At 40.1% G+C, this 130316-nt stretch overlaps 12 protein-coding genes and 1 long non-coding RNA gene across 22 annotated transcripts; 7 read left to right on the top strand and 6 right to left on the bottom strand.

Annotated features, from left to right (window-relative positions):
• Nucleotides 1-14086: 14086 nt before the first annotated feature.
• LOC103711971 lies at nt 14087-22894 on the top strand. The gene is made up of 3 exons (XR_604868.4): nt 14087-14434; nt 17044-17102; nt 22436-22894. It is a non-coding gene; the product is annotated as an uncharacterized LOC103711971 (long non-coding RNA).
• On the bottom strand, nt 22756-40004 carry LOC103711973 (structural maintenance of chromosomes protein 4). Its single transcript, XM_008798319.4, has 28 exons — nt 39762-40004; nt 39275-39364; nt 38943-39044; nt 38696-38872; nt 38254-38384; nt 35952-36030; nt 35721-35878; nt 35569-35644; nt 34284-34412; nt 34049-34193; nt 33795-33925; nt 33298-33450; nt 33019-33208; nt 31908-32041; nt 28914-29072; nt 28088-28393; nt 27801-27977; nt 27474-27557; nt 27192-27401; nt 27000-27089; nt 26770-26891; nt 26531-26686; nt 26344-26451; nt 26174-26234; nt 25829-25963; nt 23490-23577; nt 23340-23412; nt 22756-23178 (listed from the first exon to the last, which is right to left on the bottom strand). The coding sequence occupies exons 1-28, from the start codon at nt 39909-39911 to the stop codon at nt 23058-23060; spliced, it is 3735 nt and encodes a 1244-aa protein (XP_008796541.2). The 5' UTR covers nt 39912-40004; the 3' UTR covers nt 22756-23057.
• Nucleotides 40005-43085: 3081 nt separating this feature from the next.
• LOC103711963 (probable receptor-like protein kinase At2g21480) lies at nt 43086-46183 on the bottom strand. Its single transcript, XM_008798298.4, has one exon. The coding sequence runs from the start codon at nt 45990-45992 to the stop codon at nt 43434-43436; it is 2559 nt and encodes an 852-aa protein (XP_008796520.1). The 5' UTR covers nt 45993-46183; the 3' UTR covers nt 43086-43433.
• A 4589-nt stretch (nt 46184-50772) lies between these two features.
• Nucleotides 50773-58085, top strand: LOC103711948 (uncharacterized protein At1g76660). 2 transcript variants are annotated; one of them, XM_008798284.2, is made up of 3 exons: nt 50773-51241; nt 56078-57281; nt 57619-58085. In XM_008798284.2, the coding sequence occupies exons 1-3, from the start codon at nt 51134-51136 to the stop codon at nt 57834-57836; spliced, it is 1530 nt and encodes a 509-aa protein (XP_008796506.1). In that variant the 5' UTR covers nt 50773-51133; the 3' UTR covers nt 57837-58085. The 2 variants fall into 2 exon arrangements, with proteins under 2 accessions (XP_008796506.1, XP_038971951.1); XM_039116023.1 differs by having other exon boundaries at nt 57397-57700.
• Nucleotides 58086-59313: 1228 nt separating this feature from the next.
• LOC103711939 (40S ribosomal protein S15) lies at nt 59314-62535 on the bottom strand. The gene is made up of 5 exons (XM_008798271.3): nt 62411-62535; nt 62143-62294; nt 61991-62048; nt 60296-60430; nt 59314-59784 (listed from the first exon to the last, which is right to left on the bottom strand). The coding sequence occupies exons 1-5, from the start codon at nt 62411-62413 to the stop codon at nt 59671-59673; spliced, it is 462 nt and encodes a 153-aa protein (XP_008796493.2). The 5' UTR covers nt 62414-62535; the 3' UTR covers nt 59314-59670.
• A 5450-nt stretch (nt 62536-67985) lies between these two features.
• Nucleotides 67986-70888, top strand: LOC103711927 (protein Iojap, chloroplastic). 2 transcript variants are annotated; one of them, XM_026806690.2, is made up of 6 exons: nt 67986-68239; nt 68458-68587; nt 69525-69663; nt 69861-69949; nt 70348-70517; nt 70619-70888. In XM_026806690.2, exons 1-5 carry the CDS (start codon nt 68057-68059, stop codon nt 70467-70469), a joined length of 663 nt encoding a protein of 220 aa, XP_026662491.1. In that variant the 5' UTR covers nt 67986-68056; the 3' UTR covers nt 70470-70517; nt 70619-70888. The 2 variants fall into 2 exon arrangements, with proteins under 2 accessions (XP_026662491.1, XP_008796472.1); XM_008798250.3 differs by having other exon boundaries at nt 70348-70888.
• Nucleotides 70889-71653: 765 nt separating this feature from the next.
• On the top strand, nt 71654-76151 carry LOC120103721 (amino acid transporter ANT1-like). The gene is made up of 3 exons (XM_039116027.1): nt 71654-72785; nt 72922-73578; nt 75105-76151. Exons 1-3 carry the CDS (start codon nt 72555-72557, stop codon nt 75513-75515), a joined length of 1299 nt encoding a protein of 432 aa, XP_038971955.1. The 5' UTR covers nt 71654-72554; the 3' UTR covers nt 75516-76151.
• An 89-nt stretch (nt 76152-76240) lies between these two features.
• LOC120104608 (amino acid transporter ANT1-like) lies at nt 76241-81940 on the bottom strand. 3 transcript variants are annotated; one of them, XM_039116024.1, is made up of 3 exons: nt 81586-81940; nt 78768-79433; nt 76241-77001 (listed from the first exon to the last, which is right to left on the bottom strand). In XM_039116024.1, the coding sequence occupies exons 1-3, from the start codon at nt 81853-81855 to the stop codon at nt 76597-76599; spliced, it is 1341 nt and encodes a 446-aa protein (XP_038971952.1). In that variant the 5' UTR covers nt 81856-81940; the 3' UTR covers nt 76241-76596. The 3 variants fall into 3 exon arrangements, with proteins under 3 accessions (XP_038971952.1, XP_038971953.1, XP_038971954.1); XM_039116025.1 differs by having other exon boundaries at nt 81600-81907; XM_039116026.1 differs by lacking the exon at nt 81586-81940 and adding an exon at nt 80336-81291.
• A 3793-nt stretch (nt 81941-85733) lies between these two features.
• On the top strand, nt 85734-87075 carry LOC120104607 (probable calcium-binding protein CML31). The gene has a single exon (XM_039116022.1). The coding sequence runs from the start codon at nt 86309-86311 to the stop codon at nt 86891-86893; it is 585 nt and encodes a 194-aa protein (XP_038971950.1). The 5' UTR covers nt 85734-86308; the 3' UTR covers nt 86894-87075.
• Nucleotides 87076-96872: 9797 nt separating this feature from the next.
• Nucleotides 96873-119142, top strand: LOC113463060 (putative wall-associated receptor kinase-like 16). 6 transcript variants are annotated; one of them, XR_005506992.1, is made up of 5 exons: nt 96873-97917; nt 99948-100103; nt 100236-101400; nt 102209-102513; nt 102640-102926. XR_005506992.1 is itself a non-coding variant. In XM_039116015.1 (4 exons), exons 1-4 carry the CDS (start codon nt 97020-97022, stop codon nt 102356-102358), a joined length of 2319 nt encoding a protein of 772 aa, XP_038971943.1. In that variant the 5' UTR covers nt 96873-97019; the 3' UTR covers nt 102359-102926. The 6 variants fall into 6 exon arrangements, 5 of the variants coding, with proteins under 5 accessions (XP_038971943.1, XP_026662477.2, XP_038971944.1 ...); XM_039116015.1 differs by having other exon boundaries at nt 102259-102926; XM_026806676.2 differs by having other exon boundaries at nt 102209-102926.
• Nucleotides 106129-106921, bottom strand: LOC120104606. The gene is made up of 3 exons (XM_039116021.1): nt 106826-106921; nt 106410-106739; nt 106129-106306 (listed from the first exon to the last, which is right to left on the bottom strand). The coding sequence occupies exons 1-3, from the start codon at nt 106880-106882 to the stop codon at nt 106181-106183; spliced, it is 513 nt and encodes a 170-aa protein (XP_038971949.1). The 5' UTR covers nt 106883-106921; the 3' UTR covers nt 106129-106180.
• On the bottom strand, nt 107025-108235 carry LOC120104605. The gene is made up of 5 exons (XM_039116020.1): nt 108138-108235; nt 107858-108040; nt 107520-107764; nt 107199-107402; nt 107025-107120 (listed from the first exon to the last, which is right to left on the bottom strand). Exons 1-5 carry the CDS (start codon nt 108178-108180, stop codon nt 107082-107084), a joined length of 714 nt encoding a protein of 237 aa, XP_038971948.1. The 5' UTR covers nt 108181-108235; the 3' UTR covers nt 107025-107081.
• A 1743-nt stretch (nt 119143-120885) lies between the features above and the next one.
• On the top strand, nt 120886-129556 carry LOC120104604 (putative wall-associated receptor kinase-like 16). Its single transcript, XM_039116019.1, has 5 exons — nt 120886-121871; nt 125225-125380; nt 125519-125685; nt 126413-127316; nt 129414-129556. The coding sequence occupies exons 1-5, from the start codon at nt 121019-121021 to the stop codon at nt 129428-129430; spliced, it is 2097 nt and encodes a 698-aa protein (XP_038971947.1). The 5' UTR covers nt 120886-121018; the 3' UTR covers nt 129431-129556.
• Nucleotides 129557-130316: the final 760 nt, after the last annotated feature.

Here is a 130316-nt window from a genome sequence, read left to right as displayed (position 1 = left end):
CCCTCTTCTCTCTCTTATTATTCCTCGCCTCTTACCACCCACCAACGGGGAAAAAAGACAGAGAGAGACCGACTTGAAGGGGGGAAAAAATAAAAAACCCAACTTCAGTGAAAAAACAGGAGAAACCCCTCACAACCAGAGAAAATACAGCTTAATTCAAAAAAAAAAAAAAAATCACGGCAGTGGAAGGCTAAACGAGAAGAACAAATTCTAGAACCAAGAAATTATACTATAGCCGGTAGCTGGGATTAGGAGCAACCTAAACTAATAAAAATAATGGAACAAATTATAAGAATATTCTCCCACACACTCTTTCTCCTCTCTCTCTCTCTCTTCTCTCTCCTTCCTTTCCCTATCTTCTCTATCTCTTTCACATCTCTCACCTGCCCCCTCTACGAAAGCTTTTATCTCAATGCCTCCGCCGACACAGCTAATGGCGTCAAAATTAACCCTCTCTCATAATGCCAGGAGATAGACAGCGGGGGGTGTTGAGGTGGAGCCGGTGGGGAAGGAAAAGGATAAACCCAGAACGCCCCGTGGACTTCTTAATCCCGAAACGGCCACAGACTTATTCGGGATAAAAGCAAAAGGGAATTGAGAAAAGGAGGAGGAGGAGGAGAGGTGGAGAGGTGAAGTTATGGAGGGATAAGGAGGAGAGACTGCGAAAGATCCAAGCCGAGTGAGGGGGGTGGAAGGTGGGCTAAAAGTGGGATTAAAAAAAAAACACCGCCGCTGCCATTACTGCGGCTGCTACCGAAATCTAAAGGGCAGTCGCAGTTCAGCACGCACATGTGGGTTTCAGCTTCCTACGTGCTTCGCCATGGCTCTTAGCCTCTTACTCCGTCCTCCAGCTCACCATGGCTTTGTGGTCATGTGGCAAATCCCAGGCGCAAGAAAGTGCATGACCTCAGCTTGGACCATCTTGGCCAACAGGGTTTTTTGTTTTTTTCTTTACAAGGATGGGAAATCTTGGCTAGGATATCAGCTTGGATAAAGGTAAATAGAAGTGAGATATTTTGGTAACTTTGCTGACATGGTAAGACAAAGATTGACCCCTTAGGGTTGGATTTGGATTGTATCTTTCTAATGAAAAAAAGTTGATCTTTTTTTGTGGCATCGCCCATTAGATCGCATGCCGCATGGCTCTCAAAGCATGTAGAATTTTTTTTTCATCAATCTGCATAGATTTTGAAACAATCATTGCAGGATTTAATGGCGGATTCGCATAAAGAAAGGTATATCCTTTTTTGGCGCAAAAAATACAACTCTACCTTTGACTATAATTTTAGATATTGATTTTGAGATTCGACCAGCTAGGGACCTCTTAAGAAAGTAATTGAAAGAATCAAGATCTAGACTGTTATGTTAGTACAAAGTCTTTGATATATTTAAGCTATACTAGATCATGTGAGAAGAAATGGTTTTGACTACACTATTGATTAGATTATATTAGATCAAGAGGCGAAAGTGCATCATGATGGTGTCCATCTAGCTCCTGTGAAACGTATTCTTGTCTAAGGTGCCCTAGCTAGAGAAAATGCAATTTGAGGAAACTTGTTGAATTTTTATGATAAATTAATTTTTCGATGTGTCTATATTATGGCATGATGTGTTAATTTTATGAGTCGTACCCACATGTAGTGTACAGTAGTTTGAACAGTGCAATATAAGGGGAAGTTGGAATGTGCGCATGCTAGCTAGAGGAGATAGAATTTGAGAAGGTTTGCTGGATTTCTCGTGACATATATTCCCCTTTCGACGTATTTATATTATGGCATGATTTACTAACTTTTATGAATCATGCCCTCATTTGGTGCACACTAACTGGAGGGTTGAAATTTGGGAAAAAGTTGGAAACGCCATGGCATGAAGTCATCTTCATATGTGCCCTGCGACATGGTTTATTCATCTTTGCAAATCATGTCCTCATCTGAAGTCACCAGATAGAGATGATATGCCAATACACTAATTTACATGATAAGATGAAGATTATAATCAATTATTTTTTATGTATTGATTTTGGTGTTTGATCGTCAAGAACCTCATTAAGATAGCAGTAACAGTATTAAAAGATATCGAATAATCTATCATTAACATGTTCATTGGTATTTTTGGAACATATAAACTTATAAGGACTAAGATAACATCGATAGTTTTAACTCCACCATTTATATGATTAAATTAGAAGTTCGATGCACAGCAAGGCATGAGATAACAGGTTCATACGAATTGTGTTTCTGTTCAGCATAAATTATCTAAATAGGATGGGATTCAAGGAGGCTGCTAAAATTCATGTGACACATATATTCATCTTTCGATGTGTTTATATTATAATAGGACTTGTGAACACCTTTACTAAGTCATGTTTTAGTGTACACCAATTAGAGGGGTGGAATCTAAGGAAGAAGTAGGAAACTGCATAGCAAGCAATTATCTTCATATATGGTGTGATTCATTTACCCTTGTGAATTGTATTCTTTAGAGCACAACGGATAAGATTAATACATCAGTAAGTTAACCAATATCATAATTAAGATTATAATTGTAATGTCCGGGCCCACAACCTACTAGGCCCAATAAGAAATGGGCCCAGTTAAGGGTTTGGGCCCAAATTTCACTGTGGGCAGTGCTGTTATAATGTAAAAAAAAAAAAAAAAAAAAAAAACGAAGGGATAAGACCGACAGGGAGGGGTTACCGCACCCCCTGCTGGCAGCCGTTGCCGGCGCGCCGGAGACAGGGGGGCGGCGGCCAGTCCCTAAGTATGGAGGAAAAGAGAGGATGGGACCTCTCAGAGGGGGGTTTCATCCTCTAAACAATGATTTAAGCCTCTGCCGGCAACCCTAAGTCACAGACCCCCAAGAACACTGAACGGGAGAGAGAGCCGAAGCCCTGGAGCCGAAGGCGAAGGAACCCTGAAGCTCCAAGAGGAAGGGCAAAAAGCCAGGTAAGCCCCCTTCCTTCTCTCCCCCTGTTTTGTGCAAAACAACAAAGAAACAAAGAAAGAAGGGAGGAAGGGGATTGATGGCAGACCAAGGGGAGCGGCCGCGGGCATCCCGCAGTGCCGCCGGCTTCTCCCGGCATCTCTTCCCCGTGGGAGAAGAGAGGGCCGCCGCAGGCGCGGCCGTGGGCTCAGCCGCAGGCGCGGCTGTGGACACCGCGAGCTCGGCCATGGCACCGCCGACTGTGGCTCGGCCCTCCCAAACCCCCCTTCTTCCTTCACAGGGGAAGAATGGAGAGAGGAAGAGAGAGGGTTTGGGAGTGAGAGAGAGAATATGGGGTGGTGCCGGAGGGAAGAACCAAAGAAAAGAAAGAAAGAAAGAAAGAGAGAGAGGAGGAAGAGGCCGTAGATCCGGCCGGAGGAGAAGAAGAAGACCGGAGGATCGGCCGAAATGGCTAGGGCTTCCGATCGGAACCAAGGAGAGAGAGAAAAAGGAGAGGAGGAGGGGACTTGCCCGTGTACGGCCGTGAGCGTCGCCGGTGCGGGCTCGGCCGGGGAAGCCGAGAGCTCGGCCGCGGGCTCGGCCGGGGAAGCCGAGAGCTCGGCCGCGGGCTCGACCGAAGAAGCCGAGAGCTCGGCTGCGGGCGTCGCCGATCGCGGTCCGACCCCCTCCCCGTGAGGAGGAGACCATCGACCTCCCTTTCCGCTCGTCGTGCTCCCATCGTCGGAGAAAAGAGGAAGGGGAGATCGGGATGAAAGAAGAAGGGAGGAGAGGAAGCTTCGGGAAGGAGAAGAAAAGAAAAAGGAGAAGAGAAGAAAAGGAAAGAAAAAGGAAAAGAAAAAGAAAAAGAAAAAGAAAGAAAAAGAGAAACAAAAAAGAAAAGAAAAAGAAAAGAAAAGAAAGAAAATGAGAAGAGAAAAGAAAAGAGTGGGTTAACGGACCGGAATCGGGTTCGGATCCGAAACACGTTAAGCCCAATTCAAGCCAATGTAATTAATTTGGGGGCCAAATTGATTCCGGATTGACCCTGACTCAGGCCCAAACGGGTCACAGTGACCCTAAACCCGAAATTAAACCCAATTAAGCTTAGTGGCCAATCGGAAGGCCAATTAAGACTTATGAGCCCAGCCAAGACCCCAATACAGAGGAATTAGGCTTGGGCTAAATTTCAGGTAGAAAAGGAAATAACATATTGTTATTATGACATGATTTAGGTGATTAAGGATTTGTCACCTGGACTTGAGCAATTTGGAAAGCGAATTGAGGTAAGTAATCTGCCTTAATCTTATCGTAGATCCTGTATTACATTTTATAAGATGAACCAGTGTTTTTTTTATACAATTTGAATTGTATGCATGATTAGTGAAGAATGTAAGTGACCTGCCCTAATCTTTATGGATCATACATGAAATTTAACATGTTATGCATGTACTGTAGGCTAAGAATGATATGTGTATCTGACATGCTCTAGTTATACAAGATATGATGATATATGTTTTATATTCCGTTATGCCTACAAAATACTGGGATTACGTTACATGCTAAGATATGAGTTATGAAATATGAACATGAGTGGTACATGTCAGTCACATGATTCATAGTTGTGCACATATTATGTTTTCATAGCTCTTGTGATACATGCAAAATGAATGGAGTTCCATGTTATGATTTTCTTAGCATGAGTGTAAAGAATGATAATGATTTGCCCTAGCTGCATATTGCTTGTAAGGGGGTACCTAAGAACTACTAATGCTACGGGCCGAATGCAACTGAGCCGGCCTTGCCAGTGGCCGATAATGACTGAGCCGGCCCCGCCAGTGGCCGACTAATAACTGAGCAGGCCCCGCCAGTGACCATTAATGAATTCGCCGTAGAATCTATGAGGTACTACCTATACGGAGCATTATTTATGAACTCTTAAGAGCTACTGACCCAATGTAACTGAGCCGGCCTTGCCAGTGGCCGAGAATGACTGAGCCAGCCCCGCCAGTGGCCGCCTAATAACTGAGCCGGTCCCGCCAGTGGCCAAGAATGACTTCGCAGTAGCATTTAAGAGCATGACCACGGTATGCCGGGGGCACGGTTTCATGTGCATGTTTTATGAAAATTTTGTGATTTGCAATACTGCTTTGTTTAAATTGCATACTTTATGAAAATGATATTTGAAGCATGATCATGAGGCTCGTTTCAGAGATTGGGTATATGAGGCGGGTGCTTCCAAATCCTGCAGATGTGTTTTTGGGGAGAAGCAAAAATCGGTGAGGGGTGAAGGACGCTTGCGTGAAGCCCCGGAACCGGCCAACATCTGGCAGGGGAGCCCCGTGTTTCCCCCTCATGTGGGCCCGATAGTCACGTGCCCTGCGCAGGCGGGCCGTGACATTTCTGAACGTGCTTGGCCAAAGCATACATGGTTTTACAACGGGTTTTTGTATATATCGTTATGAAATGTTGTATTTTGCTATAACCGCTATCTCCTTTAAATTGCATACATATTATGCCATGAAGATGATTAGATAAAATATGCATGTCAGCTTCTCAAACCCTGCATAAACATGGTTACCGTTATGTTCGATCCGGTAAGATTATGTATGATTACTTACTGAGCCGTGTAGCTCATATCCGTTCATTTACTTTTTCTTTCAGATCCTCACCACTGATAGCTGCCAGAGACACGTTAATTTGGTATCCGGGCTTCTTTCTTTTGGGGTAAAGCAAGTATACTTTTGTGTATATAAACTACATAGAAGCTCTGTATTTGGGTACTGACCAGCATGTTGTACTAAGAATGCTTTCATATGAAAAGATTTGGTTGGTTTGACTACCCTATTACCCAGGTATGAGGCTGCGTGCTATTGTGGGCGGTAGTCGGCAATAGCACGGCCGTGTCACGGATCCGGATCCGGGGCGTGACAATAATTACTATTTGATTTTTTTTGATTGATTATCAGGAATCTCGTTGAGATAGTAGTAAAAAGATTAAAGGATCTCTGCTAATGTTTTACTGCCAGTTTGCTTGATGTTCTTGAAATATATTGATCTGTACTAATTGAGATAACACAAAATTGTTGTAACTCATTGAATTACGAGGTGGATGCACATCATGATAGTATCCAATTCAGTCTTTTGAGTCATGGCCTTGTTTAGCATGTGCTAGTTGGAGAAGATGCAATTCAAAAGGGATGTTGGACTTCCAACTCACCAAACTTGATGACTCATATTCCCATCCAGTGTGCACTGGCTAAAAGGGTAAAAATCGAGGGGAAGTTAGAAACAACATGAGATGCAGTCACCTTTGCATATGCCTTGTGACATGGTTTATTGACCCTTGTAGATCATACCTTTACCTAAAGCACACCTACAATAGAGGATATATCAGTATATCGATTAATATCATAAAATTAAAATGATAATTGTTATTTTAGGTATGGATCTCTGCATTTGATGATTAAGAACCTCATTGAGACAGTAGTAGCAAGATTAAAAGATCTTAACTAATATAGTAGTACCATATCATTCGATATTTTCAGAATACACTAGTTTATTAAATAGCATGAAATAATTTTGACTTCTCCTAATTTGATCAAGTTAGTAGGTGGGTGCACGCTATTACAGTATCCAATTGGCTATCGTAAATCATAGCCTTGTCCTGTATGCAATAGTTGGAGATGGTTGGATTTCTGTTTTTACCTCTTTCATCTGGAGAGAGAGAGATAGGTATGCCAAAAAGCTTCCATTACTAGTTAGAGTACACTAGCAAGAGTAATGCATGCATCAAGTGCCTTTTAATGTCATGAACATGATTGATCAACATCTTGGTCATCAGAAAATAATACACCAAGGAATTAGGTAGAGAGAGACATCGCCAAGATACCACAATCCACTGTAACAACTAATTTTAGGACACCGTAAAGTATCCCCAGATCATCACTAGATTTTGGACAACTCCTTGAGAAGGGGAAAGGATGGAAGTAGAACAAAAGGAGCTTGTATTTTATCGATTTTATTCAATGGGCATGATTATCTTGGCTTTCTTACTAAATGTTCTAATGTTATCTCAATAGTCTCCAATTTGCTTTTTTTTTTTGGCCTGTAACCTAGATGAGAGACTCCATCCCTCTATTTAGTAATGCTCACTACCACTCATGCTTCTCTCTCTGGCCCCAATTAGGTGACATCGAGACAAAGAAGCTTGGTTGGTAGCCAGTCTCACAATGACCCTCTTAAAAGCCAAAGGATTGAAAGGATTCTTTGATGGTGCGCTGGCCCATTATATCATGCTGCACGCCACATATATTTGCTCTCTCTCTCTCTCTCTCTCTCTCTCTCTCTCTCATTTACATAACATTCTTCCTGCTTTGGAGAGTTCTAACAAGTTGCCTCTTTTTTCTTTTGTTTTTTTTTTGCTAGAACGAATAACTCATATCTGATGAATATGAATACATCCAATAAAATCAGAAAACAAAATATCTCAGAGTATCCGGTCCTATCCCAAACTATAAGGTACTATCTGCATAGCTGGTTACATAAGCGGCACCTCAACTTTATTGTCAAATAAGAAAGAAAGGGGGAAAGATGAGAAGATTAGGATAAGATAACAGTCCACCCTTGTTGTGCAGATGCTTTGGTGGATCAAAAAAAGATGAGAATACAGTCATTAACAAGCATGAAGGGCTTCCCTGTATTATTCTTTCTTTTCACCACCTTTCCTCCCACCAACTTCGGCAAAGGACTTTAACTAAAACATTTTTAATACGGTAGCGTAACTTATATATAGTGCTGCTTCCAACTGGATGTACGGTTTAGAAAACAACATTTCAACCGTAGGTGTAGCATTGAGCTTGGCATCTCTACGTTATATGAGGTTCATTTATTCCCAAGTCCTAAAAGCCGGTTAGTTGCAGGCAGAGACCATCGAATTATCGAGATCTGGAAGCTGCATTAGATGCCCTTTTCTACTTGGTTGTCTTTTCTTCCGAGGCCACACCGACAAGAAGGGGGAGACCTGTTTAACTGTAGATCCAGAGAGTGAAAGTAACCCATCAAGCAAGGTTTACAAATAACAGCCAATCAATGTTGTTATAATAATCGTTCCCCACTTCTAGTTTCAGGCCCCTCCCCATTTGTTACATTTATAATGACCATCACATAATAATGCAAATAACCAAGTTGTTATCATTCTCATTGAAAATAATGCAAATGCCAAGTTGGGGCTGCTTGGGTAAATGGGCACCACTATATAAGTACCAAAGATATATCAAGCGAATAACCGATGTAGGACTAAACACACGCCCGCACGGATCCTCACATATTCTTTGTGTTTAAGTTCTGACATTTTTATCAGGCTAAGAATTCAAATCCATTTAAATCTAATTACAAGCACCACGATCGACCTATGACCAACTCCAATAGAACTATGCTCCAGTATCCCCTAATCCATATAGGTTATGGACTGGGGTCCGCTTTTATATCATTTGTCGCAATTCAATATCTCACCCAAAAAAAGTTAATCGAAAAGTATTTTTTAAGTTTTTTAATTTCGTATAAGTATTTAAGATTTTCTTGGTGAATAACTGATACGGGATTATTTTTATTTTAATTATGAAAAAACAAAAAAAATCATCAATCAGAGCAAACATTAGCCATTATTTTTATTTCAGAGACAATGGTGGTTGAAAATCTTAGCACTGATACTATTCAAGTTATGGAGGAGGTCCACAATTCATGCTCTAAAAGCTAGGCCCAGCTTTTAAAGACACAGCGAGCAACAAATAGCATGCAGTTCTGGACTTGGAGAGAATCTAGGCAGTTGGTTAGGTCCGAACCATTCCAATGTCTCCGTTAGCCGAGTGTCATGTCTCATGTGCCCCTTCATCAACAGCACCTTAATGCCTATTCCCTTTGCTTGGGTATCCTCCTTTTATACATTGCACACGTTCTTAATAAAGGATGGAGCCTAGAGATCAACATTTTGTAAGAGGAAAGTGGATTTGGGAGCCCCAATAATTGCCGTTGCCACTACTGATGGAAGTTTCCCAAGAAGATTCTGCAATCCATGGCCTGAAAGCTACCTTAACTTTTTCTTCTATTCTTATTATTTTTCTCATACACCTCTCTCTAGTCTCTATATATATAAATATATATATATATATATATATATATATATATATATATATATATGTACAACGTGGCTTTTCTCATACATAAAATTAACTCTCTCACGTCTCTCTCCGCTGCCATCTTTAAAGCCGCCCGCTTTTCGTCATTTTTTACTACCTACTTACCGTTAGGTGACACTACATCCATAATTCTAATGAGTCATCCAATGTTTGATAGCTATTTACCGAATGGTGCCTCCCTAATTATTTTCTCTTTGACAACGACCCTTCTCTGCAACTCGGCTTTTTTAAGCCCTAATCATTGGGTAGCGATTTACTACTTGTAACAGTGCGTGATAAACTCAATTATATACGTGGAAGTTTGGGTGCTGATGATAGTGAAAGCCCAACCTACGAACCTGACACTGACTACCCATTTAATTCACTCGGTCCTCTCATATCCACTACTTGTCAAAGTAGCCCATTCTTTCAGCTTTTTCATCTTCTTCATATATTTTTTTTTACCCCGTCTACTGCTACTACTATACTAATATAAATAGATTTGCCAAAATCCGGTCCTTACTTTTATTTTTGTAAAAAGAGGGCTCTTGCTTTTATTTTACACCGAACTTTACTGAGTCATTAGCACCAATCTTATCTTATTTTATCAGGTGAAGACAGGAACTAAATCCAAGTGCAAAACTTTCCTAACCCTATCATTAGCACCAATTTTGGTGAAGAAAATTGCCACATTAAGGACTATGATACGATGCTTTGATAAATTACAAAATAAAATGTTCCGGGGAAATTACCAGAACTATCATTTTATAAAAAATTAAAAAGTGATATTGCTCTTATTACCATATATAGAAAAATAAGATATCAGGGGATATCAACTTTGAGGGCTAGAAAATGATGAGTGTCTAAGGATATTAAAAAGGGCCTTCGAGCCTCAGTTTTAAAAAGTCAACAAAAGCAAGAAGGAGAGATTCGGCCACCGTGATTGGCTGGTGACTCCAGCGGTGGTGGAGCGAGCCACCCCTATTTTAAAATATATCGGGGCTATGATGAGTGTTGGCATGGCCTTTCAGACTAAGCATGTGTTCAGAGAGGCAAACAGAGCTGTGGGCTAAGTGATTTTGTATATGTTTAGTCACTTTAAGTATATTTTGTGGACTAGAAAGGAAGAGTTGTCTAAAATATTTTTAAATTTGTTATTTTTTTAATTTTATTGGATATACCTATATTTGCATTGTATGAATTATTTATTTAAAAAAAAAGAAAAAAGAAAAAAAAAAAAAAGAAGCAAAGAATAGAAGAGCAGCCAAAGAAAAACGAGACACGAAGAACAGGTCGAACAAAAATATACAAAGGGCGACACGAGCACCACTCACGCCGACGGCAGCTTCTCCCTTTCATCACCAGCGATGTCCGGTTCTTTGCGGGCCCGGGGATATAATCTACAAAAACAGGAGTGCAAATATCAAGATGCACATAGCAAGGAAGAGGCCAGGACGACGGTGGGGCCCCTGCGTGGGAGGGATCCAGCACGGCATGGACCAATGGCGACCGTCCGATCCACGACTCCAACGGTAGATATCTCATTACAGCCTGGCTGGGTTCCGGACTTTTCCTGCCGACAACTCGTCTCACCTTTTCTTTATTTATTTCATATATTTTCCTTAATTATAAAACTAAATTTTTGAGCGCCAGTTAATCTCCACGTCACTGAGTCGCCGTTGCTTATAAAATTAAATTTATTATTTATTTATTGTTGTCTGTAAAATAATATAAGTATACTAAATAGTTGATAAGGACGTGAGATGTCACGTTTCTTAGATGAGCAAAAAGTTAAGGAGCCCAATCACAATACCGAATCGTTTCTTTTGATATCCGGATTCACGTGCCATAACCTATCGGTGCTTATAACCGAAATCACACGTAACAACCGAACGTGGCGTGACGGCTGAAGGACCAGAGTTTGGTACCAGGATTGGGCTTCGTAGACGTGAGGTTAATACGGGCAGCGGGCAGCGGGCAGTGGGCAGCGTCGGCAGCGGGCAGGTTGACTGGGAGTCCGCGGGAGAGCGAAATGCGCTGCTCCGCGCGCGCGCATTTTTTTGAGAATGGAGATGACGGCATCCACAGTCGGCAAATCCCCAAGTCCTTCACATCGGAGTCGTCACAATGGTGGGGCCCGCCGTCTAGTCGTAGGCTTTCCATCGAGAGTTTGTTTGTTACTTCAGATCTTGAGAACATGATGAGGTATTGAAAGTACGCAAAAAAAAAAAAAAAAAATGGCGCACGATAGTTAAAGAGAAACTCGGGACAGCGCACTGGTGGCACGTGGGTTCGGGTGGGATCTTTTGCAGCCACCTGCACGGATCGTAAAGCGATCTTTGCGCGATCCAACGGTGGATTCGCGCGAAGGAAGGTGAATCCTTCATTAGGGAATGGGCCTTCTTTTGGTTCGGTCCAAAAGGGTCACTTAGGATCAAGGGGCCAACTTGGAGCCCATATTCAATTTTCAAAGCATGACTGCCTCTAACAAGGATGTCTTCTATCTAGAGACATGATCAAAGAAAGGTCTGTTCTCCTCCCTTCCATCCTTCTTCTTATAGACTTAGGTGAAAAGGGTCAGCAACTGAAGGTAGTGCTTGTGCTAGTTTTGAAATTGAGTATGGTGTTTTATACAAAAGAGGCTATATCAGAAATTACGCAAGCAAGAGTAGTTAGAGAAAGAACATGATTGATTAGAGCTTGTCCATAAAATGTTGATTTTGCTACCAATAATGTTGGGCTCTATGATGTCCAATATCACATGAATAGAATTCTATTGAGCGAAAATCTCCATATGTTGCACTGCCTAAATGAGTAATCATTTTGATCGCCTGTCTTTTTTTTTTCTTTCTTCGCTAGTTCAACAAAGAGGCCCCGATAAATCAGCACGTAAGATCCCTCTAGAATTGAACTTCCATTTTTCATATAGAAGGATGTTTTAAGTAGCTAGCAATAGCTTGGACTTCGGTGTAGGGTTGGATAGTAATCTCTTTTGTTGTTGATGGGTGATGATAAATATTAGTCATGGTCCAAAACAAATAATTAACATGCTATATTTTTACAAGTTTCTTTTTTTTCATGATGCGAATTAAGGTACCTATGAGAACTAGGGTTATACTAATTTTTGGGTCTAAGCTGTCTTTTCCAAGACATAACTTGAGTTTTACATTCCCATTTACGTCACAAGAGTACTCATTTCAAAGCTAACTTCAGTCTTGAAAAGTTTTAATTATGAGTTTCAACTTGTTTGCTTATATAGGGATCAAAATTAGGCTTGAAGGTGATAAACAAGCTTATTCCTAAGTTTGAGTTGTTTCGGGAGAGACTTTACTTATATGTTTTTTTTATGTTTTATTAGGAGTTTTTAATGATACACTATTGGCTGAGAATGTCCTTCAGGTATCCTATTTGATCTAGGAGTTATCTTGATGGTTTTATAAATAAGAAAAGATATATCTATGAACTTAATAATTTTTTTCTTATTTACGAATAAAATTTCTTTTCATGGTAGATCTTATAAAAAAGGTTCTCCCCTCAATTTTTTCATTTTGCGTTGCTCCAATATTGTGATTTAAGCATAGAAAACAAGTCCTCCTAACAAGTTTTTATGAAGATAAGTCATCCTAACAAGTTGTGAAGTTGGTCAAGGAAGTAGCTAGGGATCTTAGACCAACAAGACTTTACAAAAAGCGGGACAACATCTTCTACATTTTTCGATGAGGAAATCATCCTACTGGTTATCTTGCAAACTTGGCTCATAGTCACCCAAGTGCTTCTTCGTGGCTTCTCAATTTTCCTGTGATATTATCTTGTTTGTAAATGCTGATGGTCAGGGTTGCACCTATTTAATAATAATATAAAGGGTATCCCTTGCTTCTTTCCAAAATTTTTTTGGTAAAGTTGTTAACCATGAACAAGTTGAGACTTGCTAATGGATTAGCATTTACTTTTCATGCCAAAGAAAACTATGGCAGACATTTTTTTGTCTCATATGGAGTGTAGAAAATTATACTTTCATGATTTGAGTGGAGTGTTTCTTGATATGTATATGTAAGGTTTTTTTGATGCAAGGCTCCCCTTTCTTATCCTTTTTTTTTTCCCCACCTATTTTGTCAAGGGGTTTCGGCGTGTCCTCTAGATAATTTACACTTATAATTGGGATCAAGGAGGTAGTCTATTGACCTGCCATTGGCATCATGTTAACGGTAGCCAGTGACATTTTTTAGTATGTTTTGGATAGAAAAGTTAACTAAAAACATTAGTTTTTATATATAAATTAATATATATATTAATTTATGATTTATAAATGTACAAATATATTAGAGATACGTTTTGTTTGAGATCTGAATCAGAATTGAAATCGAAATTAGAATTGAAATAAATTAAAATAAAAATTGGAATGGCCGTATCTTTCAATATGTTTGATTTATAACTAAAATCAAAATGAGATTTGAATACTTGAAAAAGGTGAGAATTGAGTTTTGAAATATTGGAACATTTTTATTCTCTTTTGAATGAGAGTAAAACTTCTTCTAACTAAATAACTCTAATTGAATCACTTGTTCACGTTCCCATTTCACAATCCAACTTTTTTTCATCCAAATATGCTTTAGATTTTTTTTTTTTCGGTGAAGGCATGGAGTTAGCCTAATCAATAGTTGGAAATTGAATAAATGTGGCTTGAAAACCTTGGCACTAAGTAAAATATTGTACAAATCCAAAGGGCTTCCATTCCAAATGCCATTGAAAGGATGGCATATTAGAGAAGAAAACTTTAACCCTCAAGCCGACGTCTCCATGTAACGAGCCTTGTCCGGACCAGACTACCAGTTCACCCATCCCAACCCATCTCAGCCACTCGTTTTCTGGTCGATTCCTATCGAACGGATGCAAATAGAGATCCTGTTCCGAGCCACTAAGCCCGTGTGATCCATGGATCCCGCGCCCAGAGTCCTCATGTTATTAATGAGCTATTTCCGGCCTCCCCAAATTACCTTTTTCTATCATCTCCTCACCGTCGTCTCTCCTCGGCCGCTCCCCCGCCCACCCCCCCCCCCGGCGCCGGCGCCCCGGCCCCGGGGGCACCCTCCTCTCTCTCTCTTCTCCTTCTTCTCTCTCTATCTCTGTGCCCCCATCTTGCCCTCTCCCTTCCTTTTGGGATCTCTTTTCTCGTTTAAACCCTATTGCCGATGTCTTCTTGAGGCCCCAATCTTGCTTCGCTGGGCTCGAGATCGCATCGTAGTGTTCGACTCAGAGGACGGTTTGATCTCCAGAAGCCGCAGATCTGTCTCGCTCCTCCGCGCGGCCCTTCCCGGATCGTCTGCTCCCTCTCGGCTTCGGTGAGTTTCCTATCGGTTCTTGAAGTTTTGGATGCAATTTATGGTTTGATTTCGTCGCGTCAAAAAGAGGCATATATTAACTTGGTTTATTAATCTAGAAGGAAAAGCCAGCCGTACGTGGTTTTCTTTTATCCTGTCGAGTGTCGTTTCAAATCTGGAAGGATTAGGGCTATAAAAGTAGAAAACAAGAACTGATTTTGGATTGTTCTTTCCAGATGTCCGCAAAAACCCTAGAAAACTATCGATTATCGTGAAAATTTTTCTTGTTTACCCTATCGAATATTGTTTTAGATCTGTTCGTGGCATCCCATGTTTACTATTAGTTCCTTCTTATTAGCATGGAATTTGCATGATCGGAATGCTGTTTTTCATGAACAGTTATAATGATTAATAAAATCGGTTATTTATTTGTTTTTTTTGTTTTTTTCCCACCGTTATCTGCAATCAAGATTTGATTATTCCCCATTTGATTTTGTTATTTGCATAAGAAGGACTGTTGGGGTTTTATCATATAGTAATAGAAGCATAATAGAAGTATCATGTAATGATTTGGTGCTGGATTTATAAATCTGTCTTGCCTTTAGTTTCCAGCGAAGGCCAAGTTTTACATAATGGAAATGTATTCAAATTCCTCAGTGCCATCGCCGTTGTATTCAAGTTCCTTCCCACCACTATTCCTAGGTTGAGATCTTGATTATACCACTAACCAGTGACAACAGCATAAATAAGCATGAGTGGCATGTTAATTAGAAGCTTGATGGGGTCAATTGAGGTAAGATTTGAGTGAAAATGCTACAAATTTAAATTGAGGTCCTATCGGGGAATGTCAAGGATATGGGGTTATTAATTTACAAGTATGTAAAGGGGGAGTCTCTATATGCGAATAACATATAAAAGAAGCATTTTTATGCAAAAGCCTCAAATAAAAAAAAAATGTTATTCTAAAAGCCATATTATTTGTAATGTAAAGAACTGCATGACAGGTTTAAGGTGTTTTGAGAACAAAAATTGGGGCAAACTGATTATACCTAAAATAATCCTAAAATTCAAAACCGTCTTTCCGAAGAGTATAGACTGGAGCATAGAATGCAACACAGACTGCATATTCAACCATTAGATTGGAACTTATAATATGTAATAATTGTGAGTTGTCCTTTAATTGTTTCAGTCATTGGCTTCAATTTATATTACTGACATGCTTCCAAGGATAGATCAGTACTTAAGGTTTCCCATGATATGCGATTGTACCATATCATTAGTTAAGTTGTTTCCTTCTTTTTAATTAGATTTGTCTACCTATTTTTGACTTTATCTCTTCAAGCGATGTTATTTGATTTGTTTAACATTTTCAATTTCAGTTGACTTGTCATCATTTTTGAGTCATGGGATGAAAGGTTTTGTAATAGCCTAAGATCTCACCCAAAAAAGCTAGCCGAAAGGTGTTATTTGAATTTTTTGGCCTTGCATTGTTACCTCAGATCTACCTAGTGCATACTGACGTAAGGACCTATGCAGGCGTTCATTAGTCCCATGTCTAATATGCATTGGGCAGATCTTAGTTACTTATACAGGACTAAAAAATCCATATAACACTTTTTGGCTAGCTTTTTTGGGTGAGGTCTTAGGTTGCTACTAATAACATCGAAGCAAACTTGACCCATGGCCCGTGCGGACTAGGGGATGCTGTTGCATGAGCCTAGTTGGGGCTAAAAACTAGCTGGTCATAGTATTTCTGATTGGATTTAGCTCTTAGCCTTGCGAGGACACTAAAGCTTACATGGGGAGATTAAGTAAGAGCCCATATTGGCATGTGTTTAGTCCCACATATTTTGTGCATTGGAGAGATCTTGGATATATATGCAAGGCCAAGAAAACTAAATAATACATTCTAGATAGCCTTTTTAAATGAGGTTCCGGGTTATTACAGGATCACTTTCTTCCCCTTTTTGCAAATTTGGGTTTTCTTTACTAGTTAAGTGATGCAAATGCCTAAAAAGTATGAAAAGGTTGAGTTTGCTTCTCTGAACATCAGAAACCAATAGTACCTGGAGTTTAGAATTTGTAGTGGGTGCAGTCCATTTTCAAATTGGACCCATAAATCTATCCTTAAACTAAATATTTGCTCAGCTTAAATATGCACTTTCTACGAAATCGTACCTAATAGGTAAAGTGTTTTTTTTCACCATATGATATCTGTAATGGTCAGAAATATCCATACAGTGTGTGGTCCCCAAGAGGGGTAAATTGAAGGAAGATAGAAGGGTAGTCGCATTTGGGTATCTGGATATAAAGGTCTCGTTGTCCCCAAAAAAAATCTTTGATGACTAAATTTTAAGCTGCAACTTATATTTTGCATGCTAATTGGTAGTACTTTATTTTGACAATGGTCTAACCTTTTCTTACTTTTGAGTATGTGCAACATATCATTGAATTAGTAACAGAGCTTTACTGTTTCTCATGGTGTGTATGGCATGTTTCCTTATTATTATTCTTTTTATAGTTTCTGGTCTTAGTTTTATGTGGAATTACAATTTCTGTTAAATCAATGGTTGTCCATCTTATATATTTTCTTATTATGTTTAATATTTGCTAAACTAAAATTTTTATAGGTCATTTTATCTGTCGCTCTTGGATAGGCCAGCGATGAGTTTGTAATTGTTTCCTTGAGGTATGAAGTTATATTCCAAGAACTTTTCTCTTGGATTTTTTCCTCATGGTTGGTGATGCTATTATTAGTGGTGTGCAACAATACCAGCCAAACCATAAAACCGTTCCGAACCGGTTATTTCGGTTCGGTTTGGATTTTTTTTTTTGGTAAATGCGGCAATTTATATAGCTCTAACTTGAGTACATCCTGCCAATTTGTTTTTTCCATATTCAATTCGATTTTAGTTTGGATTTTTGGAAGCAGAAAAATCAATTCTGTTTAGGTTTAAGTTAGAAAAAAACCAACTTAAACCGAACCGATGTGCATATATACTGTTACTTAAAACGGGCGAACCAACCCAATGCATTGATCACACCCAAACCCATAACCCTTAAACCAAACCCAAATGTAAACTCGTCTATATTACGCTTCGGTGAAAAAATCTGAAAGGATTCTCCCTTTAAAAGAAGAAGCTTTCAATTAAATAGCCGTTGTGGGACTAAAAGGAACCTATAAGTTATCCAAACACATATGAGTCATTCGATCAAATATAAACGGCCTCCATCCCCCAAGCCCTAATATATATTTGAAGCGATGGATTCCCCTAAATCCTAGTCGTCCTCTTGCCTCCCTCCCCCCTCCAACTCTCCTTGCTGCATGGCCTCCTTCCCTTCGAAAATTGCTGCCTCTCTTGCGGCTCCCTGCGAGCCCCCAGCCATCCAACGTCAAGCCTCTCTTGCTTCTCCAGCACTCTCCTCATTGCTCGGCTTCCTTCCCTCAAGAAACTGCCGCCACTCTCATGGCTCCCCCCGAGCCCCCAACCATCCAAGGCTCCTAACCCAAACCAATGATCCCTCTTCTGACCCCCCTCTTTGATCCCCCTTGTCGGCCTTCTCTCATGGTTGCCGCCACCGTCACCTCATCTTTCCCCCTCTGGCATGGATTGGGCGCTTTCTGCTCCTTCACCAGGAGTTTTGAGGCCAATGTGAGGAGATAACTCTTATTCTCTCCCCAACTTCACCATTCATAGCAATGGCGAACCTCACAATGGAAATCATTTCCGGTTTGGTTACCCAACTTCTTCCTAATCCTCTCTTCCCCTAAAATTGTCTTCCAGGATGCAATGAAAAGGAAGTAATCTCTACCCAGATTGCTGGATTCGTGTGTGCGGATCAGGCGAGATGATATACTTCTATATGGTTCGTATTCACCGAGCATCCAATCTACCATCTCGTTCTTTTTTTTTTTTAATTTTTATCCGAATTCAATCTCTAAAACGAAGGCCCTATGGAGGGATCGCTTTAGAATGATGCGATCTTATCCAAGTTTGCCTTCAAATAGGAAAAAAAAGTGATTATTGGATCGGCGAATTTTGAACTATGTTTAAAGTTTGATCTTTGATCTGTCTGTTATCAGATTTTGTTTTCACACTGAGAAATTGGGTAAAGACCACTCATCTCCCTCCTTACTCTCTTTCTCTCTTCATCGTCTTTTCCTCTTCTAACTCGATAAACCGAACTGAATCCAAACCAAAATTTTCGGTTCAGTTTGAACCGGTTTTCCTATTAGTTTGGTTTCAGTTTTAGTTTAAGGAAACCAATTTAAGTTGGTTTGGTTTCAAACATATATTTAAACTGACCAGACCTGAATCGTACACACCCTTAGCTATTATGCTGCCCTCTTTCTCCTGCTACCGATATGCTCTCGGCAACCAATGGGTTTAGACTGCAATCAAGAAGTAAATTATAAAAGGATGTGCTAAGGCTTGTTGAACTACTTCATAGTTTACATTCATGATTCAAGATTCAAGTCTGACAATTATTTGAATATGATATGGTGTGTCGGTTTCTAACTTTCTGTTATAAACTTGCATGGTACACATTTTAAATTGACATTATGCTGCTTATGCTAACATCTTTTGAGTGTCTTATATCTTTATCAAACAAAGCTGCAATAAAAAATGATGGGCATAACAAACTAAAGCTTTATAAATGTATTTTGGGCATATATGAGCTGAAACATTGTATATTTTGGGCAAAAATAAGCTGGAAGTTTGTTTGCGTATTTTGGGCCTGAAGCGAAAATTCACACCGAAAGAACATTGGCACTCTTTTTAATAGATGCTAGGATTATTATTTGATCGAGTCCACATCAGCAATTCATGATTCATATCCTGAAATCCAAGGGAAAACCCTTCAGTCATCTAACAGCAATTTAAGGAACTCCTGGATGCTGGTTTTACCCAGCCATCAAAAGCACCCTATGGAGCCCCCTTTTTTTCCTGGAAGAAGATTGATAGGGCCTCCATCAATGTATCAACTATCAGGCACTTAACAAGGTGACCATCAAAAACAAGTATCCCATCCCTCTAGCGGCAAGCCTCTTTGGTTGGCTTGGTGAGGCCCGATTCTTTATTAAGCTTGACTTGTAGTCGAGATACTATCAACTAAGGATCGCGGAAGGGGTCGAGGCCAAGATAACTTGTGTCATTATGTATAGCTCTTTTGTGATCCTGGTTATGCCATTCCATTTGGGTTGATGAATGCTCTAGCCACATTTTGCACCCTCATGAATAAGCTCTTCCAGCCCTACCTTACAAACAAGCAGCAGTTAAATTTTCGATGCACAAGGTTCATCTGTATGCATAAAACAGTGTAGAACAATTTAGCTTCAGCTAAGGGACACAGCATACAGCACCAAAACCTCCAACAATCGTATTTACACTTACCTTAAGTTAATGAAACCAGTACTAGAAAGTAGTAAGTGACAGAATGGGTACTTCATGTTGGGAAGAAGAATGACCAATATTCTTTGTTTTTTATGTTAGGAAGGAGGAGGAGGAGAAACAAGTTGAACATGTGCACATGCATGTGGCCATTGGACAAGAAAATCACAAGTTCGTCTAGGTTCTACTAGTTGATAAAATAATTAATACAAAACTACTTGCATCTATACTTCCAATATAGGACTAAAAACAATGAACTAGTTAGTAATATTACTGGCATGGGGGTTTTATAAATAATGTTCTGCCTAAGCATATCTTAAGCTGTATCAAAAGGAAAGAGCAGGTGGGGCCTTTTCCGTGCCGATGCTGGCATTTGTTTTGGTAGAAGATTATATCTGAAAAGTTTATTCTAACGGCAAATTACTTTGAATATTAGAAAATACATGCTATTCTCTGGTTAGCTTTGACTAAAGTTATCCATATCTCAACTCTAATTGAAGAGAATCTTTAGAGGAATGCTAAATTAACAAAGGGGTCTTGCGGAAAATTCTTAGTAAACAGTATCAGGGCCTCAGGAAATCATTGTGAGGGGTGACGTCCATGTTGTTAGGTGGCAGGTCCTTTGGGCAAAGCCTTCTTGCGGCCTCACTCTTTTAAAAGGGATGTATATAAGTGTTGTTGCTTGAGCAATTCTTCTCCGGGTTCCATATTGATCACGTTTCTCCCTCGACGTCATGCACGTCTGGTGGTAACTTGTGTGATCTAAAGAGGCACTTCGCGTTATGTTCCTGTCAATATTTTTATTCTCTGCTCCTTTTTGTACTTTCATTTGTTGTTTACGCGGGAAGGTCGTTTGCGGGTGAATAAACAGCCTTGGTATATCTTCCTTCCCCGCCTACCACCCTTCATCTTTGTTGGCTTAGTTGTGCTATTTCCACGGGCCCTTAGGCCAGGAGCTATTCTGAACATGACTTAGATCTTGATGGGTTGGCCGCCTCTCTCTCCTCCCCTTCTCATAATCATTCTATCGGGAATCAGGCTTGTGGAGAATCAAATCGTCAAGACCCGCTTTCAGAAATCCAGGTTATGCAATATATTCTACTATGGTTCAATTTTGAGTGGAGTGCCTTAACCGGTTTCATTTATTGCAACTGAGATATATTCATTGTCTAGGTGAATCTGGTTGGGCTTTGCCAAAGTCTTTCACTTGAAAAAAAATAAATAAAAAAACAATATTCTCTAAGGTATTCATTTAAAATAAGGATTTTTTTTTAATCTTTTCTTGGAGCAAGGTATACGGAAAGATGCGTATGTTTCAGCCTTGGTTTAGTGACTTTCAAACAAAATGAATTCTATGTTACCCTGTTACTCGCAAATTGGAACCATATTGTGCGTGTTGAAACAGCATATTCACGTCTCTACATCTTTCACTTTGATATTTCTCTTCAGTTATTCCTGCTTAATTACAGGCAGGCCATTTTAAGCAGTCTCGCATTTGGAATAAATGTGTTCCTCAATTATAATTAATTTTCAATGCATTAGCACCTCTCTGGTTCTTAATGGTTTTGATTTTGTCTCATATTTGGAATAAATGCATTCTTCAATGAGAATTAATTTCCAACGCATTAGCACCCCTCTGGTTCTAATGCATTAGCACCACTCTGGTTCTTAATGGTTTTGATTTTTAGTCTCGAACATTTGGAATAAATGCATTCCTCAATGATGATTAATTTCCAATGCATTAGCACCCCTCTGGTTCTTAGTGGTTTTGATTTTTAGTTCCTTGATGGTGGGTGATTCATTTGGCATTACTTGCTCGAAGATAGGAGGATTGAGGTTTAGAGTTCCTCCATTTGGCATGACTACTAAAAGACAGGCAGGCATATGTGGGATATTTTCAGTTTTTGGAAGTGAAAATTAACTTATTGTCTCCGTACCCGTGCCTTCCGCCAAACACTGATGCTCCTATATCTTGTATGGTAAAAATTGAGGCCCGACTTTATGGCAGTCGGAGGATCTCGCCTGGCGAATTTTTATAGCTTCCTATAATCATCGGTTTGTTTCACATTCATCAAGCTGGCAGCTGCAGTCCTTTGCATGCTATTGCTGTCTAGAGCATATGTATACACCTGGCATTTGCCTTGGTTCCGGTGTGGGCTCAAAAAGCCAAATGAGTTTTCTAATCAATTGGCTTTGCTTTGACAGAAAACAGAACTCTAATTTTATTGATGCGTATATGATTGGATATTAAAACATAGTTTTAGCTGTAGAAAAGTTTTCAACGAAATGGTAGCGCTCGAGTAGATTAACGGGTAACATCTCTGTACGAAGCTAAACTCGATTCACCATTTTCCTCATGACCAACCGAATTATTTAAAGGTCTGGAGTTGCATTGCTGCATTTGTGGTAGGTTGTGAAGAAAAGAGAGGGCACGGCGCGGAAGCCGTCTCTGCCGAATGGCTGGCCTGTCCAATATTCTTTGTGCTGAAACACAACCGTCCCTGAGACAGAAAAATGATCCTTTCACCTATACTCCTCGTATCCTGATAAATTTAAGATTTGTTTCTATGTCATTTAGTACAACCATTACGGGCTTTACCGGCTTGATAAGCTCTCATTCATGCAACAGAGATTTCTCCCTGCCACTTGTTACAAGGAGATTAGTGTGGCTTCCAGAAATTGATGCATCGTGAAGGCTGAATTGAGTTGACAAGCCAGCATGACATGGCCCAAAGGAACGTCGTTTCATCTGCACTAAACGGGCAACCTCGAAACATTTCCAGGGATAATGGACAGTGCCGACTCTTAACATCCAGGCGACTGGAGCAACAGATGGTGGTTCAGGTAGAGAGCAGAGCATCGCAGAGGGTTGCAGACAACTCATGATGAAAGAGTCTGCTTGACGACCCACCACATTATTTTTGAGCAAGGTCCTTTTTCTCCTGACCACCACTACAGGAATCCGGAGCGAGAAATACTAGACGATTCTCATTTACCTGTACGCCAGCAGAAAGCATTGGGGATTAAAAGAAAACATGTAGTTCTCCGCGTCCACCCTAATGTCCATATCAATCTTGTGATCTAAATATTTTGGAGGATACCCTTTTCTGCCCACAATAGAATAGACTTAGTAAATGCGTGGCTTGCATGATAAAGCCCCATATTTTACAACTTGATTTCACAAAAGGATCAAAACATCGCTGTACGATTGTTATGCATTAGGCAAGCGTCGTCTCCTGTCTGAGGCGAACTTAAGCAGCCTTTCCACAATCCACAAAGCTCCCAGGGTTGATGGTTATACTCTTAGTGCAATTGTCAGTCTTATAAATGCCTACGAGTCGGTCAGCTAGTTCAAACATGTTATTTCTTAGACTGCATGCAAAACAAAAGAATTGGTACGCACAGTTGCATGTTAGCAAGGGACAAAATCTGTAACAAGAATATAAATCAACTATTGACAATAACAATAAAGATTAAACCAATGCATGAACATAAATCACCCAGGAAAAAAAAAAAAAAACAAACGAGCTTACCTAATGATAATAAATTGGGCATCTCTTGTTCGCTCCTTGACATAATGACCAACGATCGAAACATTTTTGAAATCTACGAGGCAGTGCTAAAAGCCAGCTCAAAAGAATAATGACAAGAAGCAAATAGAAGAATGAATTGAAAGCACATACCCAGTGCAGCATCTATCTCATCCATAACATACAGTGGAGTGGGCTTGTAATGATGGAGAGCAAATACAAGAGCTAACGAACTAAGCGTCTGCAAGTATCAGTTTTGGTCAAACAATGATAAATGGCTTTTCTATCTGGACTCTAGGCTATACCAGTATTTAGATAAAACAGAATGTACTGGCAATTAAGATTTTAGGAATATCTTAGCATTTAAAAGCCAATTTTTATTCCAACCCCCAAAATTCAGGAACTTTAATTAAAGGTGAGAAGTAAATTTTTATTCTTACGAAATTTGAATTTGTGTAATTTCATTTGACTCAGAAGGAGGGTGTTTCTTATTAGTATGTCAGATCTGACTTAAATGGATATAAAAAGAAATACATGAAGTTTAGACCTAACTTTGGATAGGCTTTTGATAGAGCGGATGTAAGTATAAGACAAGGATTTTGCGATCTTTCTTTGGTATTAAACTACAAGTAACTTTCTCCATGCGTTTGAATTTAATATTTGATTGGTGTTTTCAAGTCTTGTCACTTTCAACCTTATGCATTCATTTGAATTTCTAAACTATATTATTGTAAGCCCAGGCCAAATAGCACATTCTATGTTAAGCCAATACCGGCACCTTGCAGAGGACGACATGATACTAAGGGCTATGCAACAGATTTCCAAAAACCAGTTTTATCGGTCAAAGGGCATGGATGTTAAATGTGTCAAATGAATAAACTCCATTTATTTTGCTTGTTTATTTATTCTATTATTTGAAATTGAGGGGGGAGAGAGAAGGATTAATTTGGCAAAGCATTACTGATATAAAAGGAATACTCTATATGCTACTCTCTTTGTGAGCTGATTGCAATGAAGTTGTACAAAAATATTCAAGTGATCTTAAATTCTTAGATTAAATGTCACTTCCTCTGGATTGCAATCACATCCATGGAATAGTTCTTACCCACCCATCTAATAAGAAATCAAGAGAGTCACCCTCATCAGCCACTTAACATTATGAACAAAAATGTAAACAATTTGTAACTCAATGACTTGTCCTGCTTGATCCATGCTTTCTTTTAGTGTGTCCGCTGAGAAGAAAGATTTATTAAAATAGGCTCTTACTTCTTTACTCTTCAATTTTTTCCTACCATCATAACCTTAATCTGAGCATCAAGGTCTCATATATTGGCATCAAGATCTGTTACCCCATGAAATAATTTTGACACATTGGTTTATTTCTTATATATTTTGGGTGAAGCAGTTTGGAACTAGAAAAGAATTTTTAAAATAATAAGAAAAAAGAGAAATATTCATGATGAATGTCCAAGTAAAAAAAAGGTAAAATGTTATTTCAAACTTCTTGTAATGGTGTCTCTATTATAACTATAAAGTGTACTTTTTGTTGATAGATCAATACATTCAACAAGTAAAAAGTGTTGATTTGCATATGTCATTAAATAGAAAAGAAAAGAAAGTATTCGCCAATATAAACAACAGTTTCAACCCAACAGAATAATATTGATAAATTACAATTTTGGCATCTGTCTAAATTTCATAGGTTGATTCAAGATTCTTCAAGCTAAACAATTTATTTCAAACTAAATTTCATGTCATCCCAAGTGATTTTTCATAATTTTGCCATCTATTGATATCGCTGCTAGTATTCCTTTGATATTATCATCCACATTATTCCTCCTCTTTACAAGCATATACACAGGTCCTTCTCACTTCCCACCAATCAGATTCATGCAATTGAACTGGTCCTATGGCCTCACATAATGTTCTTTTGGGTCTCAACAGAGCAGAATTTTTACTTGCACACAATGTTTGATCCAGTTGGAGACATCCTCCACTATCTTCTTCTAATTCAAGGTAGTCAAAGAAAGTTTTGTTTGGCAAAACTCTTGTTCCTCAATTTTTTTACCTCTGCCGCTATAACCATTTAGGTGCAACTGCCTGTATACTCAATTTTGTTACAACTATTATACTCAAAAAATTTCATTGATATCACCTTTTTAAGCTATTTTCATCCTAATCTAGAAATCTCATCTACCAATGCTTCAATAATTGCAAATAACAAATTCTAAATGCCTTAAGTAGAGGTAAGGAAAAAAATTAAAACAGAGTGAAGGTCTATCCTGACTTTGACATTGTAATCAAGGCTTCAAGCAAAAGCATACGTATGATACAGCCAAATGTTATGCTCTACTTTTCAAATCTTATGCTAGTAAAAATGAGGTAAGTTACCAAGATTATGAAATGGCAGGTAAAAGGGCGGAACTTACCCAAGCAGGCCATAGTAAGCAATAAGAGTATTGTAGTATGATATGTCTGATGCTAGAACATACCTTCTCACCACCAGATAAATTAGCAATATTCTTCCAGCTTTTCTTGGGGGGCCTAACACTGAAAACAACACCTTCTGAGAAAGGATCCAAGGAATCAACAAGTTCCAGTTCCGCATCACCTCCAAGAGTGATCATCTGCAGTCCAAATTAAAAATTTTCCATATATATGGTTTATAAATACTACTCTCATATTATGAGAAAAAAAAATGAATATACATCTTGATAAACCATCTCAAGAAAAACCAATGTTACAAACAGTTCATACAAATGACAATGAAAACAAGGGAAAGATAAAATTTCCAGCCACGCACCCCAAAATTTAACTTAAGAAGTTATTTGCCATACCTGATACATTTCCTTCAACTTTAGGGATATTATATTGAATCCCAACATGAATTCGTCTAACCTGAAATGTCATTCAACCAGGCAGCAATCTGATTAATATTTTCAGGAGCACATTAACTGGTCAGTGCACATATGGATTCACTTGAAATAGAAAGTGAGGAAGCACTTGCCGTTTCTTTCTCAATCCATCATATTGCCTTTTCAGATCATCACGCTCCTGTGTTGCGGCATTCAGCTCTTCAACACGTTCATTATACAAGAGAGCCTTCTTCCGGTATCTGGTCAATCCAGAATACTTTTTTAAGCATTTTGAGCAACAATGTTATGAAAGAAGTCCAACTAATGAAATATTCATACTCTGAAACTGAATCCAGGTTCGGATTCATGTCTTTCAGCTGAGCTTCTAGTAATGCCACTATTTCCATTGCTCTTTTCATATCACAGGCATCGTTTAGTGACTCATCACTTATAGTTGCTTGAAGCTTTTCTGGGTCAATTGCATCTTTTTGAATTCTGCCACCACATATACTCATTCAAAAAGCTAAAATGAACAATTGACTTGAGAGTTTCAGGAATGCAAAGCAATCGCAACTTACTGGTCCATGTGTTTCACAAGATCCCTCTGAATATCATCAAGCTTTTTATTAAAGCCCTTCACCTTCATTTCCCAGTCCTTCATAAGCTTCTTCATATCTTGCAATTTGTAATCAACATCAACCTGTAATATTGGTAAATGTTACTGTGGGTAAATGGCGGCGAAAAAAGGTAAGACGTTTGTTATAACAACAGCAGCAGAAAAGGATTGGATAGGTTCATCCAACAAAACCTCAGCAGCTCGTAGCTCATCCATAGATTTCTTTAGTTTGTTGTATTCTGCCTTTGTTTCATCCAGTACATCCTTATGCTGGTCAAGGAGCTGCAGAAAGCATAAGATTAGCACAGTGCATTTGAGATGAAGCCATGCATTTAACAATTACTTTAGTCACTAACACCAGGTTAACAAAAGCTAGCTTAATACCTCTTGAGTTTTTTTATAGTTTTCTTGAACCAAAAATGCCTTCTGCTCTATCTCTTTAAAAACAGTCATCATTTTCTCCTTCTCCTCAATAAATTTTTCTTTTTCCTTCTTTGACTCTTCAATTCCTTTAGTCAATTTTTTTACCATCTTCTCTCCAGTAGCGATCTTAACTCTGTGGCGGTTGATTTCAGTACTGGTTTTATCGATATCCTGAAAGGAAGATTGCAGATATCAACAAGATATTTTCTGGCACCAAGACAATCCACTAAAACATATACTCACAGACTGGATCTTCATGACTTTTAACTTTTGATTTTTCAGCATTTCACCGCCAGCATTTTCAATTTTCTTCTGAAGTTCAGTGGCCTAGAATTACATAAAGAAGCAAACAAGTTATCAAAAGTTGCACAATCCCACCGGTACCAATAACTGTGTAACCATTACTATATGTCTGAAATTATCCAGAAAGCAGATAAATTACAAAGCTTGTGGAAGGAACATGCTTTTAGGACATATATGCTCTACCAAGACAGGAGTTATTCTCCATGTATCTGCAACTTGAAACTAGTAAGAATTCTTCAAAACCAACTCTTATATTTGACCACTTACTCTCTCTTTAAGATTACTAGAGCATTTAACAAGTCTCTCTAGTTCTGCTTGCTCAGCAGATATAATTCTATCCAGCTCCTTCAATCTGTTCACCTCATCTTTTTTCGGTTCTGTTGCAGACTTCAGTGAATCAAGCTGTTTTTCGATGTAGCTGTGTTGAACATTCAGACTGTCTATCTGCATGAGAGAGAATTAACACATCATGGCATCAAGTGCACAGTCATGAGGCACATGGAAACACAATATAGAAATTATCTGCTGCAAACAGAAGCACAACAAATACTTGCCTCCTTCTGACTCTTAGCTAATTCCATTTCTAAATGGGCTTCAGCTTTCTCAGAGGCCTGATAACGCCTTGTAGCTTCACCAATTCTTTGACGCAAGTCATTGAGTTGGTCAACAAGTTGTGCGAGCTCCTTGTCAGCATTTGCAACAGCTTCTCCTGAAACACTTTCCCTGATTGATGTACCCATCTTACCACCTCGGGGCTTGCCCCCACCACCACTCATTGTACCAGACTTCTCAAAAAGTGCACCTTCCAGTGTCACCACACGTCGAAATTCTCTCTCTCCACCATACGCAATTCTAGTAGCCTAACACAAGAAGGAAAAGGACTTCAATCAAAGATGAACAATTTTTTTTCAATCATTACTATCAGGAGATGATTTTTTGCATCATAGGCTGAGTCTCCAAGAAGGAAAAGGTAATAGCCGATGAAGTCTTGCAAGACCAACCATGAAACCCGTACAGACAAGTAGCAACAATGAGTCCATAAAAATTCCTAAAATAAAGCACCGGAAAAATCTAATCTCTCCTTTAATAAATGTCAGCTCAAGCTGCTCAACAGCGGCTAATATTTACTCGCACAGGACCTTCTGTGAACAGATAGTTTTCTTAGTGACAGCTCAGAATAAATTACACACTGCTGAAAAATTTTAGGCACAAGTATATGAATCATTCCTAGCAGCCAAAATAAAAGCATAACATTTGGTTAGCCAGGTGGTGACAGCATATCATCTCAGAAACACAAAGCAAGAAGATTGTCCCACCATGTATACCAATTTTCATGGAAACCAGAACTGTGGAAGTCATGAAAAGAGTAAAGAACCTTACTTGATCAAGGTCTTTTGCTACAACAGTGTTTCCCAATGCAGCAAAAAAGGCTAGCTTCAGCCTCTCATCCTTTACTGTAACCAGATCAAAAAGGCGAGGAACTCCCTCGGGGGTTTTGACTTTCTCCTTCAACTTGCGTAGATGATCTACCTGTTTTTCCTGCATTAGAATATAAACAATTTATACTTCAAGCATGACAGCTCAGCAACAACATAGGCAAGATGCCATAACTTGCGTAGTGTTTCCCAAAACAAGGCTGTATTTAACATTTAGGTGAAAAATTCAGTGAACTAAGATTTCTGTTGTTGCTGGACGGCAAGGATAAAGGAGACAAGTTGAAGGAGTTATGGCAAATAAATGTGCAAATAAGAGTTTAGATTTGATAAACATAAGGATTTTTTTAAGTCGATAATATAGTATAATCTAGATCTGACGTCAAGAGATTCAAAATAGCTTCTTTGCAGAAAGAGCGTACAACAAAGAAAAAATCATGATCTATATGAGTAGGAATTATGTTAGTCAAGGTTGTCAAAAGTAAAAGGAGCCCTTAATGTTGTATGCTCTTTCTAAAGGCGCTCATCTAAAGAAGCAAGGCACCAATTTAAAGAAAATTCAAGAAAATCATTAAAAATAAATACCATTTGTATCTAAAAACAACACTACCATCATAACGTTAATTGTTCAAATTTTAACATCCCAAATCATAATCATCTAGAAGATTAGACATCATTTTCCACATATTTCAAAACATCAATGAAAAAACCACTTCACCTGACATGTTTTTACAAAAGGCAGCAAAAGTTAACAATTGGACATCCTAAACTATCTATGAAGTTCAAACAACATCAAATTCCCACTTTTTAGAACGTATTTCTACACAAAACATAACAACAAAAGTAAATATCTACCATCCTAGAGTAGCTTCAACATTCAAGCCTTCAAGCATTGTCATATTAATCACAACTAGAAGTCTCGTCGCTTCCATCTCCACTAGATCTATAATCATCATTATACTTGTCTATCTCTTGTCAGAATTAGCCTCCTCCATTAACCCTCATTTGATATCAAGTTCGCTGGACAAAATAACTTTAACACCACTCTCAGGAAAAAAAGGCATAAAAGAGAGTTAGGGTGGGTAATGGATCAGGTCTGGTATGGTTCAGGTTAGGTTGACATATAGGCACCAGGGGAAACTAGTCAACCCAATCTGACCAGTTTATTAATCAGGTCAAAAATCCAAACAAAACCCCACCTTTTTATTAAGCAAGTAACTTGACTCGACATGCACAATAAACAGGTCTAATTAAGTCAGCTCTATGATAACATGTTAAAAGGGTCTTAAATGGGTTGGGCTGTAACCATGTCAATTGACCTAATTATTAACAGGTCAAAACAAGTTAGACAAGTTAAATAGTTCAGACTCCGGACCTAAAATCAACCCATTTAGTAAATGGTCTAAGACAAGTCGACCCATTTACAACTAAAATATATTTATGTCAAACCCAAACATTCTTATCTCAAGTCCGTTGTCAATCGAGTTGGCATATGAAGTCACAAAATTGCCTCCCTTAAGAATAGGCTTGCAACCTAATGCTTCTCACCTTGGCCTAGGTGCTTAACTAAACAATGCATTGCTAAATCCACCATGCTTAAGGATTTTTGAGGTGCTCCAGAGCTGCCTCGCCTCACTCAAGTGCCTTAGACAACACCAATGTCAGTGTTTATGGGAAGGGGAAAAAAGATAGATTTCCAGATCTTTACAATGGATATGGTACAGACAAATCAATCATAAAAGGCTTTAAAGTTGGTCATTGATGGAGAGATCAATGCAACTAAACCCAAAATTCATCCTTGGGTCTCAATGCAACTAAGCCCAAAATTCACCCTTGGGATCTTGAAATGTTGTTCACCTTCAATATGGAATCCACGTAATAAAAGCACTTTGCTGAAATTAATTATGATTATTAGCACTGGAGAGTGTGAGAGAGCAAGCAAACAAGGAGGGAGGGAGGAGGATTGACTATATTTAATTCTTTATGTACCTAGTCACCTATAAAACCCCTCATCACTTTTCCTATTATGATGACAAAAACATAAAGCAATCTCTCAAGCACTTATGCCACCCCGCTTAATAAATACAATATTCAGTGAATAATTGGAAGTAGGGGGCACCTAAAGATTAAAAGAATAATCAAGAAATATGCAAAATCAAACCTTTAGTGACCTTCAGTGACAATTTGATGCTCATAGACAATTTAAGAGGGAAAAGGCAAAAATACGTAAAGCAACCTAACAACACGGTGAAGTTAAAGCATAGTATCTTCTCTAGAAAAGACAAAGTAGATCACTCTCCTTCTATTCCTGTGGAGAAAAAAGAAAATACATAACTAAGTATTCCAAATAAATCAATAGCTCATAAGATCACATCCATCCATCAGATATTCCTCTTGCTACTTCATCATTTTTTTTATTAACATTTTTTAGTTATGTATTTTTTTTAGTTTAGTTGTGTTGTATCTTCTTATCCTTTTCTCCTGTATTCTGTTTTACATTCTGTTTTTACTTTTTCTTGGGTTATTTCTTAATTTATTTTGTTTGTATTCATTATTATATATACTTATCTTTCAGTAGACATGCCTTTGTCATTGCCCTTTTGCTAGTAAACATGAAAAAGAATACTACTACTACTCTTTGAAGGTCAGAGAAAGGTGATCAGAGATAAAAAGATTCTGAACCATTGTTTAACTCTAATGTATGGTAATTGTATGCCCAACCAATACTAGAAAAATACTTTAAACTTCCAGCATTTATATTGACCTACACAGTTCGCGCAAGCACATGGTGGTCGGCAAGATAAAATACAAGGTATATAAATTTTTTTATCATAGGCAAACTATTTATGTAGCTATCTAACCTATGCAACATGGCGGAGAGTTGCAGAAAGGACATGCAGAAAAATTTTAGGAAGTAAAACGTAAACCAGCTAGCAAGTACCAGGATCATGAAAGTTGCGATGCCCAGATTTTTCCTTCGAAGCAACTCCACACATGCTTGTGCTGCAAGTGTTGTCTCGACCACAATGAAATCAAGTCCAGGACATGCTGTTGATATGGCAACATTATATTTTCCTGCAGCAAGTCGAATTTACTAATATAAGTATCCACAAACCAGAGCATACCCTCCCCTCGCAGTTTGGGGTAATGGAGCAGGGTTGTTAAAAAACAAAGAGATTGAATGATAGAGATAATGATGGAGAAATAAATAACACATAGATATGGAATTTTAAGTGTCCAGCAGAAAGGGATACAAATTCCACATATCGACATGAAAGAATGATTCCAGGTCTTTCCTTTCGCACAGTCTTACAAGTGAATGATGACCAGAAAGGTGTCAAACCCCCCACACGCCCAGGGTAATGGATAAGATTTCTGTTTAAATTCTTTTCAGTCTACCAGAGCATGAAAGTTACTGGAATACACTGGCATGCATTATCTTTAAGCAAAGCTCAACCTATTATTTGCCCCCCAACCTATGACTTTGAAGCATCAGTAGCAGTTATGCCATCAAATATTGGTCCAAGTAAAACAATTCCAAAGATATTCTTTCACAGCATAATTCAGTCTGAGACATGTGACTACTTTTGATCATGAAAGCTTGCATCTACAACTTGCACTCTGCTATTATGTTAGGCATATCACTAATTCTAGGCCCCAAAAACATCATCTTGCCAACAAATTATAAATCAGACCTAGCAGCATCTCATAACACTATGGTGTAATTAACTAAATTAAAGAAACAGTGAGCACATTTCTGAATAGCATATTTTCTTATAAAAATAGAAAATACAGTTTCAGCATGCATATGCACTAAGCATTTGCAAATAAGGCTACGAAATTATGATAATGCCTTAATATGCAACGTGATAAAAACCTGAAATACAAGAAATTTACCACTCTTCTACCAAAAATAGCATCTGAACAAATGTACAGTACAAACCAAGAAACCAATACTTACAATAAGCTTTGAGCCATCAAGATAAGATTTTATATATATAAAAATTTGAAGGCAATCTTAAGTAAATCAAATATATGTGAACAAAACTCACCATCAATTGCACCAAGATGCCCTAATCGACCATAAATTCCTTCTATTTCCTTTGACTCTTTAGCATGCAATATTGCTTTTAGAACAGACCCCTGACTCCTTTCTGATTCCAGAATAGACATAAATTCTGTAACTTTCTGCCTGGCTGCTTGTTCAAGAGGAATAAGTAATTCTTGCTTCTTTATGCATTCCTGTGGAGCGTCCCATTTTTATAAATTATACTATAAAATAACTACACAGCAGGGGAAAGGTAGGATGGAGTTATGATACAAATGGATACCTGTTCCAGTTTACGAGCCTCCGATGCTTCAAGCCTGTTTTTCTCTATCATAGTTTGGACCTCAGCATTATGTGTCTTCTTTTGTTTGATTTTGCCCACTATATCGTCCATTTGTCGCTGAGCATCCTCAAATGCTGCCTGAGCAGCATCATGCTGAAGAAAGATGGAAATGATCAAACCAGCTCAAAGACAGTATCACAAGTGTACAAGTTCTAACTAGAGAGTTTCGCAGACTGCATGATACATGACTAAGCCATGCAGATAAGTAGAAGGAAAAGAAAGATTAAGAAAAGAGTCCTGCCATGTGAAACAAAAAATAAATATATACCATAAAAATTCCCAAGATTTTACTTAGTATGTATAACAAGATAGAAAGTGTCAAAATGCTTTAAAAAAATCAGATTAGTCAATATGATTACAATAACTGTATGCTCCTAGTCTTGGTTTTTATATAAATTCAATGTATACTCCATTAGTCAAAATAAAGGTACACCCACCTTTTGTTTCAAAAGCTTACTTTCAGCACAAGCAACATCAAGTTTTCCTTTGTGCCCAATCAGTTGGTTCTCCCAAGGTTCCAACTCCGCGCGAACCTCCATGAGCTCAGAGCGATGCCTCTCAGTTTCATCTGTCTCTCGAGAAAAGAAAATAAAGCAAAGAATACTCAATAGAACAGTAGTAACCAAGGAATTGATCAAAAAGATGGCTAAGATCAATAAAGAGATGATAGATGTTTTGAGAAAAGGTTCACCTTTAGATCTTTCTTTTATTTCTTCCAAGATTTTTTCTTCATCCAGCAGGAGGCGTTGCAGCTTTGGAATCTCTTGCTCAAGTTTTGGAATAAGATTTGAAGATTCCTCATTCTCCTTTAGAAGCTCATCAATTTTAGATGTGTCCTGTGATTCGAAGATTCCTCATTCTCCTTTAGAAGTGACTCAGGTGCATATCATTTCTTAGCTGGAATATATATGAAATATTTGAAATACCTTTTCAAGTTTGTTCTCTGTTTTTTTGATTTTTTGCTTTAGGTGCTTTAAATCTTCTCGATATTTCACATCTTGTCTCTCAAACTCCTTGAATTGTTCTTTGCAAGTCCTCATGTCAGTATCAAGCTCCTGAACATTTCATCAGCATAAGTACCAAGAAGAAAATGCAGTTAGTACCACATGCATATGGCAACATTAAGAACACATCATCAAAATGCATATTAAGGGATAACATAGATGATGTTTAAAGTGGAAAGATTTAAAAAGTAGCAACGCAAATTCTTTCAGGGGTTTGGAGTAATGACAGCGTACGAAAACTTGTGTTTAAAAATTAGGAAGCCAGGAAAAATTTGCATCAAGGTTTGCATTAAGGGGAGGAAAGAAAAAAGTTATCCCAGTGTACAGCAAATACTTGGACTAGATAAAACAATTGGTTAGTTTTAAAAGCTCATCTATACACATAGCCAAGCATGATAGATCACTAGGGGAAAAAACAATTACGCCAGTGCACATGAAAATCCCGTGGAAAATGAGATTTAGACTGGACAAATTTGATTGATTTGAAAAGCTGGTTATTTGCATAAGATTATTGTGCATCTGATAATAAATTAGATAGTGTCCCCAACCGTAATGGTATGTATAACACAGAAATTCGTTGCACATTTGTCGATGCTAATTAGTATTATCAACTTGCTCTATTGCACATTAGTTTCTATATTGCTGTCATACTAATTAAATATCATTGTTATTAACAATGCTATCGATGTGCATCCTCTGCCATGTCTACATGACTGAGTGGGAAAAGAAAAAAAGAAAAGAGAAACCTCTGCATATAACTAACTAATATCAAGTGACTCACTCATCTCTCACACTCATATAGGTTTTCTGGGGAAAATAAAAAGAAATACTCGTACTTTTCAAACGTGCAAACAGTGGCCATCATTTTGCATGACCTTATTTAAGCTAGAAGTTAAACATTGTAATAACCAAATGAAATCTTGCTGACAAGAGCATCCGAATGTAGACTAATTCCTGTTTAAAAAAGATTGCTGACCAAATTATCACTTTCTGAAATTATTAATGTGACATTACCTGCCACTGTAAGACATGCATTTTCATACTTAAAATATACAATAATAAAAATAATATATGGACAGAATTCAAGTTAGGTTGACAATAAGTATCATGGGACAAAGGAAAACTACTTGCTTGTCATGATTAGCCCTGAGCTCTGTGTCTAGTGAGGCTAATGGAGAGCATCAAATGTCTTCACAAGCAAATATACCTCTTGTCTTTTCATATATCTGTTGTACACAACCTCTAGTTCCTTCAAGGCTGTAGAATTTTGTTGAATCTTCTCCCTGGGATATGAAGCAACATTTTTAGCTAGCACATTTTCTATATTTGCAAAGTATCAAGAAGCAGTGACATGACGACCTTTCATTTGTGAGATTTTCTTGCAAGCTGGATACATTCTCTCGCAATGGAGCAATACGGGAGGTAGCATCATCATAGGCCAATTTAGTCGCCTTCTCTTGCCATTTCAGAAGGGTTAGTTCCTTCAGCATATAGGCTTCTGCTTCATTCTTGACACTCTACAGAACAGCATGTACATAAAATTAGTTCCTTTATTACGAACAGTGCAAGAAGACAAAGCATGTATTTCACCTCCAAGCTGTCCCTTTCTTTCTCAGCTAACTTCACCAACTGCACTGCTGCAGTACGTTTTTCATTGAGGACCTCAAGCCTACAAAGACCAAAATTTTGTATAGCAATGATGTGAAGAATCTTTGTAAGGATAAAAGCTATCAGCTCCGCAAATGACATGACTAGAATGATGTTTTCACATAACTGTGGTAAAATTTCATAAATAAAGTAAAAAATATGCAATAAGCAAACACTTTTACAGGAGAAAAAAAGGAAAGGATATATGGATAAAAGTGGAGGTGTAAGACAAAGATATACCATGATCCTAAGCCAGTACGAAGCCAAAACACAGAAACAGCCGGATCTAAGAAGTTCAGCTATCTGAACAACTCGAGCATATCTGCCGAAGAAGTATCGAGAAATGCTCTCGCAAATCCTTTTCTTTGACCTGGCATCTCCCTGAATCATATGGATTTTCTTTCCTTCCCTACCAGATGCCAAAATTGCATCTGGGATTGTCTTCCAAAACATACTCCACTTTTTGCAAATTGAGGAGTCAGAGATGTGCAAGAAGAATTATAAAAAAAAAAATTCTAAGTTCCGAGGGGCACCCATATTATGGAGGCCCTTTTCTGTTGTTAACACAAAAACAGGTATGAGATCTGAACTCAGATCTGATTTACAGAAGATAATTGCTTCACAAGCAGTGGAAATGAGGAGAAATTGGAAAAGAATAGAGAAGATTAAGAGTGGAGAAGGGAGAGGACTAGCGAGAGGATTAGAGGAAGAAGGTAGAAAGGTCTCCAGCCTGTTTATTTCTCCAAGTACAACATAGAAACTTCAATGACCCCCTAAAGCTAAAAGTAAATATTGAAAAAACACTGAAAATAACTCCTGACGCATCAACGCGCCTCCAAGAAAGGTTAAAGGAAAGGATGTAACCTATAAATTTTTAAAATGATCATTGGTGTACCCCGTAAAAATAGGAGCTCAACACTCTCACAACAAGTGGTTCACATTCATACAAATTTTTTGCACCCTGAAATGTCTCACTAACAAGCTCAATAACATAATGAGCATCATCTGTTGATGCCCACCAAACAACCACATATGGTAATATGCCATATGACATGTACGACTTATACTAACTAAATGCACGTTCCACCTCCTATAGGTATATCTTTCCAACACTTGAGACATTGCATGAAACGAAACTGGTTGGTTCTCAATTCTCAAATATGCTTGTTGCAGGTCTTATTATTAGCTCAGCTGGTTTCATGATTTCTCTCTGGCTTGTAAAATTGATTCCTTTAAAGAAAGGGTATTTCTATGCATCATCTATGTTCTTATAGATTAGAATTATAAAATTATAACACTTTCTCTTCTCCAATTATCGAGCATATTCACTGTTTCAGAATCTCACTAGTAATTTGATCAACCAGCCCAGCCTAAATAATAGCATAATCCTCCACACAACTGCCAGAATACCATATGTCCTAAGGCCTTGCCCCCTCTACATTATTTCAACAATTCCACTAGTTCAGCTATAATAACCTCCAAATGTTTATGTCAGTCTACTTGGTTCTTCTATGTATGTTTCACTCGAAAAAATTAATCATATTCTGATCTAATAATTTACAATATTATCTATTCCAATCATCCATGTCTGAACTGTGAAGCAAGAGCAATGTCGCCTCACTCCAGACTTTATATGATTTATACCCCTATTCTTCCAGTACCTCAATAACGTGGTTTATAGATGTATGTGTGTCCCTCCCTTGCGACTAGTCTACTGTATATATCACCATGAGTTGTCAATTTAAGCATACTTCTTGATTATTTGACTTCTCATGAGGAGACATGGTATCATCCAATGCAGTATATTATGTTGATATGTTCATTCCTCGATCTTTTGCAGTGAATGCAAAGAATATTCTAAAATCTAAATGAATTTATGTGGACATTGGAAATCACCGAATGCAAGAAAATGGAATATATAACACCTTGTCCATACGACATGCTATCATGCAGCAGCTTTGCTCTACAAGTTTTTTTTTTGAAATATATATATATTAGCACATGACTAGCATTCCCATAATTGTTAGTTTTAAAATAAGTTATGTGCAGAGCAATGCTAGCATGACTATACACTACTCCTCTTTGCCAATCAAGCAATTTAAGAATCCACTAAAGTAGTTATACCTTAGCATTAAATTTCTAGCTTGCATGCATATGTAAACCAAGAATATATCAAAAAGTTGAAGAATGAAGAGATGTGCAGTGCCAGATTTTTTCAAGGAAAGAAATTAAAATATCAACTTACTGTTTATAGGCTTCTTCAATCTTGTCTATATATTGATTTGTTCCAATGATATCCTCAAGATATTCTAAGAAGCCTTCATCATGGGGCCCTTGAGCCTTTGGTTTCATTAGTGAGATCTGCTCAACTTCACCCTGAGTAGCAATCATGCAAATGTCATTTGGTTAGGGGAAGAAAGAAAAAGTTACTTTCCTTTAGTAGAATCCAATTGCACCAACAGGGAATAAGATCATAAACCAATTTCTTTTTGGGCTTGATTTTGTACAATATAACCAGCATCCTTTACCCCAACTACTAGGGATTTTAAGTATGAGCCATTATTTTCCAATCATTTCTTTTAAAGCCTAAGCCTTCGCCAAATAAGATATTTTTGAGAACAACTCTTGCAAATTATGGGCCCAAGTACTCAAAATAATAATAATAATGATGGTAATAGATCACAGACCTGGAGGATCAAAAACCGATTGTTGTCCAAATCCACTCCTTTTGCTTTCAGCTTCTTGGTGACCTCAGTGAAATTACTTCCACGATCATTTATGTAGTACTTAGAAGAATTGTCCCGGAATGCAACTCTAGTAATGATAAAGTCGCTGCCCTCAACAGCCTTGTAGGTTTCATCATCCTGAATGATCAGAGCACCCAAAAATGAGAGTCTGGTATGATAATTAATCTCCAAACAGCAAAAGGCATACCAGATCAATAATTTCTTGAAAGTGAACAGAAACCCCAGCGCTTTCCAGGTTTTGGTGGTTGCTGGAATGATGTATCAGCTCGGATACTTTGTTCAGGCGCATCTTCAATCAAAACAACCAGCATTAGTATCGTTGAAAAAAATCATAAGTAACTGGTGACGAATTATATTGATCACCATTCAGTTTTTATCATTAATAGCTTTTCCTCTTTGATTGGTAAGTCGTGATAGACCTAGAAAACCTCAAGATTTCAAGACCAAAAAAGTACAGGCGAAGCATGATAGGATCTCTTCGCATTTGATGGGTCAGTTTATACCGGAATGGAAATTTACCTGCTTTGCCCGCTTCCCAAACACAAAGAGCATTGCATCGATGACATTGCTTTTTCCGCTCCCGTTAGGCCCTACAACCGCCGAAAAGCTCTGCCAAAATAGGATGTTGATTTAGAGGAGTAACAAGAAAATCAAAAATTCCCCCAAAAAAATCGATTCTAGGGTTTGCAGATGACGCCACTTCAATCCCCTCTATATAGACAAATACCCAAAAAATTATGAAATTAGTTCGACAGAAAGTCACGAAAATTAGGGAAAATGGCGCTGGCGAACAACGCCTAAACGGCATTCCGGGGCCTTTTGTTTGCAGATTCTGCTGGGTGTATTCGTACCCGTGTAGTATGATATGCCCGTTCTTAGCAAAAAAAAAAAAAAAAAAAAAAAAAAAAAACAACAACAACGCCTAAACGGCATCTGATCCTTAACAATCTCAAGAAAGAATAATTTATAGTAAAATAAGGAGTAGGTCAGGGGAGACTGGAAAGACCTTGTGGAAGGGGCCAATCCGCTGCTCGCCGGCGTAGGATTTGAAGTTCCGCAGCACCATTTTCTTGATGAAGAGCCGCGGCTTCCTCGACGACGGCGCCGGCGACCCAATTCTTGGATCCATGCCTGGATCTCTCGACTCCGTCTCCATGGCGGCTTCCGTGAGCTCTATGGTAGGAGGGTTCTTGGGGTTTAGAGGGGGAAAACGAAAAGAAGGGTTTCGAATTTTTTGGGCGGTTTGGGAGGGAATGTACGCGGAACTGTCCATTTCTAGCGGGTTCCATAGCGGGTCGTCTCTTGGATGCGGGTGGCTACCGAAACCAAAAACCCGTTAACCCGGATTGGGTCCCTCTAAATGTTGGTGGATCACGTCCATAATTAGATCCAGGCCTTGCCACCTGGATTGATGGATGCAATTTTTTTTTTTTTTTGGTTAGAGCGGGTATATTCATACCTGACGAGTATGAATGCACCCAATAAAGTCAGAAAATAAAATTCCCCAAAGTGCTCAGGGTACCTCACCGTCTCCAGCCCACAAGATACCTTCAAAGTGACTGGCCACGTAAGCAGCCAGCCAGCCACCCAATTTGTAGCCCTATTGGCTTCTCGAAAGACATGCTTGGCCTAGAAAGCCCTCGTCCCTCGCCATAGCCCAAATGTCATGACATGCTGCTATTCAGCCCATTTTTACTACAGTGATAACGTCGAGTTCAGTCATGCCTCAAGTCTCTCCCTCTCCCTCTCTGACACACACAAACACATGTGATTTTGATAGATATTTTTGTATGAGCTTCCAAATCTATGGTCCTCATAAAAGCATATAGTTTTGATTTTGATAGATATTTTTGTTTGAGCATCCAATTCTATATTTCTCTATGTTCCATTTTTATCTAGCCAAGCCGTAAAACCCATCAGGTTTCTCCTATTTAAAGAGACAAAAAAATGAAACAGTCGCTACATATTTATGACTGTTATTTTAGATTGATTAAAAATTATTTTTTCCAATGAAATTTGATTTTTTTCCCCATCTTTCACCTGCAATACACATGTTAAACATTAGTGTCTACTATTTAAATGACAAGTATTCTTATTATGGTCGGACTCTCTTTTGTAACCAAAGATTTTTTTTTTTCATCTGGTTGAATTTTTTTGAGAAATTTTTTAAAAGTATATTTGAAATTTTTGACAGGATAGGATGAAGAGACTGAATATGCCAATAAGAACCGATGACGTAGAATCATCTCGATGCTTTAGCCTATCTTTTGCAAGATGGAATAAAGGTTTGCATTGAAAAATACTAAAGTACGGTGGGTGCAGAATTCACTTGGTGCTTGTAGTGGTACAAAGAAGAGGTGTACAAGCTTGGTTTACATTGGGGTAGCCAAAAATTCATATATATAAAGTGCGAGAGATCTTGAATGGAATCTTCTTCCTCTATTTATTATAGATTGGTAATTATTTTCGATAACAACCACTTGCACTTTTAAGCGATTTTTTGTTTTGGTGACTTGATTTTTTATGGATGGGGATGATTACTTGCATTAATAACTCCTTATTATATTAACAACTCCTAAATAGTTAGTTTCAGCAATCAACCATTCAAATACAGTGGCTTGTATTGGTGACAAGCGACCAAATTATGAACAAAGTTATTAACTAAATATTGGTCAATGTAATATTATCAACTACATTTATCACACTTGGTTAATTATTTTGGGGTGTTGTTGCCGCTCAAACCGGCTCGACCGGATGTCGAGTTACCAGGATCACTGCACACCTCCATGACGATGGTTCGGTGGCTACTGCGCTTGATCGGTAATGATCTCGATACCGAGCATATGTGAGTTGCTATTAGACGGTGAATAAATGGCCTTAATCAGTGCTTCGACACTAGCTCAAATCTGAAGCAGCAAAAACAAAAAAGTCTACCTACCATAGCGTGTTCAGTGAGAGATCTTTCGATGCCTAAGTTAAACACATCTCTCAAAAAATAAGAGGAGACTAAAAGAGAACTTATCTGAAAAATCGTCGGAAATGCAATATATAGACGAGGTCGGAGTCTACCGCCTAATAATTTGGAGCCATACACTAGTTAACAAGATAATAAACAATGTATCTTGCCTGTAAATTATGCTCGAATTTTTGGGTTGTGTGGATCGCATTTGTTAGGAAACGGTTAACAATCACGACCGAGTTGTTTGGAGCTATGAAGAGAATTTGAAATATAGAGAATTCTTTGTGCATCTTTTGGGTTAGTCATATAATAAGCTTTAAATGGTTTGCAGCTTGATGGCTAGCCTTTATTAGTCAGTTTGCTTTGCTGGTAGAGATCGGTTCCAAGAGGCAACGGATGTAAAACAGTAGCATAATCTTTTTCATTATAAACTGCAGGCTGACTCCGTGGGATATATATATATTGTGCAGACCTGCATAACTATTTAAATTATTAGTTTTTGAATAAAACGCCAACGACATGGCACGTGAGAAAAAAAGAGCTTTACCACCGACAGCTGGTATAGGCCTCCCAGGCCTATATCAAGTGGGTTGTAGCCTGTAGATTTTACAGGGACACGAGTCAAGGTACGTAGGGCCCGATCTTGCATGCTTGCCGTGCTCATGCACACGTCTACGTATGTTCAACAATCAACCAACAAGGAGAATCTAGTTTTTTCTGGCGTTTTGGTGGGCTCTGCATGCAAATCTAACATCCATCTTCATTCTGACCAGTATCTGAATGGCGACAGCCCCAGCCCTTCCACCAGAGATATTGGTAGTTTCCTCCGTCGTGTTCAATAAGCACTTTAGCTGAAGGGCAGCCACTTTATACGTGAGAGAGGAAAACCAAACAGTGCATGGATGTGTTTGGTGAAAAAATTGATATATGTTACCGCTAAATTTTGAACCGAGATCATAGTGATGTTCGGCTTGCTCTGAGGTTTGTAAGAATCGAACTAAATGAGGTTGGATAAGACTGAGATGAGAAAGATCTGGTTGCTTTCAAAACCAACCTATAAAAAGTTCACTTGTCGTAAAGTTTCCGGCGGGAGACCCTCCGATGTCTAAATTAGAATTATAGAACAACAGTGTGGAAGGAAGAAAATTTATAGAGAGAAGTCTCTAAATGAGCTTACATGAAGATCTCCGGACCTCCTCTTTATATAGAGTAGTATACTGATCCGTTATCTGATTTGGCGCGACGTGCCTTAACTATATGGTAATAGTCGGTCGTACGTTAACAATGTAGCAACTATCCTGCGTAAGCAGCACGTGGCGGCAATTATGCCGATTATGTGTTGACTACGATATCTATAACTACTAGTCTTTATTAGTACGAGCAAAATGATATCTCAATTTTTATTGAAGTTGTTCACTTCGGTTAATACCGATGGTCTAATCCGAGGCGAAGACATCCAATATTTTTCTCAATCTCAAGAGACTCTCGCTATTACATACAATAATTTTATATAATGTTAAATATCGTGACACCAGACGGACTAAACCAATTCATCTTATCATACCAACATAACTCTCACATGAACACGAAGAGAGCTAGGCAAAAACAAGAGAGAATCGAGCCTATCCATCCAATGGTAACCCCAACAACCCCTCTCGTAATCCTTATATTACTTTCAGTTAAAGAAGATACTGAAGTTATTCATGCTAGCAGACTTCCTCACCTTCCTTGCATCCCCGCAAGCTGGGCGAACAACTCATTGGCCACCGCCGTGCTAGAATTCTCCACTGCATCACGGCTAATGGCACGGATCTCAGCCGCCTCCTCAGCCACCGCCCGAGGGGAATCACCCTCCGATGAAGAAGAAGATCTGGCAGACACGCTGCCGTCGCCTTTCTTAGGAGCCGGCGGCGTCGGGGGGTTGGCATCTTGCAGCTGGAGCGCGTACTCGAGGTTCCACAGCACATCGCCCATCGATGGCCGGTCGACGCCGTGCTCGGCCAAGCATTTCTCGGCGGCCTCGACGAACTTGTTCAGCGAGTCATTGTTGATCGTTCCAGCGAGGTACGGGTCGATGATCTTTTCGATCAGCCCCTTCCTCTTCCACTGCATTGCCCACTCAGCGAGGTTCACCTGCTCCCTCGGGAGCGCCGGGTTGATCGCCGGCCTCGCGCAGAGGACCTCGAGCAGCACGACGCCGAACGAGTACACATCGGACTTCTCAGTGAGCTGCTGGCACCGGAAGTACTCCGGGTCGAGGTACCCGAAGCTCCCCTTCACAGCCGTGCTGACATGCGTCTGGTTCATCCCCGGCGCATCCTTCGAGAGCCCGAAATCGGAGACCTTGGCGATGAAGTTCTCGTCGAGGAGAATGTTGGTGGTCTTGACGTCACGGTGGATGATGCCCTGCGCCGTGCCGGTGTGGAGGTAGTGCAGCCCGCGCGCCGCCCCGATGCAAATCTCGAGCCGCTGCCTCCATGACAGCGGCGGCAGGTCCTTCCCGTAGATGTGATCTCTGAGAGGCCCGTGCTTTATGTACTCGTACACCAGGATCATTTCCGAGTTCTCGTCGCAGTATCCGATCAGCGAGACGAGGTGGCGATGACGCAGCTTCGACAGCATCTGGATCTCAGTCTGGAATTCGGTGATCCCCTGCTCAGACTCCGCATTCGCGCGCTTGACGGCCACCTTCGTCCCGTCATCGAGCTCGCCGAGGTACACATTCCCGAACCCTCCGACTCCGATGATGGTGTTCGGATCGAAGTTCTTCGTCGCGGCCTGCAGCTCGGCAAAAGACATGTACCGGCCGAGCCCCATGGTCGAGGAGAAGGTGAAGCCGCTCTTGTGGGAGCCGAAGCCGGATCCCTTGCTGGTCATGAAGCTAGAATTGCCGGTGTGGATGGGAAGGAGCCATGAAGAGAAGCTATTTCTCCTCTCCCAGTCCTGCGGCCTCTTGTACCACTTAACAACCATGGCGCCGAGCCCGGCGAAGGCCCCGAACATCATGGCGAATCCAACAGCGGCGACCACCTTGCGGCTTGAGCTGCTGTCGTCGGCCTTCTTGCCGTCTACTCCGAACGCACCATCCAAGCTCCCGACCGAATTGTTCATCTTCAGAACCTCCACGCCATTCAGCAATGCATCGATACTGCCGGTGTCCTGGTTCAACGGGCCAATCTGCAAGGTGATCTGGTCATCGCCGGAGTTGATGGAGAAGTCTTTGTAGTAAGCCGCTGCGAGGTCTCCAGTGAGGGTAGACAAGTCAAGCCCGGAAATTGCCATCTTCCCATTAATGTAGACGTTGAAGTAGAGGTCGTTGAGCGATTTGCTGATGATGTCGCAGAAGTGCAGCCGGACGAGGTAGCTGAAATCCAAGTCCACGTCGAGACGCCATGAGACGTTGAAGTTCTGGCTCCCGGTTTTTGCGTCTGCCATCTTCGCAGCGGTGGCGTAGATCAAGCTGGGGGCGATCAACGGCGAGGTTCCGTCAGGAAACTTAACGACGCTGGGGGACACCGACGCATTGGCGGCGGTGGCATTTGACGTCAGATACGGGGCATCCCGCTCCCATCGGCGGCCGAGGGTGTCATTGGCGGAGGCGAGCTCGGGCCCGCCCACGTTGAGCCGGTAGACGGTCTGATAGGCATGCCTCGAGAGGCCGTCGGTCTGGCCGACGGGGACGAGCGTGGAGCCAGTGTCGGAGATGAGAATGTCGGGGGCGGAGACGACCTCGATTCCGTTGATGAAGGCGACCTTGTCGGTGAGCGGCTGGAATTTGAGCTTGACGTGATCATCCTCGGTGGCGTTGATGAGGAACTCCTTGAGGACCCACTGGTTCGGGTTGTCGACGCAGAAGTTGTGGAGGAGAACGTTGACGTCGGTCTGGACGCCGAAGGAGGCCTTGGTGAGGTCGAAGTCGGTGTTGTTCACGGGGTAGAAATGGAGGCGGATCCAATGCCAGCCGGGGCGGTTGAGGCGGAAGTTGTAAATGGCTTCCTGGTGGAAGATCCGGGCGGAGAGGTAGAGCGGCGAGGGGACGTCGGTGGTGGCGTCGGCGACCGACACTCGGATCTCGTCTTTCGCCGAGAGGTAGGAATTGGCCTGGGGGTCGGTCTTGAAGGTGCGGCCATCGGGCATGGTGACAGGGGAGGTGGCGCCGCAGTCGATGAGGATGTTGTCGGTCGGCGTGAACTGCGCCGACGGGCCTCCGCTCACCGACAAGACGAAGGCGAGGAGGAAGATGACCGGGAGGAATAACTCCATTTTATAGCGAATCATGGCCTAGTTTTCTCTATATTTTTTTCCCTTACTCTTTTGGGTTTGAATTGAATTTTTAGAGGGATGGGCTATGCAATGGGGTTCTCTCTCGGTGCCTTTCCGATCCCGGGAGGGAACTCGGGAACGGGAGAAGGGGGAGAGAGAGAAGAATAGGTGATTTTGAGTCCCAGAAACGCGGCCTCTGCGGTGTTTGATGGCGAACTGATGGCCTGTCCTGCTTGACGGAACTGCACTTCGGCCGTAAAGAGGATGATGACCGGGTCAACTAAGGACCAGAATTCTGGTCCACCTCTCCCCTCAGCCGCTCGCCCTGGGCCTAGGTTTTTCTCGCGGCCACCTCCTCTCTCTCTCTCTCTCTGGCCGCAAGACACCAACGGTAAGGATTCAGTTTCTGATGCATATATAGCTTGCAGTAATTAGAAAATAAAAAATTATGAAGTGCCCCAGACAACTCCGTTTTTCCGGCCCACAAAGTGCTTCTAGCATGACTGGCCACATAGATGACTACCCGATCAGCTGGCAATCTCTTTTGCACTTCTTTTTATTTATAAATTAGCACTTCATCTTTCACCATAGTAGATCGATGAGCGCTCTCTCTTTCATCAAACCAAGCTTTAGCAGCAACAATTAACACACAAAAAGAAGGAAAGAAAGCAACCATCCTGATAGAGAGAAACAGAGTTTCATCACTAGGAAAAATGAAAGAAAAACAGAGAATGTGAGCTGAGAATTGGAACATGGGAATTTGAAAGAATCGATACTTTTATTTGAGATCATTAGTTTTTTATTTTCTATATTTTTATTCTCTTAATTTCCAATTTTCCCTCACATATTACTTTAGCAGTACGCGAGGACTTTGCTGAACCGGGATCGAAGCAATGTTCGATGCAAGTGGAGTCATTTATACAAACATATGGAAAGGAGCATGGAGGCAAAACGCTACTGCAGAAAGATATTTTCCCCATGAGATCGCTTCATTGTGGACTAGAGTGATTTCGTTAGATGAGATGTGAACAATGACAATAAAAACAGCTGAAAGAAAGAGATGTAGAGACGGAACAAATAGGCACTTCGAGAATTTGATTCAGTAGTACTATAAAATCTACAACGTTGAGTGGCTGACAAGGTTTGGACGTCTAAGGTTTTGGAGTTGGATTACGATGTTACAAGCAATGCAGGCATAACTCCGGTTCAACAGAAAAGTCTCTCTAATATAGAGATTGAAACGCGTTTAATGATTTCAGATCAATCCTAGAGTGCCAATGAAATTTTCAAGGGAAAAAGGTAACGTAATTGATGCCTACTTTTTTCTGTTGCAGCGTTTTTGAGGACTTGCACCATGGTAAATGTAAATGAGTTGTCAATGAGATTAAAAGTAGAACCGAGACACTTCAGCTCTGGACCTCACCATTCACGTTGCTCTGCAAAGAGAATTGTCTCTAGCAAGCAAAAATAATTTAAAAAGAAAAAGTAAAAGAAAGGCTCTACATCAGCAAACGGAAATATTCCTTGATTTCGTGCAAGCTGCACCCAACAATAGATAGACCCACAGAACTTAATTCTTGGAGTGGCCTCCGAGAACAATTATCTGTTGCTTAGCTCCTCTAAAGGTGGCCTACTTAAAGAACAGAATCTTCGATTTCTTTTATATTTGTTATTTTAAATTACAGAATCATATTCCTATTAGATGATAATGCATACATCAAGATACGTTATCTCGATATCGGGCTTTGTGATGGTGCCATCCTATTATTATATTGGTATCTCCGGTATGAAATTTGCTCGGCGTACCGAATATCATAACGTCCTCTACACCATATATTGGTATGCTCTTTGTACTATGTGCCAGTACCGATCTGGTATGATGCGGTATATTCCATAAGACATGCCATGGTAAGCGTACAGGCAGGGAAAACATTGGTGATCAGAAAGAAAGCTGGGATGTAGAGCGGAGTTCAATGAAAGGTTTGAGAAAGGAAAATGAAGCCAAAATACAGAAAATAACTTCAATAATCAAAGCTAATCCCTTGACTGTTCATACGATCTTTTATCCAGCTCACGCATGGGAACCCTGGGACGATCCAACGTTGGAATAGTCCAAGAGAGGACTGGATGTTAGGTTTCCCAGGTCAAAACCTTAGTCCACCATCAGTCTTCTCATTTTAAACTACAATGGAATTCCCATGTCAGTCTAATTCAAACCTAATACACTAACTGCCGTCATATACCATCTAGTTTGACTTGAACTCAAATTGAGATGATCAATGTTCGAAACTCACTTTGGATCAGATGGTATGGTTTCTGCCATCCAAAATAGATCTATGAGTATTGTCATTCAATAAATGATGCCATAAACCTTGCTGGTAGATTTTTGGTCTTGGATTGCACTAACACTGCTTCAGTAGTTCGACTACAACTTCCTCATCCAAGCTTTGATTGAGGTGATTTAAGTGGTGCTGCAAAGATTGTTCGATGTCAGATTGATGAAAGTGTTTAAATGAGTTTGAAATTCAATTTGTACCAATCAGGATGAAGGCATCTTTTGGGCTGATATATGCTAAAATTCATTTTTCATTGCACTTTGACCTAATTTAAAAAATGTTGAGTATTTTGGAGGCTTGCAAGTTAAGTGTTATTTAATATTCTCTCGCTAGTTGTGGGTCTGAAGGTCGCCTGAGAGTCTTATGATGGGGGTTGGTGTGCATCATTAACATTTGAAACCATTACCTACTCCAATCTCGAAAAGGAATAAGGGAATACCCTAGTTTTGGAATATGTCCTTTTTATTTAATGATGAGAAGCTTTTAATTCGCCATCAACAATTGCTAGTAACATTGCTTATTACCTCTCTATCCATTAGAGTAATTCTAAGCTGAATCAAGTATCATAATTAATTGACCCCATGATTTACATGCTATCAATGATGAGTAATGAGAGAAGTCCCGGTGTTTTTCATTTTTTAGGAAAAAAGAAATTAAACTACTAAAAAAAAATAGCATTGTGAAAAGGGCTCGAAATAAGTTTTTCTATATCTTCTTTCTTTGATTTCACTTTGAATATGTTAATCAGAGTAGATGACTTTAATTAAACTTTAGAATGTTGAGACATAATTCGACCTAGGCGCTGAGCTAACAAGGTGGCTGGAGAGGTTGGTGGATTTGTTATCTAAAACGAAGGGGTTAGCGTAACAATCGTTGCATGTCTTTGAGGAAGCGAGGGCACTCGAATGATAGCTCCAACCTAAAATATTACAGACAAAGAAAGTCCTCTTACCGAAGAGTATCCGATGAGGAATCCTCCGATGCTTAAATTAGGCTCAATTTTCACAAAATCGTAGAAGTGTTTTAAGAGTGGCAGTGTAAGGGAATGGATGTAAGAGCGCTCCAAGGACTCAATAAAACTTAGAGAATCCTCTGAGAGTGGTTTATATAATTGAGGGTTGGCGGTTGTCATCGAGAAAATTGGGAGCACAAATCGGCCATTTTTTTGTAATAGATCATGCGTCATGAGTATTGCGTCTGGGCGTTTTGCTCGCGCATCTTATTCGTTTGTCACGCGGTTATGATCATGGCTAAGTTGTCTCTGATTGGGGGAAGAGCTTGAAATTTAATTCTGCTGGGTGTATTCGTACCTGAGTCGTATGAATTGCCCGTTTTAGCAAAAAAAAAAAGCTTAAAATTTGAGGATTCTCTGCACGTCTCTGGGTCGGCTACATGGTGGATTTTTATCTATTATTTAAAGGCTTCATAGCGAGCTCTCATTGGTCGGTCTGCCACATCGGTTGTAGCCGTTTTAAAGATATATCAATTTTCATAAGCAAGATTCGTCATCTCAATACTAGATCCTATACTAGTACTATTCTATTATAATATCAGCATGCGATTTAGTATAGTGTAGCTAGGCATATCGAGTATCGATATAGTATTGTACAATATACCGGTTCGATATTGATACCATACTGGTATGGTACAATATAGTAAATCTTACTCATTAAAAAGATTGATTGAAGCGAATGTTACCATCTAGCTACTCTAGTTATCATTTTTGTTCGTGATATATAAATAACGTAGCATTTAAGTCACTTTGATAGCATCCTGACGGCACAAACAGTTTTCTACTTTTGGATAAATTCCAAGCCAAAATTAAATGTAGAAATTTCATTATTGGAACAAAACTCAAAAATTAAAATTCAAATCCTTCTTGATTTAATTAACATCGAGAATCATATACGTAGCTCCTGCCAGCTCCAACTTCTCCCCCTTCCTACCAATAAAAACCTCCCGTCCAATTGCTTCTGAAGCACACTACTTGCTAAAACCTCGAGATCCAGAAAATAACAAAAGCTCTAACGAATCGATAATTCAAAGTTTCAATAGATCGAGAAAATATTTGCTTACAAAAGACTCTAATTTTGATACTTGATTTATTTTTTTCTCAAATGAGAAACGAATCAAGCACGCTCACGGATTTCAGGTCTGAAATTAATTTAAGCCAGACCTGATCGGACCCCACGCGGACTTGACCCATGCGGGGCTCCGTGACGCGCCCTGCTTGCTTGCGTGCTTGCTTGCTTGAGAGTGAAGAAGAATAGATGAGACACAGCACACAATTATTAAAATGGGAGAGAGGGGCATCTTGGGGATCCTCGAGATTTTGTTCGTACTCCGTGCTTCCCGAGCCAACCAGCCTCGTCTTCTCCCGAGCCTCCCTCCAAGCCTAAGCTCCCCTACTTTTTACCACAACAAGCAACGAAGAAATAGAGAGAGAAAACAAACCAACCCAGGGCAAAGAGTAAAGAAGAAGAAGAAAATAAAAAGAAGAAAGAGGAAGATAGAAGAAAAAGAAAAGCAGAGAGAGAGAGAGAGGTAACAAAGCGGAGGCCACCGCATCTCTAGTGAGAACACACAACCGAGCATCGCGGGCTCTCGAGGCTCTCGAGTTCCGAGCTCCATCCCACTAATACTCGCTCCCTGTAGCATTCTCTCGAGCACTTAAATAGCTTATACTTGGCTTCTGGATCTCCAAGTTCGGTTCTCTAGGCTGAGCTTGAGCTTGTGATTCTCTTGATTCTAAAGATCCGGCGGAATTTGGGGGCGATCTCGGTCTCGCGGGCCGGAGAATGTGAAGAGATTTAGAGGAGAATGGCTGGAAATGGTGGAGGAGGCAGCACTAGAGTCAGTGGGGCTTCGATCAGCGCCGCGGCCACGGCCATTGGCTCGGCGGAGACCAGATTTCGCCCCACGGAAAGGGTCTGCTTTCTTCTCCTCCTTTTGAATATCGATTTTTCGGTTCTTGTTTTTTTTTTTGGTGTTTTGAGCTGAGGATCTTTGGTTGATGGTGGTTTATATGTGGTTGCAGCGTTTTGGTTGTGGTGGGTTTCGCTTTCTGCGGGCATTTTGGGAAAAATGGGGGTAATTTTATGGCTTCTTTTTATTCTAGGGTCGTTCTGGCTAGATCTAGGGTTCTCAGCTGTCGATTATGGTGATTTTGCTTGATGAGTGGCTTTGGAGCTGAATGCGGCTTATTTTGGTAGCTTGTGAAACCAATTATTTGTGGATTCCTGGAGAAAGGGTTTCCTAGTGGGAATGACTGGGCTTGGTTGGATGAAGTTGAGATAAAGGCGTATCAGTTGATTTCTATCTGCTTATGGTCGCTGAGATTTGCTTTTTATTTTGTCATCTCCTTCTCAATTTTGGATCTTTTTAGTTTCTTTGTCTGATCTACTTTGTAGATATGTCCTTGTTGGCTGACCATCATTGTGGAGTATTTCGGATGGATCTAATGCATCTTGAAATTTTTGAAGGTGAAAATGCCTTTCAACTAGATAGAAGCCGTTCTGATCAACTTAGTAGAAGAGAATACTATTTCAAGAGGGCAGAAAAACCTTTTCCAACTAGATAGATTTTAGTCACAGATCACAAGTATGGTTGCAGTTTGTAATCTGACTTGTAAAACTGAATCTGTTTTTATTCACAACCATGGAGGACGATTCGGTGCTTACAATTCATGATTTTCCACCGAAGGTGCTGCTGTTATGCAATAATATTCTTTAGAAGATCTGGTTGCGGGATAAATTTCACTAAGCTTCTTCCTTTACCTTCTATACTCTACGTACAAATGTCTATATTGTATCTTCATATATAAAATTAGTAGGGGAAGTTCATGTATAATTTATAGAATACAGGCTCATGCAGTTCCATATTGATCTTGTATATGCTGGGCCATGAGGTTATTATTCATCTTTGGAATCTGAATTATCATGGTATAGCAAATTTAAGGCCATCCTTACTATGGAAACTCTAATTAAGTAGGTAGTTCAAGATTCTCGATTTTGACTACCTGGCATGCAGCCAAGTTGGTTCCCATAGATTACTTTTACTTGTCTTAGTCTTTGCTTCAATACATTCTTATATCTTCATACTATGACTATGTTAATTCTCATAATAGTTGGTGCACCATGGTGTATCACTCTTGTTTTTATATATTCATACAATGATAGTTACTCAGTCATTCTGAATTTTTCTTGCATTCGCTCTTACATTTATTAAGCTGGTAAATAAACTAAAACTATGCAACCTTTACATTCTTCAATTGCTTGTTTGCCTCATGGCTGCAAATAATACATTCATGTTATTTTGCATATTTCCATGTCCTAAGTGAGTTCAGCTGCTGATTTTGCTGGTCTTGAATGTGGGAAATGAGAGCTATGTATGACAAGGGTCTAAAATTAGTACAACTTTATGGAAATGTAACTTGAAATGAAGGCCCAATTGTAATTAATTGCAAGAGAAACCAAGTATGATAATCAAAAATTTTCAATAGAGAAACACCGACATTAGACAAACAAATATCAACTAGAATTTGAAAAGGAAATGAAAGTTGTAGGCAGTTTTGGAGAATTGTGCGACCACTTTATGAGTTAGATTCAAATGTTGTATGAATTAGAGTCTTCGATTGTAAGAAGATCCAAGCACATTAAGTAGCATGACGGAAATGAGAATACTAATGTCTGCAAAAATAAGGTTAGAGATGAATACATTTTAGGAAGCATAGAGTTGCACCAACCGTAGTGGCAGGGCATTGATAATGATGGTATGAATATTGATGGTGAAGTTTTGAGGGTGCCATATAAGGAGTGACCTATGCTTGTACCATAAGGGAAGGCCTAAAATTGATATGGTTGGGAACATTGTGACAGTCTTTTGAAAAGTTGGTGGCTATATTACATGTGGCTCTTATAGGATCCAATAGGTAAGAAGGAAATGCAATGTTGATAATTGGGATAAAAGCTGATTGTTATAATAACACAACGCACTAGATGACACTGTACAGAATGCTTGATTATTTTTAAGGACATACAGATAATCCTATTGGAAAAACATCTTTTTGAATGTGGCAAATGGATTTGATAAATTTGAGTTGGTTTGATGAAGTTTTCTTGAAAAGCTGGTTAGGTGCATATAATTGTAGAGGAAATTCGTGTGCTTAGAATTTTAGGCTCGCACTGAGATGACAATTGAGAGTTACTAAAGAAAACAATAGTATGGCTTAAGATAATTGGTGCTGAACATGGAAAGGAATGGTTGACCTCATCAGAGAGTAAAAAATGTCTACATCTCCTTGGGGAGGTGTCCATATTGAGGAGATAAAATTTCTAAATTGTAGGTTAACAATTAACTAAAGGGGTTAATTGAATGATAAACAATATCATTCATGAGACTCAAATCTGAGTTCTATATATTATTGGTTAAATAACAGTTGGTGAGAAAGTTGATCATCAAAGTCAAGCTTGATGTCTATTTCCACGAGAAATTATGTTATACTATTTGGATAGTAAGATGACCTAAATTGCTGTGAGGGTGAGATCCAAGGTGGCAATGATTATTATAACCAATAATTTTTGGGTACAGTCATCTTCAAAGATATGCTTCTATTTGAGTTGCTAGATATGCGAAGTAGCACTTTCTCTGAATGTCTTGAGATAATTGGTAAGGATGATTGATTCTTAGGTCTGTTGGCATACAGATCCAACAACTCCAGTAGAAGTCGAGAATTCTAGCATGAGTAGGTAAAAGGGTCTTAATGTTTAGAATGGACCTTAAAACACAAGGTTCTCTCTTGAAAGATCGAAAGAGAGTCTAATTTCAAACTTCTTGAGGAAGGAAGCTTTGGTGGATATTTGTATTTATAAGAAAAAATGTATTTGAAGTTTTGGTTGACCTGCATGGAGTCTCTTTAGCTACTTGAAACATGAAAGGTTTACTTAATAATAGAACAGTAATTTATCAAAACGTGGTTGAAGAACTCATGATTCTATTGGATGATTCCTGAACCTGTTGTAAGTGGTTGGACAAGTGATGATTCTATTAGAAAGGTCATCAATGGCCAGTTTTAGTCTTCATATTTCTTAAGTGAAGTATTTAAGTTTTTTGTTGCTTATTTATTTAGGTTGTATATATGTTGAATTAGGGAAGTAGTGGAGTCATTAAGATTATGTGTCATTGTATGATTTCATTCGAACCCAGTCTTTGTTATGTGAGATTATTTTAGTAAACAAAGAATTTGTTCTTCTTCCTCATATTCTTTCTCCTTTTTTCTGTTTCCTTCTTTTCAACTGGTCATTTGCCGGAGGCAGCAATACAAACCAGAAACTACTGTTTTTCTTCATCTATCTCATCTTTCTATTTGCCTTGGCCTTTGTATTTATTGAAAACCAGCAATATTTTCCTATCTTTGCTCTTGTTCATTGTTGTTTCTCTTCTTTCTATTCTTCTTTTCACGGTGGCAGCAAGCAACAGCAACAGCAACAACCGCCGCTGCCCCCCAAACCACCTCCCCCCCAACACACACACACACACAAACAAAACCTGACCTACCCACCCACACCAATAATATTTGATGATTCTTTTCTTTTATTTACTCAACCAAAAGACAGATTGTTCAAGAGGTAGTATCGGCCTTAAGTTTTTCCAAAACTATCATAAGATACTGAAACTATCTCGTTTTTGCATCATGTTGGATCTTGATTGAGGAAGGTAAGAAAAGATTCCATCGGGATGAATTGTAAAGTTACAAAAGTTAGAGCAATTGCCTGAATGAAGGAAACAAAAGCTTTTCCTTAATTCACGAGTTGGTCTTGGAGGACCAAAGTTTGAAGGACTTGATGGATATCTTTGAGAATTAAATGACTTCTTTAAGTTCCTTGCCATCGTCTCCAATCCCCCCAGCGCAGTCTCCAGTAGGGAATGATGAATTTCACTGATTTAGAGGCACAATGAAGTAAGTTTGAACCCTTAAGAAATGTTACAAAGAGAAAACTTGTTAAAACAATCCTCCCCTCGAAAGAGAGAAGTTTGCCTAATCACCTCGAAATTCAGATCCACTACATTATGTATTGGGTCCAATCATGTTTCATTGTCTTTTCTAGACTCAATTGCATCTCTACGTATTTATAGGAAAATATATTATTGTTTAAAAATGGAAGTTTTACGCAATAGCCAATGCAGATAGGAATCAAAGCCAATTGAAATGATAGCCCTAAAATCAGCTCAGAAATATGTAATACACCTCAAAATTCAGTCCATAAAATCAAACTGAACGAAAGTCAAGACTTTATGTAACTTTGTCTATAGTGATTTCTGCCAGCTCAGAAACCTTTAGAATGTAATTACATCCATCAGCGATTCTAAGTCACCAATGAATCTGTTTTTGAGTAGGAAGCCAACGTCAAGTAGGACTAGGGATAAATATTGACTCAGGATTCGTAAAAATGCTGGTCATTTCCATGCTTTGACAGAACCAAACCCACTTTCTGCACTTATATCTTTTCTTTTTTCTTGTTTTGGCTTAGATTTAAGATAGGCAAAATGATTCACGTTAAGCAGGCTCCGCCCATCTGGATTCCAGTAAGAAAATTTTCATAATAAATTGCTCAACTTATAGTCTTTATATTATTAAGAAAAATCTTGTTTATATTTCTATACTGGTTAATGTATGCTTGTTGATGTCTTCTGCAAAGTTGGAACGCAAATGCATGCACATGTGCTATTACATTCAACTGATTCATGTTTCTCTATTTTGGCCAGCGGAGTAGATGGGGAGGCTGCTTTGGTGGATTATCCTGTTTTGGATCACAGAAAGGGGGGAAACGTATTGTTCCAGCATCCCGTATCCCAGATGGAAATGCATCAACAAGTCGTGCAAACGGTTCCCAGCCTGGTGGACTTTCTAATCAAAATACAGCTCTGAACCTGTCACTTCTTGCTCCACCGTCCTCACCAGCATCTTTTACAAACTCTGCACTCCCTTCGACGGCTCAGTCACCTAGTTGTTTCTTGTCAATATCTGCCAATTCTCCTGGAGGTCCATCTTCAACGATGTTTGCGACAGGGCCATATGCTCACGAAACCCAGTTGGTCTCGCCTCCTGTATTCTCAACTTTTACAACAGAGCCTTCTACTGCTCCACTCACCCCTCCACCTGAGCTGGCTCACCCTACAACTCCCTCGTCCCCAGATGTGCCTTTTGCACGGTTTCTTTCATCTTCAGTGGATCTTAAAGGTGCTGGTAAAGAGAATGGAATGCCTTACTTGTCATCAAATTATGCTATGGGTAGCGATCTCCAAGCAAATTATCCACTTTATCCAGGAAGCCCTTCTAGCAGCCTTATATCACCTGCTTCAGGAACTCCCAGGACTGGGTTGTCTTCGCCTTTTCCTGAGCAGGAGAATCCCGGACAGTGGGATACTGCTGCATCTGCACATGCTTCACCCTATTCCAGGACTGGGTCTTCCAAACTTTTTGGACTTGGTTCTTCTACCTCCAGAAATTTTATGTTGTCTCCGGATTCTAGTTTCTTTTACCCTGCGGCATCTGCACAATTTTACTTGGACCAGGCACAGCAATCATTTCCTTATGGTGGAGCACGGCTGAGCATTTCCAGGGAGTCAGATGTTTACTCCAGTAGTGGAAACAGACACAGCAAAGCTTGCAAACAAGATGTGGAGGAGATTGAAGCTTACAGAGCATCATTTGGATTCAGTGCGGATGAAATCATCACTACGCAAAACTATGTGGAGTTATCTGATGCACTTGATGAGTCCTTTACCATGTCTCCCTTTCCAAACAATAAAATATGTACAGAGCAATGCCCAATAACTGAGTTGGGCAGTGAATGTCAAAAGATGGAGACAATACAGTCAGATATCCCAGACACTGCAAGTCCGAAGGTAGTTTTAGATCAGCTGGCCAATGGAGTTCATTGTGAAATGCCCAGCAACACAAATGCAGGTGAATAATTTTGAGCTATTTTTAGTTTCCTAAGTTGGATAAATTATGCCTTTTCTTGGGTAGGAGGATAGATTATGCTTTGTGAATGCAAAAGAAGCTTTCTTGTATCCAACAGAAAATTTTCTGTTACGTGCTGCTCAACATGATTGAACACGAGCTATCCAGATCTGCATTCAGCCTTAATTACTCCACTGGCTTTCCAAGTTAGGAATCTCCAGAGTACTTGCATGTGAAGATCATAAAATGTGACACAGCAACAAAGGAAAATTTTATCAGGCTATTATATATATCAATTCATATTCATTTGGTATTTTCTTCTTATCTTCGTGTATCGCAGGTCCTCAACCAAATTGTCAATCTAAAGATGCTTCTCTTTGGCATGATGGCAACCATTCTGTAAAGGGCGCGGAGAATAATCCAAAGGCCTCAGACCCCTTAGTCAGCAAGAGAGTTCGGCCAGGTGAGTCATGCTCAGATGCAGAAATTGATTATAGAAGAGCAAGAAGTTTGAGAGAAGCAAATGGCATTCTGGCCTGGCGCAACTCGCTGCCTTAACTGGCAGCATGTCTGTACTAATTTGCAGGATAATTTTATTTTCGTAGTCAGTTATCAAGAATTTGTTTGAGCTGTCTCTGGAGAAAGTATCGGTCTTTATGCTGGTTGTACTATTTGTGAATTCTAATTTCTGATAGCGCGTTGATATGTGACAGACGCTACTTCTAATTTCATTTAAGTTGCTGTGCTTCTGTAACCATCGACAGTTTCATGTCTGCAATGAATTGCTGATCGTGCTATTGGAATGGATATGAGCCTTGTATGCTATGCTGTTCATTTTTAGTCCACTGCAAGGTAGCTATATCCTGTATCCTTATTCCAGAGGCAGGCAGTGATGATGTCGTGATGCAAGCGCAAGAGAATTTTGGTCTAGAAATAGGATATAGGCTGATTTTCTTTCTTGAATTTGCTCCTTTTATTCTTTTCTTTCTGAATCTGTACTGAGATATAGACCTGCTGCCGGTGGTCGCTGATGAACAATGAGCAAAGAGTGCCATGTTTTGCTGTAAGCTCCTGCGGTTTTATTCCCAGAGAAACACAGATTGGTTCCATGGATGGCGGTCTTGCTCTGTTTTATCGGGACACTAGTTTAGCTGCTGCATCTTAACTGGCGTTAATTCCATTCATTTAATAATTCCAATCCCGTTAAAAGTCAGGAAAACCCTGGTTGTATATAGGCAGCTTTTACCTCTGAACGCCAAAGTTACTTGTTTCAACATACGATCAACATCTCCTAGATATGCCATCAGCTTTAGCTTCCCTCTGAAAACACCACTTTTGTTTGAACCATTTAACGTTTAAGCGGAAGCCCGGCTGAATAGCAGGGTGAAAGCAACACCTTGAAGGTCTCATCGGTGTCCAAGACCCCGTAGGGGGCACCGTGCCAAGCACCCTACCTGTCTGATGGTTCCAGGAAAGCCGAGGTACCGAGATACACCAGAGAGTTGAACGAGCGTTGATCTTACCATTGGAGTGCCACCAGCGGCTTCATAGCTGCCCAAGCCACTTCATGGATCCATTTATCACGAAGACTCCCCAGAGTAATTGGTGAGGCAATGATTATAAAACAACAGCCCCGACACCACTTCCCTAAATAGATGACGCCACGTCACACAGACAAACAAGCTTACCTGGCATCGGAAGGTCCCAAAGACTGACGGCGACCAAATCACTCGATAGGATGCGGCTTCGTATGGTTAGGTCATCACCACAACAACGTACTCCACACCCTTTTTAACTCATCTTCTCCTCCATTCTGGCAGGGAACTCAAGGCTTATTAGCTCATTACAACAGAGCTGGGAATGCAAGGCTTTAGTCTATTGAGTTATAATAACACCAGAGCAATTGTTTGCAACGCTTAAGAACATTGGCGAAAGCAGAGAACATCAATGGAGGTCAAATATCAGTTCAGCACAGAACTTGGAACATGCGCATCCAAGCGGCACAATTTTTAGACAAGATTTTCACTCAACCACGTAGCAACTGACTTGGAAAATACATTCAAATCAGCTTCAGCAGTTACAGGCAAACTAAGATGAAACTAGACTTTCCTATCAAACTCAAATTTGTAGAACAAGTGCCAAAATACCTGTTACACATCTAAAGACGCTGCAATCGGAGCTTGTATGATACTTAAGAAGGGACAAAACTCAATTAAGGATTCAATATAAATTCAAGTTGGACAAGTCATGACACAACGAGCAAAAGCGAGAATATATTCCTTAGAAATACAGCACTGAAAGCTAAAGCTTGAACTGACCAAAGCAAGAAAAATTCAATAACAACCAGAAGCACTGTCTTTGATCCCCTAACCCTTTGCCTGATATTTGGCTTTTACTTGAGAGGAATGAAACGGGAGGAGTGGGTGGCACCAATACCAGGCCTTCCATGCTTCACAGGCTTATATGAGATGGAGAACTCCGCCAAGTAGTGACCAATCATTTCAGGCTGCACAATTTAAAACACAAAAAGAGTATAAGATTACTCTATTGCCTGAGGAAAAACAACTGAAAATGACTTCACATTTGGATGCCTCATTCAACTTCCAACTATAATTCAACCTGGTGAATATTTGCTTAAGCAGTAACAATATTTTACTCTAACGGGTGTTATCATTTGCACATGCCAGATGCAGGTCTAGACACATGCACAAGTGCAGTTGCATGTACACGGTACAGCCAGGTTAATGGAATGATGATCAAATGCAATGAGCCAAGTTAGTTCCTTGTGGATAATGAAATGATTCTGAAGGATTACATAGAGAAAAAAAATAGATGACTGCAAAATAAACGAAGAAGATTAAATAAATGAATTGATGAAAACCACCACCAACAAGAAGTTGCTAAATCTCAACCACATGTAAACAGATCAACTTTTCGTGCCTATCTGCATTGTCTCTTAATGGAATGCCATAATATATCATCCCTCCTAACACATTAAATTTAAACAAGAACCTTACCTTGATTTCAACCTGGTTGAAAGTTTTCCCATTATAGACACCGATAATGCTTCCAATCATCTCTGGGACTATTATCATGTTCCGAAGGTGGGTTCTCACAGGTTCAGGCTTCTCCCCAGGAGGAGCATCACGCTTCTGCACACATCCCACCAACACCAGAAAACGATGTACAATATATTAGTTATATCATGTTCCGCTTCTTTAGTCTCATGGACTGAAGATGAGACAACTGACATCAGCAACTTCAAGAAAAATAAGAAAGGCATAACAACAACTTTGATCATGGCTAGTCATGTAATGTACATCTAAAATGTAATAAACAATATCCCCATGTATAATTAAGCTAGAAAACAGAGATACGAAGATTAAAAATTTGGTTATACAACCAAAAAACCATGAACACTCCCATATGCATATGATCGGATATAATTTGATTTCACATGAGAAGTTAGGGGCACAGAAGAATTTGGCACATACATGGTTGTGCATGCATGTCTACTTACAGCGGATGAAAATCATATAAATGAATACAACATGTGTTTATTTCAGATGCAGGCAGGCCTGAAATGTATCTGATATGCATATATTTATGTTTTCATGCATGTCTAATACATAGTTGTTCATTCAAGACAATGATTGACATGTTCAGTCATCCAAAATGCCGTGAAATTAAAAATTAAATGATTAGGAGAGCTAGCTATACATTTAAGATCACTGGAAGAATAGCAATAAAAGACAAGAAAAGTATCTAGTTTGAGCCCATGGGGAGGAAGAAATTAACTAGAGTATCAGCCTGCTGGATCTCATTGAAAGAAAACATTTTCAAATTCCGTAATCCTAAATATCTCGAAAGATAAAGAAAACAAATTTAAATTCCATCATTTTGGATAAAATTAGAAACTCAACCAAATATTGATTGGTGATAATACACTTGTTTATAAATGTTAACCTTTACATGGAATTTACTATGTCGGCCACCAGACCAGATCTAGAATATCACACTCAAAAGTGCACCCACTTCATGACATATAATTCAGTTCAGAAGGTGCTTCCAACATTCATTTCAACATATCTTATTAATATCCCTATTCCTAACAAATCAACCTTCCTCAAGACTAAGTATAGTTGTTCTTATCAAATTCTCATATTGTTAATTCAATCCATCATTTGTTTTCGTCTTAAAATGCAACCAACAGATTGACTTATATATAATACGAAACAATTTATCTGGAATAGCAATTATGCTCCCAAGGAGCTCCTATTTCTGCAATTCTAATCTGCCAAACTTTCCTTGCACCACTTCCTGATTCACACTACCTGTGCTGGTGTAAAAACCATAAAACAGTCCCCCTCCATTCACCCACGTTTATTTATTTATTTTTTTGGTACAACGGCATTCACCCACGTTTATCAGTGCTTAACAATGGATCTAAAACGTCCAGCAGGCACCCGGATTCTTCTTACAATCAAAGGATCTATCCAACGAATTTCTGCATAAATGATCGTAATCCAGAAATAGATCAAAGGACCGGAAAGAAAAGCTGAAGATTTAAAAAGGCCTCAAAAACTCAAGACAAACAAAAAAAATCAACAAAATAAATCTCAAAATGCACTGGCTCCAACATACCACATAGATCTGCACAAAGATCAAATTAACATTCGAATTAAATAAAAAGGAAAATAATAGAAAAATACCGCCTTGCGAAGCTTCTTGATCAGAGCCATGGGCTTCCTCTTCAGACCTCTCTGAAACCTAACTCAGAGGAAAAAGAAGTCGAACACGAGTAAAATTAAACCTGCAACTCAAAACAAGAAACTCAACGATCACGGAGAGAGGAGCACCAAACCTTCTGCGAGCTCGGGCATGGAAGAGCTTGACAAGCTCGTCGGTTCCCATGTCGAGGAGCTGATCGAGATCGACACCTCGGTAGGAGAACTTCCTGAAGGTCCTCTTCTTCGGCTGCGCCCCTCCCACGTCCGCCACATTTGAAATATCCGCCTACGAAACCAAGCAAAATCGAATAACAATCAGGAAAAAAAAAGAACCATCAAAAACCGTAGAAGAAACCATTAGCGATCCGAATCGAAGAAGACGGAGAAGAATCGAGGACTAACCATGGTTGTCGAGCTCGTCCTCTCTCCGCTAGGGTTAGGGTTAAGTTTTGCGGCCAGTAGGCGAGAGAGTCTAGGGTTTTGGGGCGCGGCGTGGAAGGTTGTTTATAGGTGCCGTGCCAGGTACTTAATTTACCATTATGTCCCTTACTTAAGCCTTTCCGGAAGCCGTCTCTGGTGTTATTCTTCTCAAATATTAGGGCTGAATATATCCTTCCATATTGGCAGGCCGGCCTTCTGGGCTTATGCCCATCAGTATCTGGAAGCCCATCGCTCATTAGATTTTTGAACGAAATTTTCTCTTATTAAGGAAAGCTGTAAAAGTATGAAGGGAAATAATAATAATAAGACCTAAATATAATGTTTATAAATCAAATTATTTCATAATAAAATGATGATATCATTGTAATATATGTACCAGATTATCATCCTTGTATAATATTATATACAACATCAAACATGCTTTGTGCATAAGGCCTTTTATCGTTATTTCTTTTTTTTGTGTTTTGGGTAAAAGATGGCAACGGGCGTATGTTCGTAAAAAAATATTAGTTGGTTAGATAGGTTTATGTTGTTAAATATGGTGGATGGATTGGTCATGCATGTATATGAAATGAACTTACCAATAATTTTCTTGCATTTGGGCTTCAAATTCGAACCTAGGTCTATTCTCACTACCAAAACTAAGCTAGGTCCATTCTCCTACCTAAATGCGATCATGACATTTTTCTGGCTAACACTTGGACATCGAGGAGACTTATTGACCTCATTTTTCCTCTTTTTTTTTCTTTTCAAAGTTTCAAAGTGTGGTATGCTTGCGCTGATGGTACATCACAAGAGTTTTTCATTCAAATACATCATAAAATATATTGAACTTATAGTTAGTGATCATAATAACTTTTGATAGCCCTGTCGTATTTAAATGTCATATAGATTATCTCTATGTCACCAAATTTTAAGAAAAAAACTTTATAATGAATAATTTTCAAAGGCAACCCTTATTAGAAAAATAACTTAGTCCATTGAAATTTTTGCTTATGGCAGTGCACTTCATGTAAGCATGAGATCAACCGCCGCAGAATATGAATAAGTTTGATGCTAAATTAGTCTCTCAAGGGAGTGTATACTACTTCCTTGCTTCTAATCATTATTTACTCTTAAAATATTTTTCTAGCAAAGATTTCAACATTTAAATATTGCTTTTTAGTAGACATCACTACAATTTATCACTGCAAGAAATTATACTATTATCAGTGGCCAAAGCAGGCAATAAAAATAGCTAAAGCTGTGTATATTATTATTGTTGATAGCTAGTAAAAAAGTTAATGACACAAGTTAGGTAAAAAAGTTTGGTAAAAGATCCTTGCCGACAACATGGAGCCTACCTTTATATAAATTATTAAATGTTAATGATACAAGTTGCATCCATGATTTCAATTATACCATAAGAAAAGAAAAATAGAGATTTCAATGTATGCCATCCTCAGCCTTCTTGGCCTCCTGCCTTCCTCACTGTTCAGGGTGAGGGATGGGTAAATCCTTGGCCTCCTCAGCCTCCTGTCCCCCTCATTGTTTATGGTGAGGGATGGGTAAAGGGAGTTATAAGTAAGACATCAAAGTGAGGGTGAACGGAATTTGGAGAGGATCAACTATGAGCTTCCTTTAGCTAGTTCTCATTGCATGCTCTCCAAGGGAATCTCAAAACTATCCACAAAGAATGTAGCTAATTAACTCTGCGTATCCATTAGTGCAATCCAACTTGATTAGATCATCTCGACCTAGCCAGGCTGATCTTGTTCCAATCCATCCCAATTCAACTAAACCCAACCCATCTTGACTAAACCAAGTGCTAAATTAACTAAAAATTGCGCATAAAAGACTTGATTAGGCCCCATACAAACCCAAACCAACAAAAAATCTCTAACCTCATTAACACTCACGGGGTCAATTAACCAACCTAAAACAAGCCCTTTAAATCCAGACTAAAAAGTTCAAAAGCTTGTGGCATTCTGTTAATTAAACCAAAAAAATAAAGAAGTTAAAAGAAAAACAGATAAAAGTAACATAGCCATTTCATTTCTTTTACATGACACATGCAAATACATTAATGGGGTTATATAACTAACTTAAATCTGAATATAAATAAATACATACATAAAAGAAAATGTTTACTTCCTCATGTCAACAGGTGGCTAACCTCAATCATGCCTGTTAATTTTGACACAAAGGAATGAGGAAGCAAGGAGAAAAGTGATAAAAATGATGATTGTCATTATACTTAATTTTGACCATTTCAACAATAAAGTATGAATAATTCATGAGATTCGCAGTTGAACAATTTGTGAATAATTCAATTCTCAGGAACAATTCCGTGAATGATGCAACCAAGACAAGTTCATGGTATTTGAAAAATATCATGACGCTTCGAACCATGTTTATAATATGACAGGAATTTATGAAACGAGATAGAATGAATCTTTTTCTTCGCCAGTTTTTCATCGTGCACAACCTATCTAGAATTATTTCAAGAGAGATCTGTGTGTGAACTTTCCACATGATCCTTTTTACCTCAATGTTGTGTACTGCCTATAAATCCCATCCGAATGAGTAAGTTCGGAGAAGAGGCTTCATAGAAGCAACTTGAATATTAAGGTTTGATCCAATCTATTACCCTATTAATATGGTAAGTAATAGCTATTTCTTATCATTGATTTCTTTTTCCCCTCATATATAGTCATGTTATTTTCATCAAACTTGAACACTATTATGTTTTGTATTAGCTTAGTAACCATTTTCAAGAAACAAAGCATCATTTGCAATATCCTGGGATACATCAAAATCGAGATGAAACACACATATAATGCCAATTACTTGTACCACTATCTCAGAGATTTTGTGAAAGCAAATGTCAAATTACATCTGACTTTACTTTCTCAGATACATGCCTCTATGTGCATCTGCAGAGTTAATGCAGACATTCTACATGTATTTATTTTCTGGCACTTCCTTCTTTTTTGCAGTTGGTAACACTTCTTTTTATATACTTAAATAACCTACTGGATGTGCATGATCTAACTGAATTAGTTTCTATGCGCACATCCACAGACCTGGTGCAGCATTTAGTGATGATGGCTGATACATTAGGACTGGATCAGCTCAGCAAGTCAAGTCACATGAAGCAAAATTATGTGAAGAATTCGCTGCTGACACAATAGCAGCAATTTTGCATAGACTCTGCAATAGCTGGATAAATATTACGAGGTAGGTACTCTGAAATGATTTACAGAATGAAGAAAGACCGGTGAAGAGCAGATGGGAGGTTAAAGAAGATTAATTGTAGTATCTCGATAGTGCCGGCAAGAGAAGACGAAAACCCAAAGACAATAGGTCTGATGAAAAAATTTTGGAATAAGGATAGGATTTGAGAGGACGAAGAAGAGGTGTGAAGGACATTGTTGGTTTGGATGGACATGATGCGTTAAGAAAAGCAAGAATGAGTGGATGACTGTAATGGCCATCGACACGTAAAAGATTTTCCTTTGCATGTATCTTGATAAAACCTTCCAAATTTTGTATCATGCATACCTTTATAGAGAAACAAATCATCAGGAGATGTGCATATGCTAAAAGTATCTTCATCCAAAAAAAGACCTTATGTGCAGTCTGACAATGTATTTTTTTTTAAAAAAAATTGCAAGCTGACATGCAACTTAGTGCATGAGATGGAGCGTTGATATTTGAGATTAGATATGATCAATTTTTTTGTATCCTTATGTCGTTGATATGTGAGAAGCAATTAGAAAACTAACTCTTTAGGTTTGTTTTCATCTAATATTGCAATATACTTCGCAGAAGGGTCAAGAAACAGCAGATGCTATCAATTACAACTCTTATCTAGTCTGATATCCTGACTCTGATTTTAAATAATTATGAAATGGCAATCCAGAAGCAAGATGATACCTTCATCAGCCATGTAGTCTGGTAATCTTCTCACTTCTGCATATATCCTTCATTTCAGGGTGCTGCGGGTCTGCAACAACAAAAGCATGAACTCTTCTCACCGATTCCACATTGATAAGCATATTTACCATCTTATTACTGTACTAGTCCAACTATGATTAATATTTCCTTGATACATTTTCCTTTCTAGCCACATTGTTAGGCTATATATTGATGTACATATTGCTGTAACAATGAATACAAGATACTGAGATTATCTCTCTTGCTCATTTTTACTCACATCATCCCATCTGCCCCAGCCAGCATCTATGTTTGACAGCAAAGTGTAAGCAGAAGAATCCTGCGAGCCCAATTCCGTCAATCTCTCTCCAGCATATGCTCTTATATCACAACATTGTGGTAGCCTGTCAATGGGTACTGATTCTATGGAGTCTTTGGCTTCCTTTAACATGCTGACTTGGCTAAGGTTATCAACCATGCAAGCATAGCGTTCAACCCTTGTTGCTGATCCAAAAGGATTTTGTGCATCTATGTGAAGTAAACCCATCCTCTGTCATCTTGGCCTACGTGGCTACAAGCACAGAAGCAGTGATGAATGCAAGGTTTGGTACCCTCCAGCTTCATCTCCTAAAAAGAAAAAAAAGGTGTAGAGCTTCATTTCCATGTCCATTTTGTGAAAATCCTGGTATAGTTGAATTCCATGCGATGACATCCCTTTTCGGCATTCGTTCAAACACACGGTTGCATTCTTCCAGATTCCCACACTTTGTGTTCATAGTAGATATTATGCTCCGAAAAGCAGTTTTTGCATATTTGGTTGGCTATGGAAAAGTGAAAATTGTGTAAAATATCCATCTAAAAACTTAAGAGCACTTTTGAAAAAAAAATTTCTCCAATTCCAGCATATGGTAATTGGACTTTCCATCTTTTTCTTTCGAAAACTCCAACCAAATGTAAGGTATTTCTCCATTTTTTTCATTGGCTATTGTTCCTCTTTCCTCTTTTCTTGCCGTACGAAACGAATCCTAATTCCCTTACATTTGCTTTCCTTGCTCCAAGGCAGCGAGATTCGAGCATGCCTTAAGGATGCTAGCCATGAGTGATATCAGCTTCCAACCATCGAAGTCCATGGAGCGATACCAGCCTCATGCAGCTGAACAAATCCTTTTCTCGCATCGACCGCTTTAAATGAAGTCAGGAAGACTCAAAGCACCAAAAATGCCGGTGAAATCAAACTCGTTGCTGCATTCACTCTTCCCTTCGGCATCAACTCGAACAGCTCAAAAGCGTCGGATCCCCTTTTCTCGACAGCATACCCCGAAACCATGCCGCCCAGAAAACCGAGTTTCTTTCCCGCATCCCATCAAACACCATCCGAGCATCGGGAGAAGTCCGACTTTGCGGTACATGTTAGGCGGCGAGCTCCCCGTAAAAAACCATCACTGCAATCCGCCGTCCTGACTGCGACAACTGGTGGGACCTGTCTAAATTGGACGGTCCGTGATTTAACGGGAGAACAATAGATGGAAACTTGACTCGAGGCTTAGCGGTTCTTATTCCATGGTTCATTATCCCCGGCTCGGGTTAAATACCCCGAACCATCCGGAGATATTTATTTTTCTGGGACTTTATCCCGTCTTCTTTCTTTCTACCTCTCCCCCATTCCTCCCCTCCGCTCGCTGCTCTAATATGCGGGCGTTAGCAACGGCGGCGGCAATTCCTTCTTGCGTCCAATTCCATGACTATTCCCAGGAGCCAGTCCACGGTCTCGGTTTGAGGAGGAGGAGGAGGTGTTATCCCTGCGCTCGCGTGCCCTCGAGCAGCCGTACTACTCGGTTTCAGGTCTTTCTTAGCCAGAGACCGCCGGACCATGTGCGTCGCACCTCTCTCCATTACTTGCTCTCTCATTTTCTACTCCCTTTCTCCCTTAAATTTCTTATTCCCCTTGCTTTCTCCTCTGAATAAATCTCGACTCGCTTAACATCTCTTCCTCTTTTGTTAGCTAATTTGACTTTATCTCCTCAGTTCAAAGATCGGCTATTAGAAGATATCAGTTGCTATAATACTTGCAACGGTTAAATGTGTTGCAGAATGTCAGGGGACGAGACACGGATGAGATGTTCGACGATTTGTTAAAGAAGTATGGCAAGGTGGTGTATGGAAGTGGTGATCGGCAGCCCCCCAGTGCAGAGTCTGATGATGATGCCGTGAGCTTATCCTGTATGCTCATTTCGTTCCCTGACTTATAAACTTACCTTCTTCGAAATCAATGCAAACAGTAGAATTTATATGCAATGTCGGAAAAAAATGGAAGCTTAATTTCTGGTATGATTGGCAAAAGCGTCTTAGAAAATGGTTAGGTTGGAGATATCAACCATTTGATGGGATCTCTGTGCTAGAGAGAGGAACACTGGAAATCATTTGGGCTCCCTGGCCTTGCATGGCCGAGTAACCCCCCTTATTCCTCTCCTTCTTCCATCTCTTTCTCTTCTCCTCGCTCCTTCCTCTTATACTCTTCAAGGCTGGCAGAGCCCTTTGGTATTGTTACTAGGGCGAGCTGCCCACTGTTGGGAGCCCGAAAACGGAGTTGCGGAGGAGGTGAAGGAATAAATGGCCAGTCCGATGGGGCTCAGTGAGCCTGCGGAGTTTGGTCGGAGGTAGAGGATTTGGCAAGCGTAGGTGGTAGATGGCTGCAATGGCGCAGTTCTTTGGCTGCTCTCTCCCCATTGAGAATGTGAAGCTATGTTTGGTGTACCATCTTGACATTAATGGCGGGGTGTGGCTGTTGGCCTACTAGTTCTGCACCGTGGGGATCAGTGTGTCGTCTGGGATGCATGACCAGCTATCCTGGTTTCATGTTTGTATAGGTTCTCTTCTTTGGGTTTGTCGCATCTCTTGTGTATGTGTTCTACTATGGCCTATGGGTGATTGGACGTTGCATGGACCTGCATGGGGCTCTGCCTCACATCCTCTTCTACTTCTCATCACTTTAATGTAAACTACTTTGTAAAAAAATAGATTGCTTGTTCTTTTCAGTATGCTCATGGACAACAGCAATTTTGCCTTTCGAAGAATATTATGATAGCTATTAATTTGTTTTTTCTAAAACAAACTCAACTGTATTATGTCATGAGATGCAAGTTGCTCTTTTTTGCAGTTGCTGTTACATTAGCTAAAGTTGCTGATGAGGTAAAGGCTGCTGATATCCGTGTTCTCTTCGTGAAGCCTCTGGTTTATTGGACCCGGTTTTTTATCATTGTCACAGCCTTCTCCCGCCCTCAAATTGATGCTATTGGGTATTTTACCTTACTATCTATGCATCTACTTGTTCGAGTTAAATTCTCATAAGATAAAATTACCATTAAAAAGATGGCTGCAGAACATTCAAATCAAATCAAACCAACAAGTTGATTGCTTAATTATAATGTTCCATCAGTAAACTTTATGCATGGAGCATGATCAGTCTAAACCTTCTTTGCAAATTAAATTGTAGGTCAAGAATAAGAGACATAGCTGAGAAGCAGTTTAACAAAGTTGCATCTGGAGATACCAAGCCCAACTCATGGACCTTACTGGACTTTGGTTAGTCTTCCATTAGCCGATCTCTTCAATTGGCATTATATTATATTTATTTTATTTAGTCACAAGTAATATACCATTAAGATATTGATAAATTTGTATTCAGTTGATGACCTTGATCCTAATTATGCTTTGATAGTACTTACTGCTGAAGCAACCTGAGTTAAATTGGCAGTTTCTATGAATTTCTATTTCTTAGTTCAAGATCCCTCTTTCTGAAATAAAAGAAGCAGTAGATCTGTTTCGCCCAAAATGGGAATGGGCTGGATTGAACAAAAACCATTTCTTTTGGATTGTCTGTGTTCAGTTATTTAATATTTACCACTTGGTTTGAAGACCTATTTTCTTTTCATATGTATTTGGTTTTAAGTGTCAATTTACTTATCAAGCTTCCCCTGCAGGTGATGTAGTTGTTCATATATTTCTTCCACAGCAACGAGCCTTCTACAACTTGGAAGAGTTTTATGGCAATGCCACACCCATTGAACTACCTTTTGATAATCAATCCCAATTTCGTAGCTGAGACAATTTGAATCGCTTCCAAAGGCATGAAGCCTCTGAGCAAAAGCAGGTTATCCTTGTGCTGAACAAGTCCTTTCTTTTGTTAGCCACTTGGGCACCTTCTAAATCATCTTAAGGCTGTGGTAGCCTCCTAATGCTTGAAGTTCCCAGGAAAACAAGGCTTGCTTCTGCTGCTATTATCTGTCAAGAGTGGTTTTTTTTAAGAACAACTTATGTTAAATTTGAAGAGACAAAGCAGGATAGTGCTTTTGATTGCCCAAATTGATGAAGGAACACCTCTGATTACGCAGCCATTGTACCTGCATCAGATGCTTTCAGTGAAAGGAAGGAAACATAATTGTATTTTAATTATTTAGCTTATTATTGTCTCATCCGTGCCTTAGATTGTATTCATATTACTCTGTGATGCTTTTTATCCAATCGGAGAGAAAAGAAATTCATTGAAGTTGCTCAACTTGAATCTTTTAAAAGCATAAGAAAAAAATTAAGAGATTTCTTATTAATTAAAATATGAAAATAAAAAAGAAAATAAAAAAGAAAGAACTTACTTCAAGTTGCTCAACTCGAAAGTGGGGTTCCGCATCCCTTTTTTCATCAATTCAATAACAGAATTGATCGTGATGCTTTTATTTGTACAGGTCTCAGCTATAATATTTAAGTTGAATTCTATTTCTAGTTGAAAGAAATTATTGCTTTTGCGAGAATGGCCATAATTAATGAAGATAATATAAAAATAAAAAAATCTTTCTATAGCTAAATCTTGATTTTTTACATTTATGTTGTTTTTATTTGTACCGTGCAACTTTTTGTGGATTTAGGGTTATACTCGGTCAAATTTTTTTCTGAAAAGAAATTTTTATTTTACTAGCTTTTTTATGGTCTAAACATTGTTATATGCTCTTGATCAGTGCGCGTGTCAAACATCATAGAGCATGATATATCATTGTAGATCTCGAAAATAAGCTAATTTGTGAACAAAAGTTTTGATGTATAATTCATTTTTTGATATGATAGATTTTACTTCTAGATTTTATCCTGATCTATCCAAAATCGAAGTGGTCATAGACGGTTCCGGTGATCCTCATGAATTAGGATTCTCTCTATTTGAAGAATTTAGCTTCTACTAAATTAAGATTAGAGAAAGAAAAATATTTGATTCCCTCTTTTACAATCGAACCACTTGGTCTTGTTAGAAAATTGATTTTTCTAGTGAATCCAAAAAATATCGTTATTCTCGCACTTGGTTTCTACAACATCTCTCATGATTTTGATGTATTTATTGAAACTTGGAAGTTGATAATCATTTGAGCTCAAGCCAATTTTTTATTTAGGGTGACATTGAGTTTCCATGACGGAATATGATGGTCTCTCATTCTTCAACAAAAATCTTGCTTTTGTTACCTTACCACCTTTCCATGGCTAAAATAACAGAAATTATGCTTCTAGTCCAATTCTATTTTCTTGAGCCCTAACTTTTTTATCTTATTGTGTATAACCTTTAAATGTTCATTGTCGTAGGGCATCATAGAACAATATGATCTCTTGCTTTAAATTCTATTAATTAACTTAATTTTGCATGTAAATGATGCTCACCAGGATTAAGAATTTTACTTTGCGCTTCATGTTGGACTGTCCAAAATCTTAGGATCAATTTGTTTGGCAAAGTTTGGACGTCGAAATTTATTCACAGTATTCATCATGCCAGGTATCTGGCCAGCCAAAAGCAAGCTTATCCATTGATTTGATGTCATTTGAACACCAGAGCTTTTTTTTGTGCAATCTATATTTTAGATATGGGCATGGCGGTGGTCAAACCCTATCCAAAACTGATCCGCTGACTCCGTACAAGTTCCAATCATCTCCAAATCCGCGGCCGCCGTAGTGAAAAGAAGAAACAGGAATGTTGGATATCCCCAGCCGTTGATTGCATCAACACCGCTCTCTCTCTCTCTCTCTCTCTCTCTCTCTCTATTCTCTCTCGTTTGTCGCTCGTCTCTTTAAAATCTCCTCGTCCCCGTACTCGAACGAAGGCCAAAACAAAATCCTCGGGCAATCTCCCTTCTTACCCTCCCCTTGTTTTCTTTTGATGGAGACGACCGAAGCGCCGCTTCCACTCCTCGACGCGAACCAAAGAAGCAAAAGCGGCGGCGGCGGCGGTGGGGCCACCTCCGCCCAGACCCTCGGCAACATCGTGGTCTCCCTCCTGGGCACCGGCGCCCTCGGCCTCCCCTACGCCTTCCGCGTCTCCGGCTGGCTCTCCGGTTCCCTCGGCCTCGCCGCCGCTGCTGCTGTCGTTTATTACTGCATGCTCCTTCTCGTCGGTGCTTCTATGCTTCTCCTCTCGCCGCTCTCTCTTTCTCTCTGTGTCACCATACATATAACATCTTCTTCTCAACCGTAACCCTTACATTTCTTGTTTTTTTGGTTTTTTTTTTTGTTATGACGTCGATCAGATAAGATGCAGAAATAAATTGGAAGAAGGACGAGATAAAGATGGGGCGGCGGTCCAGATCCAAACCTATGGAGATTTGGGCGCGGAGGCATTCGGAGTCCCCGGCCGCTGCCTGACCGAAGTACTTGTCGTCATCTCCTATGCCGGCACCACCGTCTCCTATCTCTTCTTCATGGGTGAAAACCTCTCCTCCGTCTTCTCCTCTTACGGCATCTCGCCCTCAGCATTCGTCTTTGCGCTCCTCCTCCCCCTCGAGGCTGCTCTTTCCTTCATCCGCTCCTTCTCCGTGCTCGCCCCCTTCAGCATCTTGGCCGACGCATGCAATGTCCTCGCGATGGCCATTGTCCTTGCGGTGGACGTTCAGCAGCTTAGAAAGCCTTCGAGGAAGGCCAAAAGGAGCGCTTTTAATGGTGCTTGGAGCTTGCCGTTCGCCGGAGGTGTGGCCGTGTTTTGCTTCGAGGCATTTGGGTTGACGCTGTCGCTGGAGGCATCGATGGCGGAGAGGAGAAAGTTCCCTTGGGTGCTGCTTCAGGCGTTTCTTGGGACTGCAGCGGCTTATATATGTTTTGGAGTTTTTGGCTATCTGGCTTATGGCGAAGACACAAACGATATCATAACGCTGAATCTTCCAAGCAACTGGCTTGCTTGCATTGTTAAGGCGAGTAACTTAACTTGCTCTTTGTCTACCGCTAGTACTCATCATTCCTACTATCTTACTACTTCTATTGCATTCTGAATTAAGTGTGTGTTCTAGGTTTGAAGCACACTCTAGCTAGGGCCCTTAAAAGGCTTATATTGGTCCGATCCTTGCACTTGTTTCTTCTTTTGTTTGATAGAAAAGAAATTTGCCTTCTCTTAATGAGTATTCTTCTGAGCTTTAAGTTAGTTTCCTATGTGCTTCCCACCACAGATTTATCAAGTACCTTAAGTTGTTATTTGAGAAGCTGAACTTGGTATTGTAGTTTCAAATCGGGTAAAATATTGTAGTGTACTTTGTTATTGAGAAGCTGAAAGATTCTTAAGTTGTTATTCAGAATCAGGTCTTTTATTTGTTATAATTTCAAAAACAAGCACAAGAAATGTTGTAGTGTACTATAGTATTTTAGTTTTAAACCAAGCTACACCAATAACCGGGAGAATTCAAGAAAAGCAAAATCTACATACAAACCCCAGCGAGGCTTACAAAGAGCAGCAAACTCTATGAAAAGTATCCTTGACATCGGCTTTACTAGATGAAGATTACTACTTGCTGTTGTGACTGAGAGATGCATCATTTTTGGGGGATAGGATGTGTTAGGGTGTCTTTTGTTTGTTGTACTGCTAGAAAAGATATCATTTTGTTTGTATTATTTTGTCAAGCAACAAAAGGATTTCTTATACGATGCCAAACATATTCAGACTCTTAACCCTTATAGTTTTGAATCTGTACTTGGAATTACTAACCCGTAATTTTAGTATTCAAGATGATAAGTCTTGCTACCATAAGAAGCATATGCAGTATGGTTTAAACCATGACACACAAAGAATCACTGAAACTATTTAGCTAGCATGCAACATATTTCTTAGATTCCAGGAAAATCTTCATATTCAACCTACATTTCATGTTAATATGCTGGGCTGCCAATATGGATATCCTATAATTTTTGTATTAACTAGTAACATTTTGTGTGCGTGTGAATATCAAAAATATTAATATGAAACAATTTGAAATGCTGCAAGTAGTGATAGTGTTCAAGGAGCTGCAAAAATTGTTGATTCTAGGGTGTATCCGAGTCCAAAACCAAGAGATAAACTTTAAGCCTGCACCACTTTTATCTGTTACAGTATAAATCGACATCTTGCTGCTCAAGAACCTCGAGACTAATTAGAGATATTTCATTCCCAGAAAGATTTATTTAACAAATCGAACTAATCTTTTCTAGTTTTTTTTTTTCTGTTTGGAGACCATCTTTCCTTTGAGTGTCCTTGTAAGATAGTAGGCACTAGGGAGAGGGAGGATTTAGGAATTCTCTTTATAGCCTTCTTTGTGCCATGCTGAATTTTGATGCATCTGTTTACATAAAAAACTGAGCAATCTAATCAACGATGGATGAGTTAGGAGGAAAAACATCTGCTATTTTTTTTTTCTTTCTTGCACTCGAATTCATTCATTCTGCTAAACATGCGTGCCGGATGCTCGAACAGGTTGGACTTTGCATTGCTTTAGCATTTACCTTTCCGATGATTATTCATCCAGTCAATGAGATCATAGAGAACAAGCTGGACTCGAGCGAATGGTTTCAGAAGCTCTGCCAGAATTTACCAGGTAGGAATTGGTTAGGACTGCAAGCTGTCCGCTTGCTGATTGTGGTGGCTGTGGCCTTTTTAGCTACTTCAGTTCCAGGCTTCGCAATACTCATATCATTTACAGGGAGCACGGTCTGCGCGCTGCTCGCTTTTGTCTTGCCTGCCACATTTCACCTCAAGCTCTTGGGGTCTTCCTCGACTCCATTGCAGAGAGTGTTGGATTACAGTATACTTGCCACTGGCCTGGTATTTGCAGGGTACAGCATTTACAGTGCCGTGTCAGGTCACTCTATGGGGTTCATGACTTGATTTCGTTTACAGGCCTGTGTATCTTTTTCCTTTTTCTCTTGATTCATTCTTCTGTTTTTGTGACAAGAATGAGGAAATTACGTCAACTGGTTTCAATGAGAACATCACATTATGGGATTTGGTTTTGCGAAGGGCAAACTGAAGAAATTTTTTTCCCTTTGCTTGCAGCTCAGCTCGATGGACATGTTTGCATCGCTGTTCGCATCATGCTAGTGTATAACTTCCATTTCCAGAGCTATCAAGGTGTGGTAGTAGTTCATTATATGCGATTGCATGAAGCACAAGATTGAAAGGAGAGCAGGAATACGGGGAGCTCGACCATTTACATAAGTTCCTAAGGCCACCATGTCGCAAATCTTGCATATTATCATGCAGTGATCCCACTGGAGAAAGCAGGAGATACGACAAGTGGGAGCCTGACACTGTGATTGGATGTCGGCAGCAATTGTTCTTGTTTCACCCATCGCAAAGGCTTTTGAGGAAATGAATTGGGGCTCACAAGTATCTATTCACAAAATAAGCAACAGAGAGCCCAAGCAAACCATCCCAAGCCCCTTAACATTCAGAACTCCTAGAACTGGCCCAAAGGGGGATGACGTCTCATACTTGGAGGCTGAACGAATTTATATGGCCCAACTGTAATCATCCTTCCTGTAAAAGTTCTTTATAACAGGTCAAAAAAACCAACACCTTTCAGACAATTACAAAAAGTTAATGCTCACAGATAAAAACAAAGTATATCATGTCCGTTTTATTGACTCTGCAACTTGTGAGGGACCCCAGCGTACAATGTTAATTAAAAATTGTGCGGTGTGACGATTGATTCAAGAGATCTTCTCCTGGGAAATGCTGCAAACTGGACGCTAGTTATATGCTTCTCCAAAAAGATTACACAAGCGTCATGCAGCCGTCCCGCTAAGCTATAATGACTGCATAGGCTTACATTACCAAGGACATGAAGGCTAATCCCTCAGCAACCAGCTAAGAGCTGTTTATCCTGCCACCTGTGACTTCATCCTATGGAATCAAGCCAAGAGCGCATAAACTGAGGCTGAGATCTCCTCTGACCAACAAAGTCATATCAAGAACTGATGGAATGGCCCGAGATGGCGTCATATGTTCCATATAAAGCAAACACCAGACCAACAAGAAGTATACAGTAATCCAACATTCTCTGCCATAATGCCATTGATGAACCCAGGAAGGTGAGATGAAATGAGGCTGGCAAGACAAAAGAGAGCAGGGCACACAGAGTGCTTCCAACGAAAGAGATGAATGCCCCAAAGCCCGGGATAAATGAAGCCAACACAGCCAGCGCCACCAAGGCAAGTATGCGGATCCCATGCAAGCCTATCCACTCAGCAGCTTGGACTCTGTTGCATGCCTTGTGAAACCATCTGCTTGACTTCAGCTTTGCCTCGAGAATCTCTTGAATTGGGTGCATCATGATCGGAAATGTGAATGCTAGAGCAATGCAGAGCCCAACCTGTTGAATATTAGTAACCACATTTTAGAAAAAAGCATCATTAAGGCTATAAACTCAAGATGTACAATGTAAAATGCAAGCACCATGTAGCAAATGATGTGGTGCACTTTGCATACATAAACTAATATAATGCAAGAGAAGTCAAATATTCTGACTTTCCAATCAATATAGCATGTGCTATCAAACTGTCAAATAATCACTAATTAATTATACAGATTAGTGAAATCACTTTCAGAGGAGAGATTCCAATTAATCATTTAAAAGAGAAAAAAGTACAAGTTTTAGCTCTAGAAGAATGGTTTGCAATTTCAACTGATGTCAACAAGAATTTGCCACTGTCTGTGACCGCATAGTGTAATTGGAACCAAGTGATGCAGGTGATATATTCATTTCACGTAGTGAACAGTCATCTGTTAGTAATTTCACGGATAATTTGTAACTTGTTTGCTATTTTACTGCAGAAAATTTAGAAAACCAAGATATTCAGAATGGAGTGGGCAATCAATCTGAATGAATAAAGAAAAGCTAAGCTCTAGTCCACTTCAATCTTCAATAAAAAGAAATCTGAAATTGTCAAACATACTAAAACAGCACCAAAAGCTTGTATCAGCCGCTTTTATCTATTTTCTTCTTTTAATGGATTGTATTTGAAATTTGAATATTTTTGTACTCTCATAATGCAAGTTCAACACTGGATCATAGTCTAGAAGGTTGCTCCTTGGCTGCATGAGCTGAAGTTGCAACTTATAAGGTAGATCTCCTTACCTGCTAACCAGCCATATAGGTTTCATGGCATGGCCTCTTCTGCCTATACCTGCCTTGATCAGGAACTATGCATCATTTTTTAGAGGATTCTGGCAGACAGCTGGTTGCAAAATCTACTCAGTCCTAATGGAGCTATCTTAGCCAATTAAACATTTTATGGAAGAAGGTTTTGAGGATAATGACAACAACGAAACAATGGGAAATCAAGGGTCAGGCCTGTAATAGCAGTTGTATTATGAGAAAAAATATTACGAGGACTGTTCATTTACCCAGAGTACACGCACCGGAACTTAGAGCCAGGTAGGGTTATGATTCTTGTGTATAGGTCCTCAAGAAAAGTTTTTTTAAAGATCAGAATGATTTGATGCCTAGGCATGGGTCTGTAACGCATAACCTTTTACCTAAGTTCATGTAACACAGATGGTAAGTAGACCGGTCAGTTTGAAGACATTGGCTTATTGGAATCCTTACCATACCAAGCACAGACACTTTGATCTCTCTCTTTCATCCCTATGGTGCAGCAATCTAAAAATGCAGCGTATATGTTCCTAAAGAATAACTTCACATGGCCTCCAAAGCCAAACAACAGTCTAATTTATCCCCCAGTTAAATCATTTGCCATCACAGTTATTTGGGATCAACATACCATGTCAAACATGCACAGACACTAGCTTTGGGAATGAAAACCTCATTACTTGCATACCTTAGCAGCTAGAATCCTCCAGCTAAGCTGTTAACCTGTTGTAAATGGTCCAAAATCTTGTGCACTACCTTATACTTACACCACTGTCTTTGAATATCTTTTGTTGTGATTGGATTTTATTTATGCACCTCTTGAACACAAAACCATCAAACTCATGGTTCTTTATTGCTATATTTAGATACTTTTTCCTTTTCTTTTTGATGTGCATTCGCACTATAACATCCAATTCAAAATATTTTTTAATACACATGCAAAGCAAAACATTAAGGGAGAGAAGAGGCAGAAATTTTGCACTAACCTTCACTGCAATAGCAGACCAGTTGTTGGGAAGATTGAGCGTTATGATATCTTTAGTCTCATCACCATAGGCGAAGTAGCCAAATATCCCAAAACAAATATAAGCAAGAGAAATCCCAAGAAATGCCTGACAGAGCACCCAGTGAAACTTCTTTCTTTCAGTCATCGTTCTCTCCAAGGCCAGAGTCATGCTGAAGCCCTCAAAACAGAAGACAGCCACCCCAGCTGCGAATGGTAAACCCAAAGCCCCGTTAAAAGCATTCCTTGTCTTAAGGGGCCTATTGAATAGTTGGAAATCCTCCTTCATGACTATAGCCATGGAAAGAACATTGCAGGCATCAGCAAAGGCACTGAAGGGGGCAAGCGAGGCAAGAGATCGGATGAATGAAAGGACAATTTCAACTGGAAGGAGGACAAGAAAAATAAAAACAGAAGGTGAGATTGGTTGGTCTTTGGTTTTAGTCGAAGAGAAGACAGAGGAGAGGTTCTGTCCAATGAAGACAAGGTAAGCTACAGAACCTCCAGTTTGGGCAACTAAGATAAGAAGTTCAGTTAGATAGCGGCCTACCGACCCAAAGGCCTTTTCACCCAAATCTCCATAAGTTTGGATTTGATTTGGCTTATCTATTTCTTCTTCTTCTTCTTCTAACTTATGTCTGCACTGGACCTGTGAAAAGTAGAAAAGTTGAAGCATCATGATTAAAAAAAACTAATGGGAGATATCCAAAAGTAAACTTCTATTCTTATAAATATTTAGGCTTTGAGTCTTTTAAGTGAACATACTGTAGCGTATACTGTAGACATTTTTTTGTCTATCCCAAGAGATATTATTGATGAACCTACTGCTTAAAATAACCACCTTGACACTAAAATTTGAATTTGCAAGCACTTTCTTTTCTATTATAACTCTGCACCGACAAAAGATGAAGTGATAAACAATTGCTTCTTTCAGGGAGAAATATTTCATGGTATGGTGGATGTCGTTTTGTTGCTGGTAAACTAAGCTGCAAAGTTGCAAAGTTCAGAGAAGCAACATTTTAATGGAAATATTACAAATTTTTATAGTGATAGAACATTAATTTAAAGTCAAATGTTCCTTTGATGGTTGAATGTTTACAGGGGAACAACTTCAAAAAGAAAGTGTAGCCATCCAAGTATTACCAAATCTCAGATGAAGATGTTTGTTTGCTTCCTTACTACATTTTATAAGCCTATTTGGTCACATCATTGGACTCATCAATGGGCCAATGAACCAGAGATGCACATTGAAAATGCTGTATAGTGATTCAATAAAAGATACTATGAATTTTTTTTATTTAATAATAGGGCAGTGAAAAAGCATACTTCAGTAATGAAAGAAAAGCAACCTAAATGAAACTAAGCTGCCCACTAAGATGTTGACACAGAAAAAAAAATGGTGGATTGTAATGCTGCTGCATGCGGTTATTTTGGTGCGAAGTTACTAAGAACCGAAACACATTTCTAACTATGAAAACTCATATGCAATCAAATCCGCATACAGGAAACCAAAGAAGCAGATTTATTATCAAAGAAGGATTAGAAATAAACCTTACAAACCAAGCTTTTGGATATTGTTCTTAGGACTTCCATCTGCCCTTTTCCAGGTCTCACCTTCTTACTCCCTAAGCATCATAGAGAGTCAAGCATCCCCTTCACCTATGCCTCTCCAATCTTTGTTCTACATGCCTTTACCATCTCAAAACATTTTCCCATCAATTTATCTTTTAATAGTGGAACTAATATGGCTCTTTAGTTTGCTAGCAACCCATGACCATTTTAGCTTCTACATACATTTCAGCATTCTTATATCCGGAGACTCATCATTTTCGCTTATGCTATATATATATCATCTAAAAGAACAGATTGTACAATACAACTGAAACACACTTATGAGAATAATGTGGATCGGTGCCAGCTTGATGTCAAACGAATTCAGTTTTGATGCTTCAGAAGATAATGGAAAAAAGTATGTACCTGAAGTTTTGTTCACCTTGGGTTTTACGATTACAATTATAAAGGGAGAGCCAAACTGAACAACCATGGAGGTTTAAAACGGACCAACTGTTAAAAATGTGCATGCTTTATCAACATATCTCGTCCCAATCATATAATATGAATTCAGTACTACAAAAATGATTCCAATTTAATCTAAAAAATTGTGGCCATCAGTAAGTTGATTGGAGATGGCCAATCATTACAATATTTAAGTTTGTTGCACCCACGGAAAGGATCCCTTCTCCAGTAGCCTATTACATTAGAGAAGAAAAGGTAGGCAGTTCTCAGAGTTCTGCTACACTGTTCTAGTTAGTTCTAAGAAAAGGATGTTAACAAGAATTTAATATTTCAACCACATTTTTTCCTTCTAATTTCCAAGTAACTTGGTGGGATACAAACTATCAATCATTCTATATAAAATAACTAATTGACCTATCTATTGAAGATAGATTTCGTGAAATAAATCTGGCAGCAACGTAATTCCCCAAGTTTGCTTTAAAACCTTTGCAAGAGTTAGATGGTATTATTATTTCAATTTAGGAAGAGACCCTCTTCCACATTTCTACATTATAAAACTATCATCAAAATAATGCCTGATTATTTTTGTGCAAACGCTTCTCGCTCCAATTCTGAAGCCCATGATTCCTCCCACAAATATAATGCTTCTCGAAACGAAACAGTAGCAAAAACAAGATCAGGATAAATTATTCCAAAAATGAAAAAAGAAAAAACAGATCAAGATAAATACCTAGTACTAAAGAAACAGATTGCTCAAGAAGGAGAGGAGGAGGAGAGATACTGACGAGGAGAAGCATACAATAGTAGTTGCCCAGTCCGGCGGCAGCGACGCCGAGGGAGCCGGCGAGCCAGCCGGCGACGCGGAAGGCGAAGGGGAGGCCGAGCACTCCGGTGCCGACGATGGAGACCACGATGTTCCCCAGGGTCTGGGCCCACGTGGCCCCTCCACCGCTCGTCGCCTGTCCATCCGGCCCCCGCCATCGCCCCGGCGATCCCGCCGGCGAAGAGGGCCCCAGCAGCGGGACCGCCACCGCCTCTTCCGCCTTCTCTCCCATTCTCCGGAACAACGTCTCGTCGTCTACTTCCGCTGCTTTAGCTTTCCGTTCTTCCTCTCTCCCCCCTTTTCGCTACGACCTAGAGGTTGCAATCGGATCGGGCCCCACGAGACCACCAGATAGTTATTACAAGCAAAACGAAAACGGTGTATAAGTAATGGCAATGGATAGACCACCTGCAAAATTTACCATATCCATTTCAGAATCTATTTAAAATTTTGCTATCCGAATCTATCCGAAATTTGATTAAAAATTAGTACACAAATCCTAAATGCATTCCATAAAAAATCATTAATTTCGTTGGATATCCGAAGCCGCTCAATTAATCTTTATTCAGATCAGATTGAATCGGGTACCGGATAAATATGAGAAGAAACAAAATTAAAAAAGAGGGAAAAAAATAAAAAGATGAACGAGCCCAAATAACCTAAAAGCCCAAGCTGCCTCATGAAGGTCAGGCCCAACCTAAGGTAGCCTAGGTTGTTAAACCTACGCCACGATGCCAAGCAACCCAGCTCCTTGGCTACACCACTGGCCCACTCAATCACAGGGGATATGCGGCTCGGGTTGGGTCGGGCTAGATACGGGCTTGGTCGGATGTAAGATCAGTCAAAAAAAAATTTTCAACCCGAATCCAATCTATTTATTAAACAAGTAAACTTACCTGATCTAAAATAGGTTGAAACACTACGGTCAGTTCAATAATAGACTAGTTTAAGCTTCTCTAATAACACGAGGGGAGCTAAAAAATTACCAGAGGTTGAATTTGAGCATCTTGGGCTTGCAGCAATGTATGAGCTTGGTTGGGCTTGACAAGAAGCCTGGTTGAGCTCAAATAAAATGGCAAGCCAACCAAGCTCAAACACAGCACATCAGCTTAACCACTCCTTTCTATTAAAAGCTGCGCTTGAGTAATCTACTGTTTCAGCTTGGCTCAGGGCATTTATTTGCATATGATGCTCTCCATCCAACCTAATCCCATCTCTATGTGATACACATGGCGGATGATGATGAACTAGGACTAATTTATCTAGTTAAAGCACAGACCTGAGAGGATCCGAACCTTCTATATGCTAGTCTTAGTAGCCAAGTCAAGTCATCTATACTTAAAAAAAAGAGTCTCCTTTAATTTTCCCTAGTCCAAGAGCGATGTTAGAAAATACAGGAGAATAGCTCAAGAGGTGCAGTTCATCAGAGATTGCAGCGTGTAGAAGCTACCTAGAAGTATATCCTGTCAGGCGTTAGCATATCCTCAGCTCCTGATATCACCCTCCTCTCCACACGGATTTTACTCGTTTTGACTAGAGAAAGTCGAAGTCACAAGTCAAGAAAAAGAAAAAAAAAAGACTCTGTAAAGTCGAAGTCTAAGGTCAATCACGAAATTGCTGCGAAGTTCACACCTTCTCTATGTCCGTTTGCCTCCGTATTCTCAGCTTTCTTTCTCTCCATTCATATGGGCACCAAAAAGACGCTGGCCCGGCCAACCATAAGGTAAAGGAAAACCAGACGTTAAACTGGGGATGTGGCTTTCCAAGTTCCATTGCTGGCTTCTCGAACGCTTTCCGAGAGTAGGAATCATCGGTAACAAGGCCAGATTGATGGGAATCGGGTTGGGGGAAGAGTTTTAGTGAGATTCTCACGGGAGGAAGACCAACAGTAATCTTCCTGCTGTTTGGTAGTAACTCAAAATAGTCTATTATCTGCATTCCGTGCATGGACTGTTAATATTCCTCTTCTCCTTGATAATTAAACTGGGTTAGGAATTCCTAACTCTTTTCTGAATAAAAAAAAAAGATAGAAGAAACTTAAACACACCTACTTCTATGCGTATACGAAACGCAAAGTTGATTATTATTTATTGGTTTACTTAATCAAACCCAACTCGCACTGAAAAATTTGATTGTTAGGATCACTCATTAATCCTCGAGTCTTTCTTATTAATTGGTCAACAAATTTTGGTTGGGCGTGTGGTTGCCATAAGTCCGGGACAATGCTTCTTTGGGGTTCAGGTTGTATGTTTTTTTCATGCGAAAGAATGATTGTTCTTCTTTCATGATGTCAATCATTGGATCACATCCAACACAGATCTCAAAATACTCCAAATTTCTTCATTCATTCATCTAAGCAACCATTGCATGATTCCATAATAGATTCGTGCCTGCAAAGGAAGGAAAACCCCTCTTTCATATGAAAAATACACCCCCCTGTCCAATTCTCAATTTGAGTTGGGCTCCATATGACATTGAAGTGGCAATTTTTTTTTTTCTTTTCTTTATTGACCACGTAAATTGGTGGTCCTTATTGGCAGCAATCTGTATGCGGGAGAGAACAATAACTTTCTTTGATGACTAAGTCAAATTTTATTGGCAATAAAACTTGGCTCTGGATCCCCCATGTTGGGGGTTGAATTGGAGAAGATCAGTCCTATAATCATCAGTCTCCATGAATCGTGTGATCATCTGCGATTGCACTGATACATCCTACTTGCGGGGCATTCTCCATGTGCAGCCAAAGGCCCATGCAATCATGGGCGATTGCATGATTTACATATGGCTAACACAATTAATTTCGAGCCCAAATTAGAGATGAATCTAACCATGTGTACGATAGACTCACGAAGTTGATAACTAGATTTTCTACAATAGCAGTTTGTTTTGTTTGAGGCATCGATAACGATTAATTAAATCAATTATCATATTCTAATCTATCCTTTTTTAAGATTGCATCTATATATCTGCACTCTCTCTTGGCGTAGCCAAAAACGAGTAGACCAAGGCTAATGCTCATAGCATCGAGATTCTAAAAAATAAGAGCTCCAAAGAGATGATCGACGTTCTTTGCTTAAGAGACAAGGGATGATACCATCCGAACTACTATTTGGTGGTTACCTAATTTTTATATTTAATATCATCATGGAAATGGGTTGATTTGATTTTTTTAATGATTTGGTCAAAGGAAATATAACAGCCATCCACTTGATTCTTGGTTCCTTTCGAACCAGCCAAAATGAGAGGATATTTCCTTACCATTTGGCCTACTTTGTTGTATTTTTATTCGATTCTTATCTCCTTTGGAACCAACCGAACATGAGTTACGGGGCATTTTTCTACCCTTTGGCCCACTTTGTTGACGTTTGTGGTTGTAGTCGTGCACGCTAGATGACCGATGACCTGAGAAAAATGCTGCTGCTAAAAATATGAAGCTTACTAGCTCATTCATATAAGATGGTGTTATTAGACAATTTGCGAGAGATTAAACTATTTTTTAGATGAGTCATATCTACCGCGAGGCCAATAAAATAGTGAATTGGATTGCAATATTCTTTATTGCATGAAACTAGGTCTTTCTTTATGCTCGGTATACTTATATTTGATTTGTGTGATTTGTTAATTCCTTCCCTTGAAGAAAAAATTATAACTTAGTGCATGTTTTGCTGCAAAATAGATATTAAACAGTCCTAATCTAATTATGATGCGGACCGTGGGTGAGAAGAGGCTGCACCCTGTCGTGTTTCATGCATAGGATTGCGGAGCCAACTAATGGGTTGGGTCCAGTGTTACAACTTAGATCTCATTTTGGATGCAAACTATGCTGTCTCGAATAAGCTAAGACTCTATAAGCAACTTGCCGTGCAGGCTATCACAAATGTTTTCTCGTGTCTAATTTTCTTTCTTATTACAATAGAATGCCGCCGTCAATTCTTACGTCTACATCACAGGAACTTGCTCGGAACCTTCGCCTCCTTCAGGAAGGAGCTTTCCTGCTTGAATACGTCGACGGCAATGGCCGTTGAGTACGGTATAAGACATTAAAAGTCTTTTCAGCCACTCTATATATACTTAAGAAACCCCAGGCCAAGATTCCAAGCTCGCAAAAGCTTCCTCAGCTTCAATCCCTCTCTTCCTCCCTCCTCCTTGCAATAAGGGGATCCATATTGTAGTTGAGAAACCTTCTCTCTCACCCACTTTTTGACCCAAGTCTTCTCTCAGTTCTCACCATGTTGTACTCTCTAATATGCGGCCATGAAGCTCCATTCACAAAAGCAAACAATAGGTGTACTTCCCAACTCTCTCTTTTCTTTTGCTTTCTGTAACTTGCTACTTCTTGTTTTCCTCTATAATCCATTCTCTAGTTAAGCCCTGTCCTCCAGTCTTGTAGTCTATTGAACTCCCACCATTCCTCTGAATGGCAGGTGCACCCAATTACCCAGGTCATCCTAACCTTCCACCAAATTCCCTTGCTTCTCTCACTATGTCGCACTCCTTTGCCGATTTCATGAGATTTAATCACAATCCAATCTCAGAACAACGCCTCTCTTTAATCTCCATGGAACAACAGTCTCTCTATAGATTCACCAGCTCCATAGCTTCTGCCCACTTCTTGTGTTTATGAGCTTGTAGCCATCCAAATTCTACCCGAAGGAAACATTGGCTGCCAATTTCTGCGTTCAAACATGAAGTCAGAAGCGGGAGCCTCCACCAGCTCCACAGCACCTCAGAAGAAAGAGCGGTCCTTTCTCGGTTGGCTGAGCTGCATCCTGTGGCCACCAAAGAAGGAGCAGCCTGAAAAGGCCAAGCCCATTGGGCCCCCGAAGGCATCTCGCATGCTATTGGCTGGGCCGAGTACCCCGCCGTTGCAGCGGCTCTTCCGCTACTTCGACGGCAACGGCGACGGCAAGATCTCCCCGGCGGAGCTCCAGAGCTGCATGCGGACGATCGGCGAAGAGCTCTCGCCGGAGGACGCGGCAGCCCTGGTGGAGTCCACCGATTCTGATGGTGATGGGCTGTTGGCCTTTGATGAGTTCGTCGAGCTGGTGACCCCCGAGGGAGAGGAGGAGAAAGGGAGGAATTTGAGGGAGGCTTTCCGGGTCTACGAGATGGACGACCAGGAGTGCATCACACCCACCAGCCTCAAGAGGGCACTTGGCAACCTTGGAGTGTGCAAAACAATCGAGGACTGCACGATCATGATTCGTCAGTTTGATATCAACGGGGATGGTGTGATCAGCTTTGATGAGTTCAGAATCATGATGCTATGACTGCTAGGCCATAGTATGGGTGCATGTATGTCATGTGGTTTGTGGACCGGTGACATAGTGAATATCAGAATAATTATTTCAGACTCATTTGGTTTGTGAAAAAAATTTTAACTTGCTCAAATACTTTTTCTGAAAAAATTGATACTTGAATATATATAATACTTAAAAAAATAGTTTTTACATATTTGGTTGATCATAAAAAAATGATGTAGGGGCAACGTTTGAGCTCAGAGCAGAGGAGGTGTAGGTTTTGTGATCAGGAATAGGGCTGGCCCAATCCTTAGGCAACTGAGGAGGTCGCCTAAGGCTCCGATCTAAAGAAGGCCCATCGCAGGAAAGACCTCAGAGACAAAATGGAAAGGAAAAAGGCCCTCCTGTGAGTTTGCCTTAGGCCGACCCACTGCAAAGAAGGCCTCATAGACAAAATGGCTTTAGGCCTTTAAATACATTAGGTTGCTCTTGATCAGAAATCATGATTCCAGGTTGATTGCTGTTAGGGGACAACGCACCTTTGGATGCTAGCCACAGGGTTGGAGCTCAGGGTAGCACGGAAGGGTATCACTTATGTGAGATGGGTTTTGGGGGCTGAGAGTATCCTCCTTGAAGGGGACTCAATTACGGTGATTGAGTGGATACGACATAAGGGGCGGGAGGGAGATGGATATTCGTTGCTGTGCGACATTCGTTGGCTGGAGAGAGAGAGTGCAGCGCCTTTCAGGCTGTGCATATACCGAGAAGCGAACAGAGCTGTAGGCTGGGTCGCCTCTTTTACTGCTCAACACTCAGGAGAGGTTCTCTGGACATATCATGCAGTTGCTCCACCTCTATACTATCTTTTCTTTATTGACTCTCTTGGCTGTACTCACATTAGCTCTGTTTGAGCAGCTATTGTACCAAAAAAAATAATATAGAAAATATTTTTTAGAAATGACTTATGTTTGGCTGAGCATCAACTTTTTTAGAATAGTTGTATAAAATATATGTTATGCCTTTAATAAAGAGACTATAAGAAAAAAAATATCACATGCATAATTTTTAAAATCAAATATTTGGAACATCAAGGTCTAGAGGTTTTGATAGCTATTTTTACATATTTTTAATCATAAAAATATTTGTTCCTGCGGCTGCTCTATTTTTTCGTTTAATAGAATGAATTTTCTTAAAACATCAATTTATGTTTGGTTTAAAAGTAAGCTTTGGTTCAAGGATAAAATTGCTCCAACATGATCTAGAGATCATGAGTTCGAAATATGAAAATTGTCTTTCTACATACGAGGTAAGGCTACATATATATATATATATATATATCAACCATTTTTAGACCCTGCAATAACAGCAACCATGTGCACCAGCCACCTTTCATGAAAGTGAGGCTTGGCGCAATAGTAAAATTATTCCATTAAGTTCGAAATACAGAAATAGTCTTTCCATATACGAGGTAAAACTACATATATCTGAGTCTGATTCAATAATGGTGGAAGCCTCATGCACTGATCATCTATTTTGTTATCTAGTTATGTTTGTTTCAAGACCAATTAGCAATTATCTTAACATTTCAATAGGAAAAGAAGAAGCAAGCATTTAAAAAATGTCGGTCTGCCTACCTGCCAAGTCCCCATATTGAGCTGGCCACCGGTGATTGGAATCCTCGGCATATGTATGTATATATGTATGTATATGTATATATATGTATATATATTTTTATATACTGAAGTTTTAATACCATAAACATTCAGAGAGAGATGGCATTACCACCAAAAAAGGAAAAAAATACATACATCAGGGCACAACTAAACATCGATGATTTGATGTGTGCTAACATGTCATCAGCTAACTCTCTCCTTTGATCTGACACTAATCAAAGATGCTCAAAATCACTTTTTGGCAATATATACAATTAAGCTAAAAGGAACTAACTATAGCCTATAGGCAAAGTTATTGCTCAAAATGATAAGGAGAGACTTTTCCTATAATGTTATTAGACTGTAGAGGTGGCAATCTACAGGTCATGTCGGTTCATGTTTAGGTCAAGTTCAGATCATATGCAAAAGACCATAGAGCCTGACCAAACCCGATCGACGGCCAGCCTGCCGATCTGCAACCAACCCGACTAGCTTCACTTGGCCCAATTCTATCTAATTTTGGAGTTTACACCATGTGAGTACATTATTTTTACCATAATTTTCAAACTAAATCACATGACATAAAAGAACAGCATATATCACAAATCTCTAAACAAGTATTACATACCAATTCGAGTTTTAAAACAAGCTAACAAGATCATTGATCCAATGGCTGATATTCACTCCACAAAGCCATAAATATGAACCCGACCCGACCCGCTTGACAAGCGAACCCAAACAGGTGGGAATTGGGATAGGCAAGTGGGATCCAGTTCGGTCACGGGGCAAATGGGTTCAGTTCAAAAATTACCACCCCCAAAAATTAAGTTTATCTGATCCATATTTTCCTTTTGGTTTCTTGTTTTGGTCGGCATGTCCAAATGAAACTTTTTTGTCACCTCAGAAGGGTTAAACAAACAAACCCCCCTTCCCCAAGTAGAACTAAAAAGATCACATTCTTCCCAAGTGAAAAACACTGGAGGATTCGAAAGAAAGCACTCAAATTCACAGAGAAAAGGAGGAAAGTAGACAAAAAGAATTCGACATAAAATAGAAGCATAGAGTAAAGGAATTAGGAAAGGGAGGGATTAGAGGGGAAAGGCTCTAATTTTTACCTTGTAGGTGATGAGACGGCAGCCTCGCCTATGGGAAGGGATGACGAGGGCTTTTTTTCTTTTTTTTCTTTTTTTGTCAATACGGTATTTGAATTCATATAGTTCTAATGTGACTACAATATGCCAAATCAAGTAAAAGTAAATAGTAAAAAAAAAGTATGAAATACTAGCTAAGTTTGTCTACAGGACTTTTCTGGAATACTGAACGACATGAGAGGTGATTCAATCTGCTGCACTGTTCGTCTTTAGATATATATGAGCTATCTGAAAAGAGGTCAACTTCTTCGGAGCCCACTTGGCGGCCATGAATAGAGATAGGCATCGGGCCGGGCCGGGCCCGGAGCGCACTTGGCGGCCATGAATAGAGATAGGCATCGGGCCGTGCCGGGCCCAGGCCCACCGGGCCACAGACCAAACGGGCCGTGCCTGGCCTGGTCTATTACTAAACGGGCCGTGCCTGGCACGGCACGAGACGGCCCGTCAGTCCAAAAAAATAGCCATTATGGGCCACCCATAACGGCTATTTTTTGGCCCATAACGGCTATTTGTGGCTTTTTACCCATTTTGCCCCTCCCAACAACCATAAAACGGCTAATTTGATGGGTATTTTGGGGAAAAAATTGGAGTCCTATAAATATCCCTTTCCTCCCTTATTCTCACCACACCAAACCAACTCTTCTCTCCTTCTCTACTACTACTATTTCTCTTTTCTAGCAATATTTAGCAAGTGCTTTAGGCTTCTAGCAATTTAATTTTTAGTTTGCATTTAGCAAGTGTTCAAGTGCTACACAAGAGGAAGTTATGTCTGCCATTGCACGTGATATTTTAGCTGTGCCGATGTCCACAGTAGCATCGGAATCCGCTTTTAGTGCAGGTCGGCGTGTTCTTGACGAAAAGAGAAAAAGGATGACTGGCGAAACGGTTGAGATGCTTCTATGCTTCCAAGATTGGTTGGATGTTGAGGCGAGACTTCAAGATAAAGGTGGACATGATACAACATCCTCTGATGATGATGATACAAACACTACTGAATAGTGAATACTGATGATTAATAAAATTTTGATCATTTATTTTTATTTCTTAATTTTTTATAATTGTATATTTTTATTTTTTTAATTGTTAAAGTGAGTCATCTCTATTTTTTCTCCTTTCTTATTGTATTCTGGAGGTCAGAATAAACCTCCCTTCATGTACCATTTTGATTTAAATTAATAAACTGGTAGGGGTCTATGCCAAATCTCCCACCATTAAGGTGGCTTTATATTAATAAATCCTTAGTTCCCAACATTTATTAATTTATTAAAAAAAATTTATAAATAAAAAATTTTATTTCTATTTATTTTAAGGGGGACGAGCCGTGCCTGGCCCGGCCCAGGCCCTTGTGGGCCATGCTGGGCCCGGTTCAGGCCCTTATGGGCCGTTCCGGGCTGGCCCGCGGGCTGTGCCGTGCTTGGCCCACGAATCGTGCCAGTCCAAACCCTTATGGGCCGTGCCGGGCTCGGCCCGCGGGTCAGAAATCCTTAATCCAGCCCGGCCCCCTTTTATGAGCCGTGCCTAGCACGGCCCGTTACTGTAGCAAGCGGGCCGTGCCGGAGGCAGCCCGGCATGAGGTACGGCCCGGCGGGCAGCCCGCCGTCCGGCATGGCCCGGCCTGGTCCGGCCCAATACCTATCTCTAGCCATGAATTTGGAGGAAGGGGTGTTCGAAGTGACACAATAGTTTGTAAAAGAGCTCCATGCCTTTTTCTCATACACAGCTTCCTTCGGTAGGCTTTGAAGTGGCCAGTTTTTAACCCTCCAGTTTGGAGATGGGACTGGAGACTAACATCATTTTTTATTTATTATTTAGCGATTACGACAAGCGCTTGCAAGTTGCAACCTTGTCTCACGAGGACCTCCCAACAACCGATGAAAGCACCAAGGCGGAAGCATCTCGTCTCTTTTCATGGCCAGCTCACCCCACTAGGTGCTCTTGTTGGGAAACGTATCTAATTAAACCTCGCAGCGCCCCTCTAAACCCATAGTTGATAAGCCCATTACTCTTTTCCATGACAAGGCTGGATATTAAATTAATCTCCATACGACATTTATTGCCCTATTTTAACGCCTACCGTCCCTTCTTTCTCTTAATTATATATAATGATACTGCAAACTTTTTTTCTTTTCTCTTTGTTAATTAAATAATATAGTACTCACCAAGCAATAATAGTCCGTATAACCTAACTCAAATAATTAATAAATAAAATAATCAAACAATTATACATCATAATTTTTTTATATAAAAAATCTTTCTATATATGAAAAAAAACATCAGATCTAGTCCAGACAAAAAATTCTACTATTTAAAATAATAGAATTATAATAGATCCTCTCTAGTTCAACTAGAGGTTGTACAAACATCAACAAAATTTAATCTTGGCTTCCACAACAAAGATTTATCACTAATAAGACAGATTTCAGCAATAAACAATAAAATAGGGAATATATCTCACCAAATGTTGAGGCTTGAAATCATCAATGGAGAATGCTTTTCAAAGATCCAAACCGTTCAATCTGTAGTTCTCAATGCCGAAACAACATATTGAAATTTCAACCAAATTTACATACAATCAATTGTCCAATCATCTGACAAAGCAACACCTTTCTTTCTCTCCTTCTCTATTTTTTTTTATTCCGTTTCTGTAAAGTCCCCGACTCCACAGTCTCTATTTGCGATAACCTCACCCAGCCAGCTGTTTCTTTCTTATTTTTCATTTATTTAAATAATATGGGTCCCCCATGAGGAGGAACCACATCAACAAATCTTTCTCTTTCAACTCATCTGGGAGGTTCTACCAAGCCCACTTTCTTTCTAAAAGCAATAATTTTTTCATAAGCAAGATTTTAATGACCCATTATCATCGGTATGAATTTTTTCAAGGGACAATACCTTCATCTCCAAAGCATCCCGAATCCAATGATATCTCACATCAATATGTTTGGATCTCAAATAAAATGTTGGATTCTTTGAGAGATGGATGATACTTTGTCTGTCATAATAAAGTATATATTTCTCTTATTCTTGGCCCAACGCTTGTAAGAAATTTTTTATCCACAAAAGTTCATTACAAACTTATGTAATTGCAATATATTCGGCCTCCGTAGTGGACAAAGCAACACATTTCTGTAGCTTAGATTGCCATAACACTTCTCCCACTGGAAAAGTCATCAAGTACCATGATGTAGATTTTCTATAATCTATATCACCGACTATATCAGTATCTGTATATCCATCCAACATAGGTTTACCATTACCAAAACATAAATAGACTTTAGAAGTGCCTCTGAGATACCTGAGAATTCATTTGACAACTGCCTAATGTTCCTTACCAGGATTAGAAAGAAACCGACTTACAACACCAACTGCATGAGCAATATCCGGCTTTGTGCAAACCATGACGTACATCAAACTGCCAACTACGGATGCATAAAAAATCTTCTTCATTTCTTCTTTATCTTTCTGACTTGTAGGACACTGCTTGGAAAACTTTAAGTGACCTATAAGTGTTGAGCAAACTGGTTTGGACATGCTCATGTTGAACCTTTCTAATACTTTTTCGGTATATCTCTCTTGAGATAACTAAAGCTTTCTATTTTTCCTATCACAAGTAATTATTATGCCAAACATTTGTTTAGCTAGCCCCAAGTCCTTCATAGCTACCAATCATCAAGACAAGCGCATGGCGAATGGATCCCATAGGAACAAGACATGGAGATTGGTGTAGTGCATGACCGCCTAGCGATAAAATACTTACTCAAATCTTTTAATGATGAAAGTAAACAATTTTATGGCCAAATTTTTTGTTGTTAAAATTCTGAGTTTTTTTAGTGAAATAAGCCATGCAGTAAAACATAAACCGTTGGACATTGTCTCCATGGCCTGGTGGCTTCAACGAAAAGCCACTTTAGTAAGATACTGAACCAGAATGAATAAATATCTCAGGTATAGAAGTCCTCGCAGGAGGCTGCATAAGTTAATTTTAACTTTTTAGAACTAGAACAAGTAGAAGTCCGGTAGATTCAAACCCAGGTCACTAATATTAACATCCAAGAACTTCATCAACCAAGAATTGAATCTGCATCTTTTTTGATGCAATGTAAGATTTGAATCAGCTAGATGTTGTAGAATTGTTTCTGCAGGTCTGCCTCACATTGACCAATATTTTGTTGTCAAAAAATGTTAGTGTCTCATCTCTTGACACTACAAGAAATAGGGGCTTTGGCGATGCTTTTTAAGGCTTTTACCGACGCTTATAAGCGTCGGTAATTTTCGTCCCGACGCTTTCCAAAGCGTCGCCAAAGCGTCGGCTATGTCGGGGTGGAAAAAAAATTGCTGACGCGTTTGAAAAGCGTCGCTAAAGGTTATTTTTAGCGACGCTTAAAAGCGTCGCTATAATCCGTCTAGCAACGCTTTAAAGCGTCGGGTTTAATTACTGTTTTTAAGTTAGCGACGCTTTAAAGCGTCGTCATAAATTTTTTTTAAAGAAAAAAATATATAAAAATATATTTTCTTACCGCAACCTGAGGGGAAAACCGATCCGGGCCTCGTCGCGCCACCGGATGGCGGTCTGGAGCTTGGACTGGGTTTCTTTGAGGGAGATGAGGATGGATCGGAAGGAGCCGTAGGCGTCAGCGAAGCGGAGGAAGTCGTCGAGGAGGCGGTCGGTCCAGGGGGTGGAGGAGCGGCGGTGGAGGGTGTCCTGGGCCTGGGGGAGCTGGTGGAGGTCATCGAGGGAGGCGTGGAGGAACTCGATCCGGGCGAGGCCGGCGCAGATCCAATCCGGGGAGCCCGACTCTGGCTCCGGGCGGGACTGCCAGGACCGGAGGGCGCGGATCTCGTCCTCGAGCGAGGCGAGAAGGCTTCGGCGATCTGCTTCACGGTCAGCGGGACGGCGCCCTGAGCCCTGCGAATCTGAGATTGAGAGCATGATCGAGAACAAGGATTCAGAGGTCGAGACATCGAGATCGTGATCTCCACACACAGAGAGAGAGAGGCAATTGGTACCTTGGCGGGGGAGAAGGAGGAGGGATCGGGGGCCTGGGTGGCCTAAGAAGGCATGAAGCCGACGCCGGAGAAGAGGGAAGAAGCTCCATCGGACTATCTATGAAGCATGGCCGCTCTCTCTCTCTCTCTCTCTCGCTTCTTGGAAGGGGGCGAGCGGCGGCGAGCGGCGGCAAGCAGGGGAAAGGGTTAGAGATTTATAAGGGAGGGGGTTTGAGGGATCGGGAGGGTGGAGGGGAGGGGGGAGGGGATTTGTAGAGAGGAGGGGGGAGGGGGCGAGCGGCGGAGAGAGAAGAGGAGGGGGGAGGGGATTTGTAGAGAGGAGGGGGCGAGCGGCGGAGAGAGAAGGGGAGGAGATTTGTAGAGAGGAGGGGGGAGGGGGCGAGCGGCGGAGAGAGAAGGGGAGGGGGGCGGCTGGATGGGTTGGGATCGGGAGGAATTTGCAGGCCTCCGACGACGCTTTCTAAAGCGTCGTTGGAAAGGAAAAAAAGAAAAAAAAAAGGGAGATGGCTTCGGTTGGAAAGTTTTCGGCTTCCGCCGACGCTTAAAAGCGTCGGTGTAATCTTATAATTTTTCTGCAGCATCGTCTTAGGCCAGATCTACTCACACTTTATAAAAGCGTCGGTAAATTTTGGCGCTTAGCAAAAATTACCGACGCTTTTACTTAGTGTCGGCAGAGAAAAATCGCGAAAAGTACTTTTTTCTGTAGTGTGATCTTGATGATCATTTTACATCTTAATCTCTAGCTGTTTACGTATTTATATACAATTGCATGCAAAACACATATAAGTGTGTAGAGAAATAGATTTAATGATGTGGACCAATATTTAACTATATATAACAGCAAGGACTAACACAAAATCCTAACCAATAGCAAATCTAAAATATACCGGCCAGTTCAGAAGCCATTCAATACCTTAAGATCCACCTGAAAGGCCTTTCTTAACACCGCATTTTTCTTTTTCAAAAAGGACGGTTATACATAGGTCATCTTCGTTGAACAAAAGATGCTATTTCTAGTAGTTTTTGTTGACGTCTCTCTTTTTTTGATGAAGCTTTGTGACCCCTCTTTAATTTGTTGACCTCTCTTTTTGTTGACCTCTCATGGCCACCTAACTGCTACTAGTAGAAACGGTAGAGCGAGTCTCAATTCACTCCCTTTTTCATTGGTTCTTTCTTCATCGGTGAACGTCTACCCAAGAACTCATGTTTTACCTTCTCCTCTGCTGTCCCTCTCAACATACGTATTGCATCACCATGAATATTCCCTAGTTTGAAATTATCTTCATATAGGTAGGTGTCTATTCTTTGATGGACCCCAAAGGAAGACTTTAGCCTCTAACGGGGCTTTGGTCCCTCATTTTAATCAAGCCGACTGGGGCTTTGTGCCTCAATTATTGGCATAAAGATAACTAAAGCTTCAAGAAGATGATATCCTTTTTATTCACATCCATATTTTATCCATCTTCAGAGTAACTGATCTCCTCAGTGGGCCGGGGGTGGTCCTCCAGATATTCCGGAAGTCATCTATTTGATCTACGTAGTTCGCCAAATCCAGATATTTACCGTAGCACGTTGTTTATCCTCTGTATATGCTCTTCTCCGAATCCCTAAACTTTGTTTATACGACGGGAAAAGTACTTGTGAACGCCCAAGTGCCTTTGAACACTTTAAACCGAGGCTCATAAGGCTATGTATGATCAGATTTAGTAATTGCAGTCAATCGATCGTGAAATCTTTTTTCCATGAGAATGAGTTTGGATCCTCTATAATGCACTGCGGAGGATGGTGCATATATATTTGGATGGATGATTTTATTGGCATACCAAACACGCTAGCTCGATGAACACCATAGGTTGAGGGACGGGCCCCAGCCATCTATATTATCTCCAAGATAGGTGGGGTGTTGCGCATCTCTCTCTCTCTCTCTCTCTCTCTCTCTCTCTCTATATATATATATATATATATATGGTGCAAAATGGACGTTGCTCTTATCTTTCGCATGAAAGGTTCATCAACCCGAACCCATGCAAAACACGCGGAGGATCCAAGACATCCATCCATATAAGCTCACTGAATCTGACGGCCAGAAATACTCTAGGTGGACTAAAAGTAAACAGCAAACTTTGAAGTCTTTGTCGCACCTTGTTTAATATAAAGTACTCGTACTCCGGCAAGAGCACCATTGCTGTCATAATTGGCCTTTAGCTTTTGCGTCGTTCTGCGCTGGGGGAATTGCTTAGCCGGGCTATGAGCCTATGATGATAATGGAGTTCGTCAATGTGGGGCAGCCGTGACGCCGGAGCTCTGTCAATTTAAAGGATACCATAGCCCAAAATAGATCTGCAAATGGAGCAGCACTCAGCCCCCCTTGTGAGGAAGAAGCTAGAAAGAATGGTTTGGCAAGCAGCTCTTCTTGTTCAGTTGGCGAGCCTTGCAGCGGCATCAGGAGAACGGCATATCGCTCGGTCCGGCTGCCAGGCGAAGTGCGGAAACGTCAGCATCCCCTACCCTTTCGGCATCGGCGAAGGCTGCTTCCTCCATGGCTTTGAAATCACATGCAACACATCCTTCAACCCTCCCAAGGCCTTCCTTGGCAGTGGCAACATCGATGTCGAAGAGATCCAGCTTCTCAAGGGTCGTGTGGTCGTCAATAAGCTTATAGCCCGTGACTGCTACGCCAAGAATGGCAGCCGCCGCAATAGCACGTCCACAAGCATCGTGCTTTCCAAGCCCTACATGTTCTCCAGCACCCGCAACAAGTTCGTGGCGATCGGGTGCGACACCATCGGACGCCTCGAGGACATGGAGTCGAAGTTCGAGACCGGGTGCTTGTCGCTGTGCAATAGCACCAGCTACATCACTAATGGGACCTGCAACGGCATCGGCTGCTGCGAAACAGTTATTCCAAAGAAACTCAGGTCCTTCGAGGTCTACGTCAGCAGCTTTCGCAACCACACCGAGTGTTGGGATTTCAATCCTTGCAGCTACGGCTTCTTGGCTGATGAGGGGCGGCTAAACTTTAGCGTCGACAGCTTCTCTCGTCTTGCCAGCACGGAAAAGATCCCGGTGACGCTGTCCTGGGCCGTACGGGACAAGAGCTGCGAGGAAGCTCGCAATAACCGGACGAGTTTTGCGTGCAAGGCCGAGAACAGCTACTGCGTGAACTCCACCAACGGAGGGGGATACCGCTGCAATTGCTCAGAAGGATTTGAGGGCAACCCTTATCTAGAAGACGGATGCCAAGGTAATTCCGTTTCTCTTCCCGGTAGCCAGAATTCCGTCTTGACTTGGCAAAACTGAGTATACGCACCGTGCTCTTCCATCCGAGGTTCAAATCTTGGTTGGGAGGTCTCGCCAGGTGTTTAATTAAAAAGCGAATATCTTCCTTAATTGTTGTATGAGAGAGATCCCTCTAAACTTCCCGCTCCTCGTATATATAGCTAATAGCTTGAATAATTTCAGAAACACACCATGTACAACTCATAGAATATTCCCAATCTTTCAACTGAAGATGGCGACTACCGATCACAACTTAATCTAGTTTTCCATTACTGCTAGTTATCGTTCCATTATAACATCTAATAATAGTTATTTCATTACAAAAAAATCCAATCAGATGTTTTACTATGCAAATGATGACAATCATGTTTTCTTAATACTATAGACTCTGAAACTTTTTGATGTCTCGTTGTTGGGGGATATTAGGCTATTAGCCCTGTTCAAATTAACCTTGATCATGAGTTTGAATCTCTAGGCATCAGGAAGATCACAGTTGGGCTTTGTGTGGTTAAATGTATTCTTGAGCTTATATAGCCTAATACTACTTTGCCCACTCATAATCAGCTGGGTTATTTTCCTCTCGGCAGAACAACAACACGTTCATTTAATTTTGAGTGTTGATTACTCGAGTGATAACACCCTTTTAAGAGTTGGGAATGGTTTGCCTAATTCCTATCCCACTATCTGGAGAAGTTCAGAAATTCTTATTGGTTGGATCAGGTCACCACGGCTGGCCCAACCACAAAGAGACGCGTACAAATAGACGGGGAGCAATAGCCAATAAGAAGCGTCCCAATATATTTAGGGGCTTAAGGTGATTTTGTCTTTGCGGCCTTTCCTGCAGTGGGCCGGCCTAAGGTGAACTCATAAAGTGGTTTATTTTCTTTCCATTTTATCTTTGAGGCATTTTCTGCGGTGAGCCTTCTTTGGGCCGGAGCCTCGGCCATCTTAGTCGCCTAAGGGTTGGGCCGGCCCTGGATGTTTGTGTGTTGTCCCAAATTATGGTTGGACTGGTCTATCTCTGAGTTGGCCAGGCATCTCTTTCACCAAGCTCAGGCATCTCTTTTTGGTCCATCGCCAACCCCAAGCCTCAGAGTTTGGTAAGGTTTCGCCAAGCTTACTCAACCAGTCAAACTAGAGGTCCACTTGATAAACCGAGTTTGGGTTGCGAAACTTACATCCAAGATTGGGCTCAGGGTTCGCATATAAGCGTGCAGGTTGTGAGCCGAGTCATGTTTGGCTCAGAAATTTAAGTTGAGCTCGGCTTCCTCTGAGATAGCCGAGCCCGAGTCTTTTCTTTTTCTTTTTCTTTTTCTCTTTTTTTTATTAATCTTGGAAGTTATATGAGCTGCATTTGAGCGAGGCTCAGCTAGCTCGATTTTGGTTCATACCCAGCTCAAAATTAATAAACAAGCAAAGATAAATATCATATAATTTTTTTTATATATTAAGATATTTCTGAGCCCTTGGCGACGATGACGCGCGGTAGGGTGGTGCAAGAGATCGTGGCGTCATAGGCGAGGATGGAGAATTAGAGAGGAGGCTGGGCGTGATGGAATAATTTCAAATTATATTTATCATATTATATAATATATATTTATATTTATATTATAATATATATTATATAAAATCAGGCTTGGGTTGCGTTAATGTAAACTCGTGCCCGGCTCGTTTATTGGTCGGGCTTAAATTTCAGACTTATCCAATTTTGGGGGCTTAAAGGCCAAGCCGAAGCCCATCCACAATGGTTCAGGTACGAGCAGAGGCCCCGGTATTTGAGTGGCTATAAATTAGACCTCGCTCTGGTAATCAAGCATTCTGTCCGATCTTCACCCTTGTTATCTTAGATTCGGTGGAGGACAGGAGTAAAGGTGGCAAACCATTTACTTGTTAGATTTGGTGGCTGACTTATGTTATCTTAGATCTCTGCTTGCATGCTCAAGTGGGAATATCTTAGTACTCTTTCTGACTAACATCTTGATGGCTACTCTCTAGATATTGATGAATGTGCATCTTCACCCTGCGTAGAAAGATGTGAAAATTTCCCTCCAGGAAACTATACCTGCCGTTGTCCTTGGCACATGTATGGGGATGGCAAGAAAAATGGAAGCGGCTGCAAATCTATATCCAAGCTCCTCCACTGGGTTCTAGGTAAGGCTCTCTACCCAACCAAACTAACCAAGTGTTATTAGATCTTCATGCATGATATACATTGCAGATGAAAGAGCCTGGTTTCACATGTATATAAACTTCCAATTTACCTCTACGTACTTATTCTTGTAGGCTCAGGGTTTGGTCTCTTAGTTCTCGCGGTCCTCAGTTCTTTGCTTTATCTGATGATCAAGAAGCGAAGACACATTAAGCTCAAGGAGAAGTTCTTCAAAAAAAATGGAGGTCTTCTGCTACAGCAGCAACTCTCTTCGCTAGAGGGTAGTGCCCCAGTGACAAGGTTGTTTACCACAGAGGAGCTCTTAGCAGCTACTGACAACTACTTGGAGAGCCGCATCCTCGGCCAGGGAGGTGCCGGGACAGTATATAAAGGAATTCTTTCGGACAAAACAATCGTGGCGATCAAGAAATCCAGAATATCCGATGATAGCGAAATCGAGCTGTTCATAAATGAGGTGGTGGTTCTTTCCCAGATCAACCATAGAAACGTAGTGAAGCTCTTGGGGTGTTGTCTGGAAACCAGAGTCCCACTGCTCGTTTTTGAATTCGTGCCCAACGGATCCCTCGCTCACATGTTACACAGTGAAGGTGGCAAAGCCTCGCTGTTCTTGGAGTGCCGTCTGAGGATCGCAACAGAAGTAGCAGGAGCGCTGGCTTACCTGCACTCCGCAGCCTCGGTGCCTATTATTCACAGAGATGTCAAGCCCAGCAACATACTCTTGGATGAGAACTACACAGCGAAAGTATCTGATTTCGGAACTTCGAGGCTGGTTCCCTTCAATCAGAAAGCATTTGAATCATTGATTCGAGGGACCTTTGGATACGTGGATCCTGAGTACTTCCTCACCGGCATGTTCACCGACAAAAGTGATGTCTATAGTTTTGGGGTGGTTCTGGTCGAGCTCCTCACAGGTGAGAAGCCAGTAGTACCGACAAAATCGATGGAGTTCACCAATCTCGCCTTGCAGTTCGGTTCTCATGTGAAGGAAGGCCGTCTTCTCGAGATTCTGGAGCAACGTCTAGTCCAAGAGGGATCTCCTGAGCTGCTTCTAGCAGTTGCGGAGCTTGCGACCCGATGCCTCAGCTTGAAGTGGGAAGAAAGGCCTACGATGAAGGAAGTCGCCATGGAGTTGGAGGGGCTGAGAACATCCAGCAGGCATCCTTGGGTTGAAAAGAACGAAGAAGAGGGAGACCGTTTGACGGCAATTGAATGCTCCACAAGTACCTTTGGTGAGGGTGATTCTTCCTCGCACATCATGCTGTCCTTCGACATCTCGCGGTAATTGGATTGGATCAAACTGCTCTGGGATTTAATATGCTGCATGTTCTATATCTTTATTTTCAAGATAAGGATGTTTGTCTAATTTTGAACATCACATAACAACTTGTATGCAGTTTTTTTTTATAGGGTTTGGACATGAGTATATATTATTTCTAAGATATACCAAATGTGTTGGAATAGAAAAAAAAAAAAACCTTTCTCTCTCTTTTTTTTTTCTTCTACAAATATTTTAACATAGTACCTCCGATATTAGCATAATTTTAGAGGTCACGTAACAATATGTATCAGCCTATAATATTTTTTTTATTAGTATGATCTTGTTAAAATAATTTTAAAAAACACAATAATTTCATCAGTAAGTATTATTTTTTTATTTAATGTCCGAGTATATATAACTGCGGAGATGTGCCGAAATAAAAAAATAAAATTACTTTTTTTTTCTCTCTTCTTCTACAAATATTTTAATAAGGGAGACTGCAACATGGCAGATCCAAAGGTTCTAAAAACTACATTAAAGTCTCTTTTTAGCTCTGTTTCTTTAGGTTTATGAGTAACTTCTTCACCCTGTGTACTTTAAGACAAGCTTATTAGAATATGAAGAGTAGTATATATTAGACAATCTGAGCCCAAGGCGAGGTAAACAAGATAAACATTGGACACTACAGTACTAGCAGTCGGCATAAAAAAACTAAAAAAAACATAAAAGAGACATTACTATTTGTTTTTATAAGCTACATCAATTGCCGAGGTTTCAACAATGTCGTAATCTTATAATGAACTTAAAATCCTTATTGATTCTTGCTAGAGAAAATATTGCACTTCGACCTCGAACTAGACCAATCTCATTGACCTCAGATGTAAACCGAGGCGAACGATGTCGGCCTCAACTGGGGAGCATACCAGCTTAGGAACCTCCAGCCGAGGAGAACAATCAGTGAGCATCGACAAAGACTGACAGCCCTAACAACCGACAACCTTGCAGGCCGTAATTGCGGCAGCACCACACTCTGCGCCAGGCCTGTGCGGCATGCCTCCCACGTGGACTGATCTCTGCACTACATCCTATCACTGGTTATTGCCTATCCATCATTTTACGCCACGTTGGCCCAGGTAACAACAAAGTTGATTTTTCTATATAAAGGGGGAAACTTGGGGGACCTCACAAAGCGACCCTCTACTAAAATCCTCTCCCTTCCATATCGTTGCCTTGATATGCATTGAAAGGTTCCTCTCCAGAAACTCTCCAAAAGTGGACTTCTTGAAGGCCATCCAGTGGAGGAGACCAGCGCCCGACGCCTCAACTAGCCTACTCAGTCCGCTTCTAGCAGACCTTAGGGTCGTCCAAGCTGCTCTCCCACCTTGGTCCGAATTCGAATAATGGTTATATAGCAGCCATTTGTTCTCCAAATTTGCCGAAATTGGGATTATTTTGGAAGATAGATTGTGAATAAAATATAGGTGGGCATTTTGGCGTGACAGGGCTTTGAACATTTCCGGCTATCGTCCGAGAAAATGCAACCGAAAAGGAGTGTATCAAAATTGGAAATACTAAAAGTAATTGCGTTTCCTTTCACGAAATAATCCTAATCATCTAAAATTGGTTGAGATAAATGGATTTGCTTGTGCTATGAACCAAGTATAGCTTGTAGTATCCTCGGTATATGGTTCTATTCTCCTTTGGGCTATATTTGGGCTTGGACAGGCCTGAGGCCCGTCAGGCTTGGCCTCAGTTTCAGGTAGTGGAGTCCAAACAACAATGAGGCTAGCCCGACTCGAGCCCAACATGGCTCAGCCCAGTCTGCCACCTAACTGGAATATAGGAACCCTTCACCCTTCCTTCCTTCCTTTCCATCTCTCATCTCCTCTCTCTCTCTCTCTCTCACAATTCCCTTCCCAACTCCCTTATCATTTCTCTTCCTGAGAGCCTCCGGTTGGGTGGTGCCGTCCCCACTGCATCGGGCTAGATTTGGATAGGGCATGTTGGATATTTCGGCCGGCCTTGGCTTCGGGCTTGAGTTGGGTTCGGGCTTTAATCTTTAATATTTCGGGTCTAGGCCCAGACCAAATCTTGAAAAATTCATCAAAACTTGAAAAAAAAATCATCTAAGCTAGGACCATGCTACATGGAAACCTGACCCAACCCAGACTAATAATTCCAGCTCTAACATCCGATAAAAAAGGGTGCGACCGTGTTAAGATTGACGAATATTAGTCCATGGAAAACATTTCATGGGATAGATAAAACATGGGGCTATCTGGTCAACAGAATTAGTGAAATTAATGGGACGAAGAGGGTACCCTGTGAGCTCCTCTCTTGGGAAGTTTCACCTACTATCAAACAAGTCTTGTGATGATACATCCAATTTACCATTGTACAGGTCCTGTGGTTCCATTTCCTTAAAAGGAACATGTGCTACATGACAATTAGTTACCTTTGTTATATGTGCGATCAACTTTAATGTGTGAACAAATCTTGCATATAACATTAGATCTTTCATATCTTCAGTCCTAGAAGTTGGGCCAGCCCACAGACTGAGTTTTATATTGTTTGGAATAAATTGCTAGGCTTTCTTTTTTAATAAAAAGAGAAAAGTTCTGAGATGGAAGTGATGTCATGGTCTCATGGAGTCGCGGCAGAGATATCGTACAGAATAGAACTTTTTTTGAAGGATTCATGAGAAAATATTTGCTAGAAATGCAGAGAAATCAGTTTCAGGCTACAAAAATCCAAAATTTTCATCAATAAAAAAAAAAAATAGACACAAGGGTCATAGAGCATAAAATTTTGCAAGGGAGCCAACCTCTCTAGTCCCTATATTTTGCATTGTAGAGATCTATATAAAGTCAGATAGCCACCATATCATTCATCTCGGAGATGAAAAATTATGTCGCACACTACATGCACCAGTATGGCTGTGCACCATGCTAATTATCGTGTCTCATTCTTGTGGGCCAATCATGGACATGAGAGTATGACGAATGGATCCCATAGAAACAAGACACGGAGGTTAGCATAGTGCACGACCCTAGCGACAAAATACTTTTGGTTACTAAAATCTTGTAATGATGAATGTAAACAATTTTATGGCCAAATTTTTTGTTGCTAAACGTCTGAGTTCTTTTAGTGAAATAAGCCATGCAGTAAAACATAAACCGTTGGACGTTGTCTCCAGTATGCCCCCACTACAAGAATAATGGTCATTAGCGACGCATTTTTTTTGCCTTTAACGACGCTTTGAAGCGTCGGTAAAAACCATCCCGACGCTTTCGTAAGCGTCGGCAAAGCGTCGCCTATGCTACAGTGGAGAAAATGTTTTCCGACGCATCGAAAAGCGTCGAAGGCTTTCCCGACGCTTTTTAGCATCGGCAATTGCAAAATTAGCGACGCTTTAAAGCGTCGCTAGCTGTAATTTAACGACGCTTTAAAGCGTCGGTAGCGAACGACGCTTTAAAGCGTCGCTAATTGATTTCTGGTCGAAATTTTAGCGACGCTTTAAAGCGTCGTTAATTGTCAAATTGGCCATACCAGGCTAGGGATACAGCCATAGGGATGGTATGCTCCATGCCCCATGCCCTAGTTGTAGTTTTGAACCCTATCCTCTTCAGGAACCCTATTCTCAGGGAGTCTCTTGATCACCTCAGTACTCCAGAATTTGACGATATGATGTCGATTAGACAAGCAATTTTTTGAGAGGGGAGAGTGTACAGGTAATTATCTAAACGTCAGTACTTTGGATGCATCATCGAACCCAAAATCTTAGTTACTAAGCAAGAGTGGTAATGCCTAGTAGGGCAAACCTTTCGGTCAATAAAACACAAAAAAGACCAGTAGGACAAACCTCATTTCATACAGGAAGAAACAAAACATGAAACCGCATTTCAATGAGCTAGTTAACATTAACAACAAAGTTATCCCTCACAGTCGAGAAAGACTACCATCCATCAAGGCTAACAAAAGGCCTCTAGCGCATCCAGAATCACTGTCAATCAAAAATTCATCAGGTCAATTCATGACACCTCTCAGAATAGCAGAATTTGTAGAAACCTAATATCTGTAGTCTGTCATACAAGTAAATATGCCAAAAGGTAAAATCCTAGGAGTAACCTCTTAAAACATTCCTGCGATGTTGCATGCATCTCTGCAGAGTTCCATGATCTTATTTTAATTGCTGGATTACCGCAACTCAGGGCGGACAAAATCTGCATCAGGAGGCACCGATATGTCAATTGTTGGCCTCAACTGTGCGCAAACTTCGATGGCACCGTGTACTGGATCAGACAAGAAACTGCTGAGGAGGTCCTGATTAAGAGAAGCATACTTGTCGACAGCTACAAATGCCTGCTGGGTGAGAATGTAATCAAATCGTGGTGCCCACTTCCTTGATCCCAGACGTGCAGTTGTGGAACAGTTATCCACCATGAAAGAGACACCACGAGCATGCATAAAAGGATTCAATGAATCCACTGATTCGATCACACTCTCATTAATAATCTCTGAATAAGAATGCCCCTTCTTCCTCAAAACCTCAATCTGCATACAAATGAAAAAAGTTACAATGAGAGCCTATGGGAAATTAGGGAGATAACAAGGAGCAAATAAACTATACCTGAGCCATCATTAGCGTCGCTTTAAAGCGTCGTTAGAATATTAATTTTTTTTAAAAAATAATTTTTAAAATTTCTAAACCCTGTTTACAAAATCAAAGCCACACACACTAAGCGAGATATACACAAAATCAAACATATTTATCTAAACATTCATATTGTCAAATTACATTCATACTATCAATTTACGTTTACAATGTACTTCAAAAAGCATAAAAAAATACATATAAACTCCAAAATAAATGCTCCAGGGGTCGCTAGCATCACCATCTCTACGTGCAGATGAACTATCAGGAACCTGTAATAAAAAAACTAAAGCAGTTAAGAATACGAAAATTATTAAACTCTTTAAGAAAAATATGATACTTATGCAAAATGTTCAAGTAGATGTAGTAATTTACCTGAGGAGGGACAAACTGATGCAACAAAGATGTAATCTGATTAATCTGAGCCCTCAAAGATTGCATCTCTGTCTGGTGGCTCTGCTTCAACTCTTTTATCTCTGCCTTCAGATCATTAACCTCTGCAGTGCTACTACTCTGTCTAACATCTTGAGTATATCTACCCACTGCAGACAACTGAGTGGGGGTAACTCCAACGCCATAACCCCTCACTCGACCATAACGCTCCGAGCCCATCAACTCGGTAAACACCTGAGCTTCGACACCTCTGGTGTTGCCGATTGAAGATGACTCTCCGATACGCTCTGAAATAAGGGATGTAGCTCTGTCCTATATCTCTCAAAAACAATCAAATTAATTTTTGAAAAATTAAAATATATAAAAAATCATTGCAGAAATTATTAATAAATACATATAACTATATCTCTCGACTCCTCTCGGACAAAGCTGCCATCTCGGTGGGTGTGAGTCATCTTATAGAACTCCACCTCACCAGGTTTTCTCCCATGGTCTTCCATCTACAACAAAAAGTATATTGGAAGAGTTTCATCTTATAGAACTATATCATGATACATGCTATATGATACAAGAGTTTCAAAAAGTTTCAAAAAAACTTACGAATTCAGCTCTGAGCCTCGCATAACTCTTCGAGCCTGAAGTGTGAGGAATTGTCTAAGATGCTCGTGCGGCTCGACCAATGTCAGAATATGTCTACCACGAAAAAATTAAACATTGTAATATATTAAATATATTAAACATTATATAAGGTATTGAGAGAGAATACACAACCTGTCCTCTCTCGGAAAACCAATAGTGAACAAGCTCCCTCCACTGATGATGGTATACATCAGGAGGACAAACACGAGCAACCTCCTCCTCTGTCATACCCTCGCGCTTCCAGTCGGCCTTTAACTTCGACTTATATTCTTTCCATTTGCGGTTGAGGGACTTTAGCACCCAATCATGGCTCTCTGGAGGGAGCACAAACTTTTTCTACACCAAAACAAAAGAATGTTATAATAATATTAAATCAAAAAATTAAATTTATAATAGTAAGCAAATTAACATACAGTAGCTATCAAATTAACAATATTAAATTCAATTCTTTACCTGTACAAATTTAAGAAGCTCAACTTTATAAGAAGGAAGCATATCATTCCACTTATGATAGTTGAGCGGACACAACTGACCCCTACGCGCAACTGATCCTAAGAAACTTGATAAAAGGCTTCCAGCCCTCTTGATGGGCTGCCCTAGTTCGTTGCATTCGACGACCATCTTCTCATCCTCACGAAGCTGCCACACATCCCGTGCTCGAGAGGAACCCCGTGTCAACCTCACTCTCACTTGTTCATCTATAAAAAATAATAATTAAAACATTGGAGGTAAATTAATTAAAATAATTAGATTGTAAATGAACTTAATATATGCACTTTAAATCAAATTACCTTGGATATGCAAGTCATCCATAACCTCCTGGCCTGGATGTTGCTGAGACTGGAACTCATGCTGAGACTCGGACTCGTGCTGCTGGGGCTGCTGGGATCGCATGGACTGAGCAGAAGAAGATCCCACCTGAGACTGCTGGAACTCCACATCTCTGAATCGTTTTCCTCGGTGCATTTTGTTACCTAAGCAAGTACTTAAGCAATTGAAATCTGTTTAAAAATGCAAGAGTAACTAATGTATAAATCATAAAATATTAAAAACAATGGATGAAGCACAAACCTTTTCTCCAACTAGGCCAGAGCAGACAGAAAATTTCAAGCATTATAGGGTTGCGGATTGGGTTGCAGGAGATCGTTTTTTTTTAACCCTATAAAATCATTATAGGGTAGAATAAACCAAAAAAATGTACAGGTACAATTATCCATACAGGAGCCAAGTCAGCCAGGGAAAAAAATCCTGGGGCAATTCCATACATATCAACAGTTCAGGGATTTAAACAAGTATCCAGGGGTGCGCAAATGCATGTTCAGGGAGGGGAGAAATACTAATCATATCAACAGTTCTTACTTTTTTGAAAATTGGGTTTATACAACCCACTTACATCCAAATACCAAATGCAAGAAACATATACTTGATTTTAAAAGAGGCCAACATAGTATAGAAACAATATACAATATTAGAGTAGCAGAAATTCATATTTGACTATGTCCATGACTTGAAATGAACTGCACGTATCAGACTGCCTAGTTTCTAACTCCACATTTATACTTGATGGTGGAACAAATTAGTATTGAAGAGTTATTGGCATTTAAATTAGTATTGGAGAGTTATTCGCATTTGTAATGTCGTTTAATGTCGTTTCCTCGAGTTGTAAGTTAGGTGATTCTGATATCATTTCCTAAAATTGATTATTGGTCAATAAAAGAGAGATACTTATAAAATGATTTTCCTTTTTAGTTGATACTTCATACTACTTGATTTTCTCCATAAAGATTACATGTTTGCTTTATCTAATAAAGATTTTAATTTATGCATATATTTACTGTTTAAGTGTCTTGAGGTCGTTTTCCTCACCTCAAGGTAACATGTTTTCTAAGCCAAAATTTCCTTTCTACTAATTACATTTTGAAACACATATCAACTGGGGCCAAGCAATAAACTTGTATTATTAGAAGTCCGCAAGAGACACATAAAGGTACTGCCACACCTAATCTGAATATTCAGGTTTATCCAATAGAAAACCATCTACCTGCAAGCTTAGAGATGCATGGACAGCTAATACAATTATTGAGGAAAAAATGATATAAAATTAGATAAATGAAATTTTATGTTAAGCTACTTTGCCTTCGAGTGCTTGATGATGGTAGAAGTAAAACTCTTCAAGAAATATCCAAGTTCAAGAAACTAATTTCTAGGAGTATAGAGTTCGCGATTAAGAAGAATGATATTTGAAACAACCCAGGTCATTGAAACCAAGCCCCAATGTCTTGTTTTACCAATTGTACTAGTTGGCACCTTTATATTAGCAAACAAAAAGCCGTAAAAGGATAGTAAAAAAGAGATTAAAAAGCCATAGATAACAGATAATCATATTAACTGATATCCGAGATATATCAATTTATATCAGCTTAGAAAAGCATAGTTAATAAGAGCTGATATTTAGTATCAGACCAGTAAGCGCCCACTACCAATACAATTAACCCGACAAGACTTGAGCTTTTCCTTTTTACCAGGTCCACTTTAGTCTGTGTATGTTCATGCCATCTTCGTCGGTTCTCCCTTGATTTTGTCACCAGCAAGTGGAATTGACGCACTTCTCTCGCATTCCTTAATTCTTACCTTATCCTTTCTAGTATTAATCCAAAACCATCACATCATTCTCATACTGGCGCATCCACTTTATTTTCTCAGGCCCTCACTGTTCTGCAACTTTATGAACAATCCAAAGTGCTGGCCTCATGTTTCGTAAATTTGTCCTGGAGCCATCTCAAAAAATACCTAAACCACACCCCTCTACTTCATCTATCTCTATCTGTCTCTATATTCTTCTGTATGATGAATCCAACAGAAGAAACTGATGATGCCATTGCATATAATTACCATAATTTTTGACTATGGCTTCATTTATGTTTCCATTTCTGTTGATATTGATGTGAACATATATGATCAAGAAGTGTTTTGGGTCGGGATGATAATTTTCAGTTAGAATATAGTATCAGATCCTCGCATAAATCAAATCCAACAGCATATCAACAGAAATATCAACAGAAAGCAGGTCTGTGTTCCGTAGTATACTGGTCTGAGTCGGGACTTGCGAGCGAAGACCTGTTCATCCACCATGAATTGGGGAAGGAGTCCCGTAGGCAAGGTCAGATTTTCACTCAAACATTCCAGCATCTTTTTCCCCTCTGCGATCACCTCCTCAATCATTTAGCTTCTAATACGTAATCTATGAGCAGTAATTTGAAAATATGCAGAAGAAAACCACCTTACCCTATAGTTATACATCAACCAAAAGCACCAATAGTTCTTCAAATTTTAAAAAAAAACAGAAGTTACGAACTAGTAGAAAGAAAAACACAACATATATATGGACTAGCATAGAAGAAATCCCAGTAACAATGTGAGCAAACCCATGAACCTGATGATGGAGGGTAGTATTCAGAATTCGGCATCCCAGGCGGCGGAGGAGGATAGCTACCCTCAGGCTCTGCCGGTGTGGATGGCGGTGGCAAGCACGGATTTAAAGATCCAGAACATCTAGAATTTAAAGATCGAAGCAAGAGAAGAAGATCCCAAACCTGGCCTTGTCCCTGTCCTTGCCGGCTCCAAACTTCAAACGCCGCGTGAGTGCTCTGCGGCGGAGGAGGCGGGAGATATCCACAGAGAGGAGGCCAACGGAGAGGGGGAGGAGGGGAAGGAGATGCGGCGGAGGAACGCGATTTGGGGTCGCTCGAAGGAGGGGAATGGCTGAGATCGGCGGAGGGAGGGGGGAGTCGGTCGGCGTGAGCGAGCTAGGGATAGTAGGGATTTAAGGCTGCGGAGGGAGAGGGTCGATCGGGTTTTGTTGTGGGAGAAATGAAGTCCGACGACGCTTATAAGCATCGTCGCATTTATCCCTTATGCCGACGCTTATAAGCGTCGGTGATTACACAATGCGACGCTCCAACGCTATCAAAAGCGTCGGCGGAAGATTTTGTACCGACACTTTCCAAAAGCGTCGGCATTTACTGTTGCAAGAAAAAAAATTGCCGACGCTTTTATCTAGCGTCGGCAATATAGGGTCGGCAAACAGATTTTTTGTTGTAGTGCCCGGTGGCTTCAACGAAAAGCCACTTTAGTAAGATACTCAACCAGAATGAATAAATATCTCCGGTATAGAAGTCCTCGCAGGAGGTTGCATAACATTTGTTTTTAATTTTAACTTTTTAGAACTAGAACAAGTAGAAGTCCGGTAGATTCAAACTCAGGTCACTAATATTAACATCCAAGAACTTCATCAACTGAGATTTGAATCTGCATCTTTTTTGATGCAATATTATGTAAGATTTGAATCTAGATGTTGTAGAATAGTTTCTGCAGGTCTGCCTCACACTGACCAATATTTCGTTGTCTAAAAATGTTGTATCTCATCTCTTGATTTTGATGATCATTTTACATCTTAATCTCTAGCTGTTTACGTATTTATATACAATTGTATGCAAAACATATATAAGTGTGTAGAGAAATAGATTTAATGATGTGGAGACCAACATTTAATTAACTATATACAAGGACTAACACAAAATCCTAACCAATAGCAAATCTCCAATATACAGGCCAGTTCAGAAGCCATTCAATACCTTAAGATCCACCTGACAGGCCTTTTTTAACACCCCATTTTTCTTTTTCAAAAAGGAGGGTTATACATAGGTCATCGTTGTTGAACAAAAATGCCATTTCTAGTAGTTTTTGTTGACGTCTCTCTCTCCTTTTTTTTTTTTATGAATCTTTGTGACCTCTCTTTAATTTGTTGACCTCTCTTATTGTTGACCTCTGATGGCCACCTAACTAGTAATAGTAGACAGGATAGAGCGAGTCTCAATTCACTCCCTTTTCATTGGTTCTTTATTCATCGGTGAACGTCTACCCAAGAACTCATGTTTTATCTTCTCCTCTGCTGTCCCGCTCAACTTACGTATTGCATCACCGTGAATATTCCTTAGTTTGAAATTATCTTCAGGTTTCTATTCTTTGATGGACCCCAATGGAAGACTTTAGCCTCGCGGGACTTTGGTCGACCATCACTTGATTTAAGCCGATTGGGGCTTTGTGCCTCAATTATTGGCATAAAAATAATGAAAGCTTCTAGAAGATGGTATCCTTTTTATCCACATCCATATTTTATCCATCTTCAGAGTAACTGATCTCCTCAGTGGGCCGGGGGTGGTCCTCCAGATATTCCGTAAGTCATCCAATTGATGCTCTACTTATTCCTCCAATCCCAGATATTTACCCCGTAGCAATGCTGTTTATCCTCTATATATACTCTTCTCCGAATCCCTAAGCTTTGTTCATACGACGGGAATAGTACTTGTGAACGCCCAAGTGCCTTTCAACACCTTAAAGCGTGGCTCATAAGGCTATGCATGATCAGATTTAGTAATTGCAGCTAGCCAATCGATCGTGAAATCTTTTTTCCATGAGAATTCTCATGAGTTTGGATCCTTTATAATGCATTATGGAGGAATAAAGGATGGTGCACATTTGGATGGATGATCTAATTGGCATACCAAACAAGCTAGCTCGACGAACCCCATAAGTTGATCTATATTATCTTCAAGATAGGTGATGTATTAACCATCCATATATATAGCTTTTTTTTTTTTTTTTTCCATACGTCCACTATTGGATCATACAATAGTTATTTCGAGATATATGCAGATAGATCGATAAAAAAAGTTTCGAGTGCCTTAAGAGCCGTGCGCACATTGTTGAGGAAGATCAGTCTGCCTTCCTTTGCTCCGAAGGTTCACCAACCCGAACCCATGCAAAACACGCGGAGGATCCAAGACATCCATCCATAGAAGCTCACCGAATCTGACGGCCAGAAATACTCTAGGTTGACTAAAAGTAAACATCAAACTTTGAAGTCTTCGTCGCACCTTGTTTAATATAAATTACTCGTACTTTGATCAGAACACCATCGCTGTCATACTTCGCCTTTAGCTATAGCGTCGTTCTGGCACTGTGGGAATTGATTTGCCGGGCTATGATGATAATGGAGGTCGTCCGAGTGGGGCAGCCGTCGACTATTCTTCGCAATCAAGTGAGCACGCAGCCGTGACGCCGGAGCTGTGTCAATTAAAAGGATACGTACCATAGCCCAAAATAGATCCGCAAACGGAGCAGCAGTTAGCCCCTTGTGAGGAAGAAGCTAGAAATTAAGAATGGTTTGGCAAGCAGCGCTTCTTGTTCAGTTGGCGAGCCTTGCAGCAGCATCAGGAGCACGGCATATCGCTCGGTCCGGCTGCCAGGCGAAGTGCGGAAACGTCAGCATCCCCTACCCTTTCGGCATCGGCGAAGGCTGCTTCCTCCATGGCTTTGAAATCACATGCAACACATCCTTCAACCCTCCCAAGGCCTTCCTTGGCCGTGGCAACATCGATGTCGAAGAGATCCTGCTTTTCCAGGGTCTGGTGGTCGTCAATAACCATATAGCCCGTGACTGCTACGCCAAGAATGGCAGTCGCCTCAATAGCACGTCCCCGAGAATCCGGCTTTACAAGCCCTACAAGTTCTCCAGCACCCGCAACAAGTTCGTGGCGATCGGGTGCGACACCATCGGACGCCTCGCGGACATGGAGATGAAGTTCGAGACCGGGTGCTTGTCGCTGTGCAATAGCACCAGCTACATCACTAATGGGACCTGCAACGGCATCGGCTGCTGCGAAACATTTATTCCAAATGAACTCAGGTCCTTCCAGGTCCACGTCGACAGCTACCAAAACCACACCAAGTGTTGGGATTTCAATCCTTGCAGCTACGGTTTCTTGGCTGATGAGAGACGGCTAAACTTTAGCGTCGACAGCTTCTCTCGTCTTGCCAGCACGGAAAAGATCCCGGTGACGCTGTCCTGGGCCGTACGGGACAAGAGCTGCGAGGAAGCTCGCAATAACCAGACGAGTTTTGCGTGCAAGGCCGAGAACAGCTACTGCGTGAACTCCACCAACGGAGGGGGATACCGCTGCAATTGCTCGGAAGGATTTGAACGCAACCCTTATCTAGAAGACGGATGCCAAGGTAATTCCGTTTCTCTTCCCGGTAGCCCGGTCTTTTTTTTTTTTCTTTCTTTCTTTCTTTTCTCTCTCTTCTTCTTCTTTTTTTTTTGTTTTTTTTGCTAAAATGGAAGTATCATACCAAACGTGTATGGATACAGCCAAGAAAATCAAAAAACAAAATATCTCGAAGAGCACTAGGCAACTCCACCTCACCCATCCATAGGTGTACTCCGAGTAGTGGGCCGCAAAAGAATCCATCAAGTTTGCAGCCTCATTGGTCTCTCGGAAGACATGCTTAACCTAAATGACTAGCCCCTCTCGAGCTATAGCCCAAATATCTCTCAGCAATGGATGGTAATCACTGATCCCCTCCCCCTCGACGCCCGTCGGATTCACCCAATGATCGTCGCAGAATCACCCTCCAAGAGGACCATCCTAGCATGCAAAGCATGCCGCACATAACACAGTCCAGACCAAGCCGCTCTTAACTCAGCCTCGGGCACCGAGGTGTCAAACAGCTGGCAACCCTCGACAGCAATCACTTTAGAGTCTGGGCTCCTCACCACAAAGCCCGCACCAACCCTCACGCCGCCCTGCAGGACGCAACCATCGAAATTGATCTTGAGGAAACTCAGGAGTGGGGACTTTCAGGTGAAAAACACCATATGGGGCGCTCTAAGAGCAAATGTAAAGCCCCAGATGTCCCAAGCTGTTAAAGGTCTATCCGAGTGGTCCGCCTGAGAGACCTCCACTGCAAGCATCCTAGCCCTCTCCACCACCACCTCCGGAGGGAGGTACACTCCCCAAAAGTTCATGCGTTTCGCGCCAGCCATATCCGGTAAGCGGTGTAGGTCGCCCTCACCGCTAATTCAGTCTTGACTTGGCAAAACTGAGTATACGCACCGTGCTCTTCCATCCGAGGTTCAAATCTTGGTTGGGAGGTCTCGCCAGGTGTTTAATTATCTAGAATATTTTCATTAATTGTTGTATGAGAGAGATCCCTCTGAACTTCCCGCTCCTGGTATATATAGCTTGAATAATTTCCGAAGCACACCATGTACAACTCATAGAATCCCACTCTTTCAACCGAAGATAGTGACTACCGATCACAACTTTATCTAGTTTTCCATTACTGCTAGTTATCGTTCCATTAAAACATCTAATAATAGTTATTTCATTAAAAAAAAAAAATCCAATCAGACTATGCAAATGACAACCATGTTTTATTAATACTATAAACTCTGCAACTTTTTGATGTCTATTCAAACCTTGATCGTGAATTTGAATCTCTAGGCATCAGGAAGATCACGGTTGGGCTTTGTGTGGTTAAATGAATTCTTGAGCTAATATAGCCTAATACTACTTTGCCTACCCATATATAATCCGCTGGGCTATTCCCCTCTCGGCAGAACAACAACACGTTCATTTTATTTTGAGTGTTGATTACTCGACTGATCACACCTTTTAAGACTTGGGAATGGGTTGCCTAATTCCTATCCCACTTTCTGGAAAAGCTCAGAAGTTCTTATTGGTTGGATCAGGACACCAGGGCAATGAGGGCATGTTTGTGCGCTGTCCCAAGTTATGGTTGGACTGGTCCTTCTCTGAGTTGGTCAGGCATCTCTTTCACCAAGCTCAGGCATCTCTTTTTGGTCCATCGCCAACCCCAAGCCTCGGAGTTTGGTAAGGTATGGCCAAGCTTACTCAAACAGTCAAACTAGAGATCCACTTGATAAACCGAGTTTGGGTTGTGAAACTTACATCCAAGATTGGGCTCAGGGTTCGCAGATAAGCGTGCAGGTTGTAAGCCAAGTCATGCTTGGCTCAGAACAAGTTGAGCTCGGCTTCCTCTGAGCTAGCCGAGCCGAGTCATTTTTCTTTTTATCTTGGAAGTTAAATGAGCCACATTGAGCTAGGCTCAGCTTGCTTGATTTTGGCTCATACGCAGCTCAAAATGAATAAACAAGTAAAGATAGATATCATATAATTTATATATATATATATATATATATATATATATATATATATATATAATAAGATACTTCGGAGCCTTTCAAGTTGGCGACAATTAGGGTAGAGTGGTGCAAGAGCTTGTGAGATCATGCGTGAGGATGCAAAATTAAAAAGAAAGGTGTGCTTGAAGAGATAATTTTATATTATATTTTATCACATTATATAATATATATTTTATATTATATTATAATATATATAATATATATAATATATATTATATAAAATCATGTTTGGGCTGCGTTGATGTAAACTTGTGCCCGGCTCGTTTAATGGTCGGGCTTAAATTTTAGACTCGCCTGATTTTGTGGGCTCAAAAATCAGGCCGAAGCTCGTCCTAAACAGTCCAGTTCTCAGTATTTAAGTAGCTCTAAATTAGACCTCCCTCTAGCAATCAAGCATCCTCCCCGATTTTCATCCTTACCCTCCGTTTGGGAGTTTTGGGGAGAAAAGAAAAGAATGGAAAACTTTAATGGGGAGGAAAAAGAAAAGAAAGGAATAGAATAGATTTTCCTCTCCTCTTGTTTGGGAGTTTTAGGAGGAAAGAGAAAGTACTTTCCATCCTCTTGTTTGAAAATTTGGAGAGAAAAGAAAAGAAAGTATACCTCTTTAACACTTTTACTAAAATACCCTTATTATAAAAGGGGCATACTTATGAGTAGAGGTGCAAATGGATCGGGATGGATCGGATCATGAGTGACCCCGACCTAATCTGGATCCTTGTTCGGGTCCTAATTTTAGACCCAGGCCCAACCCACTAGAAAATCAGGTCGGGTCAGATTGGGTCCACGGCTACAATTTTTGACCCAAAGAGTCGAAATTTTATTTCTTCCATAGAGATGCAGTATATGGGTATATAGAGGTGGAGATGACATATGAAAGGTTAAAACAAAAGATGCCTTAGGATATATTTGTCCTTTTAATTTAGTACTTTTTTAATTTAAGGGTAAAATAGGTATTATAAAAAAATATTAAGTTTCAATTTCTTTCTCTCCAAATCTTTCCACTTATGAGAGGAAAGAAATGGGAGAATTGGAGCCCAAAATTTTTCCTCCTATTCCCTCCTATTTTCTCCTTTTCTTTTTCTTTCCCTCCATTAAAAAACTTTCAAATATCAAAATTTTTAACTTTCCCTTCCATTCCATTCTTTTCCTTTCTCCTCAATTCCATGTTTTCAAACGGAGCCTTATTATCTTAGATTCGGTGGAGGAGAGGGGTAAAGGTGGTGAACCATTTACTTGTTAGATTTGGTGACTGACTTATGTTATTTAGATTTCTGCTTGCATGCTCAAGTGGGAATATCTTAGTACTCTTTCTGACTAACATCTTGATGGCTACTCTGTAGATATTGATGAATGTACATCTTCACCCTGCGTAGAAAGATGTGAGAATATCCCTGCAGGAAGCTATACCTGCTATTGTCCTTGGCACATGTATGGGGATGGCAAGAAAAATGGAAGCGGCTGCAAATCTATGTCCAAGCTCCTCCACTGGGTTCTAGGTAAGGGTCTCTACACAACCAAACCAAACCAAATTAACCAAGTGTTATTAGATCTTCGTGCATGACATTCATTGCAGGTGAAAGAGCCTGGTTTCATATGTATATAAACTTCCAATTTATCTCTACTTATTCTTGCAGGCTCAGGGTTTGGTCTCTTAGTTCTGGCTGTCCTCAGTTCTTTGCTTTATCTGATTACCAAGAAGAGAAGACACATTAAGCTCAAGGAGAAGTTCTTCAAAAAAAATGGAGGTATTCTGCTACAGCAGCAACTCTCTTCACTAAAGGGTAGTGCCCCAGTGACAAGGATGTTTACCAAAGAGGAGCTTTTAGCAGCAACCGACAACTACTTGGAGAGCCGCATCCTCGGCCAGGGAGGTGTTGGGACAGTCTATAAAGGAATTCTTCCAGACAAAAGAATAGTGGCGATCAAGAAATCCAGAATATCTGACGATAGCGAAATCGAGGTGTTCATAAATGAGGTGGTGGTTCTTTCCCAGATCAACCATAGAAATGTGGTGAAGCTCTTGGGGTGCTGCCTGGAAACCAGAGTCCCACTGCTCGTTTTTGAATTCGTGCCCAATGGATCCCTCGCTCACATCTTACACAGTGAAGGTGGCAAAGCCTCGCTGTCCTTGGAGTGCCGTCTGAGGATCGCAGCAGAAGTAGCAGGAGCGCTGGCTTACCTGCACTCCGCAGCCTCCGTGCCTATTATTCACAGAGATGTCAAGCCCAGCAATATACTCTTGGATGAGAACTACACGGCGAAAGTATCTGATTTCGGAACTTCGAGGCTGGTTCCCTTCAATCAGAAAGCATTTGAATCATTGATCCGAGGGACCTTTGGATACGTGGATCCTGAGTACTTCCTCACCGGCATGTTCACCGACAAGAGTGATGTCTACAGTTTTGGGGTGGTTCTGGTCGAGCTCCTCACGGGGGAGAAGCCAGTAGTACCAGCAAAATCTATGGAGTTCACCAATCTCGCCTTGCAGTTCGGTTCTCATGTAAAGGAAGGCCGTCTTCACCAAATTCTGGAGCAACGTTTGGTCCAAGAAGGATCTCCTGAGCTGCTTCTAGGAGTTGCGGAGCTTGCGACCCGATGCCTCAGCTTGAAGTGGGAAGAAAGACCTGCGATGAAGGAAGTCGCCATGGAGCTGGAGGGGCTGAGAACATCCAGCAAGCATCCTTGGGTTGAAAAGAACGAAGAAGAGGGAGACCGTTTGTTGACGGTAGTTGAATGCTCCACAAGTGGTACCTTTGGTGAGGGTGATTCTTCCTCGAACATCATGCTGTCCTTCGACATCTCGCGATGATTGGATTGAATCAAATTGCTCTCGAATTTAATCTGCCGCATGTTCTATACGTTTATTCTCAGATAAGGATGTTGGTGTGATTTTGGGACCATTTAACAACTTGTATTAGCAAGTATTATCCAAGAAGTTCATCAACTGAGATTTGAATCTGCAACTTTTTTGATGCAATATTATGTAAGATTTGAATCTAGATGTTGTAGAATAGTTTCTGCAGGTCTACCTCAGATTGACCAATATTTCATTAACTAAAAATGTTGTTTCTCATCTCTTGATTTTGATGATCATTTGACATCTTAATCTCTAGCTGTTTACGTATTTATATACAATTGCATGCAAAACATATATATATATATAAGCGTGTAGAGAAATAGATTTAATGATGTGGAGACCAACATTTAACTATATATAACAAGGACTAACACAAAATCCTAACCAATAGCAAATCTAAAATATACAGGCCAGATCAGAAGCCATTCAATACCTTAAGATCCACCTGAAAGGCCTTTCTTAACCCCCCATTTTTCTTTTTCAAAAAGGAGGGTTATACATAGGTCATCTTTGTTGAGCAAAAGATGCCATTTCTGGCAGTTTTTGTTGACGTCTCTCTTTTTTTGATGAATTTTTGTGACCTCTCTTTAATTTGTTGGCCTCTCTTTTTGTTGACCTCTCTTATTGTTGACCTCTGATGGCCACCTAACTAGTAATAGTAGACAGGATAGAGCGAGTCTCAATTCACTCCCTTTTTCATTGGTTCTTTATTCATCGGTGAACGTCTACCCAAGAACTCATGTTTTATCTTCTCCTCTGCTGTCCCGCTCAACTTACGTATTGCATCACCGTGAATATTCCTTAGTTTGAAATTATCTTCAGGTTTCTATTCTTTGATGGACCCCAATGGAAGACTTTAGCCTCGCGGGACTTTGGTCGACCATCACTTGATTTAAGCCGATTGGGGCTTTGTGCCTCAATTATTGGCATAAAAATAACGAAAGCTTCTAGAAGATGGTATCCTTTTTATCCACATCCATATTTTATCCATCTTCAAAGTAACTGATCTCCTCAGTGGGCCGGGGGTGGTCCTCCAGATATTCCGGAAGTACTCCATTTGATGCTCTACTTATTCCTCCAATTCCAGATATTTACCCCGTAGCATGCTGTTTATCCTCTATATATACTCTTCTCCGAATCCCTAAGCTTTGTTCATACGACGGGAATAGTACTTGTGAACGCCCAAGTGCCTTTGAACACCTTAAAGCGTGGCTCATAAGGCTATGCATGATCAGATTTAGTAATTGCAGCTAGCCAATCGACCGTGAAATCTTTTTTCCATGAGAATTCTCATGAGTTTGGATCCTTTATAATGCATTACAGAGGAATAAAGGATGGTGCACATTTGGATGGATGATCTAATTGGCATACCAAACAAGCTAGCTCGACGAACCCCATAAGTTGATCTATATTATCTTCAAGATAGGTGATGTATTAACCATCCATATATATATAGCTTTTTTTTTTTTTTTTTTTCCATACGTCCACCATTGGATCATACAATAGTTATTTCGAGATATGTGTAGATAGATCGATAAAAAAAGTTTCGAGTGCCTTAAGAGCCGTGCGCACATTGTTGAGGAAGATCAGTCTGCCTTCCTTTGCTCGGGAGGTTCACCAACCCGAACCCATGCAAAACACGCGGAGGATCCAAGACATCCATCCATAGAAGCTCACCGAATCTGACGGCCAGAAATACTCTAGGTGGACTAAAAGTAAACATCAAACTTTGAAGTCTTCGTCGCACCTTGTTTAATATAAATTACTCGTACTTTGATCAGAACACCATCGCTGTCATACTTCGCCTTTAGCGATAGCGTCGTTCTGGCACTGTGGGAATTGATTTGCCGGGCTATGATGATAATGGAGGTCGCCTGAGTGGGGCAGCCGTCGACTATTCTTCGCAATCAAATGAGCACGCAGCCGTGACGCCGGAGCTGTGTCAATTAAAAGGATACCATAGCCCAAAATAGATCCGCAAACGGAGCAGCAGTTAGCCCCTTGTGAGGAAGAAGCTAGAAATTAAGAATGGTTTGGCAAGCAGCGCTTCTTGTTCAGTTGGCGAGCCTTGCAGCAGCATCAGGAGCACGGCATATCGCTCGGTCCGGCTGCCAGGCGAAGTGCGGAAACGTCAGCATCCCCTACCCTTTCGGCATCGGCGAAGGCTGCTTCCTCCAAGGCTTTGGAATCACATGCGACACATCCTTCAACCCTCCCAAGGCCTTCCTTGGCAGTGGCAACATCGATGTCGAAGAGATCCTGCTTTTCCAGGGTCTGGTGGTCGTCAATAACCATATAGCCCGTGACTGCTACGCCAAGAATGGCAGCCGCCTCAACAGCACGTCCCCGAGAATCTGGCTTTCCAAGCCCTACAAGTTCTCCAGCACCCGCAACAAGTTCGTGGCGATCGGGTGCGACACCATCGGACACCTCAAGGACATGGGGTCGAAGTTCGAGACCGGGTGCTTGTCGCTGTGCAATGGAACCAGCTACATCACTAATGGGACCTGCAACGGCATCGGCTGCTGCGAAACAGTTATTCCAAAGAAACTCAGGTCCTTCAAGGTCCACGTCGACAGCTACCAAAACCACACCAAGTGTTGGGATTTCAATCCTTGCAGCTACGGTTTCTTGGCTGATGAGAGACGGCTAAACTTTAGCGTCGACAGCTTCTCTCGTCTTGCCAGCACGGAAAAGATCCCGGTGACGCTGTCCTGGGCCGTACGGGACAAGAGCTGCGAGGAAGCTCGCAATGACCAGACGAGTTTTGCGTGCAAGGCCAAGAACAGCTACTGCGTGAACTCCACCAACGGAGGGGGATACCGCTGCAATTGCTCGGAAGGATTTGAACGCAACCCTTATCTAGAAGACGGATGCCAAGGTAATTCCGTTTCTCTTCCCGGTAGCCCGGTCTTTTTTTTTTTTCTTTCTTTCTTTCTTTTCTCTCTCTTCTTCTTCTTTTTTTTTTGTTTTTTTTGCTAAAATGGAAGTATCATACCAAACGTGTATGGATACAGCCAAGAAAATCAAAAAACAAAATATCTCGAAGAGCACTAGGCAACTCCACCTCACCCATCCATAGGTGTACTCCGAGTAGTGGGCCGCAAAAGAATCCATCAAGTTTGCAGCCTCATTGGTCTCTCGGAAGACATGCTTAACCTAAATGACTAGCCCCTCTCGAGCTATAGCCCAAATATCTCTCAGCAATGGATGGTAATCACTGATCCCCTCCCCCTCGACGCCCGTCGGATTCACCCAATGATCGTCGCAGAATCACCCTCCAAGAGGACCATCCTAGCATGCAAAGCATGCCGCACATAACACAGTCCAGACCAAGCCGCTCTTAACTCAGCCTCGGGCACCGAGGTGTCAAACAGCTGGCAACCCTCGACAGCAATCACTTTAGAGTCTGGGCTCCTCACCACAAAGCCCGCACCAACCCTCACGCCGCCCTGCAGGACGCAACCATCGAAATTGATCTTGAGGAAACTCAGGAGTGGGGACTTTCAGGTGAAAAACACCATATGGGGCGCTCTAAGAGCAAATGTAAAGCCCCAGATGTCCCAAGCTGTTAAAGGTCTATCCGAGTGGTCCGCCTGAGAGACCTCCACTGCAAGCATCCTAGCCCTCTCCACCACCACCTCCGGAGGGAGGTACACTCCCCAAAAGTTCATGCGTTTCGCGCCAGCCATATCCGGTAAGCGGTGTAGGTCGCCCTCACCGCTAATTCAGTCTTGACTTGGCAAAACTGAGTATACGCACCGTGCTCTTCCATCCGAGGTTCAAATCTTGGTTGGGAGGTCTCGCCAGGTGTTTAATTATCTAGAATATTTTCATTAATTGTTGTATGAGAGAGATCCCTCTGAACTTCCCGCTCCTGGTATATATAGCTTGAATAATTTCCGAAGCACACCATGTACAACTCATAGAATCCCACTCTTTCAACCGAAGATAGTGACTACCGATCACAACTTTATCTAGTTTTCCATTACTGCTAGTTATCGTTCCATTAAAACATCTAATAATAGTTATTTCATTAAAAAAAAAAATCCAATCAGACTATGCAAATGACAACCATGTTTTATTAATACTATAAACTCTGCAACTTTTTGATGTCTATTCAAACCTTGATCGTGAATTTGAATCTCTAGGCATCAGGAAGATCACGGTTGGGCTTTGTGTGGTTAAATGAATTCTTGAGCTAATATAGCCTAATACTACTTTGCCTACCCATATATAATCCGCTGGGCTATTCCCCTCTCGGCAGAACAACAACACGTTCATTTTATTTTGAGTGTTGATTACTCGACTGATCACACCTTTTAAGACTTGGGAATGGGTTGCCTAATTCCTATCCCACTTTCTGGAAAAGCTCAGAAGTTCTTATTGGTTGGATCAGGACACCAGGGCAATGAGGGCATGTTTGTGCGCTGTCCCAAGTTATGGTTGGACTGGTCCTTCTCTGAGTTGGTCAGGCATCTCTTTCACCAAGCTCAGGCATCTCTTTTTGGTCCATCGCCAACCCCAAGCCTCGGAGTTTGGTAAGGTATGGCCAAGCTTACTCAAACAGTCAAACTAGAGATCCACTTGATAAACCGAGTTTGGGTTGTGAAACTTACATCCAAGATTGGGCTCAGGGTTCGCAGATAAGCGTGCAGGTTGTAAGCCAAGTCATGCTTGGCTCAGAACAAGTTGAGCTCGGCTTCCTCTGAGCTAGCCGAGCCGAGTCATTTTTCTTTTTATCTTGGAAGTTAAATGAGCCACATTGAGCTAGGCTCAGCTTGCTTGATTTTGGCTCATACGCAGCTCAAAATGAATAAACAAGTAAAGATAGATATCATATAATTTATATATATATATATATATATATATATATATATATATATATATATATATATATATATATATATATATATATATATATAATAAGATACTTCGGAGCCTTTCAAGTTGGCGACAATTAGGGTAGAGTGGTGCAAGAGCTTGTGAGATCATGCGTGAGGATGCAAAATTAAAAAGAAAGGTGTGCTTGAAGAGATAATTTTATATTATATTTTATCACATTATATAATATATATTTTATATTATATTATAATATATATAATATATATAATATATATTATATAAAATCATGTTTGGGCTGCGTTGATGTAAACTTGTGCCCGGCTCGTTTAATGGTCGGGCTTAAATTTTAGACTCGCCTGATTTTGTGGGCTCAAAAATCAGGCCGAAGCTCGTCCTAAACAGTCGAGTTCTCAGTATTTAAGTAGCTCTAAATTAGACCTCCCTCTAGCAATCAAGCATCCTCCCCGATTTTCATCCTTACCCTCCGTTTGGGAGTTTTGGGGAGAAAAGAAAAGAATGGAAAACTTTAATGGGGAGGAAAAAGAAAAGAAAGGAATAGAATAGACTTTCCTCTCCTCTTGTTTGGGAGTTTTAGGAGGAAAGAAAAAGTACTTTCCTTTCTCCTGTTTGGAAGTTTGGAGAGAAAAAAAAGAAAAGCATACCTTTTTAATACTTTTACTAAAATACCCTTATTATAAAAGAGGCATACTTATGAGTAGAGGTGTAAATGGATCGGGTCGGACTGGGTCATGAGTGACCCCAGCCTAACCTGGATACTTGTTCGGGTCCTAATTTTAGACCCAGACCTAATCCAGTAGAAAATCAAGTCGGGTCGGGTTGGGTCCAAGGCTACAATTTTTGATCTAAAGAATCGAAATTATTTCCTTCGTAGAGATGCAGCAGATGGGTATATAGAGATGGAGATGACATATGAAAGGTCAAAACGAAAGATGCCCTAGGATATATTTGTCCTTTTAATTTAGTACTTCTTTAATTTAAGGGTAAAATAGGTATTATAAAAATTTATTAAGTTCCAATTTTTTTCTCTCCAAATTCTCTCACTTATGAGAGAAAAGAAATAAGAGAATTGGAGTCCAAAATTTTTCCTACTATTCCCTCATTTTCTTTTCCTTTTCCTCCATTAGAAAACTCCCAAACATCAAAATTTTTAACTTTTCCTTTTATTCCATTCCTTTCTCCTCAATTTCAAGTTTTCAAACGGAGCCTTATTATCTTAGATTCGGTGGAGGAGAGGGGTAAAGGTGGTAAATCATTTATTTGTTAGATTTGGTGACTGGCTTATGTCATCTAATTAGATTTCTGCTTGCATGCTCAAGTGGGAATATCTTAGTACTCTTTCTAACTAACCTCTTTATGGCTACTCTCTAGATATTGATGAATGTACATCTTCACCCTGCGTAGAAAGATGTGAGAATGTACCTGCAGGAAGCTATACCTGCTATTGTCCTTGGCACATGTATGGGGATGGCAAGAAAAATGGAAGCGGCTGCAAATCTATATCCAAGCTCCTCCACTGGGTTCTAGGTAAGGCTCTCTACACAACCAAACCAAACCAAATTAACCAAGTGTTATTAGATCTTCGTGCATGACATTCATTGCAGATGAAAGAGCCTGGTTTCACATGTATATAAACTTCCAATTTATCTCTACTTATTCTTGTAGGCTCAGGGTTTGGTCTCTTAGTTCTGGCTGTCCTCAGTTCTTTGCTTTATCTGATTACCAAGAAGAGAAGACACATTAAGCTCAAGGAGAAGTTCTTCAAAAAAAATGGAGGTATTCTGCTACAGCAGCAACTCTCTTCACTAAAGGGTAGTGCCCCAGTGACAAGGATGACTTTCTGGCGGACGAGGTCATAGCACCGGAACATCAGACCATATTCGAGAGGGTGGTGTACGTATCGGTGATACGGGCAGTAGTTAGGATCGTCCTTTCGATCCACCTCGTTGCGCTTGGCTAACGAATAAAAACCTTGGTCCGCTTTCGTTCTTTCCATTCAATATCCCATTCCCGTCGCATCTGTTCTATTCAGCCAATCCCTCTGCATCGACATTCATTGAATCAGGATATTCCGAGAAAGTGGTCCCTCTGGATGATTCGGCCACAGACTGAACATCATCCTCTTCTTGCTGAAGCAGATGCTTCCCACACTCCAGATCTACGCCACCTCTCCCAGGACCGGAATGATTATCCCTGCCCGGGCCTTAAGACGATCACAATCTAGTAATCTTGGACAATTTTTGATGAACTGTCACTAAACTCAAAAAGAAAGAAGAGAAAAAACTGGGAGTTGGCGCCTACATAACTGGTAGCTTGCTTACCAAGCCGTCCTGGCAAGCTCCTCCAGTTCGATTATTTTCCTATTTCATGTCTGGTTTAGACGGTCGATGCGAATGTCCTGCAACGTTCGATGAAGCTTTGAATAGAGCGCTCCGTTTGGACAGGCCCTCTTTTCTCATTCGAATGGACATCTCTTTCGGTAATGATCATCTACAACTGAAAGACTGAAGAAAGCAGTGAGAATCACACGATGGAATAATAAGAAAGATAAGAATCCATATGTTTACCAAAGAGGAGCTTTTAGCAGCAACCGACAACTACTTGGAGAGCCGCATCCTCGGCCAGGGAGGTGTCGGGACAGTCTATAAAGGAATTCTTCCAGACAAAAGAATCGTGGCGATCAAGAAATCCAGAATATCTGACGATAGCGAAATCGAGGTATTCATAAATGAGGTGGTGGTTCTTTCCCAGATCAACCATAGAAATGTGGTGAAGCTCTTGGGGTGCTGCCTGGAAACCAGAGTCCCACTGCTCGTTTTTGAATTCGTGCCCAATGGATCCCTCGCTCACATCTTGCACAGTGAAGGTGGCAAAGCCTCGCTGTCCTTGGAGTGCCGTCTAAGGATCGCAACAGAAGTAGCAGGAGCGCTGGCTTACCTGCACTCTGCAGCCTCCGTGCCTATTATTCACAGAGATGTCAAGCCCAGTAATATACTCTTGGATGAGAACTATACGGCGAAAGTATCTGATTTCGGAACTTCGAGGCTGGTTCCCTTCAATCAGAAAGGACTTGAATCATTGATCAGAGGGACCTTTGGATACGTGGATCCTGAGTACTTCCTCACTGGCATGTTCACCGACAAGAGTGATGTCTATAGTTTTGGGGTGGTTCTGGTCGAGCTCCTCACGGGCGAGAAGCCAGTAGTACCAGCAAAATCTATGGAGTTCACCAATCTCGCCTTGCAGTTCGGTTCTCATGTGAAGGAAGGCCGTCTTCTCCAGATTCTGGAGCAACGTGTGGTCCAAGAAGGATCTCCTGAGCTGCTTCTAGCAGTTGCGGAGCTTGCGACCCGATGCCTCAGCTTGAAGTGGGAAGAAAGGCCTGCGATGAAGGAAGTCGCCATGGAGTTGGAGGCGCTGAGAACATCCAGCAGGCACCCTTGGGTTGAAAAGAATGAAGAAGGCCCTGTTTGGGGGAGCTGTTGGCAGTAGAGCTGTTAGAAGTAGAGCTGTTGGAAGTAGAGCTGTCTGAAGTAGAGCTGTTATAAAAAGCCGTTTGCTGTTTGGTAACTATATTCGTAAAGTACTGTGCTACTTTGTTTTGTGTTTGGTAAACAAACTGAGAAAGTACTTTTGTATGACAAAATTACCATAAAGGACATTGCATAGTATTATACAACAGAACATAATAAAACATAACATAAATTAATACATAAATATACGATATAGTATAATATTATTGTAATATAAAATAATATTATGTTGATATATCATAATAGTAATATAATTATTAGAGTAAATTAATATTTGGTAATATAACATAATATTAAATTATTTAACATAATATATTAATGTATTATGATATAATGTAATATATATTATATTTATAGTACAATACAATAATAAAAGTATAAAATATTATAATTATTAGTATAAATTAATTTCTCATAATATAACATAATATTAAATTATTTAAAATAACATATTAATGTATTATAATGTAATGTAATATAATACAATATTTATAGTATAATACAATAATAAAGGTATAAAATATTATAATTATTATTATAAATTAATTTTTCATAATATAAAATAATATTAAATTATTTAAAATAACATATTAATGTATTATGATATAATATAATATGATATTATATTTATAGTATAATACAAAAATAAAGGTATAAAATATTATAATTATTAGTATAAATTAATTTCTCATAATATAACATAATATTAAATTATTTAAAATAACATATTAATGTATTATAATGTAATGTAATATAATACAATATTTATAGTATAATACAATAATAAAGGTATAAAATATTATAATTATTATTATAAATTAATTTTTCATAATATAAAATAATATTAAATTATTTAAAATAACATATTAATGTATTATGATATAATATAATATGATATTATATTTATAGTATAATACAAAAATAAAGGTATAAAATATTATAATTATTAGTATAAATTAATTTCTCATAATATAACATAATATTAAATTATTTAAAATAACATATTAATGTATTATAATGTAATGTAATATAATACAATATTTATAGTATAATACAATAATAAAGGTATAAAATATTATAATTATTATTATAAATTAATTTTTCATAATATAAAATAATATTAAATTATTTAAAATAACATATTAATGTATTATGATATAATATAATATGATATTATATTTATAGTATAATACAAAAATAAAGGTATAAAATATTATAATTATTAGTATAAATTAATTTTTCATAATATAACATAATATTAAATTATTTAACATAACATATTAATGTATTATGATATAATATAATATGATATTATATTTATAGTATAACACAAAAATAAAGGTATAAAATATTATAATTATTAGTATAAAATAATTTTCCATAATATAACATAATATTAAATTATTTAACATAACATATTAATATATTATGATATAATATAATATGATATTATATTTATAGTATAACACAAAAATAAAGTTATAAAATATTATAATTATTAGTATAAAATAATTTTCCATAATAATTTCTCATAATTTCCCATAAAATAATTTTCCGTGGTCCAGGGGCTCTTCTTCGTGGTCCACGTTCGAGGAGGACCTTAGCGTGGGCCACGAGGTTGATGATAAAAAAAAAAATAATAGATTGATTTTGGAAGGTATGGAAAAGGATTAAAATTTTTTTCTTCTAAAATGTGGTTCAAGAGATGCATACAAAAATTGAAAAGAAAAATACCTTTTCTTATGGAAGGGAGTCTGACGGCTAGGGTTCTTGGCTCCAGCAGATTTTTAGGTTTATAAAGGGACAAACTGTGTAATTATGTTATTTTAATATGGGCATTTTTGTCAAAAATACAGCTTTCCAAAAAAGCTGAAACAGCTTCCTCCCAAAAGCTCCAAATTGGAGCTTCCTCCCAAAAGCTGTTTTCAGCTTCCCGCAAAAGCTGAAATAGCTTTTTGAAAAATTTACCAAACACAATTTTTTATCTAAAAGTACTTTTGGAGGAGCTCCCCCAAACAGGGCCGAAGAGGGAGACCGAATGTAATTTAAAGATCACATAACATATTTATCAGCGAGTATTATTTTTCTTATATAAAGTTTGTACATAAATATATATAACTTCTTAGATGTGCCAATTGTGCTGAAACAAAAAAAAAAAAACTTGGTTTTCTTTCTTTTCTTCTTCTTCTATAAATATTTTAACAAAAGAGATTGAAAAATGGCAAAACCAAAGGTTCTGAAAACTGCATTAAAGGCTCTTCTTAGTTCTATTTCTATAGGTTTATGAGTACCTTCTTCGCCCTTTGTGCATTAAGAGACAAGCTTATTAGAACATGAAGAGTAATATATATTAAACAATCTGAGCCCAAGGCGAGGTAAGCAAGATGAACATTGGACACTACAGTACTAGCGGTCAGCATCAAGACAACTACAAAGAAACATAAAATAGACATCACTATTTGTTTTTATAACCTGCAACTATTGCCAAGGTTTCAACAATGCCTTAATCTTATAATGGCCTTAAAATCCTTAGTGATTCTTCCTGCAGAAAGTATTACACCTCGACTTCGGATTAAACCAACCTCATTGGCCTCGGACATAAACTGAGGCGAATGATTTCAGCCTCAGCCGAGGAGTAGACCAGCTTAGGAGCCGCCAGCCGAGGAGAACAATTAGCACGTATCGACAACGGCTAATATCCCTAACAACCGACAGCTTTGCAGCTCGCAGTCGCGGTAGTACCACATCTTGCGCCAGACCTGCACTGCACGCCTCCCACACGGAATGGCCCCCGCGCCGCGGCCTACCACCGGCTATTGTCTGCCATCATTGTATGCCACATCGGCCCAGGTAACAACAAAGTTGGTTTTCCTATATAAAGAGAAAAACCTGGGGGACCTCACAGAGTGACCCACTGCTAAAACCCTCTC

The sequence above is a fragment of the Phoenix dactylifera genome, unplaced genomic scaffold, assembly GCF_009389715.1.
Source record: "Phoenix dactylifera cultivar Barhee BC4 unplaced genomic scaffold, palm_55x_up_171113_PBpolish2nd_filt_p 000046F, whole genome shotgun sequence".
Taxonomy (NCBI): domain Eukaryota; kingdom Viridiplantae; phylum Streptophyta; class Magnoliopsida; order Arecales; family Arecaceae; genus Phoenix; species Phoenix dactylifera.
The sequence above is the reverse complement of the archived record's forward strand: the minus strand, read 5'-3'. Positions and strand labels throughout refer to the sequence as shown.

Bases quoted from the DNA above. Each gene is read 5' to 3' on its own strand.
- LOC103711973 (XM_008798319.4), bottom strand. From the start codon at position 39,911: ATGGAGACGGAGTCGAGAGATCCAGGCATGGATCCAAGAATTGGGTCG. The intron at 27,402-27,473 runs GTGAGTATATGT...TCTTCCTTTCAG, and splicing joins AAGTCATGAAGATCCAGTCT to GATATCGATAAAACCAGTAC. The intron at 25,964-26,173 runs GTATGGCAAATA...TTTGGACTGCAG, and splicing joins AGTTGAAGGAAATGTATCAG to ATGATCACTCTTGGAGGTGA.
- LOC103711963 (XM_008798298.4), bottom strand. From the start codon at position 45,992: ATGATTCGCTATAAAATGGAGTTATTCCTCCCGGTCATCTTCCTCCTC.
- LOC103711948 (XM_008798284.2), top strand. From the start codon at position 51,134: ATGGCTGGAAATGGTGGAGGAGGCAGCACTAGAGTCAGTGGGGCTTCG. The intron at 51,242-56,077 runs GTCTGCTTTCTT...TATTTTGGCCAG, and splicing joins GATTTCGCCCCACGGAAAGG to CGGAGTAGATGGGGAGGCTG. The intron at 57,282-57,618 runs GTGAATAATTTT...CGTGTATCGCAG, and splicing joins GCCCAGCAACACAAATGCAG to GTCCTCAACCAAATTGTCAA.
- LOC103711939 (XM_008798271.3), bottom strand. The intron at 62,049-62,142 runs GTTTGGTGCTCC...CCTCTGAGTTAG, and splicing joins CATGCCCGAGCTCGCAGAAG to GTTTCAGAGAGGTCTGAAGA. The intron at 59,785-60,295 runs GTAAGGTTCTTG...TAAATTGTGCAG, and splicing joins TCAACCAGGTTGAAATCAAG to CCTGAAATGATTGGTCACTA.
- LOC103711927 (XM_026806690.2), top strand. From the start codon at position 68,057: ATGCGGGCGTTAGCAACGGCGGCGGCAATTCCTTCTTGCGTCCAATTC. The intron at 68,588-69,524 runs GTATGCTCATTT...TCTTTTTTGCAG, and splicing joins TGATGCCGTGAGCTTATCCT to TTGCTGTTACATTAGCTAAA. The intron at 69,664-69,860 runs GTATTTTACCTT...ATTAAATTGTAG, and splicing joins CCTCAAATTGATGCTATTGG to GTCAAGAATAAGAGACATAG.
- LOC120103721 (XM_039116027.1), top strand. From the start codon at position 72,555: ATGGAGACGACCGAAGCGCCGCTTCCACTCCTCGACGCGAACCAAAGA. The intron at 72,786-72,921 runs GTCGGTGCTTCT...GACGTCGATCAG, and splicing joins ATTACTGCATGCTCCTTCTC to ATAAGATGCAGAAATAAATT. The intron at 73,579-75,104 runs GCGAGTAACTTA...ATGCTCGAACAG, and splicing joins GGCTTGCTTGCATTGTTAAG to GTTGGACTTTGCATTGCTTT.
- LOC120104608 (XM_039116024.1), bottom strand. From the start codon at position 81,855: ATGGGAGAGAAGGCGGAAGAGGCGGTGGCGGTCCCGCTGCTGGGGCCC. The intron at 79,434-81,585 runs GTCAGTATCTCT...TACTTTTCACAG, and splicing joins ACTATTGTATGCTTCTCCTC to GTCCAGTGCAGACATAAGTT. The intron at 77,002-78,767 runs GTTAGTGCAAAA...AATATTCAACAG, and splicing joins GGTCTGCTATTGCAGTGAAG to GTTGGGCTCTGCATTGCTCT.
- LOC120104607 (XM_039116022.1), top strand. From the start codon at position 86,309: ATGAAGTCAGAAGCGGGAGCCTCCACCAGCTCCACAGCACCTCAGAAG.
- LOC113463060 (XM_026806676.2), top strand. From the start codon at position 97,020: ATGGAGCAGCACTCAGCCCCCCTTGTGAGGAAGAAGCTAGAAAGAATG. The intron at 100,104-100,235 runs GTAAGGCTCTCT...TTATTCTTGTAG, and splicing joins GCTCCTCCACTGGGTTCTAG to GCTCAGGGTTTGGTCTCTTA. The intron at 101,401-102,208 runs GTAATTGGATTG...GATTCTTGCTAG, and splicing joins CTGTCCTTCGACATCTCGCG to AGAAAATATTGCACTTCGAC.
- LOC120104606 (XM_039116021.1), bottom strand. From the start codon at position 106,882: ATGACTCACACCCACCGAGATGGCAGCTTTGTCCGAGAGGAGTCGAGA. The intron at 106,740-106,825 runs ATATGTATTTAT...TGAGAGATATAG, and splicing joins AGGAGTCGAGAGATATAGTT to GACAGAGCTACATCCCTTAT. The intron at 106,307-106,409 runs GTAAATTACTAC...TTTTTATTACAG, and splicing joins ATCAGTTTGTCCCTCCTCAG to GTTCCTGATAGTTCATCTGC.
- LOC120104605 (XM_039116020.1), bottom strand. From the start codon at position 108,180: ATGCTTGAAATTTTCTGTCTGCTCTGGCCTAGTTGGAGAAAAG. The intron at 108,041-108,137 runs GTTTGTGCTTCA...GTACTTGCTTAG, and splicing joins CTGGCCTAGTTGGAGAAAAG to GTAACAAAATGCACCGAGGA. The intron at 107,765-107,857 runs GTAATTTGATTT...TATTTTTTATAG, and splicing joins GGATGACTTGCATATCCAAG to ATGAACAAGTGAGAGTGAGG.
- LOC120104604 (XM_039116019.1), top strand. From the start codon at position 121,019: ATGGTTTGGCAAGCAGCGCTTCTTGTTCAGTTGGCGAGCCTTGCAGCA. The intron at 125,381-125,518 runs GTAAGGCTCTCT...TTATTCTTGTAG, and splicing joins GCTCCTCCACTGGGTTCTAG to GCTCAGGGTTTGGTCTCTTA. The intron at 125,686-126,412 runs ATGACTTTCTGG...ATAAGAATCCAT, and splicing joins GTAGTGCCCCAGTGACAAGG to ATGTTTACCAAAGAGGAGCT.